Source organism: Melanerpes formicivorus, unplaced genomic scaffold, assembly GCF_026170545.1.
Source record: "Melanerpes formicivorus ecotype bairdi unplaced genomic scaffold, bMelFor1.0.p_v2 SCAF_9, whole genome shotgun sequence".
Lineage (NCBI taxonomy): Eukaryota > Metazoa > Chordata > Aves > Piciformes > Picidae > Melanerpes > Melanerpes formicivorus.
Window position 1 is genome coordinate 22,685,297 of NW_027142361.1, and position 144,179 is coordinate 22,829,475.

The 144,179-nt window shown below is 45.8% G+C and overlaps 1 non-coding gene across 1 annotated transcript; it reads left to right on the forward strand.

The window, feature by feature from the left end:
- Positions 1-62,386: 62,386 nt before the first annotated feature.
- LOC137443532 (U1 spliceosomal RNA) lies at positions 62,387-62,550 on the forward strand. Its single transcript, XR_010987914.1, has one exon. It is a non-coding gene; the product is annotated as a U1 spliceosomal RNA (small nuclear RNA).
- Positions 62,551-144,179: the final 81,629 nt, after the last annotated feature.

The window sequence follows — 144,179 nt, forward strand, 5'->3', positions numbered from 1 at the left end:
CAAACTTTTAGTCTCTCACAAACCATAAGACACTTTCCCACCTATTATTATAGTTGTGGTTTCCTGGTGACAGTTTAATCCTCTCAAATATTATGGCTACGAAGAATGAAACCCAGAAGAATGTATTTAACCTGCACTTTTCTGTGCCAGTGCAGTTACATTCCCTGTGCTAGTAACAGCATGATGACTTCGGTGGCCAAACTGTGCCCGAGAGCTGCTCCTTGTAGTGCTGCAGTGCCAGTGTTTGGTGCTTGCTCTCACCATTTTCAAATGATGTTCTGCACACTTGGACTTCCTTGTGGCCTGCCCCTGCTGAGGAGTGTCTCTGCCTGCCTGTGTTTCATTTTCAGGATCAGTTCATCCCAGTGAAGCTGAAGAACAAAAGCTTCTGGTTCTACACCATGCAGTATGCAACCCTGTACCTGTGCAACCTGGTGCCTCTCCTTCTTCCCCCTCAACTCCTGGGATTTCATCCCATCTGTTTATGGGTTTATGTAAGTAGAAAGAGTATAGAAAACAGGAATTGAAAAAGCTCAAGTCAGGATTAAACCAGATTAACTTTTCTGAATTCTCTTGAATTGGTAATACTTTTATTAAGTGTAGAGTTTTCAGTCTCTTTACTTCAGCAACATGATGGTGAAGACTGACTTTTGTTTGTTAATCTTCTTGCTATTCATCTCACCTGACTTTATCTGTCTGAGCTATGGCAATTAAGAACCAAATAGATGTCCTCTAGATGTAGCAGAGGGAAGAGATTCATATTGTAGTCTGACCAGAATCACCCCTGGGGATACTGATCTTTTTCCAGTGTCTACAGAGGAAAGATAAGGTGATGATAGCCCCAAATTAAACCTTTCAGGTGAGTGCCTATAATTGAGTGAGAAAATCTGAGCCTTGTTGAACAATGTGAGTGATCCAAAATGTGAGATGGTGTTATCTCTTTATAGTGGTGTGGTGGGTGGAAGGGTAAGGCCAAGAAGCCTCCTCCCTTCCCCCTTGTAAGGTAAAAGGGAAAAAAAAATTGAAGGGAGAGGAAAAAAAACTCACAAGCTGAATTGGCAAAGCAGTGGAGCTATATTTACAAAGCAATGTAGGGTATGCAGGGGAATATTTACAAATTTACAATATCTACAATATATACAAAGATATACAACAGAGTAACGCAGAAATGAGAGTGACCCCCCTCGACAGACAGGGGGTTCCCCACCTCCGCTCTCCCCTCTCTCCCCCCCCTTTCCCCAGAATGGGATAGAAAGAGAAAGAAAAGAGAGGAAAAAAAAATGTTAGAAGCAGTTTGTGTTAATTGGAAAGGAGTTAATACAGGCCTGGTATCTGGACTTCAAGGCCAAGGCCTTGGCAGAAAGCCCAGCACAGACAGAAAGCTGCTGCACCGTGGAAAGGCGGAAGTAAGACTGAAGATAAGGTGCTGGAAAAACCCAGTATACCCTCCTGCTGTCCCAGTTCAGAAGGTGCTTCCTCCCACTTCACCAATGAAATTAGTTTAGACTATTCCTTCCGTTTACCAACTTCCGTCCACCATATTCCCTTTCTTAAGGGGGCAACGTCAACCGGCCACAAGTGGTACCCTACTGTCTGTCTATTCATTTGGGGAAAGGAATAACATAGAACAGGAGCTTATTCAGTAAATCACACAATGGATTTCAAAAAGGCTCAGTTCAGGCAATTCCATCTTCAGATTTGCAGGTTGCACAGAGAATCATAGAATCGTCTTGGTTGGAAGGGACCTCTGAAGGTCATCTAGTCCAACCCCCTCTGCATTAAGCAGGGGCATCCTCAACTAGATCAGGCCCAAATCACTGCGGAGAAAGACCCAAATAATTCAAGAATGGATTGATATTTTTTCATGCACGTTAAAAAGAGTTTGGAAATCTGGCAATGGCAATGTTAGGTTACCAGAAAGGATTATGTGTAGGTAGCAAATAATGGGAAATAATGATCTTTTCCCAAAATCATTTCAGTTCAAGAGAAAAAAATAGGTCTTTAAGTAATGATTACAGATCTGTGACTTTCTGGTTCTTGAAATTCCTGCTTCAGTCTGTATTTCTTCTGGTAACTGAGTGTTGCTTCTAGGGCCATGGTTAATCTCACTGAAATGTCTGAAATGTCTGCTTTCTTCAATCACGTGAAGATCCTTATAGAGAAGGATTTAGAAAAGCCATTCTTCAGGCCATCAAGGATTGTAAATACAGGTGGGAATGCTTCTTTCTGCCTTTCCATTGAAAATATAAGGACACTAGTGTGTGAAGCTTCTAATTCTTCCTAGCCAAGAGCCTAGAAGTCAATGGGAAGATGCTCAGCCTGAGAATCATCCACTGACAAACACCACTCCCATCCCTTCCCTGTTCTTCTTTCACTCCTTTCAGCAGGTGTCAGGAAATTTTAAGGATTAATGACAGGAAATAGAATAGAATAGAATAGAATAGAATAGAATAGAATAGAACAGAATAGGATAGAATAAACCAGGTTGGAAGAGACCTCCAAGATCATCACGTCCAACCTATCACCCAACACCACCTAATCAACTAACCCATGTAACCAAGCACCCTGTCAAGTCTCCTCCTGAACAACTCCAGTGACGGCAACTCCACCACCTCCCCGGGCAGTCCATTCCAATGGGCAATCACTCTCTCTGTGTAAAACTTCCTCCTGACCTCCAGCCTGAACTTCCCCTGGCACAGCCTGAGACTGTGTCCTCTTGTTCTGGTGCTGGCTGCCTGGGAGAAGAGACCAACCTCTGCCTGTTTACAACCCCCCTTCAGGTAGTTGTAGAGAGCAATAAGGTCACCCCTGAGTCTCCTCCTCTCCAGGCTAAGCAGCCCCAGCTCCCTCAGTCTCTCCTCATAGGGCTTGTGTTCCAAGCCCCTCACTAACTTCGTTGCCCTTCTCTGGACTTGTTCCCGCAAGTCAACATCCTTCCTAAACTGAGGGGCCCAGAACTGGACACAGTACTCGAGGTGTGGCCTAACCAGTGCAGTGTACAGGGGCAGAATGACCTCCCTGCTCCTGCTGGCCACACTGTTCTTGATGCAGGCCAGGATGCCATTGGCCCTCCTGGCCACCTGGGCACACTGCAGGCTCATGTTCATCCTACCATCAACCAGCACCCCCAGGTCCCTCTCTGCCTGGCTGCTCTCCAGCCACTCTGACCCCAGCCTGTAGCACTGCATGGGGTTGTTGTGGCCGATGTGCAGAACCCGGCACTTGGATGTGTTAAATCTCATGCCGTTGGACTCTGCCCATCTGTCCAGCCTGTCGAGGTCTCTCTGCAAAGCCTCTCCACCCTCTAGCAGATCAACTCCTGTCCCCAGCTTGGTGTCATCAGCAAATTTACTGATGATAGACTCAATGCCCTCATCCAGATCATCAATAAAGATGTTAAAGAGGATGGGGCCCAGCACTGATCCCTGGGGGACTCCACTCCTGACTGGCCGCCAGCTGGGTGTGACACCATTCAACACCACTCTCTGGATTCGGCCATCCAGCCACTTCCTAACCCAGCTCAGAGTGCTGCTGTCCAAGCCATGGGCTGACAGCTTGGTGTGACCGTTTGAGGCTGTGCCTTTAAGAAAGGGAATATGGTGGACGGAAGTTGGTGAATGAAAAGAACAATCTAAACTAATTTCATTGGTAAAGTGGGAGGAAGCACCTTCTGAACTGGGAGTGCAGGAGGGTATACTGGGCATTCCAGCACTTTATCTTCAGTCTTGCTTCCGCTTCTCCTTCGGGCAGCAGCTTGCAGCTCCTGGGCTTTCGGCCAAGGCTTTGGCCTTGAAACCGACAAGCTACCAAGGCCTGTATTAACTCCCTTCCAATTAACACAAACTGCTTCTAACTTTTTTCTCTCTTTTCTTTCTCTTTCTAACCCACTCTGGGGAAAGGGGGAAAGAGGATAGCGGAGGTGGGAAACCCCCCTCAGCAGAGGGGGGAACTCTCATTTCTGTGCTACTCTATTGTATCTCTTTGTATATATTGTACATATTGTAAATTTGTATATCTTCCCCTGCATATCCTACATTGCTTTGTAAATATACAGCTCCACTGCTTTGCTAATTCAGCTGTGAGTTTTTTTTCCTTTCCCTTCAATTTTCTTTCCCTTTACTTTACAGGGGGGAGGGAAGAGGCTTCTTGGCCTTACCCTTCCAACCCTACGACACTTGGCCAGGAGTTTGCTATGGGGGACAGTGTCAAAGGCCTTGCTGAAGTCCAGGTAAACTACATCCACAGGCCTCCCCACATCCACCAGGCGGGTCACCTGCTCGTAGAAAGAGATCAGTTTGGTCAGGCAGGACCTACCCTTCCTAAATCCATGCTGGCTGAGCCTGATCCCTTGGCCATCCTCTAAGTGCTGTGTTAATGCACTCAGGATGACCTGTTCCATGATCTTGCCTGGCACTGAGGTCAGGCTGACAGGCCTATAATTCCCTGGCTCATCCAACCGGCCCTTCTTGTGGATGGGCACCACGTTGGCCAGCTTCCAGTCCTCTGGGATATCTCCAGTGAGCCAGGACTGCTGAAAAATGATGGAGAGCGGCTTGGCCAGCTCCTCTGACAGCTCCCTCAGCATACTCGGATGGATTCCTCAAATGAATTGAAGGGCAATAATCTACTTTTAGCTGTTGCATTTATACATTTTGAGACGTAGCGTGGCTTCTTTCCCCTTCATCAACCCCAGCTTGGCTTTTACCATGCAGCATTTAATTGGCTGAAAAATAATTCCCACAAATGGGAAGTGCTAATGGAAAGTATTCGGAAATTAATGAGAGATGGGAAAGAAGGAGAGATTTCTTTGGTTTATTTATTTATTTATCTTCCGTATGATTGTGCATGAATGGGAGTTACTCTGTTGTGTCAAGGGTAGAATAAATTAAGCTTTTTGGAATGCACAACCCAAGAGGGATAGTTAATCCTGGGTTTTGACAATCACAAATGTAATATATACAAATGAGAGGAAGTATTATGCATGATTTTCCTCATTTTACATACAGCACAATATGTTATTTTCCAGCTCTTAATTCATGTCTTCATTAAGTGAAATTGCTCTAAGTCTAATGGGAGCAAGCTGTAGATTTGGGGAAGAATTAAGATCTTGATGATGATACACTAACTTTTTAAAAAATATTTTAGCATAGGAGATTTTTGTTAGCAGAGAAAAAAACATGGCAAAGAAATGTGCCACTCAGGCTTAATTTTCTTGGCTACTATTGACTGAATAGTTTGGAGACATTCTGAGACTACTAAATTGCTTTGAAAGGGGAAGGGAATTGACCAGTAAATTCCATAGGCTGGGAAGAACAACACAGAAGTATCTCTGATAGGTTCTGCAAATGTGACTGTGCTCTTGTCTGGAAACATTTACATCTAATAGTGAAGAAAACCCCTGTGTGTGCTGTACCTTAAGAGAACAGTTGTGATGTGCAACTGGTGCATGGGTTCCAGGTGATATGATCTAGTTGTGGTTGTCCCTGATACAAGGGGGTTGGACTAGATAACCTCTTGAGGTCCCTTCCAATCCAGCACAATCCAATCTAAGAGTCCTTTGAGATCATTGAGTCCAACCTATCCTGCAGTGGCTGTCCATGCCACCAGCTGTAGCTGCCAATGTCATGCTCACCCACTGCAGGTCTCTGCTGTTTTCCAGGAAACTGACAGTGGAAGACCCTAATGCCCCTAATGCACATACTGAGGCTGAAACACCAGTGCTGTGTGGTTTCTTTCTCTCATCTTCCCGTCCTTCATGCCTCTGCTCCACACACAACCCAGATTTCTCTCCAATGAAGGCTTCACTGTACTTGTACCCATGGCCAGTAAGACTTTTATATGAAAGCACTCTGACACATCTTAATGCCTTTGATTTGCAAAGAATCAAATTAAACATGTCCATGTAGCATGCTAGTTGCTACTTCAGAGTTGCTCTAAATCTTTGTGGGAGATCAATTTGCATCTTGGCCAAACCAAGCATGTTGTAACCTTGCCTGCTAATGCTGACTTCATGTCAGGGAAGATGCTCTAAGGCTCCAACAAAAGAAAAACACAGAATTTCTCCATTTCTTCACTTAGAAGCGGCATGATTTGAACACTTTATCCTTTATTTAACAAGGAAATTAGAATTGTCAAAGCAAACATGTTCATGTGTTTAAAACAACTGCAATTGTTTCAGGTTAATTATTGTCAAGACTGGTACAAGATAAAGCAAGGTAGTTATTAAACATTAGCTGGAGAGATGTTTAACAGTGGGGTTCTCCAATTAAAAAAACAACCTTCTTTCTTTTATTTCTTGTTTATTTGTTTGTTTAATTACTCAATACTTAATGTGCCCTTATAAGCCCCTGACTAAACAGTTACACAATTGTATTACTGATACTGAACACTGGAGTACCCTGGAAGGCAGATTGTATTCCTTCTCAAGAGCAAACACAGGACAAGTTGTTTTTTTTCAACATATAGCAATAGTATCCAGTAAAGACTGACCTGATTTGAATTAGTTACTGCTAGTGGGCCCATGACAACCTCATGAGGTTCAACAATACCAAGTTCGTCGGGCAGCCCTCTTGGGACAGCACCAAGACCAGCAACGGCCGGGGACCAGCCGCTGCTCTCCTTTTCGGGCTGCGGGAATCGCCACCGCTGCGGAGGTTTGCTGCGAGGAAGGAGCAGCCGTCCTTTCATGTGGTCAGACACGTGGTCCCAGCGGCGGGAGCGGCTGAATTTAAAAGGGTCAGCTGCGGCTCTTGGGGGCTCTGTTCATCAGGCAGCCCTCTCGGGACAGCACCAAGACCAGCAACCGCCGGGGACCAGCCGCTGCTCTCCTTTTCGGGCTGCGGGAATAGCCACCGCTGCGGAGGTTTGCCGTGAGGAAGGAGCAGCCATCCTTTCACGTGGTGTCAAGGTCTGGAGACATTAAATGTCTCGGTCTGGAGACACAGTTCTTTTAAATATTCCCGTTTTGTGAAATTAGAGGCACAAACGAGGCCAAAATATCAACAGCTAGACTATTTATTACATAAACAACGTGGAAATAAGAAGGGGAGAGGGAGAAAATGGAGAGGGAGAGAGAGAGGGAGAAGAGGGAAGGAATTAGAAGGAGAAAGTCAGAAAGAGATTATATTACCAACGGTCAGGGGTGGTGAGAGTCCAAGATGCGTTGTGTTGCCCCGTGATGTTATGGTGCCGTCTTCTCTCTTCTTCTTTGACAGTGTCACTCAGGTCTTTTTATACAGTGTTTTAGTCCTCAGGCAAGTGTTGGTCCTTAGGTATGTCAGGTATTCCAGGGGCAAGGAAATAATCCAGGTATCTGTTCCCCCGGAAATCTTTCTGTGTATTGCTGTGTGTTTGGGCAAGATTTTGGATGGAGGCGGGGGGGGCCTCCTTCCCTCCCTCCTCCATTCAGACAAGACCCCCCATATTCCTTACACAGGTGGTAAAAACCATTGTATCACCCTGCCCAGGGTACTTGATGGGTGGGGATTATCTTGCCCGGAAGGCGTGATGGCTGAGTCCTTGGGTCCATTGTTGTAGTCCCGTGTTATCACGATGCAATCACAAGCTGATTTGCATCCAGGATTGGTAGACAGGATTCTTTGCATCTTTCCAGTGGCTCTGCTATCAGTTTATCTTTGTTGACTCACACTAAGAGAGACAAACTTGTCGTCTTCCACATGTGGTCAGACTCGTGATCCCAGCGGCAGGAGCGGCTGAATTTAAATGGGTCAGCTGCGGCTCGCGGGGACTCTGTTCATCGGGCAGCCCATATTCTCTTTAACTCTCTTCTGCTCTCATGCGCCGCCCCATTTTTTCTAAATTTTTTTTTTTTTTTTGTGCAGTAGGTGCGGTGGCCAGGGACAGGCATGGTTGTAACTTGCAGCAAAATCACCCTAAAAAAATCAGTGTCGACCCAGACTGAGGTAGAACAAAAGCACGTAGCTGTCCAGGTATCTGGCTGTACAGAATGCTGGAGCCTGGCTCTTGAGAAGCAGGGTTGTGGGGGCAACTCTTGTATAAGGTGTGAGCTGGTTGACTATCTGCTTAATCTGGTGGCCAGACTGAAGGATGAGGTTGCTAGCCTTAGAAACGTAAGGGAATGTAGGAAAGAGATAAAACAGAAAAGGAAGGAGATGGACCAAAGAAGGAAAGAGATGAACCAGAGGAGGAAAGAGTTGAATCGGAGTAAGCAGGCTCTGCAGGCTCCCCCAGCAGAGGCCGGTTATTCAAAAAGCAGAGGGGAAGGGATGCAGGTTCCTCTCAAAAGATGCAAAGTTAAAACTCCTTGCCTCCCCTCACCTTCTCCGCTGCTCTTGGAAAACAGATATGGAGCACTGGAGATCGAGGGTGAGGTGGTCCTGATGCTGGAGGACACACCATCTGGGGTTCTCCCTGAGGTTAAACAGCCTAAGGCAAAGCAGCCTAAGGTTAAACAGCCTTCCCCTGGCATCAGGACCTGTTCCCTCAAAAAAAAGAGGAGGGTAATTGTTATTGGTGATTCCCTTCTGAGGGGAACGGAGGGCCCTATATGTCGGCCTGACCCATCTCATAGCGACCTCTGTTGTCTGCCAGGAGCCCAAGTTAATGATGCTACCAGTAGGTTGCCTAGACTGGTGCAGCCCTCTGACTACTACCCTTTACTAGTTATGCAGTTAGGGAATGATGATGTTGCAACCAGAACTCCCAGGGCTATCAAAAATGACTTCAGGGCCCTGGGAGACCTGGTTGAGGGGTCAGGGGCACAAATAATTTTTTCATCAATACCCTTAGCTGCAGGAGGGAATACCATTAAGGAACAGGTCAGCAGCTATAATTAAAGTTATAGTTATAGTTATAGTTAGCTATAGGCTTAGAGGCTGGTGCAGTCAAAAGAATTTTGTTTCTTTTGATATTGGGAAACTCTCTACTGCACCGAGCCAGCTGGCAACAGATGGAGTACATCTGTCCCAGAGAAGGGGAAAGGTCACAGTATATGAGATTGGCCTGTTCCCCAAAGGTAAAAAGATCCTGGGAAGGGAATTGGCAGGTTTCATCGACAGGGCGTTAAACTAGTTTCAAACGGGGAAGGGGCTGAAACTAGTCCCCTCAGGCAAGAGTCTGGGGGCGACAAGCTAGAGTCAGAGGTGAAACCAGCAGCCCAGCTGAAGTGCATGTACACTAATGCACGAAGCACGGGTAACAAACAAGAGTAGCTGGAAGCCTTGTTGCAGCAGGAAAGTTATGATGTAGTTGCCATCACAGAGACGTGGTGGGATGACTCACATGACTGGAGCGCTGCAATTGATGGCTACAGACTACTCAGTAGAGACAGGCAAGGAAGAAGGGGTGGAGGGGCGGCCCTATACATCAGGGAGGCACTAGATGCCATTGAGATGGAGATTAGGAATGATTGAGTTGAGTGCTTGTGGGTAAGAATTAGAGGGAAGACCGGCAGGGCAGACACCCTGGTTGGAGTCTGTTATAGACCACCCAACCAGGAGGAAGATGTTGATGAAGCATTCTATAGGCAGCTTAAGGCTGTCTCAAGATCTCCGGACCTTGTTCTCATGAGTGACTTCAACCTGCCTGACATCTGCTGGGATCTCAACACAGAAGAGAGGAGACTGTCTAGGAGGTTCTTAGAATGCATGGAGGACAGCTTCTTATCCCAGGTGCTGCGAGAGCCTACCAGGGGCAAGGCTATGCTTGACCTCCTCTTCACCAACAGGGACGGGCTGGTGGGTGATGTGGTGGTCGGAGGGTGTTTGGGGTCCAGTGACCACGAGATAATTGAATTTTTGGTTTTTGATCAAGCTAAGAGGCGTAGCAAGACCTCCACCCTGGACTTCCGGAGGGCAGACTTCACGTTACTCAAGGAACTAATTCAGAGGGTTCCTTGGGATAAAGCCCTTAATAATAAAGGGGTCCAGGAGAGCTGGACCTACTTCAAGGAAAAATTGTTGAAGGCTCAAGGACAGGCTATGCCAATGTGCCGGAACATGAGTGGCCGGGGCAGAAGGCCAGCCTGGATGGTTAATGAACTTTTAAAAGAACTAAGGGAAAACAATAGGGTGTATCACCTTTGGAAGAAAGGGGAGGCAACCCACGGAATGTTTAAGGATGTTGCCAAATCATGTAGGAAGAAAATGAGGGAGGCAAAAGCACATTTGGGCCAATGGCATCCTTGCCTGCATCAGGAACAGTGCAGCCAGCAGGAGCAGGGAGGTCATTCTGCCCCTGTATACTGCACTGGTTAGGCCACACCTCGAGTACTGTGTCCAGTTCTGGGCCCCTCAGTTTAGGAAGGATGTTGACTTGTGGGAACGAGTCCAGAGAAGGGCAACGAAGTTGGTGAGGGGTTTGGAACACAAGCCCTATGAGGAGAGGCTGAGGGAGCTGGGGTTGCTCAGCCTGGAGAAGAGGAGACTCAGGGGTGACCTTATCACTCTCTACAACTACCTGAAGGGAGGCTGTAGACAGGCGGATGATGGTCTCTTCTCCCAGGCAGCCAGCACCAGAAGAAGAGGACACAGTCTCAGGCTGCACCAGGGGAGGTTCAGGTTGGATGTTAGGAAGAAGTTCTATACAGAAAGAGTGATTGCCCATTGCAATGTGATGCCCGGGGAGGTGGTGGAGTCGCCATCATTGGAGGTGTTCAGGAGGAGACTTGATGGGGTGCTTGGTGCCATGGCTTAGATGTTTAGGTGGGTTGGATTGGTTGATGGGTTGGACGCGATGATCTTGAAGGTCTCTTCCAACCTGGTTTGGATTATTCTATATAAAGGTTTATTCTAAAATAAAGTGCAAGGTCCTGCATCTGCATCAGAGCAATCCCAAGAACCGATATAGCCTGGGCAGCAACTGCCTTGAGAGAAGCCCTCAAGAAAACGACCTGTGGGTGTTGGGGGATGAGAAGCGCAACATGAGCCACCAGTGTGCACTTGCAGCCCAGAAAGACAAACATATCCTGGGCTGCACCAAGAGAAGCATAGCCAGCAGTGTGACGGTTTGAGGCTATGCCTTTAAGAAAGGGACTCCATGGCCGAATGTTTTATAAACAAAAAACAGGTCTAAACTAATTTCATTGGGGGATTCGTGGATTACGGCTTTGACCTCTGAGTCCAGCAGAGACTGTGGGACAACACAAGATACAGGACATTAAATTGCCAGTTGCTTCTCAGACTGTGCATCACAGACAATACAGAACCAAACGTGACTCTTTGTTGCCCATTCAGAATCTGATTCGTCAGTTGGAGAGTCAGAAAGTCGTCAGCAAAACTCATTCACCTTTCAACAGTCCAGTGTGGCCTCTGCGAAAGCAGGATGGAGACTGGCGTCTGACGGTAAACTACCGAGCCCTGAATGAAGTAACACCGCCCATGAGTGCACCAGTACCAGACATGCTGGAACTCCAGTATGAGCTGGAATCCAAAGAGGCCAAATGGTATGCTACCATAGACATTGCTAATGCATTTTTCTCTATTCCCATAGCAGAGGAATGCAGGCCTCAGTTTGCTTTCACCTGGAGAGGAATCCAGTACACCTTCAACAGATTGCCAATGGGCTGGATCCACAGCTCAAGCATCTGTCATGCAGTGATCCACGATGCTCTGGAGAAAGGTGGTGCTCCAGAACACATCCAGTTCATCGATGATATCATCGTCTGGAGCAAAACTGCTGAGGAAGTCTTCGAGAAAGGTAACAAAATCATTGACATTCTTCTGAATGCAGGTTTTGCCATCAAACGAGACAAGGTGAAAGGACCTACCACAAAGATTCAGTTTCTGGGAGTGCGGTGGCAGGATGGACGCCGACACATTCCAGTGGATGTGGTAAATAGAGTCTCTACCATGGCAAATCCCACAAACAAGCAAGAGACCCTAGGTTTCTTGGGGATAGTGGGATTTTGGAGACTGCACATTGCTGGATACATTCAGATTGTGAAACCTCTGTATGATGTGACTCAAAAGAGAAACAATTTCCACTGGGGACCTGAACAACAAGCAGCCTTTGACCAGATAAAACAAGAGGTAATTCAAACAATGGGTCTGGGACCTGTCCGAGATGACCCAGACATTAATAACATTTTGTACACGGCTGCAAGTGACAATGGTCCAACCTGGTGCTTGTGGCAAAAAGCTCCAGGTGAGACACGTGGATGACCTCTTGGTTTCTGGAGTTGAGGTTACAGAGGTTCAGAGGCTAATTATACTCCAACAGAGAAAGAAATTTTAGCTGCCTATGAAGGAGTAAAAGCATCTTCTGAAGTAGTTGGAACTGAATCACAACTTCTCTTAGCTCCCAGATTACCAGTTTTGAATTGGATGTTCAAAGGCAAAGGCTCCACACCACATCATGCCACAGACTCAACATGGTCTAAGTGGATGGCTCTGATAACACAGAGAGCTCGAATGGGAAATCTTGAAAGACCTGGTCTGGTGGAGGTGATCTCAAGTTGGCCTGAAGGTATCAACTGTGCTAAACCTCCAGAGGAGAAAGTAACTCGTGCTGAGGAAGCTCCTCCTTTCAATGACCTTTCTGATGATGAAAAGAAATATGCTTTGTTCACAGACGGTTCCTGTTGTCTTGTTGGAAACAAGCGAAGGTGGAAGTCTGCAGTGTGGAGTCCAACACGCCGAGTTGCAGAGGTGAAGGATGGAGAAGGAGAATTCAGTTAGTTTGCAGAGGTAAAAGCTGTCCAGCTAGCTCTCGACGTGGCTGAACGTGAGAGATGGCCAAAGCTTTATCTCTACACCGACTCATGGATGGTAGCCAATGCTCTATGGGGTTGGCTAAAGAACTGGAAGAAGAGTGGTTGGCAGAGAAAAGGAAAACCCATTTGGGCAGCCAACCTGTGGCAGGGCATTGCTGATCGAGTCGAGAGAATTCCAGTGAAGGTGAGACACATCGATGCTCACATTCCTAAGAGCAAAGCTACTGAGGAACAGCAATACAACCATCAGGCAGATCTAGCTGCAAGAGTTTCTCAAGTAGACATGGACTCTAATCTTGATCTTGACTGGAAACACCGAGGTGAGATATTCTTAGCTCGGTGGGCTCATGATTCGTCAGGACATCAAGGCAGAGATGCAACATACCAATGGGCTTGTGACAGATCCATAGACCTTTCCATGGATGCTATCACACAAGTCATCCATGACTGTGACATTTCACAGTATCACAGTATCACAGTATCACTTAGGTTGGAAAGGACCTCGAGGATCATCGAGTCCAACCTGACACCACAGACCCCATGACTAGACCATGGCACCAAGTGCCACGTCCAATCTCCCCTTGAACGCCTCCAGGGTCGATGACTCAACCACCTCCCTGGGCAACCCATTCCAATGCCGAATGACTCGCTCGGTGAAGAACTTCCTCCTCACCTCGAGTCTGAACCTCCCCTGGCGCAGCTTGACACTGTGTCCCCTTGTTCTGGTGCTGGTTGCCTGGGAAAAGAGGCCAACTCCCTCCTGGCTACAACCACCCTTCAGGTAGTTGTAGAGGGCAATAAGGTCACCCCTGAGCCTCCTCTTCTCCAGGCTAAACAATCCCAGCTCCCTCAGCCTCTCCTCATAGGGCTTGTGTTCAAGGCCTCTCACCAGCCTTGTTGCCCTTCTCTGGACACGCTCAAGTGTCTCAATGTCCTTCTTAAACTGAGGAGCCCAGAACTGGACACAGTACTCAAGGTGCGGCCTAACCAGAGCAGAGTACAGGGGCACTATGACCTCCCTGCTCCTGCTGGCCACACTATTCCTAATGCAGGCCAGAATGCTATTGGCCCTCCTGGCCACCTGGGCACACTGCTGGCTCATATTCAGGTGGCTGTCGATCAGCACACCCAGGTCCCTCTCTGTCTGGGAGCTCTCCAGCCACTCCGACCCCAGCCTATAGCTCTGCATGGGATTGCCGTAGCCAAAGTGCAGCACTCGGCACTTGGACTTGTTGAAAGCCATCCCATTGGACTCTGCCCATCTTTCCAGTCGGTCGAGGTCCCTCTGCAGAGCCTTTCTACCCTCTAATTGACTAACATCTGCCCCTAACTTTGTGTCATCTGCAAACTTGCTGATGACTGACTCTACCCCTTCATCCAGATCATCAACGAATATGTTGAAGAGGACAGGGCCCAGCACTGATCCCTGGGGGACACCACTGGTGACTGGCCTCCAGCTGGATGCGGCACCGTTCACGACCACTCTCTGGGCCTGGCCCTCCAGCCAGTTCCTAACCCAGCACAGAGTGTAGTGGTCCAAGCCACGGGCTGACAGCTTAGTCAGCAGTTTGCTGTGGGGGACGGTGTCAAAGGCCTTGCTGAAATCTAGGTAGGCCACATCCACAGGCCTCCCCACATCCACCAGGCGGGTCACCTGATCATAGAAAGAGATCAGGTTGGAGAGGCAGGATCTGCCCTTCCTGAATCCATGTTGGCTGGACCTGAGCCCTTGGCCATCCTTCAGGTGTGCAGTTATTGCTGCCAGGATAATCTGCTCCATCACTTTCCCTGGCACTGAGGTCAGGCTGACTGGCCTGTAGTTTCCAGGTTCCTCCATCCGACCCTTCTTGTGGATGGGGACCACGTTGGCCAGTTTCCAGTCATCTGGGACCTCACCAGTGAGCCAGGACTGGAGGAAAATGATGGAGAGTGGCCTAGCTAGCACATCCGCCAGCTCTCTCAGCACCCTAGGATGGATCCCATCTGGTCCCATGGACTTGTGAATATCCAAGTGGCTCAGCAGGTCCCGAACTAACTCCTCATGGATTTCCAGTGTATTACTCTGCTCCCCGACCCCAACGCCCAGCTCCGGAGACCACTCGTCCTGAACTCCTGCCTTGCTGTTAAAAATTGAGGCAAAGAAGATGTTCAGGACCTCAGCTTTATCCTCATCCTCAGTAACTGTGTTCCCCTCCAGGTCCACTAGGGAGTTCAGGTTCTTCCTGCCCTTCTTCTTATTGTTAATATATTTATAAAAATGCTTTTTATTATCTTTGACTGAGGTGGCCAGCTTCAGTTCCAGCTGGGCCTTAGCCTCCCTAATTTTATTCCTACATAATCTAACAGCTTCCTTGAACATACCTCGAGAAGCCTTCCCCTCCTTCCAAAGGTGATACAGCCTCCTCTTCCCCCTTAAATCCTCCAGGAGCTGCTTGCTCATCCAGGCCGGTCGCCTTCCCCGCCGGCTTGCCTTCCGGCACATGGGAACCACCAATTCCTGTGCCTTCAAGAGCTCCTGTTTGAAGTAGGCCCAACCCTCCTGAACCCCTTGGTTCATGAGGGCTGGTACCCAGGGGACTTTGCAGACAAGTTTTTTAAATAGGCTGAAGTTGTGCTGCTATTAAGCAGGCAAAGTGAATTAAGCCCTTGTGCTATGGAGACAGATGGTCCAAGTACAAGTATGGTGAAGCTTGGCAGATTGACTACATCACTCTACCACGTTCTCGTTCTGGTAAGCAATACGTGCTTACTATGGTAGAGGCAAACACTGGGTGGTTGGAAACTTATCCAGTTCCACATGCAACTGCACGCAACACCATTCTCGGTCTGGAGAGACAGATCCTGTGGAGACACGGAACTCCAGAGAGGATTGAGTCAGACAACGGAACTCATTTCAAGAGCAATCTTGTAAAGAACTGGGCAAAAGAGCATGGCAATGAGTGGATATTCCATATTCCATACTATGCACCAGCTTCAGGGAAGATTGAACGCTACAACGGTTTGTTGAAGACCACTTTTAAAGCCATGGGAGGTGGATCTTTGAAAAACTGGGAAAAACATTTAGCACAAGCAACCTGGCTGGTAAATAGTAGAGGTTCAGTGAACCGAGCTGGACCTGCACATTCAGATTGGCTACAGAAAGTAGAAGGTGATAGAGTTCCTGTTGTTAGAGAAAAGAATCTGTTAGGTAAAACTGTTTGGGTATTTTCACCCTCAGGAGAGGCTAAACCTGTCCGAGGGGTGGTTTCAGCTGAAGGTCCGGGTCACACTTATTGGGTAATGCAAGAGAATGGTGAAATTCAGTGTATTCCAATAAGAAATTTAACTTTAGCTGAAAGAGTTTAAGTTCGAACTGTTGTGCAGCTACGTCACGTCCAAAGGAAGAATCAACGAGGAATCTACTGTGCACGAACCCTGAGAGCCCTGAGTCAACTAGGAGACCCTGAGAATCTTCATCGGCGAAGAAAATAAACTGTTTTCCATTTTTCTGATTTTCTGATTTTCTTGGACTTTTGAATCATCTACATCTGAGTATAGCCGGAATGGACTTTACTCACAAACTGTAAATAATGTCTTGGATTGGATGGACAGTATGAACAGCCAATGAAATTGTTTGGGTGGGGTGGACTGTGACCGTTTGAGGCTATGCCTTTAAGAAAGGGACACCATGGCTGAATGTTTATAAACAAAATCCGGTCTAAACTAATTTCATTGGTGGATTGGTAGATTACGGCTTTGAACTCTGAGTCCAGCAGAGACTAGTCAGAGTCTTGCACTTTTTCTTCCTCCTTTCGCGGCTTATAGCTTCTGGGCTTTCGGCCAGACTGACCTTGGACAGATAAGGCCTCTACTAACATATTCTGCTTTAATTAACAATTGCTCTTTTTCTCTCTTTCTAACCCTCTTTGGGGAAAAAGGGGAGAAAAGGGGGAACAGCGGGGGGGAACCCTCCTCAGCAGAGGAGGGAATTTCGTTCCTGTATTCCTTTGTTGTATATTTCTGTGTATATATTGTAAATACTGTAAATAGTGTATATAACCTGCATTTCCTAAACTGCTTGTAAATACAGCACATTCCTTTGCTCATCCGGCTGTGGTTTTTCTTTTATTTTTTTCCCCCCTTCACTTACGGGGGGGAGAAGGCTGAGGCCTTCCCCTCAACCCTCAACAAGCAGGTTGAGGGAGGTGATTCTCCCCCTCTACTCCACTCTGGTGAGACCCCACCTGGTGTACTGTGTCCAGTTCTGGAGCCCCTATTGCAGGAAGGATCTGGAGGTGCTGGAGGGAGCCCAGAGAAGGGCCATGAGGATGAGCAGAAGACTGGAGCACCTCTCCTATGGGGACAGACTGAGAGAGTTTGGGTTGTTCAGCCTGGAGAAGAGAAGGCTTTGAGGAGTCCTAATTGTAATCTTCCAGTATCTGAAGGGGGCTACAAGAAAGCTGTGGAGGGACTTTTTAGGGTGTCAGGGAGTGATAGGACTAGGGGGAATGGAAAAAAAAAACAACTAGAAATGGGTAGATTCAGATTGGATGTTAAGAAAAAGTTCTTCATTATGATGGTGGTGAGACACTGGCACAGGTTGCTCAGGGAGGTGGTAGAAGCCTCAACCCTGGAAGTTTTTAAGGCTGGGCTGGATGTGGCTGTGAGCAACCCGCTGTAGTGTGAGGTGTCCCTGCCCATGGCAGGGGGGTTGGAACTAGCTGATCCTTGAGGTCCCTTCCAATGCTAACAATTCTATGATTTGGGTTCACTTCCTCATAAGGAACCACCTGTAACGAAAAGTAAGTGATTTTCCTTGATATTGTATAAAACACTGTTGGCGAGATCAGTTTTTTTCCAACTTCCAAGATCTTCAGAAAAAAGCACTCATACTGGAACTGAGTGTCCAAACTTTCTTTATGAAAAATAGAAATATTTAAAATAAATCCATGTCAACACAATGGATTCTGCCTCAGAAGTATCCTGCTTCTTCATCTCAGTGAATTCTAGCCGGAAATTACTTTTTCCTGCCCACCTACTATAAAAGAAGCTGAGGTCACTATTTCAGTTTGGAACATTTGCATTGCCAGCCTGGTTATGCATCTGAAGTGAGATGCAGCCCTGCCAGAAACATCATTGTGACTAACTTAACCCAACTTTAGTCCACTGTGGTGAGTGAACCTTGGCTAGTCATCAGGTGCTCACCAAGTCACTCTATCACTCTCTTTCTTCAGAAGGGCAGGAAGTAAAAAAAAAAAAAAAAAAACAACAATGAAAAACTTGAGGGTCAGGGCAAGGTAAAACAGGCTCAGCTTGGGGAAGATTTGTTTAATTTATCGCCAGTTAGTGACAGACTGGTATAATGAGAAATAAAAGTAAAATGAAACCACCTTTCCCCCACTTTCCTACATCTTCCTGGGTTCATCTTCACTCCTGACTTTTCTGCCTCCTCTCCTTTTGAGCAGCATGGAGGAGATGAGGAATGGAAGTTGTGGTTAGTTCATAACACTTTGTCTCAGCCTCTCCTTCCTCCTCATGCTGTTTCCCTTCTCCAATATGGAGTCCCTCCCAGGAGATACACTACTTGACAAACTTCTCCAATGTGGGTCCTTCTCAGGGGGCTGCAGTTTTTCAAGAACTGCTCCGGCGTGGATTCTTTTCCATGGGATACACTCCTTCAGAAACAGACTGCTCCAGCTTGGTTTCCCCATGGCACCTGCCAGAAAACCTTCTCCTGCGTGGATTCATCTGCATGGTAAGCAGCTTCCTTCAGGGCACATGCAGCTAGCACAACACTGAATCCCCCATTTGCTGCAGCTTGAATATCTGCTCTACTGTGGTCCCCCATGGACTGCGAAGGGACAATCAGCTTCACCTTGATCTTTTCCACAGGCTGCAGGGTAATCTCTCCAACATCTGGAGTGTCCTCTCCGCTGACCTTGGTGTTTGTGAGGCTGTCTCTCAAATTTCTCTCACTCTTCTCACAGCTGCTGTATAAAAAAAAGCACCAGTTACAAATCACCAAGAGGTGATTTCCAGCCAAAAGACCATTGGTGACTGATTCAGTCTAATTTGGGTAAGATGAATCCCACTCCAGAAATAAAAACCCAAGGACTCTTTGCTGACATCAAATTGATCCTGTGCTGGTCAACTTATTCTGAAAAGACATAGTAATCACTTTTGTTGTTGTTATTACCATTATCTGCAGAAAAAACAAGTCCCATGTGTTCTATGCAATGACTAAACTGTTCATAACTGGGTAAGGAACTTTGGAACAAGCCCAGTTTGACTATCTGCTTTCTGTGTATGGCTCTGGACATAATAGAATCATAGACTGGTTTGGGTTGGAAGGGACCTTCGAAGGTCTGCAGTCAGCAGGGACATCTGCCACTAGATCAGGTTGCTCAGAGCCTTGTCAAGCCTCACTTGAGTATCTCCAGGGATGGAGCCTCAAGCACCTCTCTGGGTGTTACAGTTTGAGCTGGGTGCCCCCCTGCAATGTTTACTTCCTGTGTCTAGAAGTCCAGCCCAGAGGGGTGGACACAGGAAATTATGTAGTATTTCCTACCACAATCCTTTGCACCACTATAAGATCCAGTGCGGAGTCTAGCACTCTCTCTTTTCTTCCTCCTCCGTCAGCCGGTAACTGGGGGAGATGTCTCCTGGCTTTGGGCCTGGCTAGGCCCAAGGCCACGGGGGGATGGGCAGTCTCAGATCTGGCCAGCTGAGACTAGCCTAGCAGTGGGAGGGGGAAGAAGGAGCCCTGGGAGTCTCGAGTGTACCCTCAGGTGGGGATGGGATCTCTCTGTGGGTCTGTTTTGGGATTTTTCTTTGACACTGCACTTTTGGCTTTCTGTAAAAGTTCACTGCTTTCTATTTAAACTTTCCATCACTTTTGCAATCCATTTCTCTGAGTGTTTATTTTTGGTCAGGTGTGGGGAAGGGGGCTGCCTCAACCCAGCACACTGGGAAACCTGTTGCAGTGTTCCCCCACCCTCACAGTGCAGAATTTGTTCCTAACATCCAACCTAAATTTCCTCTTCTCTCATTCCAAACCATTGCCCCTCATTCTATCACTGCAGGCCTTTGGGAACAATCCCTCTTGCAGGTAGGTGGCCTTCAGGTACTGGAAGGCTGCTATTAGGTCTGGCTGAAGCTGTCTTTTCTCCAGGCTGAACACCTGCAGGTCCCTCAGCCTGTCCTCATAGCAGATGTGCTTTAGCCCTCTAGTTGACTAGTGGCCCTCTTCTGGACACCCTCCATCAGGTCCATGTCCTTCCTGTGTTGAGGGCACCAGAGCTGGACACAGTACTGCAGGTGAGGTCCCACCATAGCAGAGCAGAAGGACAGAATCACCTCTCTCCATCTGCTGGCCACATTTCTTTTGATGCCGCTCAGGCTACCACTGGCTTTCTGGGATGTAAGTGCCCATTGCTGGCTCATATCCAGCTTCTCATCCACCAGCACCCCCTTTGCCTTACTGAACCTCATGAGATTGTCCTCAGCCCACCTCTCCAGCCTGTCCAGGTCCCTCTGGATGGCAGCCACCCTGTCCTTCAGTCTTATCAACCCCAACACTCAGCTATGACCTTAAACTTTGTAAAATGAGAATTGAGGGGCAATTTTGAATGAAACATTTTTAAATACATATAGATGTTGGAAAATTGGGGCACATTCTGTTTGCTGACATCCTCATCAAGTGAGTTTTGCCATCAGTTTGAAAGACTTAAACAGCTGAACTGGTGCTGTGTATAAAAATATGACTGTCCTACAGATGAATCCTTAAATCTCCCTTTGTTAGATGCCATGTGTGATTTAAATATCAAATTTACTTTTATAAACTAAGCTTTCAAGTTCCATGTAGGATGTTCTGAAGAATGCAAGATGGGAGGAAACAATGGAATTTTTTTGTAGCTCCCCTGGCCCACTACACCTCACCAAGCCAAAGTTCAAAACTGAACATATAATTTAGATGTTTTTAAACAGTGGGCTGGCTTTTTTGATACAAAACTGTTAAAGATTGTTTGAAGAGTGTGTTAAATCACTGCCCCTTCCTTGTTTGCAATTTTGTAATCTAAAAATTACCTGGGGCATTTTGTGATTAGCACAAAACCAGTCAGGAGTGTTTGATGAAAAAATAATCATTACTGGCTTGTACAAAAATCATAGATTCATAGAATGGTTTTGGTTGGAAGAGACCTTAAAGATCATCCAGTTCCAACCCCTTGCTGTGGACAGGGATAGCTTCTACTAGACTAGAATGCTCAAGGCTCATCCATAGTGGCCTTGAACATTTCCAGGGATGAGGCATCCACCAAACAAAAAAAAACTAAACCCAAAATATTGCTGTTTTATCCAATAGTGTGGCCAGCAGGAGGAGGGAAATCATTGTGCCTCTGTATTCTGCACTGGTTAGGCCACACCCCGAGCACCGTGTCCAGTTCTGGGCCCCCCAGTTTAAGAAGGACATCGAGACACTTGAACGTGTCCAGAGAAGGGCAATGAGGCTGGTGAGAGGCCTTGAGGAGAGGCTGAGGGAGCTGGGATTGTTTAGCCTGGAGAAGAGGAGGCTCAGGGGAGACCTTATTGCTATCTACAACTAACCGAAGGGTGGTTGTAGCCAGGTGGGGGTTGGTCTCTTCTCCCAGGTAACCAACACCAGAACAAGAGGACACAGTCTCAAGCTGCACCAGGGGAAGTTTAGGCTGGAGGTGAGGAGAAAGTCTTCACTGAGAGAGTTGTTAGCCATTGGAATGGGCTGCCCACATTGGTGGTGGAGTCACCATCCCTGGAGGTGTTCAAGAGGGTATTGGACATGGCACTCAGTGCCGTGGTTTAGTCATGAGGTCTGTGGTGACAGGTTGGACTTGATGATCTTTGAGGTCTCTTCCAACCTTGGTGATTTTATGATTCTACATTTAATCAGGTGCACTTGTTCCTCTTCCTAGAAATCTTGCAGCCATTCAGATGGGCCGTAAGATCTAGGAAGGAAATAGGTTTTAAATTTTGTTTGAATGTAATTTTTGTTTAAAAAAATAAAAATAAAAAGGGAACAATTTTTAAGACAACAGCAAGGACTCATACAGAGAAGAATGGTGGTTGGGTTTTTTTTTAGTAACTCTGAAGTAAGTTAAAATTAGAACAAAATTTTATTCAATAACAACTTTCTAAAAATATAAATACAGAGTGTCTCATCTTAAAAAAAAAAAAAAAAAAGGTTGAAATGTAGTATTTTGAGTTTACCAGGACATTCCATTCTTTTCTTGTGTGTTTTGGGTAGACCAGAATGAATCAAAATCCGAAGGTTTACACCGCAGATTCTCTGCCCAACAACTCAGCATTTTCCAAAGGAAATAATGTTTACACTGGAAATATTCCAGTCAGCTTTCTTTTGATTCTGATTCTCTCATTCCTTAGGCTTCTGGACAGAAATCCTCATCATGGTGCTTTGACCCAAGCTGCTCAGGAACCACCCTCCAATTCTAAACAATGCAACTTCAGAGAATTTCCTTTCCTAGCCTTATGCCCATGCTCATGTGGTGTATTCTGTGGTGTTTTTAAAGCGAGCTTGCCTCCTCCCACTGAGTCAGAAAAGCCCCAGAGCCATTTGGGAACCTGCAAGCATTGCAGTGTATTTGCTTTTTCAGCCCTGTTTGCTGACATAGGTCCACTGCACAGATGAGAGCATGCGACTAAGGAGTGTAGGTTTCCATAAGCTTCCCTGATGTGTCATAATTAAACACCTGCACCAAAGAAGAATGGAATGGAATGGAATGGAATGGAATGGAATGGAATGGAATGGAATGGAATGGAATGGAATAGACCCGGTTGGAAAAGACCTTTGAGATCATCAAGTAAAACCTATCACCCAACACCACCTAATCAACTAAACCATGGCACCAAGCGCCTCATCCACTCCCCTCTTAAATACCTCCAGTGATGGTGACTCCACCACTTTCCTGAGCAGCCCATTCTAAAAGAGCTCTTTGCTGAGCCACTGTGAAAATCTGGGGAGTGCTCAGCAGTCCTGAACATTTTCTCTCTCTCATTAGGGCAGGTGGTCTCGCATCTGAACTCTGCTCTTTGAATAACACCAAAGATCAAGGTGTGTTTTCAAGTATTTTATTTTATTGCTGCTGTTGGGTTTTTTTTTAGTGTTAAATGGTAATCCTGATCTTCCTTATTTAGTGTTCCTGGAGTCTCTTTATAATCCTGTATTTACAGTCATGCATACAGTTGGCAAAACTATGAGGTTGGCTTAATGGATTAAGAGCCTGGAAAAGTTACATGCCTCAAAATAAGTTCATGTTACCAAAGGGAAATGACTCAGATAAATGTGACTGTGGGAAGAAAGGCTAATCATAGAATTTTCTGTAGCCTTAGAGCCTGTCTCTAGAGTCTTTTCGCAAATATGGAGTTCTTCAAGACCTCATAACTCTCTACTAGAAACAAAGGCTGTGTCTGCACCAACAAACAAATCAAAGCCAGAGCATGTTCTCCACCCCCTGATTATCCATAATATGTAATTGTTCACATACTTCCCATACAGTTTTGCCTTGCACTTGTTAGTACTCTCCTAGACTATGCCTGGGCATGGTCCAGAGGAGTATTGTGTCCAGTTCTGGGCCCCTCAATTTAAGAAGGATATTGAGACACTTGAATGTGTCCAGAGAAGGGCAACGAGGCTGGGGAGAGGTCTCGATCACAAGCCCTATGAGGAGAGGCTGAGGGAGCTGGGGTTGCTTAGCCTGGAGAAGAGGAGGCTCAGGGAAGACCTTATTGCTGTCCACAACTACCTGAAAGGAGGTTGTAGCCAGGTGGGGGTTGGTCTCTTCTCCCAGGCAACCAGCACCAGAACAAGAGGACACAGTCTCAAGTTGCACCAGGGAATGCTTAGGCTAGAGGTGAGGAGAAAGTTCTTCACAGAAAGAGTAATTGGCTATTGGAATGGGCTGCCCAGAGAAGTGGTGGAGTCACTGTCTCTGGAGGTGTTCAAAAACGGATTGGATGCGGCATTTGAAGCCATGGTTTAGTTAGTCATGAGGTGTTAGGTGACGTCCAGCCTAAACCTCCCCTGGTGCAGCTTGAGACTGTGTCCTCTTCTTACCTCAGCTATCCTTGTGTTAAGCTGAGAATTCTGTGTTTACATAAATCAAAACCTGTGCTTTGTTCCTTACTAAATGTTGATTCCGGAAAGGGCTTCAGACCTTTTCTAGAAAGACCATTCAGGGGAAAATTCTTTGCTTCAAAGCAGTGTGGAATCAAAGTGTATGTGAGGCATCTTATTAGCTTTGGGTTTATTCTCAATTCAGTCACAGGAAATAACCATTTTCCTGAAGAAGCAACAGTTGTCATATTTTGCTGCTGTAGTGTGTGTAATATCAATCTCATGTTTATTTATGCATGTAAAGATTTTATTATTTACATTTAAATATTTATAACATTTCTGTATAAGCAGCCAAAAAAAGTTCATCTCTGCCCTTTAGGAACTAAGCAATTTCATTTTACTAGGTAGACTTTTTCTTGCTATATAAATAATTGACACATTTATTTCTCCCTCTGTCTTTATGCTATTTATATTATTTCTTAAATGCAGGGTGGTTAGAGAATGAACAGACTGACTGGTCTGTTTTTATTGCCTACCAAATCCAAACAAACTAATATATCACATGAAGGATCTGAAAAAGGGAGTGGTGACAAAACATTAAAAATCAGGAATGAATTCATTAGAATTCAGATGTGGAAGCCTATGCTAATTACATTGCTAGGCTGAAGAAATGTTTGTTTCTTCTTGGAAATAACTATGTAATTTCTATTTTATTCTTTATTCCTCACTTTTAACAGTGCTGTCTAGCTGTATTGCAATAAATGTAATTGTTCTTTGTCCCTTCATTAGTACTATAGCAATGTGATTTAAGGGTGGACCTTGTAGAGGTGAGACGTGGTGATCCTGAGGGTCTTTTCTAACCTGAATGTTTCTGTGATTCTGTGATCAAAGTGTTTTAATAGAATAGACCAGACCAGACCAGGTTGGAAGAGACCTTCAAGATCATCACGTCCAACCCATCATCCAACACTACCCAATCAACTAAACCATGCAACCAAGCACCCTATCAAGTCTCCTCCTAAACACCTCCAATGATGGTGACTCCACCACCTCCCCAGGAAGCCCATTCCAATGGGCAATCACTCTCTCTATGAAGAATTTCTTCCTAACATCCAGTCTGAACCTCCCCTGGTGCATCTTGAGACTGTGTCCTCTTGTTCTGATGCTGGTTGCCTGGGAGAAGAGACCAGCCCCTGACTGTCTACAACCTCTTTTCAGGTAGTTGTAGAGAGCAATAAGTAGGGCTCAGTGAAGCCACCATGGTGATATGGGATGCTGCACTTGGAACAGATTTTCCACTGTCCAGTAACTCAGACCAGGTGTTTCTGCTCTTGAAGGCTGTAGTGGTTTGGAGAAGATCATATTTTTCCCTTTCTCTTTCACTAACCATTCTGTACAAGTTAAAGCTGTCTTTAAAATTTAAAGTTGTCTTTAAGATAAAGTTGTCTTCATGAGTGTTGCTGACAAAACCATATGAAACCAAACCAAACCCCTCACAATCTTGTCATAACAATAAGAAAAACAAAATCAATGTCCAGTGATGCTTTAAATAAATAGGAAGAGAAAGCAGATGCACAGTTTGTGGAAGAATAATAAAACAGGTTTAATTTGTCCCTTATTTAAAGAATCATAGAATTGTTAGGGTTGGAAGGGACCTCAAGGATCAGCTAGCTCCAACCCCCCTGCCATGGGCAGGGACACCTCACACTACAGCAGGTTGCTCACAGCCACATCCAGCCTGGCCTTAAAAACCTCCAGGGATGAGGCTTCTACCACCTCCCTGGGCAACCTGTGCCAGTGTCTCACCACCCTCATGGTGAAGAATTTCTTTCCTAACATCCAATCTGAATCTACCTATTTCTAGTTTTGTTCCATTCCCCCTAGTCCTGTCATTACCTGATTTAGTACTACCTTAATGCAATGTTTCAATGACCAGAAGAGTTAAACACCTTTTTTGTTGTTGTTTTAACTTTCACTTGAGTCAATGTAATTCCAGTCAAGGAAAAAGTAAATTGGTCTTTAAGAGTACAATTCTACTACCAAACAGAGCCTACTGAATGGCATCACAGGTATGTTAGATGTTTTTACCTCTTGCACCCTTGTGCAAGACTGCAGTCAAATGAATATAAAGAGAAAATCTCTAGTCTCCAACCCAGTTGCTCAAGGTAATTGAAAAGAAAATAGGACAGCCAAGTGGCTTATCCAAGGTGTCAGGTAAATTTTAAAAGCCAAGTATGATGTCTGCAACCCAGTTGCTCAAAGTAATTGAAAAGAAAATAGGACAGCCAAGTGGCTTATCCAAGGTGTCAGGTAAATTTTAAAAGCCAAGTACGATGTCCAGGTGCTGTGCTCTACATCCTGTTCCATTCAGCCATTGTTAAACAAAACACAGTCCTCTTTCTTTTAGTCATCATTGAGAGCTGTTATCTTCTTTTTGCTGCTTCTCATTCTTTTTTCCTGTTGTGTGTTTTTCCCATGTGGAAGCAAGAGATTATTGTCTGTCCTTCCTTCTGAGCTTGAATTCACACCCAACATGTAATATCATCCACTTCAGAAATTTCCTTGGCACATGTTCAGGGACCAGTGTTTAGGGGAAGTTTTCCATTGTTTCTCCTGGATTAATTAACAATTTCAGTTTGTTCTTTTAATTTTGTAAAGTTTTGTTCTGTTTCTTGACACATTTAGGGTTGAATATGAATATCGTGGGGACAAGCTTTTTTAGCAGAGCCTGTTGCAACAAGAGAAGGGGTGATCACTTTAAACTAAAAGAGGAGAGATTCACACTAGGTATAAGGAAAAAGATTTTTACAATGAGGGTGGTGAAACACTTGCACAAGTTGACCTGAGAGGTGGTAGATGCCCAAACCCTGGACACATTTTAGGGTTTTCAGCAACCTTCTCTATTTGCAGATGTCCCTGGTCTGTGCAGTGGGTTTGGAGCATGTGACCTTTAAGGATCGCTTCCAACCCGAAGTGTTCTATGATTCTATGAATTTTCTGCCTTTGTTTATCTCAAAACCAGAAGATTATATGGAATTTCAAAAACTGCTTGTACTATGAATGTTGCCAGTATTGTCACCTGCTGAAGTAACCTAAAGGAAAAAGGAGCAGAGGAAAAGAAAGGCAAAAGGCATAGCTACAACCACCCTTCAGGTAGGTGGTGTGCTTGGGGATAAGGTTTAGTGGTGAACTTTACAGAGTAGGGTTAGTGGTTGAACTTAATGATCCTGGCATTTTCAAGATATTCCTTTTATTCCAGAAACTAGTATCAGGTTAAAATCCATGAAGTAACTAGACCATAAGCTCCTATAGAAATCTCTGGGAGTTCTAGATGCACAGTTGATGATTGCCATTATCATCAATAGGTCTCTCTCTGCTAGAATACATTTTACCTACAACAGTAAGTATTTTAGTGGAGAGCAGGAGATTGCATTGATTCAAGTTTTCAACAGGATAAAAAACATAGTGCAAATGGGAAAGGCTTGGAAATATTGAAAGAATCTGTGAACAGGTTATTTAAGGGAATTCAGTGGTTTAACCTCATTGGAAACTCTAAAGGTTGGTGCTTTCTTTAAAATAAACAAATAAAATAATTAAGTAATTAATTAATAAAAGTGAAATAAATGAACTATACTGTGTAGCCTTGCTTTCAGTTTGCTGTATGCAACTCGTGACAACACTCAGAATGCTGTTAACCCCAAGGAAATGCCCTTACAGGTAGGTTCACTTGCAAGAGCTGTGAGACTGACTTTTCACTGAGAGAGTCGTTAGCCACTGGAATGTGCTGCCCAGGAAGGTGGTGGAGTCACCATCCCTGGAGGTGTTTAACAGGGGATTGGATGTGGCACTTGGTGCCATGGTTTAGTCATGAGGTCTGTGGACAGGTTGGGCTTGATGATCTTTGAGGTCTTTTCCAGCCTTGGTGATTTTGTGATTCTGTGATTCTGTGGCTTGCCTGAAGATTGTGGGACCTGCACCTGAAAAAAAAAAAAAAAAGAAAAGGAAAAACCTTCATTAGGTAAGAGGTAGCTTGGCTTCTTTTTCATCTTTTTAATCTCATACCACAGCTCTGCTACTGCTCTTGGTCTATATAATCAGCTAATGAGATTTCCACTTCTTCAGGCAACGAGACAAGTTGTGCTTGAAGAAAAAGTTGTGCCTCGACTCCTCGCAAGGCATTCAGATACCATTAAGAAATATTTTACAGAGCAGTGCATTTAAACAAATATTAAGTTCACACAATTGTTAATCAGTGTGCCATCTGGAAACATTTGAAAGTTTAGACTCTTAATTGCCTGAATCTCATAAATGTTCAAAATTGTTGCATACTACAGGCTATATTGCATTTAGGACTTTTTTACTGTATAAATACATGTAATTAAAATGTGAGCTCGGAACGCTCACCAGCAGCTGTTGTGAGCGCTCTAACCATCTTCCCTATTAATCTTCAGGGATTTGAAATATGTGTTGCTGAACACCAGGGTCAACGACATGCGGCTACATTTGAATCCCACTATTTGACAAAGCATTGCATTCTATTTCTAAATTCTTTCATGTGACTGACAGCTGCATCCATTTCTTCCCGAGACCACTTCCTTCGTACTTGTAGAAGCAAGTTTGCTGGCTCAAGAATTTTGTCTTAACTCTGCCTCTAAGACTTGTCAATGGCAAATTAGGACAAGAAATTCTAATTTATGTTTCAAAGGCACCTATGGTAGTAAGAGAAACAATTTTTATTTACAATTTTTTTCCCCTCCTCAAAAGTGTCAAATCAAAGGCTATGTAATTATTATATATTTTCAGGAGATGTCAGACTATAGTGACTTCAGGGGGCAAATGGTAGATAGGGTTAATCTGAATAATGTCAGTGACATCCACAAAGGATTTCTGTTCATGGCAAATGTTACTTAGAGATTTAACTATCTCAGTAAGAAAACAGAAAAATTTAGGCTATCACTTGCTGTAGTCCAAGACGTTTGAACAAAGAAATAGAAGACACATCTGGGGCAGACCAACTTCTTCATGCCTGTTGGTCAGTGGAAAACTGTATTTCATTATATGCCCTGAGTAGTTTTGACCAAGCTGGTGAAAGGTTTTTCAGGGATGTGGTATCTAAATAGAAGACACATCTGGGGCAGAGCAACTTCCTCATGCCTGTTGGTCAGTGGAAAACTAAATTTCATTATATGCTACAAAAACTATGTTTTTTATATTATTGTATATATATACACACACTATTTTAAATTGTATTATGTTTATTATTTTATTGTTTTATTATATAAACCTATATTTTATTATATGGATCATTATGACCAAGCTAGTGAGAAGGTTTTCAGGGATGGTGCATCTACTGTTTTTCAGCAGACATGTTCAACAATCTGACATTAAGGGGTAGTTTTAATAGCACTTCTCTCTTTGCTTTCTCATGAAATGCCTGATTTCTATATTCCCTTGTTCTCTACCATGAGTCACAGAGGCTCCTTACTTAGAAAGCCCAAAGGCAATCAGCTCTGACTTTGTTTATCTCTGAATTAGTTCTCAAGCTATGGCTATCAACCACCAGCACCTTTTACAGCCAGCCAAACAGCTAGAGATGTATGTGATGCAGACAACTTTGTGTCATTTCCAGATACAAAAATGTGGCATTAAAGTGTTTTTGGTTTTTTTCCTGATGTTGTTTCTAAATATTAACTAACTGGGATTATTACCCTAGGACAGATACGTAGTTGTAAAGAGAAAGGATGGATTCAGGGGATCTTGAGACAGATGACCCACGTTGGTGTACTTGGAAGGCATGATAATCAGGTTGGTAGTTGGTGGGAATGATTCTCCAAACATGAAGCAGAATAGTTTTTTTGGGTTTTTTTCTATTCAAGAAATAAATTAATGACCAAAAGTCATTGCTTTTAATCCCATTTTTAAAGGGATCTCCATCAGGGCAAAGATAAAGCATGTCTGGTAACAGAAACCCTACATGTTGGGGAGATACATGACTGGAAAAACACTACTGTTATATGGGATGGGTATAATTTGCGCTTTCCATTTTAGATAAGAATTAATATTATTTCTTTTCTTGAGCTTGTATCCTTGTTCCAAGAAATAAACCAAAACTTGGATCAACTAAAATTTGTCTTACCCTACATTCTACTTCTGAAGTGCTATCTTCTCTAGTGTTTTTGAGTAGTAGACTCCTCTGGGTCTAGACACCTCCATTAAGAATGCCTTTGCCCAATGCATATGAAGAGAACATGTCTAGATGACAATGGTGGACTTGTGAAACCAACTCTTTGTGCTGCCTTTTCATCCTGACAACTCTGATGAGACCCCCTATTCTGAATTCCTTTCCTGCCCTCCTGCAGGTGTGAGGGATGGAGCAATGACCTCTTTTTCAAGAAAAGAGAAAGCAAATACTGCTTTCCCAGGTCATGATCCCTCAGAAGAACTGTTAACCAAGAGTTTCAGCATATCTTCTTTACTGTCACAATCTTTTGTGACCCCAGAGGACACATCAGCGTTTCATTTTTTTTACTTTTTGCTCTTGAGCTTATCTGCTGTTGAAGAAGCTTGGGTTTTTTTTTCCCTTCAGAAGAGGAAGATTTAACCATGGGAGGGCACCTGCACCAGTTCTTATTTCTTATCCAGAAATTCTTGGAGACATGCAGAACAGAGAAAAAATAGTGCTTTAAATCAGTATTTTTGTAGCACAGCTGACAAAGCATAATGTAAGTAGGGCTTCCATACCTTTGGGTTATGAAATGAGAGACACAAGGCCTGAGTTATTAGTGTTAAAGAGAGAGGGGAAAAATAATAAGTGCTGGTTTAGCATAAATCAAAAATTCCCACCAGTTGACTCATGCAGTCCTTTTGTGACTGCAGAACCAGATCCACAAATACAGGATTAAGAAGCAGACCTTTTAAATTGCTCGAAAGGGGAGCTGCTGTTCTTTAGACACAGGCATATCTCATTTATAATTGGCTGGGGGTCCTGAATTCAAGACTCCCAGGTTTCTGTTTTAAGACATCAACCTATGGTCTGTTTGTTTTGTGCTTATTCTGAGGCAGTTGACTTTGCCCTTTCTTTCCTGAGTTTTGAAATATTTGTGTGTCCCACATTCAAGGTGTGACCTACAGTGCAATGCAATTGCTTTGTTCTACTCTAGCATTTGAAAGAAGCCATTTAGAGGTCTTTTCCAATCAAAACAATACTAGGAGTCTATGATTGATGGTTTTGAGCTCAAAAATATTACTTTTTACCAATGTCTGCTGCTCCTTTTCTACATGACACTAGGTAAATAATTTCCCTTTTTCAGTATTCCACTGTTTCATCCTTACAGTTCCAAACTAACAGTATTCATTTCTCTGCTCCACTTCAACTGTTTGCTCTTTGGTCAATTTTCTTCGGTAAGGCAAATGAAGATTAATAATTCTTCTGAAATGTTCTTGATAAAGTGATGCACTGAATTTAGGGAGCAATGCTCAGCTGATAGAAGGAAATGTTTTAGCCCTTGTAGGCCACAGACCTTGGGAAAAACTGCAACTATGTAGGGAGAAAAAAGCCTTTAGCTAATTACCAACGGCCATTGTGACTCTGGAAGCCCCACAACTACCTGAGAATTAGAGCTGGTAAACATTGCAAGAGAGTCTTTTGTTTTCTCTCTGAACTTAGATAAGAGATGCTTGATCGTTTGCCTTTTGTCTAACACCTGCCTGGGCCTTGCCTGGCCATGTGTGTTCCCTGGTCTTTTCTCGGCAGCCAATCACGAATCTGTAACTGTCGGATGGACACATTTAATTGCCAATCACTAGTTACTTTTGATTATGTTAGCCTATATAAAGAACATACTTTGTACAATAAAGTAGACACTTTGCTTGCATCAAGCTTTGTCTCCATCTCTCAATCGCGGTAATAAAGGAAGAAATAGAATAGGACAAGGAGAAAAAGGGATCAAAATAAGTTATTCTGTCCCACTGCAGAGTGGACCAAGTGGAGCCAGGCTAACAGTTGATTTGTGTTTCTGCCTGGTTCTACTTCTCTCAAGCAAGGAGCAATCTCCAATTCAACCTGGTGAATGGTCAAAAAAATTACAGTTCTCTTTATTCTTTAATAGGAGACTCCCTACTGAGGGGAACAGAGGGCCCAATATGCAGACCAGACCCATTTCATAGAGCGGTCAGCTGCCTCCCTGGTGCCCAAGTAAAAGATGTTGTAGATAGAATTCCCAACCTCGTGAGTCCTTCGGACTACTACCCACTGCTGGTCTTTCAGGTGGGCAGTGACGATGTAACAATGAGAGGCTCACAATCTATTAAAAAAGACTTCAGAACCTTAGGGCAAATGCTAAAGGGATCAGGGGCTCAAGTCGTGTTCTCTGCCATCCCTCTAACGTCAGCAATGGATGAGGACACACTGAGGAAGGGCCGTCAGATCAATTCATGGCTCAGGGGTTGGTGCCATCGACAGGGCTTTGGGTTCCACAATCATGGACTGGTTTTCAAGGCACCTGAGCTGAAAACAACTCATGGGACACACTTGTCCCAGAGTGGGATAAGAATCCTGGGGCAGGAATTGGCAGGGCTCATTGATAGGGCTTTAAACTAGATTTGAAGGGGGAAGGGGTTAATAGTCTCCTGCTGGCTGGTGACAAACAGAGGGGCAGCTCACCAGCAGTAGAGAGAAGGAGAGCTGGTAAGGGCTCTCAACTTGCTACCCTGAGGCAAGCCACAAATGATCCACCAGGACATTCTGTGGAAACCGAGGGGATTTGGCACAAGAGGAGGACAGGGCCAGCCCAGCTGAAGTGCTTCTATGCGAATGCGCGCAGCTTGGGCAACAAACAGGATGAGTTAAGGGCCACGGTGCTGCTGGGATGCCACGACATAGTGGCTGTTACTGAAACTTGGTGGGATGAATCCCATGACTGGGATGTAGGCATAGATGGGTATAAACTCTTTAGGAAGGATAGGCAGGGAAGGAGAGGAGGAGGTGTTGCCCTCTATGTCAATAGCCAGTTGGAATCAGTGGAGCTCCAACTGGGGAGGGATGATGAGCTAGTTGAGAGTGTATGGGTCAAAATTAAAGGCAGGACAAGGGAAGAAGATATTACTGTGGGGGTCTCCTACAGGCCACCTGACCAGCAGATCCAAGCAGATGAGGCCCTCCATAGGCAAATAGAAGCAGCTTCCAGGTCACAAGCCCTGGTCCTCATGGGTGATTTCAACCACCCGGATATCTGCTGGAGGGACAACACAGCAAGGCACCAGCAATCCAGGATGTTCCTGGACTGCATAGAAGACAACTTCCTCCTCCAAATGGTGGAGGAACCAACAAGAAATGGTGCTATGCTGGACCTTGTTCTCACCAACAGGGAAGGGCTGGTAAGCAATGTGAGGCTCATAGACGGCCTTGGCTGCAGTGACCATGAAGCAGTTGAATTTAACATCCTCAGGGCAATCAGGAAGAAGTATTCCAAGCTCACGACCCTAGACTTTAGGCGTGCAGATTTTGATCGCTTCAGGGATCTGCTAGCCAAAGTGTCGTGGGACAAAGCCCTGGAGGGAAGAGGGACCCAGGACAACTGGTCAGTATTCAAGGACCACCTCCTCTGTGTCCAGGAGCTCTGTGTACCAACAAAGAGAAAAGCAGGTAAGAATGCTAGGAGGCCTGCCTGGATGGGCAAGGAGCTACTGGACACACTATTACTTAAAAGGAAACTCTACAGGAAGTGGAGGGAAGGACAGGTAGAACAGGGGCAATACAAGGAAGCTGCCCGAGCAGCAAGAGTCCTGGTTAGGAAAGCCAAAGCAGAGTTTGAGTTGAATCTAGCCAGGGAAATTAAAGGGAATACTAAGAACTTTTACAGATATATTAATGGGAAGAAGAAGACTAGGGAAGGTGTGGGCCCCCTCAGAAAGGAAAATGGTGACATGGTCACATGTGATGAGGAAAAGGCTGAGGTACTTAATAACTTCTTTACCTCAGTCTTCACTGCAAGGGCCTGTAGCCACACTCCTGATGTTATGGAAGTCAAAGCCAGGGACGGGGAGGAAGAACTGCCCATTGTAAGTGCAGATCAGGTTCGTGATCATCTGAAGAACCTGAAAGTGTTCAAGTCCATGGGACCCGACGGGTTACACCCACGGGCGCTGAGAGAACTGGCAGATGAGGTTGCTAAACCCCTCTCTATTATATTTCAAAAGTCCTGGCAGTCTGGTGAAGTCCCCACAGACTGGAAAAGGGGAAACATTGCCCCCATCTTCAAAAAGGGCAAGAAGGAGGAACCAGGGAACTACAGGCCAGTCAGTCTCACCTCTGTGCCTGGAAAGATCATGGAACAGATCCTCCTGGAGTCACTACTCGCTCAAAAGAATAGTGAAGAGGTGATTGGGAACAGTCAGCATGGCTTTGCCAAGGGCAAATCCTGCCTGACCAACCTGGTGGCCTTCTATGAGCAGGTGACAAAATTAATAGATGAGGGGCGAGCAACTGATGTCGTTTACCTGGACCTGAGCAAAGCCTTCAACACTGTCCCACACCACATCCTGGTCTCCAAACTGGTGACACATGGGTTTGATGGGTGGACCACTAGATGGGTAAGGAACTGGCTTGATGGCCGCACCCAAAGAGTGGCTGTCAATGGCTCCATGTCCCAGTGGAGGCCAGTGACAAGTGGAGTCCCTCAGGGATCAGTCCTGGGACCTGTCTTATTCAACATCTTTGTGGGGGACATGGACAGTGGCATTGAGTGCACCCTCAGCAAGTTTGCTGATGACACCAAGCTGTGTGGTGCAGCAGACACGCTGGAGGGAAGGGAGGCCATCCAGAGGGACCTTGACAGGCTGGAGAGGTGGGCACAGGCCAACCTCATGAAGTTCAATAAGAGCAAGTGCAGGGTCCTGCATCTGGGTCGAGGCAATCCCAGGCACAAATACAGGCTGGGCAGTGACTGGCTGGAGGGTAGCCCTGAGGAGAGAGACTTGGGGGTGCTGGTGGACAAAAAGCTCAACATGAGCTCTCAGTGTGCACTTGCAGCCCGCAAAGCCAATCAGATCCTGGGCTGCATCAGGAGAAGTGTGGCTAGCAGGTCGATGGAGGTGATCCTCCCCCTCTACTCAGCCCTGGTGAGACCCCACCTGGAGTACTGTGTCCAGTTCTGGAGCCCCTATTACAAGAGGGATGTGGAGGTGCTGGAACGTGTCCAGAGAAGGGCCACGAGGATGATCAGAGGGCTGGAGCACCTCTCCTATGAGGACAGACTGAAGGAGTTGGGGCTGTACAGTCTGCAGAAGAGAAGGCTCTGAGGAGACCTAATTGTCGCCTTCCAGTATCTGAAGGGGGCCTACAGGAAGGCTGGGGAAGGACTTCTCAGGATATCAGGTAGTGATAGGACTAGGGGGAATGGAATGAAGCTGGAGGTGGGGAGATTCAGGCTGGATGTGAGGAGGAGGTTCTTCACCATGAGAGTGGTGAAACCCTGGAATGGGTTGTCCAGGGAGGTGGTCGAGGCCCCGTCCCTGGGGGTGTTTAAGAGCAAGCTGGATGAGGCTCTGTCCAGCCTGATCTAGTGTGGGGTGTCCCTGCCCATGGCAGGGGGGTTGGAACTAGATGATCCTTGTGGTCCCTTCCAACCCTGAATGAAACTATGAAACTATGAAACTATAATTGGTTATCTAATATTTAGAATGGCTGAGACTACATCAAAACTACTTTATAAAAGGGGAACTACTGATATAGCTTTCCTCTGTCTGGCCACTTAGTTTTCTAAAACTCAGTGGCTGTAACATCCTTGCAATCTGTACCCCATCTGTCAAATTTTGGCTGAAATTGGGTGTGATGAATATACTGGTGATTTGTGTTAAAATTGTAAGACTTAGAGTGCACTGGGATTAAGGGTCAGGATCTTGTGAGGCCTGTTTAGAGGGTAAAGGGAAAGAAACCTATCTTGCAGACTTGCAAGGACACTGTCTGGTTAATTGGAGACATCACGGCTGAGAAGGAGCTGTCTTAAAGATAAACATTCAGAACTGGGAATTTGTTTTCTTCAGATAAGAAGCCTGCACAATTGAGCATGCGTGCAAGTGGATACTTTGACCCTTACCACACTGAATGTAGGGAGAAGGGATTTGACCATCTATTCTAAGACTAATTATCATATGCCTGCCTTCTATTTAGCATAAGTTTGATTATGTAGATGATGTAACTATATAAGATGAAGAAAACTATTGTAAGGTTGCTTTTTGGGTGAAGTTTTGTACCCTCACATGCCCAACCGGTTGCTTTGCTTGCTTTTATTGCTTTTATTGCCTTTTTACGATCTTTTAGTGCCAATAAATCTGTCACCAAAAACTTTTACCTGGAGTCATCTATAACAAATGGTGCATTGGCCGGGAATCGTCTGAACCTTCACATCTTTTGAACTGCAAATGAAGGGGCGCCCCACAGCATTTTCTGTGGCTTCATTGTAGCCAAAAGACGGAATGGTCAGCACGATCAGAACTCAATAGAGGCAAGCAAAGAAATTTTTAATTTTTTCCTTTTAATTTTTTTTTCTTTTATTTTATTTTCCTTTTTATTTTTTTCTTTTTATTTGGTGTTGTTTTGTTGTTTGACGTCCAATTGGAGGACGTGGACCCCGTAAAACTTCGTATACGAGATCCAAGCGACGACGACCATGGTGGTGAGAATACCGCTTGGGGGGGGAAGGATTCGGCTACATTTGTATTCGGCTACCGTAGTTTGAGTGTTTGAGTCTGCTGTTTCAGATTCTGCAAGGGGGGAGGTACGGTGGATCTGGCGCGGTGGCTCTGGCTGATAAAGAAGAGGGGTATTCGTGAGTAGGAATTATTTTGATTATTCCACTTGCATGATTATTTGTAGTATTGTTCCACTTGAATGAGTATTTGTGGTTTATTCCACTTGCCTAAGTATTTGTGGTAGCCAGGAATTGTATTCGTGAGTAGGAATAGTTTAGGCTGTTCCACTCGCATGAGTTTTTGTAGTAGCCAGGAATTGTATTCGTGAGTAGGAATTGTTTAGACTGTTCCACTCGCATGAGTTTTTGGAATTCTTTGGATTTTTTTTAGTTTTTTATTTTAGTTTTATTTTATTTGTTTATTATTTGTAATATTTGTGGTAGTCAGGAGAAAATGGGACAAAAGAAGAGTAAGTCATCAAGGCAGGATGGAAAGAAGGCTTTACCTTCTATTCCTCCAGAGAGTCCGTTAGGAATGCTCATTCAATACTGGGAGGATGATGAACAGAGAAAAGGGAAATCAAAAGAAAGAATGATTCACTACTGTATGGAGGTATGGCCAAAAGAATCATTAAGACCACATGTGTTTTGGCCTATTTTTGGATCTTTTGAGGATTGGATTTGCCAAGCTTTGAACCATCATGTGAATTCTAAAAAGTGTTTTAGTAAGGAAGAAGCTGAATATGTTGCTATTTGGATTAGGGTCTCACGGCCCTCTCCTGTTCCAATATTAAGAACTGAGGATAAGGACAAAGGCAAGGAGAAGGAGAAATGGGAACCCCTAGATAACCTACCACCACCTTTTCAGCAGAACAGGGGTCAAAGTCCCCTACATCAAATAGCCCTGCAACCAACTTCTCCTTCACCCACCCAAACAAGAAGCAGAGTGAGGAATGATAGGAATGAACAAGAGGGAGACAGTGTAGGATTCCATCCACTCAGGGAAGTGCCTATGGGGGGGCAGCAAGGAGGAATAGGGTTTGTGACTGTACCTCTCAGTACATCAGATGTCTGCAGTTTTAAGAAAGAGATGGGTACCTTGCTGGATGATCCCTTAGGTGTAGCTGAGAGACTGGACCAATTTTTGGGTCCCAATATATATACTTGGAAAGAGGTGCAGTCTATTTTGAGTATTCTATTCACTGCAGAGGAAAGAAACAGGATTAGACAGGCTGGTATGAGAATATGGGAAAGGCAGAACCAGGGGGGGCCACCAGGAGATCAAAAGTGGCCTAATCAAGACCCTGGGTGGGACCATCAGCAGCCCCAAGGGAGACAGAATATGAGTGACCTGAGAACTATAATAATACAAGGAATTAGGGAAGCTGTTCCTAGAGGACAGAATTTTGATAAAGCTTTTAGTGACCAACAGAGGAAAGATGAATTTCCCACGGAGTGGATGGGAAAATTAAAGAAAGATTTGCACATGTACTCTGGAATAGACCCCAATCCTGCAGTTGGAGTGATACTTCTCAGGACACAGTTTGTGGTAAAATCATGGGGAGATATTAGAAAGAAACTGGAAAAGATCGAGGATTGGCAAGACAGGGGATTAGAGGAGTTACTATGGGAAGCTCAGAAAGTATATGTAAGGCAGGATGAAGAGAAACAAAAAGCAGAGGCTAAACTGTTTGTAACTGCTGTAAGGGAAAGTCAGAAATCAGGTAGCTGCTCGGACCTTTGGGGTACTATCGATCATGGATGAAGGTGTCAGGGGCTGTATCTTCTGGGGACAAGAATATCTAATGAGTCCCCAGAAGGAGGAGGTAATTTTTTTGGTAGATATGGGAGCAGAAAATTGATTATACAAAAGACTCCTAAGACTCCTAAGAGGGTTGAAAAGGAAAAACCCCAGCAACAGTAATTGAAGCTAAAGGGGAACCTTTTAAGGTGCCCCTGCTTGAAAACTATAGAAATAGAATCTGGAAAAGGATTTGTTTAAATGATTTGTAAGTTGTTTCAGAGACTGAATACACTCTCTTGGGAGAGATCTTTTTTTGTTTTGTCAACAACAGATTGCAGCTGTCCGGACTGCAGAAAAAGGGTGGATGCATGTGTCGCGAGTGAAAGGACAGTAACCTCTGATCCTGGAGAGATTAGAGTGACTCTACAGACAAAGCAAAACTGACATCAGCATGAATTCCACACCACTTATACAGATGATTGGAAGCATCTCCGAGACTGCAGTTAGTGCTGACAGATAAGTACTCGATGCAATACTGTAACATCTCAGTCTGAAAGCTCCGGAACTTACAAGACAGACCCACCTCCTGAAATATATGCAATAGTGTGTGATATTGAATCTGTGTTGCAAGAGAACATTGAGGAATATCCCCATTTCATTCTGTGTATAAAACATCATAGAACTCATGGGGGATGGGTAACTTGTAAATGTTTTAAATGCTGTAAGAAATGGTCTTGTATCTCTTATAATTGAGGAGTATTTTGTCCTGAATGCTGTAACTGTAAAACTGTAAAAGTAGGCCCAAAAATAGGCAGTTTGGATTGATAAATATAGAGATCTTATTTTGTGGTAACGAAAAAGGATTTAAATCCCCATGGAAAATTCTTGAAAGGGATTGGCATGAGTGGGAAATAAAGGCTAGAGAAATTTTTAGTTAGGGATACCAAGAACAATTAGAATAGAATAGAATGGAATGGAGTAGGCCAGGTTGGAGGAGGCCTTCGGGATCATCGTGTCCGGCCTATCGACCAATCCAGCCCACCTGATCAACTGGGCCATGGCACCAAGCACCCTATCAGGTCTCCTCCTGAGCACCTCCAGTGGTGGTGACTCCACCACCTCCCCGGGTGGCCCATTCCAGTGGGCAGTCACTCTCTCTGTGTAGAACTTCTTCCTGGCATCCAGCCTAAACCTGCCCTGGTGCAGCCTGGGACTGTGTCCTCTTGTTCTGGTGCTGGCTGCCTGGGAGAAGAGACCAACCTCTGCCTGTCTACAACCTTCCTTCAGGTAGTTGTAGAGAGCAAGGAGGTCTTCCCTGAGTCTCCTCTTCTCCAGGCTAAGCAACCCCAGCTCCCTCAGGCTCTCCTCATAGGGCTTGTCTTCCAAACCCCTCATCAACTTCATTGCCCTTCTCTGGACTCGTTCCAGCAAGCCAACATCCTTCCTAAACTGAGGGGCCCAGAACTGGACACAGTACTCGAGGTGTGGCCCAACCAGTGCAGTGTACAGGGGCAGAATGACCTTCCTGCTCCTGCTGGCCACACTCTTCCTGATGCAGGCCAGGATGCCATTGGCCCTCTTGGCTGCCTAGGCACACTGCAGGCTCATGTTCATCCTACCATCAACCAGCACCCCCAGGTCCCTCTCTGCCTGGCTGCTCTCAGCCACTCTGACCCCAGCCTGTAGTACTGCATGGGGTTACTGTGACCAATGTGCAGAACCCAGCGCTTGGATGTGTTAAATCTCATGCCGTTGGATTCTGCCCATCTGTCTAGGTCCCTCTGCAGAGCCTCTCTACCCTCCAGCAGATCAACTTCTGCCCCAGCTTGGTGTCATTTGCAAATTTACTGATGATGGACTCAATGCCCTCATCCAGATCATAAATAAAGATGTTAAAGAGCACAGGGCCCAGCACTGATACTTGGGGCACACCACTAGTGACTGGCCGCCAGCTGGATGTGACACCATTCACCACCACTCTCTGGGCTCTGCCTCCAGCCAGTTCCTAACCCAGCTCAGCGTGCTGCTGTCCAAGCCATGGGCTGACAGCTTGGCCAGGAGTTTGCTGTGGGGGACAGTGTCAAAAGCCTTGCTGAGGTCCAGGTAGACTACATCCACCGGCTTCCCCACATCCACCAGGCAGTCACCTGATCATAGAAGGAGATCAGGGTTTTGAAATTGAAAGGGTTAGTAGAAGGAAAAAAAGTAAGGAAGACATAGGAAAAATTATTGTAGAGGATTTTGAGGGAAGAGGAATTGAAATAACAAAAGCACAATGGGAAATGGTAAACAAGCCAACTGAGGAAGCAGAGAAGAGACTCTGAATGAAATCTTAAAGTGGGTTAAGGAATCTGTGGGGCTCCTGAAGAATGTAACTGCTGCCAAGAAGACATAACACCTGGCTGCTGGTTGCACCCAGTAGGCTAAGGAGGCAGAGTTAACATATACTGGTGGAGCCTAATCTTGATCCTAACCCTATTTTTGTATAAGGAGTCCAATCAAAATCAAAGACCATGTTCCCATGTGTGGATAAATTCTCTTCTAATATTAGTAATGACAGCTAGGTTGAAAGGCCATTATGGAGCTAAGATTATAACATCACCTGAAGTAAAGGTATGAGAACAGAACACTTATCTGCAGTTGTTGAAAGGGAGCACAGTCAGCTCAGTCAGTGGAGCATGAGACTCTTAATCTCAGGGTTGTGGGTTCAAGCCTGCATCAGACAGGCAGTAGTGCCCTTTTACTGTTGGATATGTTCCCAGCTACCTGAGAATTCAGCATACAGGTTTCCTTTGATAGGGACAGTCTTTCCTGATGTAACAGAAATACAAAAAGCATTCCAAAAGCCCAGCAACTTGAGGATTGTACCAAGATTCCACAATTTCAGTTAAGGGGGAGATTACAATTTGAAGTACCCTTGGATGTAAATATACCTGTACCCTGGATGTGGGAATGTAATTTTTATAGGACAGTAATCAAAGTGATCACAATTTATTATTTAGGAAGAAGGAAATATGGGGGGCCATGATCAGACCAGAAAGAAAGAACACATACCTAAAGGATGGCTGATACCTATTGGGTCAGGATGGTATTGGATATGTGATAAAAATGCTTATAAGGTATTACCCTTAAGCTGGTAAGGAAGATGTGCTATAGGACTGGCCTGTCCTCATATCTTTATAGTAAATCAGCCACAGGAATTACTCAGGAGCTTTGCAAGAACCACCAAAAAGGGAGCAAATCCACTACCAACCAGGCATAGCAAGTTTCATAGTTTTGCTAGGAGTTTTCTACCTTGGTTTGGGGTTAGTGAACTTGAAAAAGCGATGGTAAATTTTTCTGCTACAGCTGAAATTATGATGAATGCAAGCATAGATGCAATAAAAGCTCAATAGCTTGAAGTCAATAGTCTCTCAAAACAGGTTAGCTTTGGATTTCTTACATGTTGTATGTGTAGACATAAATGTAAGCTGTTGTAGTTATGTTAATCTGTAGTTTTGTTAAGTGATTGTCCATCACAATCAAATATTACATCAAATTTCTTTGGATGATACTTCTTCTGGATTTAAAGAAACATGGGATAAGTTAACTTCTTGCTTATCAAATATAAGTTGCTTTAAAAAATTGTTTGTAATACCTGTTGGACTAATTGTAATACTGATCTGTGTAATTCATTGTAATTGTTGGTTTAAAATGGTATGACCTTTAGGTAAAATTGTTTATGCCAATAAGTTACAAGCAGATGGTTATGATCCAATTAAGAAGGTTCTGAAATATCTGGAAATTTTAACACAAATCAATGGTGACAAAAAGAAAATGGGGGATTGTGATGAATATACTGGTGATTTGTGTTAAAATTGTAAGACTTAGAGTGCACTGGGATTAAGGGTCAGGATCTTGTGAGGCCTGTTTAGAGGGTAAAGGGAAAGAAACCTATCTTGCAGACTTGCAAGGACACTGTCTGGTTAATTGGAGACATCACGGCTGAGAAGGAGCTGTCTTAAAGATAAACATTCAGAACTGGGAATTTGTTTTCTTCAGATAAGAAGCCTGCACAATTGAGCATGCGTGCAAGTGGATACTTTGACCCTTACCACACTGAATGTAGGGAGAAGGGATTTGACCATCTATTCTAAGACTAATTATCATATGCCTGCCTTCTATTTAGCATAAGTTTGATTATGTAGATGATGTAACTATATAAGATGAAGAAAACTATTGTAAGGTTGCTTTTTGGGTGAAGTTTTGTACCCTCACATGCCCAACCGGTTGCTTTGCTTGCTTTTATTGCTTTTATTGCCTTTTTACGATCTTTTAGTGCCAATAAATCTGTCACCAAAAACTTTTACCTGGAGTCATCTATAACATTGGGCAACAGATGTTTTGCAGTGCTACTGCTTCTCTCCAGTTCCACCACATTCCTCCCTCAACATACTTCTTTGACACATGCACCCAACACTATGGTATGCAGGGAAAAAAAAGAGCAAGGCAAGGTTTTTAAAAGCCCTCTTCATTCCTTGCAATAAACCAAAGCCTGGATATCAACATCTATATGCCTCATGTGAGAAACGAACTCACTGCTGAAAATTTATAACCAGTTTATTATAAAATAAAGGCAACACAGTGCTGGGCGCATAGCGAGTTTGCTAGAGGCGCACCCTAACAACACGAGGTTAACTTAAATAGACAGCAAACATACATATTAATATATTAAAATATACATATTCATATATTCCCCAACACACTCCCACCCCTCTCCATCAAGACTGAGACAAAACCTGCAATTTTGACCTGGCCAGTCTTCAGACATGTTGGCACCTCACCTTTCTTCCCCGATACCCCAAACAATACAGACCATCAGCCCAACAATCCAGCCCAACGATCCAGGCCAACGATCTAGCCCCACAGTCCCCAGTAATTCCCCTTGCAAAAGCCAAATATCATAACCAGTTTATCACACCTCAGATGAGAACATGCCTTGTTCTAGGCGGAGGGAAAATCTGGAAAGGACTTGAATTTCCTGAAAAGTTGTCACCAGGCTTGCAAAATAAATGGTGGGAAAGAAATACAGGTTGAAAGGGGAGAATGAATTGTTACAGGGTCGCACAGGAAGATATCAGTAAAGATGAAAAGGAAATTTCATTTTCTTGTGTCACACTAATTCTCTGTCCTGGACTTCACAGCCGCACATTATCTCCATGATGGCCTTAGTCTTCCTTCATTCAACACATCCAAGTGCTGGGTGCTGCAATTTGGCCACAACAACCCCATGCAGCGCTACAGGCTGGGGTCAGAGTGGCTGGAGAGCAGCCAAACAGAAAGGGACCTGAGGGTACTGACTGACAACTGGCTGAACATGAGACAGCAGTGTGCCCAGGTGGCCAAGAAGGCCAATGGCATCCTGGCCTGTATCAGGAATAGTGTGGCCAGCAGGAGCAGGGAAGTCATTGTGCCCCTGTATTCAGCACTGGTTAGGCCACACCTTGAGTCCTGTGTCCATTTCTGGGACCATCAATTTAAGAAGGACATTGAGACTCTTGAACATGTCCAGAAAAGGGCAATAAGGCTGGTGAGAGGTCTTGAGCACAAGCCTTATGAGGACAGGCTGAGGGAGCTGGGGTTGCTTAGCCAGGAGAAGAGGAGGCTCAGGGGAGACCTTCTTGCTGTCTACAACTACCTGAAGGGAGGTTGTAGCCAGGTGGGGGTTGGTCTCTTCTCCCAGGCAACCAGCACCAGAACAAGCGGACACAGTCTCAGGCTGCGCCAGGGGAGGTTTAGGCTGGATGTTAGGAAGAAGTTCTTCACCGAGAGAGTCATTGGTCTTTGGAATGGGCTGCCCAGGGAGGTGGTGGAATCACCATCACTGGAGGTGTTCAAGAGGGGATTGGAGGTGGCACTTGAAGCCATGGTTTAGTAGTCATGAGGTCTTGGGTGACAGGTTGAACTTGATGACCTTTGAGCTCTTTTCCATCCTTATTGATTCTATGATTCTATGACTCTATGATTCTTGTTAAGTCGAGCATAACAAACATAGAATTTACAGGGTTTTCTCTTATGTCTTGAAAGAGTTTTGCTGCTCACCATGTTACAGTTTGAGCTGGGTGCCCCCCTGCAATGTTTACTTCCTGTGTCCAGAAGTCCAGCCCAGAGGGGTGGACACAGGAAATTATGTATTTCCTACCACAATCCTTTGCACCACTATAAGATCCAGTGCGGAGTCTAGCACTTCCTCTTTTCTTCCTCCTCCGTCAGCTGGAAACTGGGGGAGATGTCTCCTGGCTTTGGGCCTGGCTAGGCCCAAGGCCACGGGGGGATGGGCAGTCTCAGATCTGGCCAGCTGAGACTAGCCTAGCAGTGGGAGGGGGAAGAAGGAGCCCTGGGGGTCTTGGGTGTACCCTCAGGTGGGGATGGGATCTCTCTGGGTCTGTTTTGGGATTTTTCTTTGACACTGCGCTTTTGGCTTTCTGTAAAAGTTCACTGCTTTCTATTTAAACTTTCCATCACTTTTGCAATCCGTTTGTCTGAGTGTTTATTGTTGCCAGGGGTGGGGAAGGGGGCTGCCTCAACCCAGCACATTCTTGGTAGCAGAGGATGGTTTAGGTGGGCAGGGGGTCTGCCCCCAACGCCTTTACATTCCTGGCGGAGCCAGCCAGGAGTAGGAGTTGGTTATTGTGGCTACTCTGCAGATCGGATTGCAAAAGATAAGAGAGTTTAAATTTAGTTCTGGGCGTCGTTTTGGTCTTCTGGCAGTTGGGGGCTCATGTGTTGTTGTTGGGGCAATTGTGTTAAGTTCTTGTGGATTGCTTGGGGACACCTGGTGCGTGACCAGTGGCACAGAGTCCCTCCTGCTATTTCAAGCAGGGGTGGTTCTTAACCATCGGAATGGGGGTACCGCTTGAGAATGTGGGACCTGCCCTTCTCCACCTTTATTCTCTGCGGAGTGGCAGAAGCGGCAGGGAGTGAAGTGGGGGAGGGGCAGCGGCGAGCAGATCAGAGTCAGGTCCATTCTCGCTGCAGGGTAGGGCCAGCCGCGGCGAGCGGGCGAGCTCGGCTCCCTATGGGCGAACGGGGACTCCAGCTGAAAGCTGTTCTCAAGGGCCCTGAGGACGTGCTCATGGCTTTCGCTGGAGGAGGCGTTTGAATGCCCGAGGGGTGGAGGCGATTTTGATTCTGTACCGCGGCGGTAGACGTGGCCGGAGCCCTCCTGTATGCTTGGGCGGCGGTGGGTCCAGCCGTGCGCTCGGAGCGGTGATGGCGGTCCTGGCTGTGCGCTCGGAGCGGTGGCGGCGGTCCTGGCCGTGCGCTCGGGTTGCGGTGGGGCCGGCCTTAGTCTCTTCCCCAACCTTTTCGGACGAGTTCTGAAAATGGCACCGAGCACCTGGCTCCACCTCCCTTCTTCTCACTAGGTTGTGGTGCAGCCCCTCCCTCTGCCAGGGGAGGGTTATGTTGTTCGATGCTGTCACGTCTCGGTACGCGAACGCCTAGCGGGAAGGTGGTGTACTGTGACATGCATCTGTATAGCCTCGGGCCGCGGCTGGAAGCGGTCAGCACTGGGCTTGGGATAGGTCCGTGCAGGGTTGGGAAAGGCTCAGCGTGCTGTTTTCTTGGAGGGGTGCAGAAGCAGTTAGAGCCTGATTGTTCTGACTGGCTTGCCCCAGGGGTGGAAATATGCCACTGAGTAAATAGAGATGGGAATAAAGGTTTGGTTGAGAAGTTGTGAGGTTCCTTCCAGGTGACCAGGATGTCCAACGGATCCATGAAGAGCCTGCACCACAGAAGAGTGAACTCTGCATCGCCAAGAGGTTCTACTAGATGAGGGAAGAAGAACTGGAATGGACTGACACTTGAGCCTGAATGAGAGACTGTTTGGGTGGACGCCCAGATGAAGATATGGACTTCGCCGAACATGTCATCAGAAGATTTCTCATTTAATGATGTGTTTGGGTGCAAAGATTGTGGTATGAAATAAGGGGTGGCGTGTTGCAGTTTGAGCTGGGTGCCCCCCTTCAATGTTTACTTCCTGTGTCCAGAAGTCCAGCCCAGAGGGGTGGACATAGGAGATTATGTAGTATTTCCTACCACAATCCTTTGCACCACTATAAGATCTAGTGCGGAGTCTAGCACTCTCTCTTTTCTTCCTCCTCCGTCAGCCGGTAACTGGGGGAGATGTCTCCTGGCTTTGGGCCTGGCTAGGCCCAAGGCCATAGGGGGATGGGCAGTCTCAGATCTGGCCAGCTGAGACTAGCCTAGCAGTGGGAGGGGGAAGAAGGAGCCCTGGGGGTCTTGGGTGTACCCTCAGGTGGGGATGGGATCTCTCTGGGTCTGTTTTGGGATTTTTCTTTGTCACTGTGCTTTTGTTTTTCTGTAAAAGTTCACTGCTTTCTATTTAAACTTTCCATCACTTTTGCAATCCGTTTGTCTGAGTGTTTATTGTTGCCAGGGGTGGGGAAGGGGGCTGCCTCAACCCAGCACAGTCCAGCATAACAAACATAGAATTTGCAGGGTTTTCTCTTATGTCTTGAAAGAGTTTTGCTGCTCACCATGCAATTCTAGTACTACAGACTATTCAGATTGGATTATCCTGTTCATAGAATCATAGAATATTTGGGGTTGAAAGGGACCTTTAAAGGTCATCTAATCCAATGCCTCTGCAAAGAGCAGGGACATCTTCAGTTCAGGTTACTCAAAGCCCTGCTCTGCCTGACTTTGAATGTTTCCAAGGAATTGTAGTGTTACAAATTATTTGAATTAGATTATTAAATTGGATAATTTTAGAATAAAGTGTTGCAGAACCATAGAATCCTAGAATGTTTTGGATTGGAAGGGATCTTAAAAGGTAGTCCAGCTTCCTTGTCATGGGCAGGGACATTTTGTACTACATTTTGTTACCCAAAGTCCCATCCAATCTGACTTTGAACACTCCCAGTGATGGGGCATCTACTACTTTTCTGGGCGACCTATTTGCATGTCTCCTACCCTTTGTAATCAATTTCTTCCTTATGTTTGATCTAAATCTATCCTCTAACTCTTCAAAACTGCTATTCTTTGTTCTGCCACTTCAGGAACTGGTAAAAAGTCTTTCTTAATCTTTCTTAACTATTGAGGGGTCACAATAAGGTGTTCCCAGAGAACAATTATTTTCAGCCTTCCTTAGACTGGATGTTAGGAAGAAATTCTTCATAGAGAGAGTGATTTGCCATTGGAATGGGCTGCCTGGGAGGTGGAGGAGTCACCATCACTGGAGGTGTTTAGGAGGAGACTGGATAGGGTGCTTGCTGCCATGGTTTAGTTGATTAGATTGTGTTGGATGATAGGTTGGACTCGATGATTTAAATGACTCATCCAACATGGTTAATTCTATTTATTCTATTCTATTCTATTCTATTCTATTCTATTCTATTCTATTCTATTCTATTCATACCCTTTGTAAGCAATTTCTTCCTTATGTTTGATCTAAATCTCTCCTGCTCTTCAAAACTGCTGTTCTTTGTTCTGCCACTTCAGGATCTGGTAAAAGGTGTCTATTAATCTTTCTTAACTATTGAGTGGTCACAACAAGGTCTTCCCAGAGAACAATTTTATTCAGCCTTTCTTCAAAGTGGAGGTGTACAGCCCAATGACTGTTTTCATGACCTTCCTCTGTACCCACTTTGGCAGGTTCATATCTTTATTGTACTGGGAACTCCAGAACTGGATAAAGAACTTCAGGTGCATAATCAAGTTATGGTGACCAAAAGCACCAGAACACGATCATTTTGTGTTGTGAAGTAACAGATCTCTGGTTCTTATTTCATTAAGGGATAAAATGGATGTAAATTTTTCAATACAAAGACTCTTTTTGTCATATCCCATTCAAGGCAAAATAAGTAACTTCTGAGACATCCAAAAGAAGAACTGCAGGCAACTCAAGTGCTGGGAACTCAACACGGCAGAGAGGAGACAGTCTAGAAGGTTCTTAGAATGCATGGAGGACAGCTTCTTATCCCAGGTGCTGCGAGAGCCTACCAGGGGCAAGGCTATGCTTGACCTCCTCTTCACCAACAGGGAAGGACTGGTGGGCGATGTGGTGGTTGGAGGGTGTTTGGGGTCCAGTGACCACGAGATAATTGAATTCTCGGTTTTTGGTCAAGCCAAGAGGGGCGGCAAGAAGACCTCCACTCTGGACTTCCGGAGGGCAGACTTTGGGTTACTCAAGGAACTAATTCAGAGGGTTCCTTGGGATAAAGCCCTTAAAAACAAAGGGGTCCAGGAGAGCTGGACCTACTTCAATGAAGAATTGTTGAAGGCTCAGGGACAGGCTGTGCCAATGTGCCAGAAGATGAGCCGCCGGGGCAGACGGCCAGCCTGGATGGTTCATGAACTTTTAATGGAACTGAGGGAAAAAAAGAGGGTGTATCACCTTTGGAAGCGAGGGGAGGCAACCCACAGAATGTTTAAGGATGTTGCTAGGTCTTGTAGGAAGAGAATTAGGGAGGCAAAAGCACACTTGGAGCTTAAACTGGCCTCTACTGTGAAGGACAACAAAAAGTCCTTCTATAAATACATTAATAGTAAGAGGAAGGGGAAGGAAAACCTCCACTCCTTGGTGGATACGGAGGGGAACATTGTAACCAAGGATAAGGAAAAGGCAGAGATACTTAACACCTTCTTTGCCTCAATTTTTACTAGAAGGGCAGAACGTCTTCCTGACAGCTGGCCTGCAGAGCTAGCAGAAGGAGCCAGGGAGCTGCAGAGTTTCCCTATGTTCCATGAGGCGGTGGTTGGAACTCTCCTTAGCAGCTTGGATCCCCACAAGTCCATGGGACCAGATGGGATTCATCCTAGGGTGCTGAGAGAGCTGGCAGATGAGCTGGCCAAGCCACTCTCCATAATTTTCCAGCAGTCCTGGCTCACTGGCGAGGTCCCAGAGGACTGGAAGCTGGCCAACGTGGTGCCCATCCATAAGAAGGGCCGGTTGGATGAGCCAGGGAATTACAGGCCTGTCAGCCTGACCTCAGTGCCAGGCAAGATCATGGAACAGGTCATCCTGAGTTCAATAACACAACACTTACAGGATGGCCAAGGGATCAGGCCTAGCCAGCATGGATTTAGGAAGGGCAGGTCCTGCCTGACCAACCTGATCTCCTTCTATGATCAGGTGACCCGCCTGGTGGATGTGGGGAGGCCTGTTGATGTAGTCTACCTGGACCTCAGCAAGGCCTTTGACACCGTCCCCCATAGCAAACTGCTGGCCAAGCTGTCAGCCCATGGCTTGGACGGGAGCACACTGCGATGGGTTAGGAACTGGCTGGAGGGCCGAGCCCAGAGAGTGGTGGTGAATGGTGCCACATCCAGCTGGCAGCCAGTCACTAGTGGTGTGCCCCAGGCATCAGTGCTGGGCCCTGTGCTCTTTAACATCTTTATTGATGATCTGGATGAGGGCATTGAGTCCATCATCAGTAAATTTGCTGACGACACCAAGCTGGGGGCAAGAGTTGACCTGCTGGAGGGTAGAGAGGCTCTGCAGAGAGATCTCGACAGGCTGGACAGATGGGCAGAGTCCAACGGCATGAGATTTAACACATCCAAATGCCGGGTTCTGCACATTGGCCACAACAACCCCATGCAGTGCTACAGGCTGGGGTCAGAGTGGCTAGAGAGCAGCCAGGCAGAGAGGGACCTGGGGGTGCTGGTTGATGGTAGGCTGAACATGAGCCTGCAGTGTGCCCAGGCAGCCAAGAGGGCCAATGGCATCCTGGCCTGCATCAAGAACAGTGTGGCCAGCAGGAGCAGGGAGGTCATTCTGCCCCTGTACACTGCACTGGTTAGGCCACACCTCGAGTACTGTGTCCAGTTCTGGGCCCCTCAGTTTAGTTTAGGAAGGATGTTGACTTGCTGGAACGAGTCCAGAGAAGAGCAACAAAGTTGGTGAGGGGTTTGGAACACAAGCCCTATGAGGAGAGGCTGAGTGAGCTGGGATTGCCCAGCCTGGAGAAGAGGAGACTCAGGGGTGACCTTATCACTCTCTACAAGTACCTGAAGGGAGGTTGTAGACAGGCTGATGATGGTCTCTTCTCCCAGGCACCCAGTACCAGAACAAGAGGACACAGTCTCAGGCTGCGCCAGGGGAGGTTCAGTTTGGATGTTAGGAAGAAGTTCTATACAGAAAGAGTGATTGCGCTATGGAATGGGTTGCCCAGGGAGGTGGTGGAGTCGCCGTCATTGAAGGTGTTCAGAAGGAGACTTGATGGGGTGCTTGGTGCCATGGGTTAGCTGTTTGGGTGGGTTGGATTGGTTGATGGGTTGGACATGATGATCTTGAAGGTCTCTTCCAACCTGGTTTGGTTTATTCTTATTCTAAAGCTTTCTAGATTCTTGGTATGGACATTGATGAGAGCAGTGACATCCATCATAGTCAGTAGGAAAATTATGGATAAGCTCTTCTAGGAATGGTGGTCCACTATGTTTTTCAGAAGAACACGGCAGTGATGCTGCACTGGGGACTTTTTATGCTGCACAGGCAATAAAGAGATCAGAAGACAGACACTCACACAGAAGTAGATATAACATGCAATTAGGGCTAAAATTCTTGTTTGGGTTTGACAAGTTAGATTTTGGTTAGCCTGATATTAGAATCACAGAATCATAGAATTGGTAGGGTTGGAAGGGATCTCAAGGATCAGATAGTTCTAAACTCCCTGCCATGGACAGGGACACCTCACACTACATCAGGTTGCTCAGAGCCACATCCAGCCTGGCCTTAAAAACCTCCAAGGATGAGGCTTCCACCACCTCCCTGGGCAACCTGTTCCAGTGTCTCACCACCCTCATGGGGAAGAACTTCTTCCTAACATCCAATCTGAATCTACCCATTTCTATTTCTAGGCTTTTCCATTCCCCCTAGTCCTATCACTACCTGACATGCCAAAACGTCTCTCCCCAGCTTTCCTCTAGCCCTCTTCAGATACTGGAAGACAACAAGAATAGAATAGAATAGAATAGAATAGAATAGAATAGAATAGAATAGAATAGAATAGAATAGGTTGGAAGAGACCTTCAAGATCATCGTGTCCAACCCATCAACCAATCCAACCCACCTAAACAACTAAACAATGGCACCAAGCACCCCATCAAGTCTCCTCTTGAACACCTCCCGTGATGGTGACTCTACCACCTCCCCGAGCAGACCATTCCAATGGGCAATCACTCTCTTTGTATAGAACTTCTTCCTGACATCCAGCCTAAACCTCCCCTGGCACAGCCTGAGACTGTGTCCTCTTGATGTCCCTCTTATGTCCCTAAGAGCCTTCTCTTCTCCAGACTGAACAGCCCCAGCTCCCTCAGTCTGTCCTCATAGGAGAGGTGCTCCAGCCCTCTGATCATCCTTGTGGCCCTTCTCTGGACATGCTCTCTTACTACTTCCCCTAGTCTTTTAAAGTGAAAGAAATATATTAACTACCAATCCCCTTCCTCTAAACCTTTCTCTGTGTTAAAGCAATGTAAGAATGAGAGCAAACTTTCCTCTTTGCCAAACAGGTTGAAGAAAGGGTTAAAGGTATTTCCAGCACCTGGACATTTTTTCCACGGTAGCAGAGATGAGCAGTCAGACAGCAGCCTTTGATCTTTCCATGCTGTGTCACAGCTTGTGCACAAAAATATTTCATGTGAGGTTTGAGAGAGCCTGTCATCTGACTCTGAAAGGTGGAGTATGCCGTGATAAGGTTAGAGAAAGACATGCTCTTAAGCCTTGTTTCATCAGATGAGGCTGGTAATATCCCTTTAGCTTCTGTATTATAATCACAGCTAGGCAGTCACACAGCTGAAGGAAGGACCTTCTTCCAAGGTCCAACTGGCAAAGTCTTTCCTACCTGAAGTGTAGATGGACACAGAAGCAGGATTACAGGGAACTGTTGGAGAATGTTCAAAGGAGGGCTACGAGCATGATTAAGGGACTGGAGCATCTCTCTTACAAGGAAAGACTGAGAGACCTGGATGCATTCCTGTCTGATCTGTCCTAAGTAGTACTGCTTTGCAGGGAGGTTGGACTCTGATCTCTGGAGGTCCCTTCCAACATGGAATTTTATGATTCTGTAATTCATAGTGTCAAAACAGTCTCCTGTAGATGTGACTCTCACTCCTCCTATAGGAATCAGGGCCCAGATTTATCCTGCATGACTTAAGGTACCTGAGCTACTGTAAGACTATTACATAGTCAGAGAAAAGACAGGCATCCAGGAGAATCAGTCAACCTACGTAAGATCTAAGTCATCCCATGAATACACTTATTTCCTTTACCATATTGATTACAGAATCAACCTCTGTTGACACTCAGATCTCAAATACTTCAAGTTAGGTAAGGTGAATGTAAGCCTGTTGACCCAAACTATCATTAGAAAATAATCAAGTCAATGATGGCCTCAAGTTGTGCTAGGGGAGGTTTAGACTGGATATTAGGGGAAAGTTTCTTCACTGAAAGATTGGTCAAGCATTGGAATAATCTGCCCAGGGAGGTGGTGAAGTGTTTGCATCTGATTTTACTCCTCAGCAGAAGATAAAGATGCAAGATAATTATATCCAAGCCCCTTTGACAGTTAATTACCTAATCTGATCTCAAAAACCTCCAGTGGTGGATATTCCGCCACCTATTTCAGGCAATATAATCCACTACTCCATTTTCCTACACATTTCTCCTAGCATCAAGATGTTAGGATCATGACACACAGATATTCAGGGAAAAGTAAGCCAGGAAATAGAAAAAAACAAAATTCCACTTAGGTTAATCAGGATGAAATTTTGTTATGCATTTCTCTTGGTGTCCTCACACTGAAAACACACTGCAGTTACTTTATTAGAATAAACCAAACCAGGTTGGAAGAGACCTTCAAGATCATCGTGTCCAACCCATCAACCAATCCAACCCACCCAAACAGCTAACCCATGGCACCAAGCACCCCATCAAGTCTCCTTCTGAACACCTTCAATGACAGCGACTCCACCACCTCCCCGGGCAACCCATTCCATAGCGCAATCACTCTTTCTGTATAGAACTTCTTCCTAACATCCAACCTGAACCTCCCCTGGCGCAGCCTGAGACTGTGTCCTCTTGTTCTGGTACTGGGTGCCTGGGAGAAGAGACCATCATCAGCCAGTCTACAACCCCTCTTCAGGTAGTTGTAGAGAGTGATAAGGTCACCCCTGAGTCTCCTCTTCTCCAGGCTAAGCAGCCCCAACTCCCTCAGCCTCTCCTCATAGGGCTTGTGTTCCAAACCCCTCACCAACTTTGTTGCTCTTCTCTGGACTCGTTCCAGCAAGTCAACATCCTTCCTAAACTGAGGGGCCCAGAACTGGACACAGTACTCGAGGTGTGGCCTAACCAGTGCAGTATACAGGGGCAGAATGACCTCCCTGCTCTTGCTGGCCACACTGTTCTTGATGCAGGCCAGGATGCCATTGGCCCTCTTGGCTGCCTGGGCACACTGCAGGCTCATGTTCAGCCTACCATCAACCAGCACCCCCAGGTCCCTCTCTGCCTGGCTGCTCTCCAGCCACTCTGACCCCAGCCTGTAGCACTGCATGGGCTTGTTGTGGCCAATGTGCAGAACCCGGCACTTGGATGTGTTAAATCTCATGCCGTTGGATTCTGCCCATCTGTCCAGCCTGTCGAGATCTCTCTGCAGAGCCTCTCTACCCTCCAGCAGATCAACTCTTGCCCCCAGCTTGGTGTCGTCAGCAAATTTACTGATGATGGACTCAATGCCCTCATCCAGATCATCAATAAAGATGTTAAAGAGCACAGGGCCCAGCACTGATCCTTGGGGCACACCACTAGTGACTGGCTGCCAGCTGGATGTGGCACCATTCACCACCACTCTCTGGGCTCGGCCCTCCAGCCAGTTCCTAACCCATCGCAGTGTGCTCCCGTCCAAGCCATGGGCTGACAGCTTGGCCAGCAGTTTGCTATGGGGGACGGTGTCAAAGGCCTTGCTGAGGTCCAGGTAGACTACATCAACAGGCCTCCCCACATCCACCAGGCGGGTCACCTGATCATAGAAGGAGATCAGGTTGGTCAGGCAGGACCTGCCCTTCCTAAATCCATGCTGGCTAGGCCTGATCCCTTGGCCATCCTGTAAGTGTTGTGTTATTGAACTCAGGATGACCTGTTCCATGATCTTGCCTGGCACTGAGGTCAGGCTGACAGGCCTGTAATTCCCTGGCTCATCCAACCGGCCCTTCTTATGGATGGGCACCACGTTGGCCAGCTTCCAGTCCTCTGGGACCTCGCCAGTGAGCCAGGACTGCTGGAAAATTATGGAGAGTGGCTTGGCCAGCTCATCTGCCAGCTCTCTCAGCACCCTAGGATGAATCCCATCTGGTCCCATGGACTTGTGGGGATCCAAGCTGCTAAGGAGAGTTCCAACCACCGCCTCATGGAACATAGGGAAACTGTGCAGCTCCCTGGCTCCTTCTGCTAGCTCTGCAGGCCAGCTGTCAGGAAGACGTTCTGCCCTTCTAGTAAAAATTGAGGCAAAGAAGGTGTTAAGTATCTCTGCCTTTTCCTTATCCTTGGTTACAATGTTCCCCTCCGTATCCACCAAGGAGTGGAGGTTTTCCTTCCCCTTCCTCTTACTATTAATGTATTTATAGAAGGACTTTTTGTTGTCCTTCACAGTAGAGGCCAGTTTAAGCTCCAAGTGTGCTTTTGCCTCCCTAATTCTCTTCCTACAAGACCTAGCAACATCCTTAAACATTCTGTGGGTTGCCTCCCCTCGCTTCCAAAGGTGATACACCCTCTTTTTTTCCCTCAGTTCCATTAAAAGTTCATGAACCATCCAGGCTGGCCGTCTGCCCCGGCGGCTCATCTTCTGGCACATTGGCACAGCCTGTCCCTGAGCCTTCAACAATTCTTCATTGAAGTAGGTCCAGTTCTCCTGGACCCCTTTGTTTCTAAGGGCTTTATCCCAAGGAACCCTCTGAATTAGTTCCTTGAGTAACCCAAAGTCTGCCCTCCGGAAGTCCAGAGTGGAGGTCTTCTTGCCGCCCCTCTTGGCTTGACCAAAAACCGAGAATTCAATTATCTCGTGGTCACTGGACCCCAAACACCCTCCAACCACCACATCGCCCACCAGTCCTTCCCTGTTGGTGAAGAGGAGGTCAAGCATAGCCTTGCCCCTGGTAGGCTCTCGCAGCACCTGGGATAAGAAGCTGTCCTCCATGCATTCTAAAAACCTTCTAGACTGTCTCCTCTCTGCCGTGTTGAGTTCCCAGCAGATGTCAGGCAGGTTGAAGTCGCCCATGAGAACAAGGTCCGGAGATCTTGAGACAGCCCTAAGCTTCCTATAGAATGTTTCGTCAACATCTTCCTCCTGGTTGTGTGGTCTATAACAGACTCCAACCAGGGTGTCTGCCCTGCTGGTCTTCCCTCTAATTCTTATCCACAAGCATTCAACCCGATCGTCCCTAGTCTCCATCTCAATGGCATCTAGTGCCTTCCTGATGTAAAGGGCCACCCCTCCACCCCTTCTTCCTCGCCTGTCTCTCCTGAAGAGCTTGTAACCGTCAATTGCAGCGCTCCATTCGTGTGAGTCGTCCCACCACGTCTCTGTGATGGCAACTATATCATAATTTTCCTGCTGCATCAAGGCTTCCAGCTCCTCCTGTTTGTTACCCATGCTTCGTGCATTAGTGTACATGCACTTCAGCTGGGCTGCTGGTTTCACCTCCAACTCTAGCTTGTCGCCCCCAGACTCTTGTCTGAGAGGACTCTTTTCAGCCCCTTCCCCCTTCGAAACTAGTTTAAAGCCCTGTCGATGAGACCCGCCAATTCCCTACCCAGGATCTGTTTATCTTTGGGGGACAGTCCGTTCTCATATACAGTGATCTTTCCCCTTCTCTGGGACAGATGTACTCTATCTGTTGCCAGCTGGCCTGGTGCAGTGTAAAGTTTCCCAATATCAAAAAACCCAAAATTCTTTTGACTGCACCAGCCTCTAAGCCTCTAAGTATTTATTGAGCAGAGAGTACAGAAGATGCAAAACTGAATTCTCACACATGGGCCAATGGCAGCTTTCTGTAACATAATATTCTTCTGTAACATAATATTTTTATGTTTTAAATTTATTACACTGGATTCTTCCTAGATTAGAAACAAGTACAAAGGACCTCTGGGAAAAGAAAAAAGAAAAAGAAAAAGAAAAAAAGGAGAAAAGGAGAAAAAAAAACAAAGTGTGACTCTCCCCTTTCTTTCCCTCCAGGGCTGAAGGATAATTGATTGTAAATATTTTGGCATGCTTAGGACTGTTTCAGGACTCAATTTTGCTTTCCAAGGGCTTGTGCAGAGTAGGAAATCCACACACAGAAGAGAGAAGAGGTTTTTATATGGCTAGATTTTTTTTTCTTCTTAATGAGTAATAAATACTGGGAAGTAGTACAAGAATTTGCAGAGCTGAAATGAGTCCATGTAGGCACAGAAGAGGAAAGTTTTGTAGGGCAGGGCAGAATGAAGGAGTGATATGCACATGATACAGTGACATAGCTCTTTATTTATTCTGTTCTATCACCATCTAAACATCCCCATATTTATACCCAGAAGCATATGTGACCTAACATATAATTATGTAGATGCATAGTAAATGAAGTGTGGGCACAGATACCAGCATGTGTGTATGTGTATCAACACTCAGTGACTTTATATGCAAATATGTAACAGATTTATATCACAGAATCACCAAGGTTGGAAGAGACCTCAAAGATCATCAAGTGCAACCTGTCACCACTGGTGACTCAGTTTCCCTCATCTTTTCTCTTGGCCTCAGATGGATTGAAATACATGATCATCTTACTACTCTCTTCAGTATCTGAAGGGGGCCTACAAGAAGGCTGGGGAGGGACTTCTCAGGATGTCAGGTAGTGATAGGACTAGTGGGAATGGAATGAAGCTGGAGGTGGGGAAATTCCGACTGGACATGAGGAAGAGGTTCCTCACCATGAGAGTGGTGAAGCCCTGGAATGGGTTGTCCAGAAGGGTGGTGGAGGCCCCATCCCTGGAGGCGTTTAAGACCAGGCTGGATGAGGCTCTGGCCAGCCTGATCTAGTGTGGGGTGTCCCTGCCCATGGCAGGGGGGTTGGAACTAGATGATCCTTGTAGTCCCTTCCAACCCTGACTGATTCTATGATTCTAAAGCTAAATAGCCTGTGTCTTGCTGAAGTAGGAGGGCCAATGGCATCCTGGCCTGCATTAAGAACAGTGTGGCCAGCAGGAGCAGGGAGGTCATTCTGACCCTGTACACTGCACTGGTTAGGCCACACCTCGAGTACTGTGTCCAGTTCTGGGCCCCTCAGTTTAGGAAGGATGTTGACTTGCTGGAACGAGTCCAGAGAAGGGCAACGAAGTTGGTGAAGGGCTTGGAACACAAGCCCTATGAGGAGAGACTGAGGGAGCTGGGGCTGCTTAGCCTGGAGAGGAGGAGACTCAGGGGTGACCTTATTGCTCTCTACAACTACCTGAAGGGGGGTTGTAAACAGGCAGAGGTTGGTCTCTTCTCCCAGGCAGCCAGCACCAGAACAAGAGGACACAGTCTCAGGCTGCTCCAGGGGAAGTTCAGGCTGGAGGTCAGGAGGAAGTTTTACACAGAGAGAGTGATTGCCCATTGGAATGGACTGCCCGGGGAGGTGGTGGAGTCGCCGTCACTGGAGGTGTTCAGGAGGAGACTTGATAGGGTGCTTGGTTACATGGGTTAGTTGATTAGGTGGTGTTGGATGATAGGTTGGACGCGATGATCTTGAAGGTCTCTTCCAACCTGGTCTGGTCTATTCTATTCTATTCTATTCTATTCTATTCTATTCTATTCTATTCTATTCTATTCTAATTTTAATATCAATAATCCTTGACATCAAGACCTCCTTGCCAAAGAATAATTAGTATAAATCGGTCAAGCTTCCCAAATTCCCATCAAATCAGGTACAACCAAGGGTGAAATTGAAGCATCTCCCAGCCTTTCTGCAACCACTGATCTCATTTCCATTCTGAAGGAAATTATAGGAGCTTAAATAAAGGGAATCCGGAAAATCCTTTTGTTTTTTTTTTTTTTTTTTACTTTCCCTTCAGAGCTTTCACAGTTAATAAACCCTTAGCATTTTCAGAATTAATTGCAGTGGAATTTTCTGCACTACTTAGAAAGCCTTGGATAAAAAAAAAAAAAAGAGTTGTCAAACAGACCCAATATGTCTCAAACTCGACAACCATATGACTTAGCCTTGTGTTTTAGCCATACGGATGAGGAAGGCAACTGTGATTACTCCTCATGAAAGGGAGGGGGAATTGAGACAAGATTGCTAATGTCAGCCTGGGTTGTCAAGTGTAACCAAGACTGGAATTGCTGAGCTGTGTACCCAAGAGTGTGTCAAGGATGGATAACTTCCATAAAATAGGACAGTCCATCACGTGGTGCTTTGAGCCAGCTAAAGAGTATGTGTAACAGATGTGCCATGTTAAAGATAGTACCCAAAAAATGGTCAGGTGCCAGCATAACAAGTTTGTGAGCAGATCCTCCCAGCAGGAGCCAATTTCAGTGAAACAAGCTGGCAAGGAAATACACTTGTCATCGATGCAAATGCCAGATTTGGCATCTGCAGGTTTGTGGCACAGAGAAGGAGGGGGGAGGAAATCCAAGTTTCCACCACCAACTAGTGCCAGGTCTTCAAAGAAGAAATCTCTCAGATGCTTGGATTATAGAAAATGTTGGTATGATTGCATAAATCTCATTTTTTGAAGCAAAACCAAAGCCAAAGCAACACACAGTAAAACACACCAAAAGAAAAAAAGGGGGGGGGGGAAGGAAAGAAAGAAAGAGAAAAATAAAAAGAAGGAAAGAAAAGAAAGAAAAGAAAGAAAAGAAAAGGAAAGAAAGGAAGAAAAGAAAGGAAGGAAGGAAGGAAGGAAGGAAGGAAGGAAGGAAGGAAGGAAGGAAGGAAGGAAGGAAGGAAGGAAGGAAGGAAGGAAGGAAGGAAGGAAGGAAGGAAGGAAGGAAGGAAGGAAAGAAAAAGGGGGGGGGGAAGAAAGAAAAAAAAAGATAAAGAAAAAGAAAAAAAAAAAGAAGATAAAAGAAAATAAAAGGAAAAACAACAACAACAAACCAAAATCCACAAATGGCTGTTTCTGTCCACTGATTATAAAGGATGCCTGGAGGATCATCATGGTTTAACCCCACCTGGCCACTAAGCACCACACAGGCATTGAATGTAGGGATTTACACAACAGTGTAAGCTCACACAAGCTGAATCTGTCTAGAGCTGTTAGAATAAAAAAAACTACATTCCTCTTTTCTTCATGTAGATAGAGAAACAAACCAGGAGAACCTCAGAAGCTTTAATTTTCAGCTGTGGGGGAGGTGAGGGTCTGGGTCTGGGCTCTCAACTTTTACCTGTAAAGGAATCTATTTGAGGTTTAGCACTTTACAGAAAGCTCTGAAAAGGACTAGAAGTCATCATGTTTTCTTCACAAGTGCCTAGTTACATGTAACCCATTCTTCGCAACTGGCTTTCTTAATGCTCAGGCTTTTTGGTGAACCTTGAGATCCTTATTGAAAGCATCAGATAACTCCATAGCTTTCAGGAAACATAAATATTAGTTTTAACTCCAGTCAGTACATTCAAAGGGAAAGGATAGCTGGAAAGGTGTCTAGATACCTACTGAGGTGGTGGAGTCACCATCACTGGAAGTGTTTAAAAAGAGACTGGATGAGGCACTTAGTGCCATGATTTAGTTGATTAGATGGTGTTGGGTGACAGGTTGGACTTGATGATCTCAAAGGTCTTTTCCAACCTGGTTAATTCTGTATTTCTGTATTTTAGCTAGCTAAGTAACTCACTGGGATCTACAAAGAGTTTCACGCCTTTCCTGATGCTTAGATGTCCAATGCTGTGAAAATGTTCTAAAATATCCAAGAAATTATACTACCAGGTGTGACACAGGATCAACATGAGGTCAGCTTGTGTACCTTATGCTACAGGGCCACATGCAGGCAACTGAGTTTAACCCTAGCTGCGACCAAGTAAAACCAAGGACTTTAAAGATCTGATTTCTTTTAGGTTACACTTTAGGATGAAAGCAGCCAGAGACTCAAACATCAGTTTCTTCTCTTGCCTGCCAAGGGAGTCTAGTTGATTAACTCAGGTGGTGCTAGCTACACAAAAGAGAAAAAAAAGGTCAGATGTGAAGGTGAATCTCCTTGAAGGTGAATCTCCTTGAAGGTGAATCTCAAAGTGCAAGAAAAATGAATGGGGACCGCTTCATGGAAGCAAGATGGGCTGTGGAAATTATCTTGTAATTTCAAGGAGAAGATCTGAAGACAACTATGTGTCACCAGACAACTGATGGTTGTGCTTACTTTTTCTTTTAGAGAAAGTGTTTACTCTGAATGTTGTAACACTTCAATTATTCCTTTCTTTGCTTCATGTGGGTCACACTAGATGATCTCTAGGGGTCCCTTCCAACCTCTAGGGGTCCCTTCCAACCTCTACCATTCTGTGACTCTGTGATGTTCACAATGAGAAAAATAATGTGAAATAGCCAAACCATGTACAATATATAGTGGAAAAAAAAGTCATAGAATCATAGAATGTTTTGGGTTAGAAGGGACCCTTAAAGTTCATTTAGTCTAATCCCCTGCAACCACCTGGGACATCTTCAACTTAATCAGACCTTACTGCTGTCTACAACTACCTGAAAGGAGGTTGTAGCCAGGTGGGGGTTGGTCTCTTCTCCCAGGCAACCAGCACCAGAACAAGAGGACACAGTCTCAAGCTGCACCAGGGGAGGTTTAAGCTGGATGTTAGGAAGAAGTTCTTCACAGAGAGACTGGCCATTTGTATGCTCTGCCCATGGAGGTGGTGGAGTCACCATCACTCAATGTGTTTAAGAAGAGACTGGATGGGGTGCTTGGTGCCATGGTTTAGTTGATGAGATGTTGTTGGGTGATAGGTTGCACTTGATGATCTCAAAGGTCCATTCCATTCCATTCCATTCCAATTTTTTACCAAATTGAAGCCAGAAGTTCACAGTGAGAGATTCTTCCTTTTGGGGGGGTTTGATTGTTTTTGTTTTTAATTTGTACTCTCAGAAGCAATACTTCCAGGAGAACTAAAGTGAAAAAGAAACAAAATGTACAACTTTATCATCCATTATACTGTAAATTTACTTCAGGAAGCAGGGAAGTAATGTAATGCTTTTATGCTCACATAGCACAAACCTTTTTTTTTTTAACTCTAATTAAAAAAAAACAGCAAAAAAATATTAAAACATTGGAAATGAGCACAGGACATTTTCAATGGCTACAGTTTAGAGTTATCCCTCTGAACACTTGTGGAAAATTATTGCTGGAAATCTGTCCTGCAATATTCCCGGAACACAAATTATGAGTCTTTACAACAGCAATGTGTGTTTACAGAGTCTTTTATGGCCTGCAAGGGAAAAGAAACTGATTTATGCCCATTCTGTTCCATTCCACATGCACATGCATAAGTGCCCATCCATGCTTAAATACAAACATTAAAAGAGCATCAGAGAAACCGCTGAAGTGAAGCTAAGAAATGCTAGGCTGTGCCACCTGTGCAGATAAACCTTTTTCCTTTGCCACGCAGGTTGTGTCCGGGAAGTTTTAATTCCCTGACTGCCTGTTCTTCTTCCCAAGATTCTATGCTCTAAGAACAGATGCTGCTCATTTAGTTAATCATTAATCAATATTTTCATTTACCCAAATTATTCAAAATGGGGTCCAAAGTCTGTTCTGCCTTTGAAAATAAGATACAAGCTATTTTTATCAAATACATGTGAGGACTAAGTGTGTACAAATATTTGATGGTTTCTCTTCACTTTTAACTTCACTGTTAACCTTCTTCTCTTTAGCCTGGAGAAGAGGAGGCTCAGGGGGGACGTTTTTGCTGTCTACAACAACCTGAAGAGAGGTTGTAGCCAGGTGGTAGTTGGTCTGTTCTCCCAGGCAACCAGCAGAACAAGAAGACACAGTCTCAAGCTGTGCAGGGGGAAGTTTAGGCTGGTTATGAGGAGAAAGTTCCTCACAGAAAGAGTAATCATCCAGTGGAATGTGCTGCCCAGGGAGGTGGTGGAGTCCCTGTTCCTGGAGGTGTTCAAGAGGGGATTGGATGTGGCACTTGAAGCCATGTTCACTCGGTGTTAGGTAATACTTACCTGGCAGGGGAGACACCATGATCAGGCAGGTGGTTTTCCCAGGGCGAGGCTCATCCTTTGCACTCCGGGTGTGCTGACCCCTGCGATTTCCCCAAATGCGGGAAACTCGACTGCATAATTTGTGGTAGTGGGGGACTGCGTTCGCGCTCTCCCCTGTTTTTTTTCTGCTGGGAACTCAACACGGCAGAGAGGAGACAGTCTAGAAGGTTCTTAGAATGCATGGAGGACAGCTACTTATCCCAGGTGCTGCGAGAGCCTACCAGGGGCAAGGCTATGCTTGACCTCCTCTTCACCAACAGGGAAGGACTGGTGGGCGATGTGGTGGTTGGAGGGTGTTTGGGGTCCAGTGACCACGAGATAATTGAATTCTCGGTTTTTGGTCAAGCCAAGAGGGGCGGCAAGAAGACCTCCACTCTGGACTTCCGGAGGGCAGACTTTGGGTTACTCAAGGAACTAATTCAGAGGGTTCCTTGGGATAAAGCCCTTAGAAACAAAGGGGTCCAGGAGAGCTGGACCTACTTCAATGAAGAATTGTTGAAGGCTCAGGGACAGGCTGTGCCAATGTGCCGGAAGATGAGCCGCCGGGGCAGACGGCCAGCCTGGATGGTTCATGAACTTTTAATGGAACTGAGGGAAAAAAAGAGGGTGTATCACCTTTGGAAGAGAGGGGAGGCAACCCACAGAATGTTTAAGGATGTTGCTAGGTCTTGTAGGAAGAGAATTAGGGAGGCAAAAGCACACTTGGAGCTTAAACTGGCCTCTACTGTGAAGGACAACAAAAAGTCCTTCTATAAATACATTAATAGTAAGAGGAAGGGGAAGGACAACCTCCACTCCTTGGTGGATACGGAGGGGAACATTGTAACCAAGGATGAGGAAAAGGCAGAGATACTTAACACCTTCTTTGCCTCAATTTTTACTAGAAGGGCAGAACATCTTCCAGACAGCTGGCCTGCAGAGCTGGCAGAAGGAGCCAGGGAGCTGCACAGTTTCCCTATGTTCCATGAGGCGGTGGTTGGAACTCTCCTTAGCAGCTTGGATCCCCACAAGTCCATGGGACCAGATGGGATTCATCCTAGGGTGCTGAGAGAGCTGGCAGATGAGCTGGCCAAGCCACTCTCCATAATTTTCCAGCAGCCCTGGCTCACTGGCGAGGTCCCAGAGGACTGGAAGCTGGCCAACGTGGTGCCCATCCATAAGAAGGGCCGGTTGGATGAGCCAGGGAATTACAGGCCTGTCAGCCTGACCTCAGTGCCAGGCAAGATCATGGAACAGGTCATCCTGAGTGCAATAACACAACACTTACAGGATGGCCAAGGGATCAGGCCTAGCCAGCATGGATTCAGGAAGGGCAGGACCTGCCTGACCAACCTGATCTCCTTCTATGATCAGGTGACCCGCCTGGTGGATGTGGGGAGGCCTGTTGATGTAGTCTACCTGGACCTCAGCAAGGCCTTGGACACCGTCCCCCATAGCAAACTCCTGGCCAAGTTGTCAGCCTATGGCTTGGATGGGAGCACACTGCGATGGGTTAGGAACTGGCTGGAGGGCCGAGCCCAGAGAGTGGTGGTGAATGGTGCCACATCCAGCTGGCAGCCAGTCACTAGTGGTGTGCCCCAAGGATCAGTGCTGGGCCCTGTGCTCTTTAACATCTTTATTGATGATCTGGATGAGGGCATTGAGTCCATCATCAGTAAATTTGCTGACGACACCAAGCTGGGGGCAAGAGTTGATCTGCTGGAGGGTAGAGAGGCTCTGCAGAGGGACCTCGACAGGCTGGACAGATGGGCAGAATCCAACGGCATGAGATTTAACACATCCAAGTGCTGGGTTCTGCACATTGGCCACAACAACCCCATGCAGTGCTACAGGCTGGGGTCAGAGTGGCTGGAGAGCAGCCAGGCAGAGAGGGACCTGGGGGTGCTGGTTGATGGTAGGCTGAACATGAGCCTGCAGTGTGCCCAGGCAGCCAAGAGGGCCAATGGCATCCTGGCCTGCATCAAGAACAGTGTGGCCAGCAGGAGCAGGGAGGTCATTCTGCCCCTGTACACTGCACTGGTTAGGCCACACCTCGAGTACTGTGTCCAGTTCTGGGCCCCTCAGTTTAGTTTAGGAAGGATGTTGACTTGCTGGAACGAGTCCAGAGAAGAGCAACAAAGTTGGTGAGGGGTTTGGAACACAAGCCCTATGAGGAGAGGCTGAGGGAGCTGGGGTTGTTCAGCCTGGAGAAGAGGAGACTCAGGGGTGACCTTATCACTCTCTACAAGTACCTGAAGGGAGGTTGTAGACTGGCTGATGATGGTCTCTTCTCCCAGGCACCCAGTACCAGAACAAGAAGACACAGTCTCAGGCTGCACCAGGGGAGGTTCAGGTTGGATGTTAGGAAGAAGTTCTATACAGAAAGAGTGATTGCGCTATGGAATGGGTTGCCCGGGGAGGTGGTGGTGTCGCCGTCATTGAAGGTGTTCAGAAGGAGACTTGATGGGGTGCTTGGTGCCATGGGTTAGCTGTTTGGGTGGGTTGGATTGGTTGATGGGTTGGACACGATGATCTTGAAGGTCTCTTCCAACCTGGTTTGGTTTATTCTAATAAAGGTTTATTCTAATAAAGGTAATAGGTTGGACTTCATGATCACTGAGGCCTTTTCCAAACTGGTTGATTCTGTGATTCTATGATAGCACAAAGAGATGGTCACAGTACATTAAAGGTTGGAAAGGACCTCCAGAGATCATCCAGCCCAACCTCCCTGCCACAGCAAGATCACTTAGGGTAGTCCACACAAGGATGCAACCAGGTGGGTTTTAAAATCTCCAGAGAAGGCGGCTACACAACCTCTCTGAGCAGCCTGTTCCAGTGCTCCATCACCCTCACTGTGAAGAAGTTTCTCCTCATGTTGAGGTGAAATTTTCTATGTTCAAGCTTGAACCTTTTGTTTAAATTGGCTAAATATCAGCTCCCAGATTGTCCTGCAGCAAGTATTCTGCCATTAGGTAACAGCTAACTAAGCAGGCAGAACACCTTACTGCAAGTACACCTTTTGCTTCAGGACAGACAGGATAGGATAGGATAGGATAGGATAGGATAGGATAGGATAGGATAGGATAGGATAGGATAGGATAGGATAGACCAGGTTGGAAGAGACCTTTGAGATCATCGAGTCCAATGTATCACCCAACACCATCTAATCAACTAAACCATAGCACTGAGCACCCTATCCAGTCTCTTCCTAAACACATTGAGTGATGGTGACCCCACCACCTCCCTGGGCAGCCCATTCCAATGGGCAATCTCTCTTTCCATGAAGAACTTCTTCCTAACATCCAGCCTAAACTTCCCCTGGCACAGCTTGAGACTGTGTCCTCTTGTTCTGGTGCTGGTTGCCTGGGAGAAGAGACCAACCCCCACCTGGCTACAACCTCCATTCAGGTAGTTGTAGGCAGCAATAAGATCTCATCTGGTCCAGCTTACCAAAGAACAGGGTGGATTATCTTAGCCATTTAGCAAACAACTGATGAATCCTGGCTATCTCAAACAGTTTGGAAATGCAGAAGGAAAAATTCATTCTTCCCCTTTCCTGGCTATGACTCTTAACCAGTAAACCACAATATGCCTTTCTTCAGGTCTGCTCTCCTTGTGGCTCTCTAAGTGGTTGCTCACGGCCTGCCTGACAGAAAGAGTGGAATTTCCTTCCTCTCCACCCCGCATGGTTTGGATACACTGTGTTGTTGCAGGGTATGGGAAGAGGAGGTTGAAACCTTTCTCAGGCTAAAACTGCTCTGCAACTGCAGTTCTGAGCTTCTCAGGACACTGCTGTAACCATGGGTCCATTATGTAAAAGATGAGTGTTGGCAGCTCCTCTCCTGGTAGGTGTTGTGGTGGTTTGAGAGAGAAGGCCTAGCTTTCTCTCCCCCACAAAGAGGAAAAAAAAACCAAAGCTAACTCAGCCGGAGAAGCAGAAGGAATGCTATATTTTACAATCAATGTGGAAAAGCAGCTTAGATATACAATTTATACAGTATTTACAATATATATACAAAAATATACAGCAAAGTAAAAAAAACAAAAAAGAATACAGGAACGAAATTCCCTCCTCCGCAGTAGGGTTCATCCCCTGTACCCTCTTCTCTCCCCCTACCTCCATTTTTTCCCAAAAAGGGCTAGAAAGAGAGAAAAAGGCAGTTATAATAAAGCAGAATTCTAGTAGGCCTATTAGTAGGATTAGTTGCTTATCTATTCAAGGTCGCTCTGGCAAGGAGCCCAGAAGCAGGCAAGCTGGAAGACAGAAGGAAAGGGACGAACTGAGAAAAAATTCCAGCTGCGCTAAAACTGAAAACTGCATTCTACCAATCTACCAATGAAATTAGTTTAGAATATCTGATTGTTTTTGTTATTATTCCAAAACATTCAGCCAGAGTGACCCAGCACTGTCCCTTTCTAAAAGATACAGCCTCAAACGGTCACAGTCCACCCCATCTAAACAATTTCATTGGCTGTTCATACGATACATCCAATCTAAAACAATATTTACAGTTCGTAAGTAAAGTTCATAGTCCATTCTGGCTATCTTCAGATGTAGATGATTCAACAGTCCAAGAAAATCAGGAAATTAGAAAAATGGAAAACAGTTCATTTCTTTGCTGACGAAGCAAAGAAAAGGAAAACAGGGATTCTCAGGGTCTCTTAGTTGACTCAGGGCTCTCAGGGTTCTCAGGGTTCGTGCACCATAGATTCCTCGTTGATTCTTCCTGTACAACATTTTGAAATGAAACTCTTTCAGCTAAAGTTAAATTTCTTTGTGAAATACATTGAATTTCACCATTCTCTTGCATTACCCAATAAGTGTGACCTGGACCTTCAGCGGAAACCACCCCTCGGACAGGTTTAGCCTCTCCTGAGGGCAAAAATACCCAAACAGTTTTACCTAACAGATTCTTTTCTCTAACAACAGGAACTCTATCACCTCCTACTTTCTGTAGCAGATCTGAATGTGCCGGTCCAGCTCGATTCACTGAACCTCTACTATTTACCAGCCAGGTAGCTTGTGCTAAATGTTTTTCCCAGTTTTCAAAGATCCACCTCCCATGGCTTTAAGAGTGGTCTTCAACAAACCGTTGTAGCATTCAATCTTCCCTGCAGCTGGTGCATAGTAAGGAATGTGGAATATCCACTCAATACCATGCTCTTTTGCCCAGTTCTTTACAAGATTGTTCTTGAAATGAGTTCCGTTATCTGACTCAATCCTCTCTGGAGTTCCGTGTCTCCACAGGATCTGTCCCTCCAGACCGAGATGGTGTTGCGTGCAGTTTCCAACCATCCAGTGTTTGCCTCTACCATAGTAAGCACGTATTGCTTACCAGAACAAGAACGTGGTAGAGTGATATAGTCAATCTGCCAAACTTAAGCATACTTATACTTGAACCATCTGTCACCATACCACAAGGGCTTAATTCGCTTTGCCATCTTAATAGCAGCACAAATGTCACAGCCATGGATAACTTGTGTGATAGCATCCATGGAAATGTCTATGGATCTGTCACGAGCCCATTGGTATGTTGCATCTCTGCCTTGATGTCCTGACGAATCATGAGCCCACCGAGCTAAGAATATCTCACCTTACACTTCCACCTCCGCTTATTTCCAACGAGATGACAGGAACCATCTGTGAACACAGCATATTTCTTTTCGTCATCAGAAAGGTCATTGTAAGGAGGAGCTTCCTCAGCACGAGTGACTCTCACCTCTGGAGGTTTAGCACAGTTGGTACCTTCAGGCCAACTTGAGATCACCTCCACTAGACCAGGTCTCTCAAGATTTCCCATTCGAGCTCTCTGTGTTATCAGAGCCATCCACTTAGACCAGGTTGAGCCTGTGGCATGATGTGGTGTGGAACCTTTGCCTTTGAACATCCAATTCAAAACTGGTAATCTGGGAGCTAAGAGAAGTTGTGATTCAGTTCCAACTACTTCAGAAGATGCTTTTACTCCTTCATAGGCAGCTAGAATCTCATTTTCTGTTGGAGTATAATTAGCCTCTGAACCTCTGTAACCTCAACTCCAGAAACCAAGAGGTCGTCCACGTGTCTCACCTGGAGCTTTTTGCCACAAGCACCAGGTTGGACCATTGTCACTTGCAGCCGTGTACAAAATGTTCTTAATGTCTGGACCATCTTGGACAGGTCCCAGACCCACTGCTTGAACTACCTCGTGCTTTATCTGGTCAAAGGCTGCTTGTTGTTCAGGTCCCCAGTGGAAACTGTTTCTCTTTCGAGTCACATCATACAGAGGTTTCACAATCTGATTGTATCCATTAATGTGCAGTCTCCAAAATCCCACTATCCCCAAGAAACCTAGGGTTTCTTGCTTGTTTGTGGGATTTGCCATGGTAGAGACTCTATTTACCACAGCCACTGGAATATGTCGGCGTCCATGTTGCCATCGTACCCCCAGAAACTGATTCTCTTTGGTAGGTCCTTTATCCTTGTCTCGCTTGATGGTGAAACCTGCATTCAGAAGATCGTCAATGATTTTGTCACCTTTCTCGAAGACTTCCTCATCAGTTTTACCACAGACGATAATATCATTGATGAAGTGGATGTGTTCTGGAGCACCACCTTTCTCCAGAGCATCATGGATCACTGCATGAGAGATGCTTGAGCTGTGGATCCAGCCCATTGGCAGTCTGTTGAAAGTGTACTGGATTCCTCTCCAGGTGAAAGCAAACTGAGGCCTGCATTCCTCTGCTATGCGAATAGAGAAAAATGCATTAGCAATGTCTATGGTAGCATACCATTTGGCCTCTTTGGATTCCAGCTCATTCTGAAGTTCCATCATGTCTGGTACTGCTGCACTCATAGGTGGTGTTACTTCATCCAGGGCTCGGTAGTCTACCGTCAGACGCCAGTCTCCATCCAGGCAATTTAATGTCCTGTATCTTGTGTTGTCCCACAACTGCAGATTCATCAGAAAGCTCAGGTCTAGCAGATAGCTTCAGTCTTTGTCCATCAATTTCTACAGATGCTGCTCCAAAAGCCCATTTGTAACCTCTAGGGTCTTTGAAACGCCCTTCTGTCAGAAAATCAATTCCCAAAATACAAGGTGCGTCAGGTCCGGTCACAACTGTATGCTTCCTCCATTGTTTACCACTTAAACTTATATTAACCTCCACCTTACTTAACTCTTGAGATCCACCAGTGACTCCCAGAATAGTTATAGACTCTGATCCCTGATAATTTGATGGCATTATGGTGCACTGAGCTCCTGTGTCAACCAAGGCCCTGTACTTCCGAAATTGTGTAGTTATAGGCCACTGGATATACACATTCCAATAGATTCTGTTATCTCTATTATCCCTCTCCTCCCCCTGGCGGAAGGCAGGGCCCCCCTAGTTATGGGGAACATGCCTACAAGTGCATCGAGCACAGTGTGCAGTGTTATAGCTGGAGCCGCTGTTGGAGCTATTGTAGTTGTTCTGGGGAACTGTGGAAGTAACAGCTACCCTTCTGACATTGCTACCTCGGGTTCTGCCACTTTGCAATTCCTTTAGTCTCCTGAAAAGATTAGAAGTTGGTTGACCATCCCATCTGTTCATGTTCTCACCAAACTGATCACGCAGAATTATCCAAATAGTCCTACGTGACTGCCTTGGTGGTCTGTTTTGATTTGATCTGTTTTGGAATTACCTCCTTGGAGGGCGTCTATTCCTCACAGATGAAACCTGTATCCACCTGGAGGAAGAATTGGAATTATCTCTTTGTGCCAATTGGGATATGGAATCTTTCAGCTCTTTCATGCAATTCTCAATTTTTCCAGACTGAGTTTCAATGGCTAAAACCAAGGAAACACGTGTCATGCTATCCTCCAATTTTCCCATTTGATCAGCAAATTGGCTAACCGTAGGAGAAGCTCCACCATAATTTCTTGACACAATTCTGCTTGCCAGAATGTTTGCATAATTAGAAGGAGCAAGCTTGATGAGCTTTTTAGCAAGACCAATACCCACAGGAATATCATCAGGATTCAGAGTTTCATGGTCACCATAGAGTATCTCTCTAACAGCAAATTCTCTCAAGCGCTTAATTCCCTCATCTATGGTAGTCCAGGGCTTAGGATTCCATGGAAGATCATCTCGGGTAGGGTATCTCAGGGTGACTGCCATTAAAAGGCGTATCCACAGATTGGCCTTACAGAGAGCCTTGCCTAGATGTCTATCTATTCCATTATCCCTTGAGAGAGTTCCTAATTGAGCTGCTGACTTGTCTCCAACTATTAGAGCTGGAGCACCTGTATCATAACATCTACTAAGCCAAGATAGAACTGGCTTTTTATCTGCTCTGATGTTATCTTTATGGATGTTTCTAAGTTCTTCGCGAGGTGAAGAACATTCAGAAATGTCATCTCCCTGTCCATCTACCACATCTTCCTCAACTTGTTGTCCCCATAATCCTGTTGTCACTCTCCTAAGGATCTCTTTAAGCTGAGAACCACCACTGCTAGCTCCTGTCCTAGCTGCATCTTTGTCCTGTTTTGATCTCACTAGTTCAGCTAGATCTTCAAAACAAACCTCCTCTTTCTCCTCAGCAGGATCTTTTCTACTAGAGGGTCCCTCACCAGGATCAGTCTCCTGCTCTTCTCCTCCATTAGCTCCTGGATCAGCTTTGGTCTTTCCACTTCTAGTCTTTAAAACTGCTACTTGCTTAATTGGAGCTGTGTTTGAATTTACAGCCACCTTGACAGAAGCTGACAGGTTTTGAGACAGATCAGCTGCTGTGGGAGTGGCTTCTGGTCCTGCTGTGCTAGGAGGAGGAAATGACCTTGCCTCGTTAATGGCCGAAGAAGAAGAAGGAGGGGGAGGCACCATGTTGGCAGCTGCCGCTGCCCCTGGCAGCTTGCCAGAATCAGCAACAAAACTGTTCAAAGCAGCTTTTCCAATTGACTTTTAAACTTTATCTTTAACCGACACAGATTCTCCACTCTCCGCATCACTAGACGTCTCTGGGGCTGACCCAGAGGAATGCCTCTTCTTCTTTGATCTATGCTTAATCTATGCAGCAACCTGAGCTGGGTTAGGAACTGGCTGGAGGCAGAGCCCAGAGAGTCGTGGTGAATGATGTCACATCCAGCTGGTGGCCAGTCACTAGTGGTGTGCCCCAAGGATCAGTGCTGGGCCCCATGCTTTTTAACGTCTTTATTGATGATCTGGATGAGGGCATTGAGTCCATCATCAGTAAATTTGCTGACGACACCAAGCTGGGGGCAAGAGTTGATCTGCTAGAGGGTAGAGAGGCTTTGCAGAGGGACCTGGACAGATGGGCAGAATCCAACAGCATGAGATTTAACACATGATATATCTCTTTTTTTTAACTGCGCATTAAAACTAGAAGGAAGAGAGGAAAGGATATTGCTGGCATGAAAGGATATTGCTGGCATTGATTCATTCACATAGAAGTGATAATTCTCTAAAAATCAAGAGATGGTCAGTGGAGAAGTATATTTCTTTGTGTATACACAGAAATGCTCCCAACCACCTACAGCATAATTTACCAGTACAGCTTTACTACCAGAGGTGATTCTTCACACAGAATATAACTGAGTAGTGAATATTTTATTTTTGCTGCAGAGTGCTTTGGATCCTAAAAGCCTACAGGGTTAGACTGAAGAAGTTCCTGGAAGAGAAATTCATGGAAAGCTATTAAACAGGAAATTAAAAACCTTGTTCAGCCAAGAGCCAGTATATTGTGCTCACTGTCTGCTAACTTCATTACTATGCTGTCCCTAAAATATTCACCTCTATTCCTGGTCGGAGATGACCAGTTGAGGTTCAGCTACACAGACCTTTGTTTCTAATTTCTATATTTAGATAAGCTCCTTGAGCGTTAAGAAATTAAAGTGCATTGAAAATGTGTTTAAAATCCAAAGCAAAACAGACTTTTCCTGTGTGTCATTCCTGCCCTCAATCATGTTGCCACACCACGGTGTACAGCAATGAAGCTATTGAAATTCTACCAGTGACAGACATTTATGCATTGTTCAAGATAAATTTAACATCTAGAAAAGGCAGAATAATTCTTTCAGGTCCTTAAAACTCAGCTGTGGAAATAGCACAGGTTTGTGTCAAGCCTTTCTTTGGCTTTGTTGCTTCAAATTGCATAAATGCAAATCATCTACTGGCAAGGCAAAGGTATCAGATCTGTAGACTGGGCTGTCCTGCCTCATTAACAATGAGAAGCAGTGCTGTGTGGTGGTACAGGACAGAAATAATATAAAGATGACTGGTCACCAGAAACTGTTCCATTTCTTATTCACTTTTATAAGAAGAGAAAAGGATAGACAGACTGAGTTCAAAAACTCTCCAATTTTGTACTTCACTTTCAGAGAAGAAAGAGACAGGGCTTTGTCTGAAATACTCACCCTCTGTCATCCAGTGCAGCCAGATGAAGAAGTAACTTGACTCAAAGACAGGAGTAAGCAAGAGACATCAATCAGGTTTTTTTATAAAAAAGGGAAGAAAGGATTGTGTCTTAGAAAGGATCAACATTTCCTCATGTGTAGTCAATGAAAAAGCTCACCCTTATTGACTTGATCCAAAAGATGATGCAGTGTGACAGGCTGTCTCGGTCCGGAGAGGGAAAGAGACTCAGTTCTTTTGAATATTCCTGTGTTGGAAATTAGAGGCACAAATGAGGCCAAAATATCGACAGCGAGACTATTTATTAAATAAATAAAGTGGAAATAAGAAGGGGAGAGGGAGAAAATAGAGAGGGAGAGAGAGAAGAGAGAGAAGAGGAATTATATTACCGCACCCCTCACCCCCCAAGACAGTCTGAGTCTGAGGAGGAAAGGTGCTGCAGGAGATGTTGGGTCTGTAGAGATGAGTCTGAGGCTTTGGCTGGAGAAGAGATGTGGTCCTCTGGGCAGCCTCTTCAGCTCCATGAGTTGCAGCAGGCGGAACCCTGTCATCTTCAACATCTTCATCGATGATCTGGATGAGGGGGTCGAGTCAGTCATCAGCAAGTTTGCAGATGACACCAAGTTAGGGGCAGATGTTAGTCAGTTAGAGGGTAGAAAGGCTCTGCAGAGGGACCTCGACTGACTGGACAGATGGGCAGAGTCCAATGGGATGTCATTCAACAAGTCCAAGTGCCGAGTGCTGCACTTTGGCTGCGGCAATCCCATGCAGAGCTACAGGCTGGGGTCGGAGTGGCTGGAGAGCTCCCAAACAGAGAGGGACCTGGGTGTGCTGATCGACAGCCACCTGAATATGAGCCAGCAGTGTGCCCAGGTGGCCAGGAGGGCCAATGGCATCCTGGCCTGTATTAGGAATAGTGTGGCCAGCAGGAGCAGGGAGGTCATTGTGCCCCTGTACTCTGCTTTGGCTGGCCGCACCTTGAGTCCTGTGTCCAGTTCTGGGCCCCTCAGTTTAAGAAGGACATCGAAACCCTTGAATGTGTCCAGAGAAGGGCAACAAGGCTGGTGAGAGGCCTTGAACACAAGCCCTATGAGGAGAGGCTTAGGGAGCTGGGATTGTTTAGCCTGGAGAAGAGGAGGCTCAGGGGAGACCTTATTGCCCTCTACAACTACCTGAAAGGTGGTTGTAGCCAGGAAGGGGCTGGTCTCTTCTCCCAGGCAACCAGCACCAGAACAAGGGGACACAGTCTCAAGCTGCGCCAGGGGAGGTTTAGACTCAAGGTGAGGAGGAAATTCTTCACCGAGCAAGTCGTTCGTCATTGGAACGGGTTGCCCAGGGAGGTGGTTGAGTCATCGTCCCTGGAGGCGTTCAAGAGGAGATTGGCCGTGGCACTTGGTGCCATGGTCTAGTCATGGGGTCTGTGTTGATAGGTTGGACTCGATGATCCTCGAGGTCCTTTCCAACCTAAGTTATACTGTGATACTGTGATACTGTAACTTAGGACACGGAGATAGGGTTCAGTCTGCTTCTTCCAGGCTCCATGGGCTCTTTTCTCCGGAGCAGCATTGTCCCGGCCTTTCCCATCTCTCGTGCTTTCTTTCTCAGCGGCATTGTCCTGTGTTTTCCTTCAGCGTTTTTCTTCTAAGTAGCCAGTAGTGGCCTCTACTGTGAAGGACAACAAAAAGTCCTTCTATAAATACATTAATAGTAAGAGGAAGGGGAAGGAAAACCTCCACTCCTTGGTGGATACGGAGGGGAACATTGTAACCAAGGATAAGGAAAAGGCAGAGATACTTAACACCTTCTTTGCCTCAATTTTTACTAGAAGGGCAGAACGTCTTCCTGACAGCTGGCCTGCAGAGCTGGCAGAAGGAGCCAGGGAGCTGCACAGTTTCCCTATGTTCCATGAGGCGGTAGTTGGAACTCTCCTTAGCAGCTTGGATCCCCACAAGTCCATGGGACCAGATGGGATTCATCCTAGGGTGCTGAGAGAGCTGGCAGATGAGCTGGCCAAGCCACTCTCCATAATTTTCCAGCAGTCCTGGCTCACTGGCGAGGTCCCAGAGGACTGGAAGCTGGCCAACGTGGTGCCCATCCATAAGAAGGGCCGGTTGGATGAGCCAGGGAATTATAGGTCTGTCAGCCTGACCTCAGTGCCAGGCAAGATCATGGAACAGGTCATCCTGAGTTCAATAACACAACACTTACAGGATGGCCAAGGGATCAGGCCTAGCCAGCATGGATTTAGGAAGGGCAGGTCCTGCCTGACCAACCTGATCTCCTTCTATGATCAGGTGACCCGCCTGGTGGATGTGGGGAGGCCTGTTGATGTAGTCTACCTGGACCTCAGCAAGGCCTTTGACACCGTCCCCCATAGCAAACTGCTGGCCAAGCTGTCAGCCCATGGCTTGGACGGGAGCACACTGCGATGGGTTAGGAACTGGCTGGAGGGCCGAGCCCAGAGAGTGGTGGTGAATGGTGCCACATCCAGCTGGCAGCCAGTCACTAGTGGTGTGCCCCAAGGATCAGTGCTGGGCCCTGTGCTCTTTAACATCTTTATTGATGATCTGGATGAGGGCATTGAGTCCATCATCAGTAAATTTGCTGACGACACCAAGCTGGGGGCAAGAGTTGATCTGCTGGAGGGTAGAGAGGCTCTGCAGAGGGACCTCGACAGGCTGGACAGATGGGCAGAATCCAACGGCATGAGATTTAACACATCCAAATGCCGGGTTCTGCACATTGGCCACAACAACCCCATGCAGTGCTACAGGCTGGGGTCAGAGTGGCTAGAGAGCAGCCAGGCAGAGAGGGACCTGGGGGTGCTGGTTGATGGTAGGCTTAACATGAGCCTGCAGTGTGCCCAGGCAGCCAAGAGGGCCAATGGCATCCTGGCCTGCATCAAGAACACTGTGGCCAGCAGGAGCAGGGAGGTCATTCTGCCCCTGTACACTGCACTGGTTAGGCCACACCTCGAGTACTGTGTCCAGTTCTGGGCCCCTCAGTTTAGGAAGGATGTTGACTTGCTGGAACGAGTCCAGAGAAGAGCAACAAAGTTGGTGAGGGGTTTGGAACACAAGCCCTATGAGGAGAGGCTGAGGGAGCTGGGGCTGCTTAGCCTGGAGAAGAGGAGACTTAGGGGTGACCTTATCACTCTCTACAACTACCTGAAGGGAGGTTGTAGACAGGCTGATGATGGTCTCTTCTCCCAGGCACCCAGTACCAGAACAAGAGGACACAGTCTCAAGCTGCGCCAGGGGAGGTTCAGGTTGGATGTTAGGAAGAAGTTCTATACAGAAAGAGTGATTGCGCTATGGAATGGGTTGCCCGGGGAGGTGGTGGAGTCGCCGTCATTGAAGGTGTTCAGAAGGAGACTTGATGGGGTGCTTGGTGCCATGGGTTAGCTGTTTGGGTGGGTTGGATTGGTTGATGGGTTGGATGCGATGATCTTGAAGGTCTCTTCCAACCTGGTTTGGTTTATTCTAGCAGTTTATTCTAGTCCTTAGGTATGAGTCCAAGTGTTGTCCCGCAGGAATTCCGGGGCCAGGAAATCATATTGTTCCCCAGGAAATCTGAATCCATTGTGTCACTCTTTCCACGGTACTTGATGGGTGAAGATTATCTTGTCCTGAAAGCATGGTGGCTGGGTCCTTGGGCCATTGTTGTAGGCCAGCTGCAGTCCAGTGTTATCATGATGCAATTGCAAGGTGAGTTGCATCCAGGATTGGTAGACAGTATTCCTACATGATCTTTGTACCTTCCTTCCAGTGGCTCTGCCCAACACATACCAGCTATTGTCTGGGCAAGCAGCAAGTGATTTTATCTTTGTTGAGTCACACCAGTAGATCCAACTTTTAGTCTCTCACAAAGGCCTAATTAATAGATTCAAATCAAAGGCTCAGAATGTGCGTAAATTCACCCAGAATAAGAATATAATGTAGTTCTAAAATCAGAGAGAGTGCCAAAGGGACGAGTAGTGGTCTTGCTTGACTTCAAGGGAATTTATAATGAGATAGTGTCGTGGGTTGAGAGAGGAGGACTAGCATTCTCTCCCCCACAAAGAGGGAAAAAAAAAAACACAGCGAACTCAGCCGGAGAAGCGGAAGGAATGCTATATTTTACAAGCAATGCGGAAAGGCAGGTTAGATATACAATATATACAGTATTTACAATATATGTACAGAAATATACAGCAAGGGAAAAAAAAATAAATACAGGAATGAAATTCCCTCCTCCTGACAGAGGAGGGTTCCCCCCCTGTACCCCCGTCTCTCCCACTGCCTCCCTTTTTTCCCAAACAGGTTTAGAAAGAGAGAAAAAGGCAGTTTTTAAGAAAGAAGAATTTCAGTAGGCCTCATGCAGGATTAGTGCTTATCTTTATCCAAGGTTGCTCTGGGCTTTTGGAGTAGCTTCTATAGAAATTGATGGACAAAAACTAAAGCTGTCTGCCAGACCCGAGCTTTCTGATGAATCTGCAGTTGTGGGACAACACAAGATACAGGACATTAAATTGCCGGTTGCTTCCCAGACTGTGCATCACAGACAATACAGAACCAAACGTGACTCTTTGTTGCCCATTCAGAATCTGATTCGTCAGTTGGAGAGTCAGAAAGTCGTCAGCAAAACTCATTCACCTTTCAACAGTCCAGTGTGGCCTCTGCGAAAGCAGGATGGAGACTGGCGTCTGATGGTCGACTACCGAGCCCTGAATGAAGTAACACCGCCCATGAGTGCACCAGTACCAGACATGCTGGAACTCCAGTATGAGCTGGAATCCAAAGAGGCCAAATGGTATCCTACCATAGACATTGCAAATGCATTTTTCTCTATTCCCATAGCAGAGGAATGCAAGCCTCAGTTTGCTTTCACTTGGAGAGGAATCCAGTACACTTTCAACAGACTGCCAATGGGCTGGATCCACAGCTCAAGCATCTGTCATGCAGTGATCCACGATGCTCTGGAGAAAGGCGGTGCTCCAGAACACATCCAGTTCATCGATGATATCATCGTCTGGGGTAAAACTGCTGAGGAAGTCTTCGAGAAGGGTAACAAAATCATTGACGTTCTTCTGAATGCAGGTTTTGCCATCAATCGAGACAAGGTGAAAGGACCTACCACAGAGATTCAATTTCTGGGAGTGCAGTGGCAGGATGGACACCAACACATTCCAGTGGATGTGGTAAATAGAGTCTCTACTATGGCAAATCCCTAAGGATTATTTCCTGCCCCTGGAATTCCTGAGTGATGCCGAATTTTGCCCCAAAAGGCGAGAATAACTGCCTAAGAGACTCAGTTTAAGTCAGATAGACAGGAGGTATTTTTATTAGCAACGCGTTGGAGAAATCACTAAATGGATTTCTGCCTTTCCCGTAACAAAAGCATGTCTTTTATACAGTTTTGGATGTAGTATTGCATCAGATCATATACATAATCATATCTTTGCATACATATTCATAAGAGGTGTGGTGTAGGCGGAGCGTGGGCGGGGACATCTCTTTTGAGGATCTTCTTGGTGGTCGTTCCGGTGGCCTTCATCATGGGCAGGGGTCTCCTGATGAGTCTTCCTCTCTTAAACTTTTGAACTCCTTTCCTAATTTGGTCAATTCCCGGTGTGCCTGGCTTGGTTCCACTGACTTGACAAGGCTCTTAGGGTCAGTTCGACCTTGTTGGCTCTGAATCATGATTACCCCGTCAGTTCTTATCACTTATCTCCTTTTTCTGTCACAGTGTCCCAGGCCTCAGCCGATTTATTGCTCTATGTGGTTTGTGCTTCCTTCAATTGCTTCACATTCTATGTTTTAACCCATTATTTCTCGAAAGCTATCTGTTTTGGGGCTTCATTAGGGACAATACTTGGATTCATACCTAAGGACTAAAAACTGTATAAAAGACTTGAGCAACTACTGGCTTGTGGGGAGAAAAATGGAGATGAAGGAAAACACAGGGGACAGACCATGCTGCTGAGAAGGGAAAGACGGGACAATGCTGCTCCGGAGAAAAGTGGCTGCCCAGAGGACCACAGCTCTTCTGCAGCCAGAGCCTCAGCACCGTTTCTCTACAGACCCAACATCTCCTGCAGCACCTTTCCTCCACAGACTCAAACTGTCTTGGGGGGTGAGGGGTGTGGTAATATAATTCCTCTTCTCTCTCTCTTCTCTCTCTCCCTCTCTATTTTCTCCCTCTCCCCTTCTTATGTCCACTATATTTATGTAATAAATACTCTCGCTGTCGATATTTTGGCTTCATTTGTGCCTCTAATTTCACAACAAGGGAATATTTAAAAGAACAGTGTCTCCGGACCGAGACACATTCCTAAGAACAAAGCCACTGAGGAACAGCAACACAACCATCAGGCAGATTTAGCAGTAAGAGTTTCTCAAGTAGACATGGACTCTAATCTCGATCTCGACTGGAAACACCGAGGTGAGATATTCTTAGCTCGGTGGGAACATGATTCATCAGGACATCAAGGCAGAGATGCAACATACCAATGGGCTTGTGACAGATCCATAGACATTTCCATGGATGCTATCACACAAGTCATCCATGACTTTATTAGAATAAACCAAACCAGGTTGGAAGAGTCCTTCAAGATCATCGTGTCCAACCCATCAACCAATCCAACCCACCCTGTAATTCCCTGGCTCATCCAACCGGCCCTTCTTATGGATGGGCACCACGTTGGCCAGCTTCCAGTCCTCTGGGACCTCGCCAGTGAGCCAGGACTGCTGGAAAATTATGGAGAGTGGCTTGGCCAGCTCATCTGCCAGCTCTCTCAGCACCCTAGGATGAATCCCATCTGGTCCCATGGACTTGTGGGGATCCAAGCTGCTAAGGAGAGTTCCAACCACCGCCTCATGGAACATAGGGAAACTGTGCAGCTCCCTGGCTCCTTCTGCTAGCTCTGCAGGCCAGCTGTCAGGAAGACGTTCTGCCATTCTAGTAAAAATTGAGGCAAAGAAGGTGTTAAGTATCTCTGCCTTTTCCTCATCCTTTGTTACAATGTTCCCCTCCGTATCCACCAAGGAGTGGAGGTTGTCCTTCCCCTTCCTCTTACTATTAATGTATTTATAGAAGGACTTTTTGTTGTCCTTCACAGTAGAGGCCAGTTTAAGCTCCAAATGTGCTTTTTCCTCCCTAATTTTCTTCCTACAAGACCTAGCAACATCCTTAAACATTCTGTGGGTTGCCTCCCCTCTCTTCCAAAGGTGATACACCCTCTTTTTTTCCCTCAGTTCCATTAAAAGTTCATGAACCATCCAGACTGGCCATCTGCCCCAGCGGCTCATCTTCTGGCACATTGGCACAGCCTGTCCCTGAGCCTTCAACAATTCTTCCTTGAAGTAGGTCCAGCTCTCCTGGATCCCTCTGTTTTTTAGGGCTTTATCCCAAGGAACCCTCTGAATTAGTTCCTTGAGTAACCCAAAGTCTGCCCTCCGGAAGTCCAGAGTGGAGGTCTTCTTGCCGCCCCTCTTGGCTTGACCAAAAACCGAGAATTCAATTATCTCGTGGTCACTGGACCCCAAACACCCTCCAACCACCACATCGCCCACCAGTCCTTCCCTGTTGGTGAAGAGGAGGTCAAGCATAGCTTTGCCCCTGGTAGGCTCTCGCAGCACCTGGGATAAGTAGCTGTCCTCCATGCATTCTAAGAACCTTCTAGACTGTCTCCTCTCTGCCGTGTTGAGTTCCCAGCAGATGTCAGGCAGGTTGAAGTCGCCCATGAGACTGTGACATTTGTGCTGCTAATAAGCAGGCAAAACGACTAAAGCCCTTGTGGTATGATGACAGATGGTCCTAATTGAGGATTGAGTCAGACAACAGCACTCATTTCAAGAACAACCTTGTAAAGAACTGGGCAAAAGAGCACGGCATTGAGTGGATATACCATATTCCTTACTATGCACCAGCTGCAGGGAAGATTGAACGCTACAACGGTTTGTTGAAGACCACTCTCAAAGCCATGGGAGGTGGATCTTTGAAAAACTGGGAAAAACATTTAGCACAAGCAACCTGGCTGGTAAATAGTAGAGGTTCAGTGAACTGAGCTGGACCGGCACATTCAGATCTGCTACAGAAAGTAGAAGGTGATAGAGTTCCTGTTGTTAGAGAAAAGGATCTGTTAGGTAAAACTGTTTGGGTATTTTCTCCCTCAGGAGAGGCTAAACCTGTCCGAGGGGTGGTTTCAGCTGAAGGATCAGGTCACACTTATTGGGTAATGCAAGAGAATGGTGAAATTCAGTGTATTCCACAAAGAAACTTAACTTTAGCAGAAAGAGTTTAATTTCAAACTGTTGTGCAGCTACATCTCGTCCAAATGGAGAATCTATGACGAATCTGCGGTGCACGAACCCTGAGAACCCTGAGAGTCCTGAGTCAACTAAGAGACCCTGAGAATCCCTGTTTTCCTTTTCTTTGCTTCGTCGGCGAAGAAATGAACTGTTTTCCATTTTTCTTGTTTCCTGATTTTCTTGGACTTTTGAATCATCTACATCTGAGTATAGCTGGAATGGGCTATGAACTTTACTTACGAACTGTAAATAATGTCTTGGATTGGATGGACAGTATGAACAGCCAATGAAATTGTTTAGAAAGGGTGGACTGTGACCGTTTGAGGCTGTGCCTTTAAGAAAGGGACAGTACTGGGACACTATGGCTGAATGTTTTGGAATGTTAACGAAAACAATCAGATATTCTAAACTAATTTCATTGGTGGATTGGTAACAAAATGCAGTTTTAAGATTAGATGCAGCTGGGACTTTCCTCAGTTCGCTCCTTCCCTTCTCCCTTTCCGGCTCGTCTGCCTCTGGGCTCCCTGCCAGACTGACCTTGGACACTAGGAGCCCAGAAGCAGGCAAGCTGGAAGGGAGAGGGAAAGGAACGAACAAACGTTCTGAGAAAAATTCCAGCTACACTAAAAACTTAAAGCTGCGTTCTACCAGTTTACCAATTAAATTAGTTTAGAATATCTGATTGTTTTCATTATTATTCCAAAACATTCATCCAGAGTGTCCCAGCACTGTCCATTTCTTAAAGGCACAGCCTCAAACGGTCACAGGTAGCAAGTGCTTCACTTTCAGTTCCTGGCTTAAATTTGACCCAGATTACAGAGGCTGAACTTTGTCTTCATCAGAAGTTTATTTGATGACCTACAGTGTAGAAAAAGACTGTTTAGACTCAATTCCAAGCAGATACATGGCACATCACTCAGCTGGTACAAACTGGTACTCCCAATGACAGTCTTCATAGAGTGAAAACTGAAGATGAATGAACATTGTACATGTGGACTCCTTCACTCTCCAGACAGTCCCTCCAGGTCAGGACTGGGAGGCAGTTTCACACATCTCAGTTTTTTTCTGCTCTCTTCAGCTCATGTGTCACACACAATCCCAGCTCTGCTTACCAAGAAAGCAGAGGACTCTTCCTCTCTAAACAGGCATACCAAAGCAATGGTGTGTCACTGGAAGAACTTAAAAAAAGGGTAAAGGATGGGACTGTGTCACAAGAAAGATTTATATTCTCAATTTGTGCAGTCAGTGGAAAACTTCCGATGTCTATTCTGATCCAAAAGACAAAGTAGCAAACTGCAAGAGCTATAACCCAGGTATCGTGGGGTTGGAAGGGTAAGGCCAAGAAGCCTCCTCCCTCCCCCCTGTAAAGTAAAGGGAAAGAAAATTGAAGGGAAGGGAAAAAAAAACTCACAGCTGAATTAGCAAAGCAGTGGAGCTGTATATTTACAAAGCAATGTAGGATATGCAGGGGAATATATATACAAATTTACAATATGTACAATATATACAAAGACATACAATAGAGTAGCACAGAAATGAGAGTTCCCCCCTCTGCTGAGGGGGGTTTCCCACCTCCGCTCTCCCCTCTTTCCCCTTTCCCCAGAGTGGGATTGAAAGAGAAAGAAAAGAGAGAAAAAAAGTTAGAAGCAGTTTGTGTTAATTGGAAGGGAGTTAATACAGGCCTTTATCAGTTTCAAGGCCGAAGCCTTGGCAGAAAGCCCAGGAGCTGCAAGCTGCTGCCCGAAGGAGAAGCGGAAGCAAGACTGATAGAAGAGTGCTGGAAAGCGCAGTATGCCTTCATGCACTCCCAGTTCAGAAGGTGCTTTCTCCCACTTTACCAATGAAATTAGTTTAGATTGTTCTTTTCATTTACCAACTTCCATCCACCATATTCCCTATCTTAAGGGGACAGCCCCAACCGGTGACAGTCCACCCCTTCTAAACAATTTCATTGGCCGCTCATACTGCCCATCCAATCCAAGACGATATTTACAGTTTATGAGTAAAGTTCATAGTCCATTCCGTCTATGCTCAGATGTAGATGATTCAAAAGTCCAAGAAAATAAGAAAATGAGAAAAATGGAAAAACAGTTCATTTCTTCGCCGATGAAGCAAAGAAAAGGGAAACAGGGATTCTCAGGGTCTCTTAGTTGACTCAGGGCTCTCAGGGATCTCAGGGTTCGTGCACCGTAGATTTCCTTGTTGATTCTTCTTTTGGGCGCGATGTAGCTGTACGACACTTTGAAATTAACCTCTTTCAGCTAAAGTTAAATTTCTTTGTGGTATACACTGAATTTCACCATTCTCTTGCATTACCCAAGAAGTGTGACCCGGACCTTCAGCTGAAACCACCCCTCGGACAGGTTTAGCCTCTCCTGAGGGTGAAAATACCCAAACAGTTTTACCTAACAGATTCTTTTCTTTAAAAACAAGAACTCTATCACCTTCTACTTTCTGTAGCAGATCTGAATGTGCCGGTCCAGCTCAGTTCACTGAACCTCTACTATTTACCAGCCAAGTTGCTTGTGCTAAATGTTTTTCCCAGTTTTTCAAAGATCCACCTCCCATGGCTTTGAGAGTGGTCTTCAACAAACCGTTGTAGCGTTCAATCTTCCCTGAAGCTGGTGCATAGTAGGGAATGTGGAATATCCACTCAATACCGTACTCTTTTGCCCAGTTCTTTACAAGGTTGTTCTTGAAATGAGTTCCGTTGTCTGACTCAATCCTCTCTGGAGTTCCGTGTCTCCACAGGATCTGTCTCTCCAGACCGAGAATGGTGTTGCGTGCAGTTGCATGTAGTCAATCTGCCAAGCTTCACCATACTTGTACTTGGACCATCTGTCACCATACCACAAGGGCTTAAGTCATTTTGCCTGCTTAATAGCAGCACAAATGTCACAGTCATGGATGACTTGTGTGATAGCATCCATGGAAATGTCTATGGATCTGTCACGAGCCCATTGGTATGTTGCATCTCTGCCTTGATGTCCTGACGAATCATGAGCCCACCGAGCTAAGAATATCTCACCTCGATGTTTCCAGTCGAGATCAAGATTAGAGTCCATGTCTACTTGAGAAACTCTTGCAGCTAGATCTGCCTGATGGTTGTGTTGCTGTTCCTCAGTAGCTTTGCTCTTAGGAATGTGAGCATCAATGTGTCTCCCCTTCACTGGAATTCCCTCGACTCGATCAGCAATGTCCTGCCACAGGTTGGCTGCCCAAATGGGTTTTCCTTTTCTCTGCCAACCACTCTTTTTCCAGTTCTTTAGCCAACCCCATAGAGCATTGGCTACCATCCATGAGTCGGTGTAGAGATAAAGCTTTGGCCATCTCTCACGTTCAGCTACGTCGAGAGCTAGCTGGACCGCTTTTACCTCTGCGAACTGACTGGATTCTCCTTCTCCATCCTTTGCCTCTGCAACTCGGCGTGTTGGACTCCACACTGCAGACTTTCACCTTCGCTTGTTTCCAACAAGACGACAGGAACCGTCTGTGAACAAAGCATATTTCTTTTCATCATCAGAAAGGTCATTGTAAGGAGGAGCTTCCTCAGCACGAGTTACTTTCTCCTCTGGAGGTTTAGCACAGTTGATACCTTCAGGCCGACTTGAGATCACCTCCACTAGACCAGGTCTTTCAAGATTTCCCATTCGAGCTCTCTATGTTATCAGAGCCATCCACTTAGACCATGTTGAGTCTGTGGCATGATGTGGTGTGGAACCTTTGCCTTTGAACATCCAATTCAAAACTGGTAATCTGGGAGCTAAGAGAAGTTGTGATTCAGTTCCAATAACTTCAGAAGATGCTTTTACTCCCTCATAGGCAGCTAAAATTTCTTTCTCTGTTGGAGTATAGTTAGCCTCTCAACCTCTGTAACCTCGACTCCAGAAACCAAGAGGTCGTCCAGGTGTCTCACCTGGAGCTTTTTGCCACAAGCACCAGGTTGGACCATTGTCACTTGCAGCCATGTACAAAATGTTCTTAATGTCTGGACCATCTCGGACAGGTCCCAGACCCACTGCTTGAACTACCTCGTGCTTTATCTGGTCAAAGGCTGCTTGTTGTTCAGGTCCCCAGTGGAAATGGTTTCTCTTTCGAGTCACATCATACAGAGGTTTCACAATCTGACTGTATCCAGGAATGTGCAGTCTCCAAAATCCCACTATCCCCAAGAAACTTAGGGTCTCTTGCTTCTTTGTGGGATTTGCCATGGTAGAGACTCTATTTACCACATCCACTGGAATGTGTCAGCATCCATCGTGCCACCGCACTCCCAGAAACTGAATTTCTGTGGTAGGTCCTTTCACCTTGTCTCGCTTGATGGCAAAACCTGCATTCAGAAGAATGTCAATGATTTTGTTACCTTTCTTGAAGACTTCCTCAGCAGTTTTACCCCAGATGATGATATCATCGATGAACTGGATGTGTTCTGGAGCACCGCCTTTCTCCAGAACATCGTGGATCACTGCATGACAGATGCTTGAGCTGTGGATCCAGCCCATTGGCAGTCTGTTGAAAGTGTACTGGATTCCTCTCCTGGTGAAAGCAAACTGAGGCCTGCATTCCTCTGCTATGGGAATAGAGAAAAATGCATTAGCAATGTCTATGGTAGCATACCATTTGGCCTCTTTGGATTCCAGCTCGTACTGGAGTTCCATCATGTCTGGCACTGCTGCACCCATAGGTGCATAGGTGGTGTCACTTCATTCAGGGCTCGGTAGTCTACTGTCAGACGCCAGTCTCCGTCCTGCTTCCGCACAGGCCACACTGGACTGTTGAAAGGGGAATGAGTTTTGCTGACGACCTTCTTACTCTCCAACTGACGAATCAGATTCTGAATGGGCAACAAAGAGTCACGTTTGGTTCTGTATTGTCTGTGATGCACAGTCTGAGAAGCAACCGGCAATTTAATGTCCTGTATCTTATGTTGTCCCACAACTGCAGATTCATCAGGAAGCTCAGGTCTAGCAGACAGCTTTAACTTTTGTCCATCAATTTCTATAGAAGCTACTCCAAAAGCCCATTTGTAACCTCTAGGGTCTTTGAAACGACCGTCTCTCAGAAAATCAATTCCCAAAATACAAGGTGCATCAGGTCCGGTCACAACTGTATGCTTCCTCCATTGTTTACCACTTAAACTTATATTAACCTCCACCTTACATAACTCTTGAGATCCACCAGTGACTCCCAGAATAGTTATGGACTCTGATCCCTGATAATTTGATGGTATTATGGTGCACTGAGCTCCTGTGTCAACCAAGGCCCTGTACTTCCGAAATTGTGAAGTGCCAGGCCACTGGATGTACACATCCCAATAGATTCTATTGTCTCTGTTATCCCTATCCTCCCCCTGTCGGGAGGCAGGGCACCCCTAGTTATGGAGAACATACGTACATGTGCATTGCACATATTGTGCAGGGTTATAACTTTGCATGTTACAACTGCAGCCACTGTTGGAGCCACAAGGGTCGTTCTGGGGAACTGTGGAAGTAACAGCTACCCTTCTGGTATTGCTACCTCGGGTTCTGCCACTTTGCATTTCTCTCAGACTCCTGAAAAGATTAGAAGTTGGTTGGCCATCCCACCTGTTCATGTTCTCACCAAACTGATCATGCAGAATTATCCAAATAGTTCTACGTGATTGCCTTGGTGGTCTGTTTTGGAATGTCCTGTTTTGGAATGACCTCCTTGGAGGACGTGTATTCCTCACAGATGAAACTTGTATCCACCTGGAGGAAGAATTGGAATTATCTCTTTGTGCCAATTGGGATATGGAATCTTTCAGATCCTTCATGCAATTCTCAATTTTTCCAGACAGAGTTTCAATGGCTGAAACCAAAGAAACACGTGTCATGCTATCCTCCAATTGTCTCATTTGATCACTGAATTGGCCAACCGTGGGAGAATCTCCACCATAATTTCTTGACACAATTCTGCTTGCCAGAATGTTTGCATAATTAGAAGGAGCAAGTTTGATGATCTTTTTAGCAAGACCAATACCCACAGGAATGTCATCAGGATTCAGAGTTTCATGTTCACCATAGAGTAGCTCTCTAACAGCAAATTCTCTCAAGCGCTTAATTCCCTCATCTATGGTAGTCCAGGGTTTAGGATTCCATGGAAGATCATCTCGGGAAGGGTATCTCAGGGCAACCGCCATTAAAAGGCGTATCCACAGATTAACCTTACAGAGAGCCCTTCCTAGATGTCTATCTATTCCATTATCCCTTGAGAGAGTTCCTAACTGAGCTGCTGACTTGTCTCCAACTGTCAGAGCTAGAGCACCTGTATCATAACACCTACTAAGCCAAGCTAGAACTGGCTCCTTATCTGCCCTGGTGAAATTTTTATGGACATTTCGCAATTCCTCACGGGGTTACAAACACTCTGAAATGTCATCTTGCTCCTCTTCTCCCTGAACTTTTTGTCGATATAATCCTGCTGTCATTCTCCCAAGGATCTCTTTAAGCTGAGAACCACCTTTGCCAGCTGCTTTCCTCACTTCATCTCTATCCTGCTTTGATCTCACTAGGTTAGCTAGATCTTTAAAACAAACCTTCTCTTCCTCCTCAGCAGGATCTTTTAGAGTAGAGGGCCCCTCACCAGGATCAATCTCCAGCTCTTCTTCTCCATCTTTGGCCTTTCCACCTCTAGTCTTTAAAACAGCCACCTTAACTGGAGCTGTGTTTGAATTTACAGCCACCTTAACAGAAGCTGACTGGTCCTGAGGTAAATCAGCTGCTGGGGCAGTGACTTCCGGTCCCACCGAGGGAGTGGGTGGAAGTGACGTTGCTCCGTTAATGGCCGACGGAGAAGAAGAAGGAGGAGAAGGAGTAGGCGAAGGAGTAGGCGCCATGTTGATATGTGCCGCTGCCCTTGGCAGCTTGCCAGAATCAGCAAAATCATTTAGAGCTGCTTTACCAATTAACTTTTTAGCCCTCTTTTTAACTGACACGGATTCTCCACACTCTTCGTCACTAGGTGACTCTGGGACTGATCCAGAGCCACGGCATTTTCTCTTTGATCTAGTTTTAATAACAAAACAAGCTCTGGACACCTTTCTCTCTCGCTGTAAAGAGACCAGCAGATACACGTTAATTATCACTGAGAGCAGGATTATAGACATGAAATAAATCACCTTTGGATCCCAGGCATCACCTAAAGTTACTCTCTCCTCAGGCGGAATCTGAAAGCACTTTATGTCAATTGGGAGAGTGGTGGAGGTAACATTCCTGTGTCTCACTGGCCATAAGAAATCCATGCATTTTCCATACCATAGTCTAACTCTATACATAACCCACAGATAAATTGTCCGCACCAAATATTTACCCAGGTAATCCAAAATCAAACCCAAACAATATCTGTAAACCAGAGTCCCAAAAATTGAAAAGAATAATCGCTCCACAAACCGCAACACCTTCATGTTTGCTAATTCAGCTAGAAAACACTAAATTAATCAAGTAATAAATTAAACTAATTATCTGCCCCACGTTGGGCGCCAAGAAAAAAAATATCATGGGGTTGGAAGGGTAAGGCCAAGAAGCCTCCTCCCTCCCCCCTGTAAAGTAAAGGGAAAGAAAATTGAAGGGAAGGGAAAAAAAAACTCACAGCTGAATTAGCAAAGCAGTGGAGCTGTATATTTACAAAGCAATGTAGGATATGCAGGGGAACATATATACAAATTTACAATATGTACAATATATACAAAGACATACAATAGAGTAGCACAGAAATGAGAGTTCCCCCCTCTGCTGAGGGGGGTTTCCCACCTCCGCTCTCCCCTCTTTCCCCCTTTCCCCAGAGTGGGATAGAAAGAGAAAGAAAAGAAAGAAAAAAAGTTAGAAGCAGTTTGTGTTAATTGGAAGGGAGTTAATACAGGCCTTTATCAGTTTCAAGGCCGAAGCCTTGGCAGAAAGCCCAGGAGCTGCAAGCTGCTGCCCGAAGGAGAAGCGGAAGCAAGACTGATAGAAGAGTGCTGGAAAGCCCAGTATACCTTCATGCACTCCCAGTTCAGAAGGTGCTTCCTCCCACTTTACCAATGAAATTAGTTTAGATTGTTCTTTTCATTTACCAACTTCCGTCCACCATATTCCCTTTCTTAAGGGGACAACCCCGACCGGTGACACCAGGGTAAGAGCCAGGGGCTGTGAAACTCAGCTATTTCCAACTGCACAAACCTGTGCAAACACAGCTTTCATTTTCCTTCCTCCTAAAATTCCCTGGTAGTTATCAGCTTCTAATTTCCTCCTAAAATTTCCCAGTAAAACTTAAAGACACAAAACACCATTTTGGCTGTGTGCAGTACCAGGAGCTTTTGCATGGTTCTGATGTCAGATTTCACTGCTGATTTCTGTTTTAAGGGGCTGGAAACCCTTGTAACTGTTTTGGTGTCCAGTTATTAAGGTTGGAGCTTATTAAAAGATTTTTTGGGTTGTTTTTTTGTTTTGTTGTTGTGGATTTTTTGGTGTTTGTTGTTGTTTGGGAGGGGGATGGTGGTGGGGTTTTTTTTTTGCTTTTTTGGTTGATTGGTTGGTTTTTTGCTCTGGCAAGCTATTAGAATGGCCATTGCCTAGGTCTTGGCCCAAGGCATCTAGCACTGTCCCAAACAAATCCCTGCTATTATCCAGGTGCTCACTCATAACTCACTAATAGGCAGTTTGGGTGCAGCCTTTCCTTTTTAGAAGGTAAAAGGATTTAGGTATGGATGACTGGACCATAACAAGTGGTATCAGGGCAAGGGAAAGCACTCCAGCCGTGTATTGCCTGCCAGCACAAGAAGAGCTGGGAAGAATAGGGATAGAGCCACAGCGACAACAGTTCATCAAAGACAGACTGCCCTCATCATGCCTTAGCTTGAAATAAGTATTACTCCAGCTACACTATTTGCTGGAATGAGCCAAGATGTTTAATGCAGCATAGTGCTGCTTCCCAATCCTTGGTGAGCTCATCTGAGAATCCCTTAGACAGCACTGTGAGAGACCAAAAGTTTGTCTCTCTTGATGTGAGTCAACAAAGATAAACTGATAGCAGAGCCACTGGAAAGAAGGTGGAAAGAATCCTGTCTACCAATCCTGGATGCAAATCAGCTTGTGATTGCATCGTGATAACACGGGCCTACAACAATGACCCAGCCATTCATGCCTTCAGGGCAAGACAATCTCCACCCATCAAGTACCCTGGGCAGGGTGACACAATGGTTTTTACCACCTGTTTCCTGATGTGTAAGGAATGTGGGGGGATTGTCTGAATGGAGACGGGGGAGACGGAGATTCCCCTCCCCCTCCATCCAAAATCTTGCCCAAACACACAGCAATACACAGAAAGGTTTCCAGGAGACCTAAGGATTATTTCCTGCCCCTGGAATTCCTGAGGGACAATATTTGAATACATACCTAAGGACTAAAAACTGTATAAAAGACTGGAGCAACTACTGGTTTGTAGAGGGAGAAACAGAGGAGAAAAACGGGGAGAAAAACAGAGATGGAGGAAAACACAGGAGACGGACCATGCCGCTGAGAAGGGAAAGCCGGGACAATGCTGCTCCAGAGAAAAGAGGCTGCCCAAAGGACCACAGCTCTTCTCCAGCCAAAGCCTCAGCACCCTTTCTCTACAGACCCAGGCTGCCCAGAGGAGCCTCAGCACCGTTTCTGTACCAACCCAACATCTCCCCAGAGGATCACAGCTCTTCTCCAGCAAAAGCCTCAGCACCATTTCTCTACAGACCCAACATCTCCTGCAGCACCTTTCCTCCACAGACTCAAACTGTCTTGTGGGGGATGAGGGGTGTGGTAATATAATTCCTCTCCTCTTCTCTCTCTCTTCTCTCTCTCCCTCTCTCTTTTCTCCCTCTCCCCTTCTTATGTCCACTTTATTTATGTAATAAATAGTCTAGCTGTTGATATTTTGGCCTCATTTGTGCCTCTAATTTCACAACACGGGAATATTTAAAAGAACTGTGTCTCTGGACCGAGACATTTAATGTCTCCGGACCTTGACAAGCATTTCACTGCTCAGCATAAACTAAGTCTGTGGGATTCCGCTCACATGCCACGAGTCACCCTGAAGTTCATGGTGTAGAGCAAAACTGCCTATGTTCTGCCACTTGTTTGCTCTCTCTGGAAGTTTGACTCCAAAAGGAGTGTTCCATCTCTCTCCCTGCTCATGGTGGCATTATGCTAAGAAATCATGAATGTGATCATGACCAAGAGACTACTTTTCAGCTTCACATCTAAGCAGACCTTGTCATGAAGTGTATGCAGCAGCGCTTACCCCAGCACAAGGCATGCAGTAGAAACAGTACATCAGTGTGACTGTTTGAGAATGTGCCTTTAAGAAAGGGACAGTGCTGGGACACTCTGGCTGAATATTTTGTAAACAAAGACAGGTCTAAATGAATTTCATTATGATTAGTAGAATGCAGCTTTAAGTTTTAGTGCAGCTGGAATTCTTCTCAGTTCGTTCCTTTCCCTCTCCCTTCCAGCTTGCCTGCTTCTAGGCACCTAGCCAGGGCGACCTTGGATAAGATAAGCACTAATCCTGCATGAGGCCTACTAAAATAATTTTTCCTTAATAACTGCCGTTTTCTCTCTCTAACACTTTTTGGGCAAAAAGGGAGGTAGGGGGAGAGAGAGGGTGTGCAGTGGGGGGAACCCTCCTCTGTCCGGAGGAGGGAATTTCGTTTCTGTATTCTTTTTTTTCCTCTTTGTGGGGGAGGGAAAGCTAGGCCTTCTCTCTCAACCCACTACATTTTTAATTGGCTGTCCCAACGTGCGGCAAAATTAGCTTGATTTATTGCTTGCTTGAGTCGGACTAGCAAACATGAGGGTGTTTTGGTTTTTAGAGCATCTGTTCTTTTCAGTTTTTGGGGTTCTGATTTACAAATATTGTCTGGGCGTACTTATCGATCACATAGGTAAATATTTGATGCAAAAATTATATTTATGGTTCAAGTATAAGATTCAGGTTCTGTATGACCGAGTTCTGGGGTTCCTTTGGCTTACGAGATGCAGAAGTTGATCTGCTAGAGGGTAGAGAGGCTTTGCAGAGAGACCTCGACAGGCTGGACAGATGGGCAGAGTCCAACGGCATGAGATTTAACACATCCAAGTGCCGGGTTCTGCACATTGGCCACAACAACCCCATGCAGTGCTACAGGCTGGGGTCAGAGTGGCTGGAGAGCGGCCAGGCAGAGAGGGACCTGGGGGTGCTGGTTGATGGTAGGCTGAACATGGGCCTGCAGTGTGCCCAGGCAGCCACGAGGGCCAATGGCATCCTGGCCTGCATCAGGAACAGTGTGGCCAGCAGGAGCAGGGAGGTCATTCTGCCCCTGTACACTGCACTGGTTAGGCCACACCTCGAGTACTGTGTCCAGTTCTGGGCCCCTCAGTTTAGGAAGGATATTGACTTGCTGGAACGAGTCCAGAGAAGGGCAACGAAGTTAGTGAGGGGCTTGGAACACAAGCCCTATGAGGAGAGACTGAGGGAGCTGGGGCTGCTTAGCCTGGAGAAGAGGAGACTCAGGGGTGACCTTATTGCTCTCTACAACTACCTGAAGGGGGGTTGTAAACAGGCAGAGGTTGGTCTCTTCTCCCAGGCAGCCAGCACCAGAACAAGAGGACACAGTCTCAGGCTGCACCAGGGGAAGTTCAGGCTGGAGGTCAGGAGGAAGTTTTACACAGAGAGAGTGATTGCCCATTGGAATGTACTGCCCGGGGAGGTGGTGGAGTCGCCGTCACTTGAGGTGTTCAGGAGGAGACTTGACAGGGTGCTTGGTTACATGGGTTAGTTGATTAGGCAGTGTTGGGTGATAGGTTGGACGCGATGATCTTGAAGGTCTCTTCCAACCTGGTTTATTCTATTCTATTCTATTCTATTCTATTCTATTCTATTCTATTCTATTCTATTCTATTCTATTCTATTCTAAATGTGACCTCTAGCACTCTCCCAATTGAGATAAGGGAGTTTAAGATTCCAGTAGGTGAAAGAGTAATTTTAAGTGATGGCTGGGATCCAAATCTGATTTTTTCGATGTGTGTAATCCTGCTATCAGTGATTTCTCAGGAGGAGAGCTGGCACCACCCACCGCACCACGCTGCATCCAGATGTTGAGGTGGTTGGTTGAAGGCGGCTTAGAGTGTTAGTTTATTCACTGTTCGGTGTCTCAATCTGTGCTGTTATCCTTATTTTTGTTACTACCATTCTTTGTTATCTCAATAATTGTTGTGAGTAAGTTGTTTCCACAGTTCTTGTTAACTACTAGTTATTGTTAATTGTTGACGCATGTTATAATAAAGTTTATCTTTTTCTACAAAGTTTAACTCTATAACAAATAAAATCAAAAGGCAAAAAAACTATATCATTCTAACCTAACATCCTTTGCACGCATAAAAACAAGCAAGGTAAAATTAACAATATAGCAAAAGCAATCAATAAAATCAACAACCCAATATTGATAAAAGACTGCATCCATCCTGGTAACAACACATGACGACTTTCTGACTTTCCAAGTGACGAATCAGATTCTGAATGGGCAACAAAGAGTCACGGTTGGTTCTGTATTGTCTGTGATGCACAGTCTGAGAAGCAACCGGCAATTTAATGTCCTGTATCTTATGTTGTCCCACAACTGCAGATTCATCAGAAAGTTCAGGTCTAGCAGACAGCTTCAATTTTTGTCCATCAATTTCTATTGAAACTACTCCAAAAGCCCATTTGTAACCTCTAGGGTCTTTGAAACGCCCTTCTCTCAGAAAATCAATTCCCAAAATACAAGGTGCATCAGGTCCGGTCACAACTGTATGCTTTCTCCATTGTTTACCAGTTAAACTTATATTAACTTCTACCTTACTTAACTCTTGAGATCCAACAGTGACTCCCAGAATAGTTATAGACTCTGATCCCTGATAATTTGATGGCATTATGGTGCACTGAGCTCCTGTGTCAACCAAGGCCCTGTACTTCCGAAATTGTGAAGTGCCAGGCCACTGGATGTACACATCCCAATAGATTCTATTATCTCTGTTATCCCTCTCCTCCCCCTGGCGGGAGGCAGGGCACCCCTAGTTATGGGGAACATGCGCACATGTGCATTGCACATAGTTTGCAGGGTTATAACTTTGCATGTTATAACTGGAGCCACTGTTGGAGCCATAAGAGTCGTTCTGGGGAACTGTGGAAGTAACAGCTACCCTTCTGGTATTGCTACCTCGGGTTCTGCCACTTTGCAATTCCCTCAGTCTCCTGAAAAGATTAGAAGTTGGTTGGCCATCCCAGCGGTTCATGTTCTCACCAAAATGATCACGCAGAGTTATCCAAATAGTTCTACGTGATTGCCTTGGTAGTCTGTTTTGGAATGACCTGTTTTGGAATGACCTGTTTTGGAATGACCTCCTTGGAGGACGTGTATTCCTCACAGATGAAACTTGTATCCATCTGGAGGAAGAATTGAAATTATCCCTTTGTGCCAATTGGGATATGGAATTTCTAAATTCATCTTTTAACTCTCTTATGCAATTCTCAATTTTTCCAGACAGAGTTTCAATGGCTGAAACCAAAGAACCACGTGTCATGCTATCCTCCAATTGTCTCATTTGATCACTGAATTGGCCAACCGTAGGAGAAACTCCACCATAACTTCTTGACACAATTCTGCTTGCCAGAATGTTTGCATAATTAGAAGGAGCAAGTTTGATGATCTTTTTAGCAAGACCAATACCCACAGGAATATCATCAGGATTCAGAGTTTCATGTTCACCATAGAGTAGCTCTCTAACAGCAAATTCTCTCAAGCGCTTAATTCCCTCATCTATGGTAGTCCAGGGTTTAGGATTCCATGGAAGATCATCTCGGGAAGGGTATCTCAGGGCAACCGCTATTAAAAGGCGTATCCACAGATTAACCTTACCGAGAGCTTCGCCTAGATGTCTATCTATTCCATTGTCCCTTGAGAGAGTTCCTAACTGAGCTGCTGACTTGTCTCCAACTGTTAGAACTGAAGCACCTGTATCATAACACCTACTAAGCCAAGCTAGAACTGGCTCCTTATCTGCCCTGGTGAAATCTTTACGGACATTTCGCAATTCCTCCCGTGGAGAAGAACACTCCAAAATATCATCTTCATCTTCATCTCCCTGAATTCTTTGCCCATATAATCCTGCTGTCATTCTCCTAAGGATCTCTTTAAGCTGAGAACCACCTTTGCCAGCTGCCTTCCTAACTTCATCTCTATCCTGCTTTGATCTCACCAGGTTAGCTAGATCTTTAAAACAAACCTTCTCTTCCTCCTGAGCAGGATCTTTTAGAGTAGAGGGCCCCTCACCAGGATCAGTCTCCACCTCTTCTTCTCCATCTTTGCCCTTTCCAGCTCTAGTCTTTAAAACAGCCACCTTAACTGGAGCTGTGTTTGAATTTACAGCCACCTTAATGGAAGCTGACAGGTCCTGAGATAAATCAGCTGCTGGGGCAGTGACTTCCGGTCCCACCGAAGGAGTGGGTGGAAGTGACGTTGCTCCATTAATGGTCGACGGAGAAGAAGAAGGAGAAGGAGTGGGAGAAGGAGTAGGCGCCATGTTGATACCAGCCGCCGCCTTTGGCTGCTTGCTAGAATCAGCAGAAAAGTCATTTAGAGCTGCCTTACCAATTAACTTTTTAGCCTTCTTTTTCACTGACACGGATTCTGCACAGTCCTAGTCACTAGGTGACTCTGGGACTGATCCAGAGCCACGGCGTTTTCTTTTTGATCTAGTTTTAATAACAAAACAAGCCCTGGATATCTTTCTCTCTCGCCGCAGAGAGAACAGTAAATATGCAATTACCATCACCAGCAACAGATTTATACACATCACATATATCACCTTTGGATCCCAGGCATCACCTAAAGTTACTCTCTCCTCCGGTGGAATCTTAAGACCCTTTATCTCAATTGGGAGAGTGGTGGAGGTAACATTCCTGTATCTCACTGGCCATAATAAATTAATACATTTTCCATACCATAATTTAACTCTATACATAACCCACATATAAATTGTCCGCACCAAATATTTACCCAGGTAATCCAAAATCAAACCCAAACAATATCTGTAAACCAGAGCCCCAAAAATTGAAAAGAATAATCGCTCCACAAACCACAATACCTTCATGTTTGCTAATTCAGCTAGAAAACACTAAATCAATCAAATAATAAATTAAACTAATTATCTGCCCCACGTTGGGTGCCAATAAAAAACAATGTGGTGGGTGGAAGGGTAAGGCCAGGAAGCCTCCTCCCTTCCCCCTTGTAAGGTAAAAGGGAAAAAAAAATTGAAGGGAAAGGAAAAAAAACTCACAAGCTGAATTAGCAAGGCAGTGGAGCTATATTTACAAAGCAATGTAGGGTATGCAGGGGAATATTTACAAATTTACAATATCTACAATATATACAAAGATATACAACAGAGTAACACAGAAATGAGAGTGACCCCCCTCTGGCAGAGGGGGTTCCCCACCTCCGCTCTCCCCTCTCTCCCCCCCTTTCCCCAGAATGGGATAGAAAGAGAAAGAAAAGAGAGGAAAAAAAAAATGTTAGAAGCAGTTTGTGTTAATTGGAAGGGAGTTAATACCGGCCGTTATCTGGTCTTCAAGGCCGAGGCCTTGGCAGAAAGCCCAGCACAGACAGAGAGCTGCTGCACCATGGAGAGGCGGAAGCAAGACTGATAGAAAAGTCCTAGAAATGCTCAGTTCACTCCCAGTTCAGAAGGTGCTTCCTCCCACTTCACCAATGAAATTAGTTTAGATTATTCCTTCCGTTTACCAACTTCCGTCCACCATATTCCCTTTCTTAAGGGCACAGCCTCAAACGGTCACATCAATGTATATAAACCTTAAAGCTACTACGAATACAAAGTAAGACCAAAAAACCCCCATTCTATAATATACCTATAACAAACCCTTAACTTATGCTAATACCAAAAATCCTTAAAAACTTAAAGAACTATGTTAAAATTAATCCATCAAATCAATGTCTAAAAAGAAATAAAAACATTGTTACATTAACTAAAGAACACTTTCTAAAATTAAAACCTTATTTACTACAATCCTTAACTATATTACATGGAGCTCCTTTGAAATGCCTAGGCACACACCAAAAACAAAGACAAGAACCAAAAGAAAGACTTAAAATTTTAACTCATTACTAAATACCTATACCTTACAATAATTACTAAATACTTATAGATACTAAATACTTACTATTAATTATGCTTACTGGTAAAACTTAACATCAAAATAACAAATCTATAAAACACATTACAATCAGTAATAATAAAATTAGTACTGTTGCTTTAAATCAGAACACAACTTTTATAAACTAGAGTCTTATCAGAAAGAGAAGGGGGGGGGGAAATGGTGGCTGTCTCAGCAAAGCCACTGTAGGTACAGAGACAGGGGTAGAAGGGGGGGTCGCCGCGGAATTCACAGCCGAAGGTAGCTTTTCCTCTGAGGCAGGGCTCTGTCAATAGGTAGTAACAGCAGTGATTTGAGCTTAATTGTTGTTTTGTCTCCTGCTGTGCTTTTTGTTCTCTTTCTGTGGCTGTTAAGGCAGAGCAAAAGTCACTGCCTTGTCACCTTGTTCGATCTTAATTTCCCTTCTTAACATAGTCTCAAAACTGAGTTGTGATCTTTTAACTTAGAATGTCCCTTCTGTCCACAATCAAAACATGTTGGAGAACTTTCAAGACTCAGCGGTGGGGGGGGTCCAGTGGCGGGGGGGGTAGCGGGCTGCTTTTGCTGTTAGGCCTAGAATCTGCAGCTCCAAGGTTGCAGGAGGGCATAGCAAAGTGCTGTTAATTAATGGTGAAGTTACCTTAGGATCTTCTGCTAGTTGTTCTAAAGATTCTTTAACTAATTTCCACGCTGTAGAGGAAGACGTAGCAATTTCGCTTACTTTCGTTGCCATCCCGAGCTCTGTACTGACTCCCAATATTGCTTTCTCTTCTAGCGCTTTAAGCCTCTCAAATGTGATCCACCAAAAGGGAAGCAAGCGCTCAGCTTCAGTGTTCCCTGTTGTAACAGCATCCCATAACTTCACCCCCACCTGATTCCAAATTTTACACGTAAACGCACTAGATGGTGCAACTGTCGAGATTTTCGCCTGTACCCACTTCAGCAGCACCTTAAGATCATGGCCATAAATAACTTTGCCATGCTTTATAAGGAGTTCCTGCATAAGTTCATAAACACCCCTTTCTGAGGAAGTCACTTGATTCCCCATATTTAGTTTCCCATGGTTCACCTCTCGTCCAGCAGGAGGGATTGCTCTGGACGGCCAGCATTTCCTGCTTCCTTTCAGCAACTCTACCGAGACCTGAATGAAGTAACACCACCTATGAGTGCAGCAGTACCAGACATGATGGAGCTACAGTATGAGCTGGAATCCAAAGAGGCCAAATGGTATGCTACCATAGACATTGCTAATGTGTTTTTCTCTATTCCCATAGCAGAGGAATGCAGGCCTCAGTTTGCTTTCACCTGGAGAGGAATCCAGTACACTTTCAACAGATTGCCAATGGGCTGAATCCACAGCTCAAGCATCTGTCATGCACTGATCCACGATGCTCTGGAGAAAGGTGGTGCTCCAGAACACATCCAGTTCATCGATGATATCATCGTCTGGGGTAAAACTGCTGAGGAAGTCTTCGAGAAAGGTAACAAAATCATTGACATTCTTCTGAATGCAGGTTTTGCCATCAAACGCGACAAGGTGAAAGGACCTACCACAGAAATTCACTTTCTGGGAGTACGGTGGCAGGATGTACACCGACACATTCCAGTGGCTGTGGTAAATAGAGTCTCTACCATGGCAAATCCCACAAACAAGCAAGAAACCCTACATTTCTTGGAGATAGTGGGACTTTGGAGACTGCACATTCCTGGATACAGTCAGATTGTGAAACCTCTGTATGATGTGACTCGAAAGAGAAACCATTTCCACTGGGGACCTGAACAACAAGCAGCCTTTGACCAGATAAAGCACGAGGTAGTTCAAGCAGTGGGTCTGGGACCTGTCCGAGATGGTCCAGACATTAAGAACATTTTGTACACGGCTGCAAGTGACAATGCTCCAACCTGGCACTTGTGGCAAAAAGCTCCAGGTGAGACACGTGGACGACCTCTTGGTTTCTGGAGTCAAGGTTACAGAGGTTCAGAGGCTAATTATACTCCAACAGAGAAAGAAATTTCAGCTGCCTATGAAGGAGTAAAAGCATCTTCGGAAGTAATTGGAACTGAATCACAACTTCTTCTAGCTCCCAGATTACCAGTTTTGAATTGGATGTTCAAAGGCAAAGGCTCCACACCACATCATGCCACAGATTCCACCTGGTCTAAGTGGATGGCTCTGATAACATAGAGAGCTCGAATGGGAAATCTTGAAAGACCTGGTCTAGTGGAGGTGATCTCAAGTTGGCCTGAAGGTACCAACTGTGCTAAACCTCCAGAGGAGAAAGTAACTCGTGCTGAGGAAGCTCCTCCTTACAATGACCTCTCTGATGATGAAAAGAAATATGCTTTGTTCACAGACGGTTCCTGTCGTCTTGTTGGAAACAAGTGAAGGTGGAAGTCTGCAGTGTGGAGTCCAACACGCTGAGTTGCAAAAGCAAAGGATGGAGAAAGAGAATCCAGTCAGTTTGCAGAGGTAGAAGCTGTCCATCTGGCTCTCGACGTAGCTGAACGTGAGAGATGGCCAAAGCTTTATCTCTACACCGACTCATGGATGGTAGCCAATGCTCTGTGGGGGTGGCTAAAGAACTGGAAAAAGAATGGTTGGCAGAGGAATGGAAAACCCATTTGGGCAGCCAACCTGTGGCAGGACGTTGCTGATCGAGTCGAGGGAATTCCAGTGAAGGTGAGACACATTGATGCTCACATTCCTAAGAGCAAAGCTACTGAGGAACAGCAACACAACCATCAGGCAGATCTAGCTGCCAGAGTTTCTCAAGTAGACATGGACTCTAATCTTGATCTCGACTGGAAACACCGAGGTGAGATATTTTTGGCTCGATGAGCTCATGATTCATCAGGACATCAAGGCAGAGATGCAACATACCAATGGGCTCGTGACAGATCCATAGACATTTCCATGGATGCTATCACACAAGTCATCCATGACTGTGGCATTTGTGCTGCTATTAAGCAGGCAAAACGACTTAAGCCCTTGTGGTATGGTGACAGATGGTCCAAGTACAAGTATGGTGAAGCTTGGCAGATTGACTACATCACTCTACCATGTTCTCGTTCTGGTAAGCAATACGTGCTTACTATGGTAGAGACAGACACTGGATGGTTGGAAACTTATCCAGTTCCACATGCAACTGCACACAGCACCATTCTCGGTCTGGAGAGTCAGACAACGGAACTCATTTTAAGAACAATCTTGTAAAGAACTGGGCCAAAGAGCTTGGCATTGAGTGGATTTTCCATATCCCTTATTATGCACCCGCTGCAGGGAAGATTGAACACTACAACGGTGTGGTGAAGGCACATTATGCCCAGATACTGAATCTTGTCCCAGCATGTGGACAAGTTTCCCCTCCTTCAGGAGGAAGACAAAAGCCAAGCATTAGCCAGGCCAGCATGCACCCAGCGCATGCAGTGCTTGTGCAAACACCAATTATGGGCATAATACTAGCCTCGCGCTTTCTATAGGCTGAAGCCAGTTGTTTATGAGAGTGCCCATTGGTCAAGCCCAGCCTCGAGGAATCTATAAGTATCACCCCAGTTGGTAAACAAGTTGCCCACTCTTTCACTTTTTCTCTGTGCTTGCTGGAGAGAGCAACTCTCAAGCTGCAGCCTCTGCCATTGAGCTTATTGTTGTTAGCTTCTGTTATACATGCATGCATACTGAAAGCCTCTGCATCGTGAGAAGTAGTTGTGAGTATCATCTCCACAGAGGGAGGACCTTCACTGCGCCTGAGGAGCCCAGCGTCGCTACAGCCAGTCGTACTCGACTGGGAGAGCCCACCGTGCCACCAGAGGACTGGACTAACCCCCGAGGGTAAGATCTGCCCATTTGCCGGGGAGAAGGGACTTGATCGATACCGAGTCCACATATGCCTAGCCCCGCTGTAGCGGGAGAGGATCCGCCATGTGCCGCTCTGAGCCCTGTGAATCTCAGGGAAGACCAAAGCATTGTTCGTGCCTATACTGCACCGAACGCGGGACCACTCCGAGAGTCCCGCTGTTCCCTTAAGCTCAGTAAATGAGAATCGCCATGGTTGGGCCGACCCCGTAGCTTTGCCAGCTGCTGAGTTCTCCGAGCCTGCCTACCAGCAACCGTCGCCTCGCCCTGTTCTGTGAGCCGACTCCCGAGGGCCGACCCCATGGGCCGACCCCGACCTGGATCGATCCCTGTTGTCTGAAGGGAATCGACCGAGTCCTGAAAGGGACCTGTTTCCGTGCTAAGCCCAGGTTCCGTTATTCCCTCTTCCCTGCTGTGAAGAGAGGAGACAGTAACCCAACACCGCCATCCAACTCGACTAGGAACCAGTCCAGTGGCTGTCGTCTGCAGGACACCCACCTTGCTACAAACAACAGCTACAGAGTATCTTCCACATGCTTTCCATCCACTAGCATTCAGCAAAAAGTATCCGCATCTAACAGAGTAAGCGCTGACGCATAGAAAGATTATAATATTGTTGTCTATAGACTGATGAGAGGCCTTGAACACAAGCCCTATGAGGAGAGGCTGAGGGAGCTGGGATTGTTTGGCCTGGAGAAGAGGAGGCTCAGGGGTGACCTCATTGCCCTCTACAACTACCTGAAAGTTGGTTGTAGCCAGGAAGGGATTGGTCTCTTCTCCCAGGCAACCAGCACCAGAACAAGGGGACACAGTCTCAAGCTGCGCCAGGGGAGGTTTAGACTCAAGGTGAGGAGGAAATTCTTCACCGAGCAAGTCGTTCGTCATTGGAACGGGTTGCCCAGGGAGGTGGTTGAGTCATCGTCCCTGGAGGTGTTCAAGAGGAGATTGGACGTGGCACTTGGTGCCATGGTTTAGTCATGGGGTCTGTGTTGATAGGTTGGACTCGATGATCCTCGAGGTCTCTTCCAACCTTAGTTATACTGTGCTACTATGATACTGTGATACTGTGATACAGAAGCTGCCTGCATCCTGCCGGGCCAAGTGACAGAGCTGCACCCTTCGTTATGTATAGAAATGGTCTATAGATATTCCAATTAAATTCTAATCATAACACTAAGCCACTTGTGGAATGTATTTCAAGAACGTGCACTAGAACATGTATATAAGTTGGTGATTCATCTGTTATTAACAATTTGATACTTAATTAAAATAATATTTTCATAATTCATATTTCATGTTAATAAATTTAATAACCTCTTCACCACAAATGGTTTGTTGAAGACCACTCTTAAAGCCATGGGGGGTGGATCTTTGAAAAACTGGGAAAAACATTTAGCACAAGCAACCTGGCTGGTAAATAGTAGAGGTTCAGTGAATCGAGCTGGACCTGCACATTCAGATCTGCTACAGAAAGTAGAAGGTGATAGAGTTCCTGTTGTTAGAGAAAAGAATTTGTTAGGTAAAATTGTTTGGGTGTTTTCTCCCTCAGGAGAGGCTAAACCTGTCCGAGGGATGGTTTCAGCTGAAGGTCCAGGTCACACTTATTGGGTAATGCAAGAGAATGGTGAAAGTCAGTGTATTCCACAAGGAAGTTTAACTTTAGCTGAAAGAGTTTCATTTCAAACTCTTGTGCAGCTACATCTCGTCCAAAGGAAGAATCTACGAGGAATCTACGGTGCACGAACCCTGAGAACCCTGAGAGTCCTGAGTCAACTAAGAGACCCTGAGAATCCCTGTTTTCCATTTTTTCTCATTTCCTGATTTTCTTGGACTTCTGAATCATCTACATCTGAGTATAGCTGGAATGGACTATGGACTTTACTTGCAAACTGTAAATATTGTTTTGGATTGGATGGACAGTGTAAACAGCCAATTAAATTGTTTAGAATGGGTGGACTGTGACCGTTTGAGGCTGTGCCTTTAAGAAAGGGACAGTGCTGGGACACTCTGGCTGAATATTTTGTAAACAAAGACAGGTCTAAATGAATTTCATTGGTAGATTGGTAGAATGCAGCTTTAAGTTTTAGTGCAGCTGGAATTTTTCTCAGTTTGTTCCTTTCCATCTCCCTTCCAGCTTGCCTGCTTCTGGGCACCTAGCCAGAGCGACCTTGGATAAGATAAGCACTAATCCTGCATGAGGCCTACTAAAATCATTTTTCCTTAATAACTGCCTTTTACTCTCTCTAACCCTTTTTTGGAAAAAAGGGAGGTAGGGGGAGAGAGAGGGTGTGCAGTGGGGGGAACCCTCCTCTGTCCGGAGGAGGGAATTTCGTTCCTGTATTCTTTTTTTTCCTCTTTGTGGGGAAGGGAAAGCTAGACCTTCTCTCTCAACCCACTACAATCAGGGACAGGACAACACTTATCTATGCTCTCTCCAGGGATGATTTAAATTACCTGTGGGTGTGCACCTCAAGTATTTTATCCAGCATCTTCTAAAAGGGAAAAGAGGAGGCCTGGAAAAGACGAGGCTCTGGAGAAACCTAATAGCAGCCTTCCAGTACCTGAAGGGGGCTACAAGAAGTATGGGTAGAGACTATTTACAAACACCTATAATGAGGGGAAATGGACTCAAACTGGAGAAGAGTAGATTTATATTGGATGTTAGGAACAGGTTCTTTACCATGATGGTAGTGGAACACTGGAACAGGTTGCCCAGGGAGGTCGTTGAGGTCCCTTCCCTGGAGATATTCAAGGTGAGGCTTGACAGGGCTCTGGGCAGCCTGATCTAGTTGGGGAATGTCCCTGCTGACTGCAGAGGGTGTTGGACTGGATGACCGTTAGAGGTCCCTTCCAACTCAGGCCACTCTATGATTCTGTAGAAATGAAGAGACAGGTATCTCTAGAAAACAGGTTCTCCCATTCACCTCTGCTACCACTCTATAGTTCCTGCCTTCTCCACTGTAAATAGGAGGCTCAATAAATTTTAGTGTGATCATAAGCTTGAAGATTGCAGGACCTAAATTACTTTTCTAAGGTTCCATAAGGAGTCTAGGAAAGAACCACTGGAGTCTTAATTCTATAGCTTTGAGAAGCTGTGAAGTGGTCTTGAGTATTTATCTTTTTTTGGGAATTAAGGCATCATGTAAGGCCTCAGAGAACCACCAGTGATCATCTCCAGCTCCATTTAGCATCAACCATTCCCTTCAGTGAACTGCAGAGAGAGAGGCAAAGCTGTTAATTAAGGCTCATCTAAATGCCACTGACTGAACTGCTTTAGAGGAGCTAAAAATAATTTCAGCTGACTATGCCACCAACTCCACTTAATGAATTTCCAGAGTGTCTCAGCATTGTAATAAGTGTTCTCCCAACGAAGGAAATACATATGATGATAGCTTTATGACAGTGGTATGGATTTGCCTGTGCTGGTTTTGTATCATCCAAAACCAATATAAATCTCCCATGGAATTTGACTACCTTAAACTTTGGGGACAGATGGCTCAACTCTTGTTTGTTAACTATTAAGGCCAAAAATAAGTTTTCAATTATTCTAATCCCATTAAAATGTTTCTTCTTTTCATTTTTCTTTTCTTTTTCACTTTCTTTTTTTTTTCCTTTATTTTTGTGTAATACAAATTGATACATAATCCATTCTGTATTTTTTGTTTTGCTTTGAATCCCATCATGATAAATTAGCAGCAGTCACCCCATCCAATGGCTGCTCTGCAAAGGGGAATAAAATTCTGTACCAAACATCTCTGCAGATGCTCGGACTAAATATGGATTCAGCAAGCCATGAAGCCTGGGTACTGTTGCAAGTTGCTGTTTTCTGCCCTCCCTGAACTTTTCTGTTTCCTCTTTGGGACTATGAAATGGCTAGATGGGTCAGATCAAATGTGAGGTGGAGAGGAGAATATGTAGGAAAAGCACGTTCAGCTATTCCAGAAACACTGTCCAGGGCTCCTGGACTCCCCGGGAAGGCAATTTCTTGGTAACTGTCTTCCAGATCTTAGGATTGTTTGGGGTTGTTTGGGGTGGTTGGAGGGAACTCCTCCCCTTTTTAATTCCCTCTGGCTATTTTCTAGGTTTACAGTCATGTTGCTACACTATGTCAACTGCCTGGATGTAATCTCTCAGCTGTCTTGTGCAACACTGCAATTCCTACCCAAGAACCAGGAAAACAGAACCGAGTTCTCAGGAGCTACCAGTGAAAGAAACTCTATTTGAGCCTAGTTTGCCTGAACACCAGAGGTTTAGGCACTGTTTTTTCAGAACATGCAGTGCCCATAAGCATGCTTTTTGGTGTTCCATGTGCCAGAGATTCAAGGGCTAAAATAACATGGAAGTCATCATCAGTTCAGCCAGCCAGGTGGAGTTCAGCCCAAGGTCCTCATGCAAGTTTTTGTCAAAACCAGAGTGGTGTTGGATTTGCTACTTTTTTTAATCTCAACTCATCCAGTTTATTGATTATGCCTGCCAGAACCCAGAGGATTATTTCTCTACTAGGAAAATATTTAAGGCATTTAATTTCCATATGGACTCAAAAAACAAACAAACAAACAAAAGAACAGACAGTGGAAAACAATTCAAATTTATTAATGTGCTTAAATATATATGTGTAATTCTGAGAGGAGTCTGCTTATTAACAGACTTATTTCTCTCATTTCTTGTCTTCCTTCCTTTCTTTCTCTTTCTTTCTTTCTTTCTTTCTTTCTTTCTTTCTTTCTTTCTTTCTTTCTTTCTTTCTTTCTTTCTTTCTTTCTTTCTTTCTTTCTTTCTTTCTTTTTCTTTCTCCCTCTTTCTCTCTTTCTTTCTCTCTTTCTCTCTCTCTTTCTTTCTCTCTTTCTCTCTTTCTCTTTTTCTTTTCCTTCCTTCCTTCCTTCCTTCCTTCCTTCCTTCCTTCCTTCCTTCCTTCCTTCCTTCCTTCCTTCCTTCCTTCCTTCCTTCCTTCCTTCCTTCCTTTTCTTTCCTCCTCTTTCTTTCTTTCTTTCTTTCTTTCTTTCTTTCTTTCTTTCTTTCTTTCTTTCTTTCTTTCTTTCTTTCTTTCTTTCTTTCTTTCTTTCTTTCTTTCTTTCTTTCTTTCTTTCTTTCTTTCTTTCTTTCTTTCTTTCTCTTTTTCTTTTCCTTCCTTCCTCCCTTCCTTCCTTCTTTCCTTTTAATATTTTTTAAATAGAAATTATTTATTATTATTTATTTATTTAAAAGAGGAGATATCTGGACAGCATGTCAGATATGTTTGTGTTCCAAATTTAAAGAATATTTCTTTTATTTTTAATAGTAATGTCAGCTATTTTGATGCTAGATTAAAAGCTTAGTTTTTCAAATTGTCTTCACTCCGGTGTGAATAGGAAATGCTCTCCTAACATCCTTCCTTGGGATCAAGTGCTCTACAGAATTAGGAAGATTTTGTTTCTGGAAAAATCTAGGTTGGAAGGGATCTCTGCAAGCCACCTTTAATTAGTGGGTGGAGATTCTTTTCCATCAGATATCCTCAGGTGACAGCACTGGGCCAGGATGAGTGAACTTTGCAGCACCGATGTCATAGCTGTCAATACGTGCTTGATTAGAAACATTTGTTAATTTCAATGAATTAGAATGGCTTGTCTGTTAAACCTGCTCTGCTATCTAATTCATCAGTCATCAAAGTATCTCCCAATGAAGATGAGGAAGCCATCTTCAGAGCCCTCTACTGACACAGTTGTGCATTGTTCTGATGCTTTACAGTTATGGAAACTGAGGCACTGACCTGTGGCCAGAGCAAGCTGAAGATGATAGACATGTCATCAGGTGTTAGAATCAGGAAGCCTTTGAGTTCTGACTCTGTGCCATAAACAGAAAGATATTTTTTGCCTTTATTCACTAAATTATCCATCAATAAATTAAAAATCAAGAAAAAGAAAGGGGAAAAAAAAAAGGGGGGAAAACAGATAATATGATGAAGGGAAATAGAATTTATTTGTAGACAAATGAATCTGCATGGGTGGAATTAAACCAGCTTCAAATAGCATAGGAAATAGGTTCCCATTGATGTCACCTATCTAAGAAACCCTCTAGGGACAGTGAATCTCTCTGTAGCTGAATCCCAGAGCTTGTGGGCACAACATGTCTTCTGTGGGCTGTTGTAATTGGCACTGTCAAATCCAAATCCCTCCTTCTCTGCCCCTTTCCCAAATGCATTCCCTTCCTCCACCTATTGCCAATTGCTGGAGGAAAAAAAAAAAAAAAAAGAAGGACAATTGCTCTTAGTTCTGTACCAGAGATGTAAATTTAATTCTTTTTTTTTTCCTTTCCTTTTTTGGACATTGCATCTGCAGAGGAGCAAGGGGGAGGATAGAGATTTGCGAGGGTGGGGGGGGTGGGGGCAGCTGAAGAGGGAGAGGAAGGGGTGAAGAAGAGAAAATATTTCCTTTGGCAATTCTGTTTCACTTTTGAAAAGGGACTGCTTTTCTCACTCCTTATCCCTCCTGACAAGTACAGGCACTTTGGGCCCTAACTGGATGTGAACATTGTCAGAAGAAATTTGGGCTAAAGGGAGGCATCTGAAGCTCCGTTCCTATTGCTCTCCACACTGGAGCCACTTTTGTGAATGTGGCAGGGTGGCTGGTGGGCAGACACCAGTACAGATGGGAACTTCACATACTGTATACATCATGACCAACTATAAAAACAGTCACAACACATCAGTTGTTACACAGCCATTCTCCCTGGAACCTTCACTTTCAATTTCAATCTTGCTGACATCCACAGCTTCCAGTGAGCTTTTATGTTTAAGCATCAGTACAATACTAATGCAAGAGAAAAGGAGCGGCTGGGCCACTGCAGCAAGGAATTAAACCTCTGATCTCGGCCAGTCCTTGGAAGGGAGGAGCAAGTCAAGGGGAGTTGTGTAACTGGACTCTATGGGAGAAAAAGCAGGAGATGGGAGTCAGGAATCTTGAAACTAGAGAAAGATTTTGTTGATGGTTGGATTCTTTTATTAGCTTGTTTTAAAACATCAAATCAAACAAGCTCTTCCTCTGAACAAATATCTGGCCCGCATCAGGAATAGTGTGGCCAGCCGGAGCAGGGAAGTCATTGTGCCCCTGTACTCAGAACTGGTTAGGCCACGCCTTGAGTCCTGTGCCCAGTTTTGAGCCCCTCAGTTTAGGAAAGATGTTGACTTGCTGGAATGTGTCCAGAGAAGGGCAACAAAGCTGGGGAGGGGTTTAGAGCACAACCCTATGAGGAAAGGCTGAGGGAGCTGGGGTTGCTTAGTCTGGAGAAGAGGAGGCCCAGGGGAGACCTTCTTTCTGTCTACAACTACCTGAAGGGAGGTTGTACCCAGGTGGGGGTTCGTCTCTTCTCCCAGGAAACCTGTGACAGAACAAGAGAACACAGTCCTAAGCTGTGCCAGGGGAGGTTTAGGCAGGATGTTAGGAAGAAATTCTTCACAGAACAAGAGATTAGCCATTGGAATGGGCTGCCCAGGTAGGTGGTGGAGTCACCATCGCTGGAGGTGTTTAAGAAGAAACTGGATGGGGCACTTAGTGCCATGGTTTAGTTGATTAGATGGTGTTGGGTGATAGGTTGGACTCCATAATCTCAAAGGTCTTTTCCAACCTGGTTAATTCTGTATTCTGTATTCTGTAATTATTTTTGAAGCTGAGAACACACAGCAAGTCAGCGGGCTTCTGAAAAAAAAACTTAGCAAGCGGGCACTCTCCCAAATTGTAATTTAATGCTTGGAATTATCCCATTGTGTCAGCCACTCACCACCAAAGAAATGAGGATAAATATCTTTTTGTGGCCGGTTGACGTTGCCCCCTTAAGAAAGGGAATATGGTGGACGGAAGTTGGTAAACGGAAGGAATAGTCTAAACTATTTCATTGGTAAAGTGGGAGGAAGCACCTTCTGAGCTGGGACTATACTGGGTTTTTCCAGCTCTTTATCTTCAGTCTTGCTTCCGCCTTTCCATGGTGCGGCCGCTCTCTGTCTCTGTGCTGGGCTTTCTGCCAAGGCCTCGGCCTTGAAGATAGATAAAGGCCGGTATATTAACTCCCTTCCAATTAACACGAACTGCTTCTAACTTTTTTTTTTTCCTCTCTTTTCTTTCTCTTTCTATCCCATTCTGGGGAAAAGGGGGGGAAGAGAGGGGAGAGCGGAGGTGGGGGACCCCTCTGCCAAGGGGGCTTACTCTCATTTCTATGTTACTCTGTTGTATATCTTTGTATATATTGTAGATATTGTAAATTTGTAAATATTTCCCTGCAAATCCTACACTGCTTTGTAAATATAGCTCCACTGCTTTGCTAATTCAGCTTGCGAGTTTTTTTTCCTTTCCCTTCAATTTTTTTTCCCTTTTTACCTTACAAGGGGGAAGGGAGGAGGCTTCTCGGCCTTACCCTTCCACCCACCACACTTTTTTAAAAAAAAGAAAAAAAATAAAAGAAAAAAAAATAAAAGAAAAAAAAATAAGCGAACGGCAATTTGAACAGCTTAATGTTTCTTCAAAGGCTAAGTGATGGAAAACAGCCCTGAAGTATATTGACAACTTGGAATTAGCTGGCATGGCTCAGGTAAAGGTTTGATGGTAACATGAGCTTTCCAAAGTGTTTCCAAACTGAAGTATTATGAAAAGGTAAATTATGTTTTGTATTCATGACTGAAAGCATTTTATTTTAAAGCCAGTGATGCTGATGCTGTCAAGATGAAGATTCTAGCTTTATGTACAGTGCCTCTAGCCTTGCAATGTGAGTGAGGCAACATGACAACTTGTAATAAGTAATTTTTATACAGTTGCATACCTACTCAAGTAGGCTTGGCAATATTAAACACAGACCTTAAAATGCTGTAGAAGAGGAAGGACAGGGGGGCTGGAGGCCATGTGTATTGTGTGTGTGTCTTGCATGCTTGTGTGAGGGTTTGTAACTTCTTTTTTTTTTCCCCTCCTTTCTCCAGGCCCATTCCTGTTAATGTGGCACTTTTTAAGATACGCACAGAAAGGCTTCTAAATTGTTAATTGTCGTAGTTTGGGCTGGGTGCCCTCTGCTACAGGGGTGTTTCCTGTGTCCAGAAGTCCAGCCCAGTGGGTGGACACAGGAAATTAGGTTATTTCCTACCATGATCTCTTGCACCACTATAAATTTTACGGCGCGGTCTGGCACTTCCTCTTTTCTTCCTCTCCGCCACCCGGTAAATGGGGGAGAGATTCCCCGGCCATGGGCCTGGTTAGGCCCAAGGCCACGGGAGGGGGATGGGCAGTCTCAGATCTGGCCAGCTGAGACTAGCCTAGCAGTGGGGGGGGGGGGGTGGGGTGGTGTGGAAATAGGAGCCCTGGGAGTTTTGGGTGCACCCTCAGGTGGGGATGGGATCTTTCTGGCATTGTGTCTCTAGCTTTCTGCATGCATTCACTGTTCTCTATTTAACCTTTCCTTCACTTTTGTAATCTGTTTGTTTGAGTCATTATTCCTGCGCATGGTGGGGAGGGGGGTTGCCCCAACCCATTACATTTTGGTGCCCAACGTGAGGCTGGCTGTTGTGCCCACTCTGCAGATTGATTGCAAAAGATGGAGAGTTTAAATTTAGTTCTGGGTGTCGGTTTGGGTTTGGCAGTTGGGGCTCAAGTTTTGTTGCCGGGGCGATCGTGTGAGTTCTTGTGGATTGCGGGGGGACACCTGGTGCGCGGCCAGTGGTATGGAGCCCCCCCCTGCTGTTTCAAGCAGGGGTGGTTCTAGACCATCGGCATCGGGGGTACCGCTTGAGAACGCGGAACCTGCCCTTCCTCAGGGTGGGGGAGGGGCAGCGGCGAACAGATCAGAGTCAGGTCCGTTCTCGCTGCGGGGATAGAGCCAGCCACGGCGAGCGGGCAAGCCAGCTCCCGAAACCCTGGGGGGCCGACAGGGACTCCGTCTGGAAAGCCGTTTTCAAGGGCTCTGAGAACGCATTTATGGTTTTCGCTGGAGAAACCGTTTGACTGTCCAATGGGTGGAGGTGATTTTGATTCTGTGCTGTGGTGGTAGAGGTGGTTGTAGCCCTGCTGTGTCCTGAGTGGCGGCAGTGGCGGGCCCAGCCTTGCGCTCGGAGGAGCGGCGGCGGTGGCCCCAGCCGTGCACTCAGGCTGCAGTAGGGCCGGCTCTAATCTCTTTCCCCGATTTTTTTCGGATGAGTTCCAAAAATGGCGCCAAGCGCCTGGTTCCACCTCCCTTCTTCTCAGTGGGCTGTGGTGCAGCCCCTCCCTCTTCCCGGGGGGGCGGTGCGCAGCCGGATGCTGTCATGCCTCGGTACGCGAACACCTAGTGGGGGGCCAGAGTGCCTTGGACATGCATCCGTGTAGTTTTGGACCGCGGTTGGAAACGGTTGGTTGCAGCACCCTGGATGGATTGCAAAAGGCAGTCGTGGAGTTGGATTGTTTCGACTGGTGGGGGTTTGCCCAAACCCATTACATTAATACATCACTAAAAGGTTACAAATTAAATGACCCTGTTTAGCCCAAAGGATGTTATTTTAGGCTTTAATGAATTAGACATAGCTACCATTTTCAGGCAAAAATCAATTGCCTCAATTAACAAATTTGAAAGAGTCCAAATATTTACAAAATAAAGGCCTGGAAACCACATTATTTTGCTCTTTTTCTCGCTCCCTACCCTGTTTCGTCATTAACATCTTCATTTCCACGGAAGGGTCAGGCGTCAGCTATTTATCTGGGCTTGTGGAGGCCTAAGTGTTGACAACTTTCATATTCTTTAGGGGCTGCTCTTTTCTAGCTTAGTATGTTTTTTTTCATTGTCATGAATAATTCAGAGAAAACTAGAAGAAGTGGAGGATGCCCATCCCTTCTCATATCAAAAATACAAATAGAGTCAAACCTTGCCTCATTTATGAAAGAAAATTTTACAGAAAGAGGAGGGAAATGTCTTCTCTTCACAGGATATAGAATAGAATAGAATAGAATAGAATAGAATAGAATAGAATAGAATAGAATAGAATAGAATAGAATAGAATAGGTTGGAAAAGACCTTCAAGATCGTCAAGTCCAACCCATCATCCAACACCATCTCATCAACTAAACCATGGCCCAAAGCACCCCATCCAGTCTCCTCCTAAACACCCCCAATGATGGTGACTCCACCACCTCCCTGGGCAGCCCATTCAATGGCCAATCTCCCTTTCTGTGAAGAACTTCTTCCTAATATCCAGCCTAAACCTCCCCTGCCACAGCTTGAGACTGTGTCCTCTTGTTCTGGTTCTGGTTGCCTGGAAGAAGAGACCAGCCCCCACCTGTCTACAACCTCCCTTCAGGTAGTTGTAGAGAGAAATTTGTAGGAACTGCAGCTTCAGTCTGAACCAAGAGAAACCAAAAATCTCCAACATAAATAAGCAGGCTCTTAAACCTGAAGCGCAGCCCTGAGATGAGTTTGAATTCTCTTTTCTTTTGTAAGGAGTTAGAAAGGCAGGTGGGTGCCAGTGAACTCAGCCTTTTCATGCTGTAATAACATCAGATTGGAAGCAATATGAAATTTAAAGGAAAAAAAAAAGAAAAGTACCAGTCTCTGATATTATTCATATGACCCAGTTGAGAAAATTATGTATTTGCACTGGGGGGTGTGTATACCTCAGACATCGTGGCTGCCTCAGGACATTGGCTGTGTGGGGAGATGAGGACCTGCAGCTCTGTGTAGCTGTCTAGATGAAGGAAAGAATTGATTGGTTTTGTCCCTTCCATTTGATAATTTACATCTTTTCTATTCATCAATGATGTTGAACTTAATTAATGCATCTTTTCTATTCATCAATCGTGATAAACCGAATTCATTTTCCCATCTAACCCCACGCTAGTCTGAAGAGGACATTCCAGGACCTGTTGCTTGTTGGCATTTCCCAAGACAGTAATTGAGGGTGGCATTGACTTCATAATTTTTGCTGGAACATGGCTCTGCAACTCTCAATAAAGACCTGTAGATAAAAGAAAGTACCACATAGTGCAGTAGTCCTACTTCATGACTGTCAACTGCATATAAAAAAGAAAACAAGAAGAAAACTGTTGGTAAATATGAGGAGTTAACACATAGAAGCATAGAATCAATAAGGTTGGAGAAGACCTCAAAGATCATCAAGTCCAACCTGTCACCCAACACCTCATGACTATTAAACCATGGCTTCAAGTGCCACCTCCAATCCCTTTTTGAACACCTCCAGGGACAGTGACTCCACCACCTCCCTGGGCAGCACATCCCAATGGCCAATTACTCTTTCTGGGAAGAACTTTCTCCACACCTCCAGCCTAAAATTTCCCTGGTGCAGTTTGAGACTGTGTCCTCTTGTTCTGGTGCTGGTTGCCTGGGAGAAGAGACCAACCCCCTCCTGTCTACAACCTCCCTTCAGGTAGTTGCAGAGAACAGTAAGGTTTTCTCTGAGCCTCCTCTTCTCCAGGCCAAGCAACCCCAGCTCCCTCAGCCTCTCCTCATAGGGCTTTTGTAGAACCATTTTAGGAACTCTGTAGTAGGATCTGGCACAGATAGGAGCCTCTGGAGGACTTGAGGACTTTTCTGCATTGGAGAGATACCCTTGAGCATCCCAAGTGTCACTAGATGCCCATGTTGAGGCAAGTCATCAGGCCCCATATAATGCAGTTAATAGACTCTAATAGAGATATTAATTCATCTTAAATCAGAAACCTACATTGGATCAGCTAAGAAATGTAGCTCACAGAATCAGAATTTTAAGGGCAGGAAGGGACCTCAAAAGATCATCCAGTTTAACCCCCCTGACAGAGCAGGATGACCTATACCAGGTCACACAGGAACACATCCAGGCAGGTCTTGAATATCTCCAGAGAGGGAGGCTCCACAACCCCCCTGGGCAGCCTGTTCCCGTGTTGTCACCCTCACAGTGAAAAACTTTTTCCTCCTGTTTCCATGGAACTTCCTATGCTTCAGCTTCCACTCATTGCCCCTTGCACATCACTGAGCCTGGCTCAATCTTCTTGGCACTCACCCTTTACATCTTTATAAACATTAATGAGGTCACCCCTTAATCTCCTTTTCTCCAAGCTAAAGAGCCCCAGCTCCCTCAGTCTCTCCTTGTAAGGAAGATGTTCCACTCCCATTTTTGTGGTTCTGCCCTGGACTCTTTCAATCCGTTCCCTGTCCTGGGGATGCTTTAGATGTCCTAGGGACTCTGAGATGTCTCCACTGAGTTGGCAGATGTGCTCAAGTCTGTGCTGTCCTTCTGACCTAGCAGCAAGTGGACAGATGTCACATCCCTGGGCATCTCCAAATGCACTAGGCATTTCTGTCCAGGCATCTAAAACATCCCCACAGGATGGGCTTCCCTTGTATCCCTTCAGGTGCTTTGGAGTTCCCTGTTCAGCTACAGAAGCTTGCATGCCCCTCCTGATTCATATCCACCAGTCTGCTCAAGATGTCCTGACTGCAATAACGTATTTCAGCTGGTGTTGGACACACTGGTTACAGAATCATGGTCTTAGCTGCAGGTATCAACAGAAAGCAAGTGCTTTAGCTGATGAAACCCTCGAGCAGTGTGCATTGGTGCCAGCCACTCCGAATGAATTTGGAGTGAAAAATACAGTGAAATCTTAAATGGTGGGGGGTGAGGGGAGGTTGGTACTTTAGAGGTGTATGCATGATGACCAAATACAAGAGAAAGAAAAGCCTTTTCTAGATTAAAAATAAATAAATAAATGTACACAACATGTCTTTTTTTTTAATGTTTTATGGTTACGGGAGTTGGGTTGAAGGCTCTTTAGACCCTTCTTTTACTCTCTAGCCAGGAAAGCCTTGGATATCCAGGTTGGATGAAGCCTTGAGCAGCCTGGGCTAAGCAGAAGGTGTCCCCTGCCCATATATTGGAACGAGATGACCTTCAAGGTCCCTTCCAACCCAAACCATTCTCTGAATCTATGAAACAAAGGGTGGGGGGGAACACACACCAAAACAAAAAAAAAAAGTTTTCCTTGTGGCTTTTGGACAAGGGGTTATGGTTGGACAGCCATCTTTTAAGACTTCCAAAAGGAAGCATCACCCTAGGGAAGGAAAAAGCTTGTCCTCCAACAAGTGACAACACCATGCTGGTCAGAGAAGGGCAACAAAGCTGGTGGGGGGAGGGTCTGGAGCACAGCCCTGTGAGAAGAGGCTGAGGGAGCTGGAGTTGCTTAGCCTGGAGAAGAAGAGGCTCAGGGGAGACCTGTTTGCTCTCTACAACTCCCTGAAGGGAGGTTGTATCCAGGTGGGGGTTGGTCTCTTCTCCTGGGTGGCCAGCACCAGAACAAGAGGACACAGTGTCAAGCTGTGCCAGGGGAGGTTTAGGCTGCATGTTAGGAAGAAGTTCTTCATAGAAAGAGTGATGGGCCATTGGAATGTACTGCCCAGGGAGGTGGTGGAGTCACCATCACTGGAGGAGTTCAAGAGGGGATTGGATGAGGCACTTTGTGCCATGGTTTAGTTGCTTAGATGGTGTTGGGTGATAGGTTGGGCTCAATGATCTCAAAGGTCTTTTCCAACCTGGTTAATTCTATTCTATTCTATTCTAACATCTAGACTCAGGGAATGCCTGTGCCAGCCACGTGTTCAGCTCTTGCATTTACGTTTAAGTAGTTTGACTGAGAGAACAAAAGATGTTCCTGGACATTCCCATTACATTACAGCATGAGCTTTCCAAGAATAATATGCCTGAGAATAAAACAATAATTATAAAACCACAAATGAAATCAAAGAAATGCTGCTGAAAGCCTTAAGCACCACGGGTTTACGAGGCATGAAAATACAGCAGCCTGGGCGGAGATGTAAATTGTTACATTGCACCCTTTAAAATCTTACACTTCAGAATCTAGTGGAAATGCACTGGGCTGGAATATCTGGGTAGATAAGCAGTGGATCTCCTGTAAGAAACGCTGCTCTTTTTCTTTTAAAGCTGTGTGAATGTGTGCAAGCTCATATTAAGGAGAGCAGATAACCAACTGCACGCCAGAGATGAGCAGGCTGCTTAAAGCTACCACATAATTGGTGAAGCTTTAAAAAAGGAGGAAAACAGCTTGAGGCCTTTTTTCCCTTCTTCCTTTAAAATGTGACATCATTGTGCATGACACAACACCTTGGAAGGAACCATATGGGGAAATGTAGACATGTTGTTAACTAAATGTGAGCTCCTTTGCAATGACAAAAATCTCACTGCTGGCCAAGCCCTGGATGGTCTCATGAAAACCACAGCTTGTGCAGTGGAGCTGACAGTTAGACTTCAAGGACATTTTTCAGGTCTAATGCTCTCTGCTGATGACACCAAGCTGTGTGGTGCTGTAGACACACTGGAGGGAAGGGAGACCATCCAGAGGGACCTTGACAGCCTGGAAAGGTGAGCTCATGACAACCTCATGAGGTTCAACCAGACCAAGCACCGATATAGGCTGGGCAGGGACTGGTTTGAGAGCAGCCCTGAAGAAAAGGACCTAGGGGTGCTGGTGGAGGAGAAGCTCAACATGAGCCAGCAGTGAGCACTTGCAGCCACATCCTGGGTTGCAGCAAGAGAAGCATAGCCAGCAGGTCGAGGGAGGTCATTCTCCCCCTCCACTCCGCTCTGGTGAGACCCCACCTGGAGTACTGTGTCCAGTTCTGGAGCCACTATTACAGGAAGGATCTGGAGGTGCTGGAACATGTCCAGAGAAGGGCCACAAGGATGAGCAGAGGGATGGAGCTCCTCTCCTATGAGGACAGACTGAGGGAGTTGGGGCTACTCCAGATGGAGTAGAGAAGGCTCTGAGAAGACCTAATTGTGGTCTTCCAATATCTGAAGGGGGCTACAAGAAATCTGGGGAGGGACTTTTTAGGGTATCAAGTAGTGATAGGACTAGGGGGAATGGAAAAAAAGAATGGGTAGATTCAGACTGGATGTTAGGAAGAAGTTCTTCCTCATGAGGGTGGTGAGACACTGGAACAGGTTGCCCAGGGAAGTGATAGAAGCTTCACCCCTGGAGGTTTTTAAGGCCAGGCTGGATGTGGCTGTGAGCAACCTGATGTACTGTGAGATGTCCCTGCCCATGGCAGGTGGGTTGGAACCAGGTGATCCTTGAGGTCCCTTCCAACCCTAACAATTCTGTGATTTAGAAAGGCATATGAGGAAAAAATGCTGGGTTTCATTCAGAATTAGTCAGAAAGGGTTGCTTCACCCTAAAATACATGAGATACTCAGATGTGGGTTTTTGCTTGATTTTTTTTTTTTTTGCATGACCGATTTTCAGATCTTTAAGCTCATCATTTAGTGTTAGCTATGCCACTGATACAAGGACTCTGTGTGCCTTCCCTCTGCTTTCTGGTGTCTCTTTAGGTTGGTCTGTCTTTTCTTCATTCTTTGTTTTGCTAAATATTGATCTTAATGTAGTTTTGTATTAGAAGTCAGGTCTAGAATTTCCACTTTTTATATTTTCATTGTAGTAATTTTCAGCAGGAGTAACAGCACTATTTACAGAATACAGAATTAACCAGGTTGGAAAAGACCTTTGAGATCATTGAGTCCAACCTGTCACCCAACACCATCTAATCAACTAAACCATGGCACTAAGTGCCCCATCCAGTTTCTTCTTAAACACCTCCAGCGATGGTGACTCCACCACCTCATCGGGCAGTACATTTCAATGACCAACCACTCTTTCTGTGAAGAATTTCTTCCTAACATCCTGCCTAAACCTCCCCTGGCACAGCTTAGGACTGTGTTCTCTTGTTCTGCCACAGGTTTCCTGGGAGAAGAGACCCCCTGTAGTGGGTGGAAGGGTAAGGCCAAGAAGCCTCCTCCCTTCCCCCTTGTAAGGTAAAGGAAAAAAAAACCTTGAAGGGAAAGGAAAAAAAAACCTCACAAGCTGAATTAGCAAAGCAGTGGAGCTATATTTACAAAGCAATGTAGGGTTTGCAGGGGAATATTTACAAATTTACAATATCTACAATATATACAAAGATATACAACAGAGTAACACAGAAATGAGAGTAACCCCCCTCGGCAGAGAGGGGGTTCCCCACCTCCGCTCTCCCCTCTCTTCCCCCCCTTTCCCCAGAATGGGATAGAAAGAGAAAGAAAAGAGAGGAAAAAAAGTTAGAAGCAGTTTGTGTTAATTGGAAAGGAGTTAATACAGGCCTGTATCAGTTTTTCAAGGCCGGAGCCTTGGCAGAAAGCCCAGCACAAGACAGAGCTGCTGCACGAAGAAAAGGCGGAAGCAAGACTGATAGAAAAGTCCTGGAAATGTCCAGTTCACTCCCAGTTCCGAAGGTGCTTCCTCCCACTCTCCCAATGAAATTAGTTTAGATTATTCCTTCCGTTTACCAACTTCCGTCCACCATATTCCCTTTCTTAAGGGGGCAGCGTCAACTGGCCACACCCCCACCTGGGTACAACCTCCCTTCAGGTAGTTGTAGACAGAAAGAAGGTCTCATCTTGGTCTCAAGCCAAACCTTGAGTCCTCTGTCCAGTTCTGGGCCCCTCAGTTTAAGAAGGACATTGTGATGCTTGAACGTGTCCAGAGAAGGGCAACGAGGCTGGGGAGAGGCCTCAAGCACAAGCCCTATGGGGAGAGGCCTCAAGCACAAGCCCTATGAGGAGAGGCTGAGGGAGCTGGGGTTGTTTAGCCTGGAGAAGAGGAGGCTCAGGGGAGACCTTCTTGCTGTCTACAACTACCTGAAGGGAGGTTGTAGCCAGGTGGGGGTTGGTCTTTTCTCCCGGGTGGCCAGCACCAGAACAAGAAGACACAGTCTCAAGCTGCACCAGGGGAGGTTTAGGCTGCATGTTAGGAAGAAGTTCTTCACAGAAAGAGTGATTTGCCATTGGAATGTGCTGCCCTGGGAGGTGGTGGAGCCACCATTACTGGAGGTGTTTAGGAAGAGACTGGATGGGGTGCTTGGTGCCATGGTTTAGTTGATTAGATAGTGTTGGATGATAGGTTGGACTTGATGATCTCAAAGGTCTTTTCCAACCTGATCTATTCTATTCTATTCTATTCTATTCTATTCTATTCTATTCTATTCTATTCTATTCTATTCTATTCTATTCCTATGAGACAAGCAAATATTTCTGAAAGTAGAATTTTGTGATCTTAACCTGGACAATTTCTGAGTTGGTTAAATATTAAGTTGCCCATTTTTCCACTCATCTATTCCAGATGCAACATGAAATCTGAAACAGTGATCTCTCCACCAGTAGAATCATCATTAACATCACAATGTAAAGTTAGATCACAGGATCACAGGGTGTTAGGGGTTGGAAGGGACCCAAAGAGATCATCAAGTCCAACCCCCCTGCCGGAGCAGGACTATAGAACCTAGTACAGGTCACACAGGAATGCATCCATATGGGTTTTGAAAGTCTCCAGAGAAGGAGACTCCACAACCTCTCTGGGTAGCCTGTTACAGTGCTCTGTGACCCTCACAGTGAAAAAGTTCCTCCTCATGTTGAGGTGGAACCTCCTGTGCCGTAATTTGTATCTATTGCCCCTTGTACGAAACAGCCCCAGGGCTCTCAGCCTCTCCTCATAGGGCAGTGCTCCAGTCCCTTCATCATCCCAGTAACTCTCTGTTGGACTGTCTCGAGTAGATCCCTGTCTCTCTTGAACTGGGGAGCCCAAACCTGGACACAATATTCCAGGTGAGGTCTCACTTGGGCAGAGTAGAGGGTGAGGACAACCACCCTCGATCTGCTGGATACACTCCTCTTAATGCAATCAGAAACTGGAATTACACCAGGCTTAACATTTGACAGTCATCATCTCAGAGTTTAAAACTGAAAAGTGTTAGAATGAAAAACGAATATCACTCTGCTGATAGTACTTCATTACTTCATTTCTGAGTGTGTCAGACAGTTCATTTGCAAAGAATAGAGCAGGAAGATATCCACACTGCATTGCCATACAATAGGTCTTTGAAGAGGAAGGATTTCCAAAATCAAAGCTGAAACTAAGATTCCTATATTTGTACTCAGGCATTTGTTGAAACAACCTGAATTTTGTAGGAGCAGAGATCTGAAAGGCATCCTGCTCTCATCTCCTGCTCTGATCTCCTGCTCTGGCAGGGTGTCTCATTGTCTTTTACAAACAGATCATGCACTTAAATACAAAGTTTTCTGCCTCTTTTATTGGGGGAAAGCTGTTCTGGCATTTAATTACTCTGCCAGTTAGAAACCTACTGCTGATTTCCAGCTTACCTGTATCCATATGACTTAGACTTAAGCACATGACTTTTTATGCTGAAGTCCAAAAAGGTTGTTGAGAGGCTATTTTTAAGAGAAAAAAAAAATCACATTTAGAGACAGATATAAGAACCTGAACCCCAGGGGTATATTTTCTCAATGGTTATATGCACATGTCACTGGGCAGCAACTGGCTTGAGAGCAGCCCTGAAGAAAAGGACCTGGGGGTGCTGGTGGAGGAGAAGCTCAACATGAGCCAGCAGTGAGCACTTGCAGCCCATAAAGCAAATCACATCCTGGGTTGCAGCAAGAGAAGCATAGCCAGCAGGTCGAGGGAGGTCATTCTCCCCCTGTACTGCACTCTGGTAAGACCACACCTGGAGTACTGAGTCCAGTTCTGGAGCCTCTATTACAGGAAGGATCTGGAGGTGCTGGAACATGTCCAGAGAAGGGCCACGAGGATGAGCAGAGGGATGGAGCTCCTCTCCTATGAGGACAGACTGAGGGATTTGGGGCTGTTCATTCTGGAGATGAGAAGGCTCCCAGGAGACGTAATTGTGGTCTTCCAATATCTGAAGGGGACCTACAAGAAAGCTGGGGAGAGACTTCTTAGGTTGTCAGGGAGTGATAGGACTAGGGGTAATGGAAAAAAAAACCTAGAAATGGGTAGATTCAGATTGGATGTTAGGAAAAAGTTTTTCCTCATGAGGGTGGTGAGACACTGGAACAGGTTGCCCAGGGAAGTGATAGAAGCCTCACCCTTGGAGGTTTTTAAGGCCAGGCTAGATGTGGCTGTGAGCAACCTGATGTACTGTGAGATGTCCCTGCCCATGGCAGGTGGGTTGGAACCAGGTGATCCTTGAGGTCCCTTCCAACCCTAGCAATTCTGATTCTTTGATTCTCTACCTCCTCTGAAGGGTTAGAGACATGTGACAAGCTCAAGAAACGTGGCCTATATTGTGGGGACTTAGTAGTTCAAATCTGCTTGAACTTGAGAATTTCTGCATCCTGCTCTGCTGTGTAATGCAGATTAGCAGATTTCCTGGTGCGCAAAGTACAGACACAGGTAGACACATATTAGCATTGCCCACAATCTGCCTCAAAGTGTGGAGGACAGGATCAACATAAACAATATTTAAGAGTAATAGAGGTGTGACTGTGCCTTTGTTTATACACCCTGCTTGTTACAAATGCTGATCATGTTTGCTGTTTGGAGAAGAGGATGAGGAGTTGTGGAGGGCTAGACAGAAAGTCTCAGCCTTCTCCCCCCACAAAGAGAAGAAGAAAAAAAATAACCACAGCTAGCCAGCTGGAGGAGCAAAAGGGAATGCTATATTTACAAGCAATTTTTTAGGGAATGCAGGATATATACACAATGTACAGTATTTACAATATATACACAGAAATATACAGCAAAGTAAAAAGAACAATAATACAGGAATGAAATTCCCCCCCCTTCTGGAGGAGGGTTCCCCCCCGTACCCCCTTCTCTCCCCTTTTTCCCCAAAGAGGGTTAGAAAGAGAGAAAAAAGAGCAATTGTTAATAAAAGCAGTTATAAATTAAAGTGTTAGTAGGCCACACGCTTATCTGTCCAAGGTCAGTCTGGCAGAGAGCCTAGAAGCAGACGAGCTGGAAAGGGAGGCAGGAAGAGTGAACTGAGGAAAGTCCCAGTCGCACTCAAAACTTAAACTTGCATTCTACCAATCTACCAATGAAATTCGTTTAGACCTGTCTTTTGTTTACAAAACATTCAGCCAGAGTGCCCCAGTATTGTCCTTTTCTTAAAGGCACAGCCTCAAACGGTCACAGGAGTAGATTCTGAGTTCACAGAGGGTCTAGTCAGTATGAGTCACATAGAATCATAGAATTGTTAGGGTTGGAAGGGACCTCAAGGATGAGCCATTTCCAACCCCCTGTCATGGACAGGGACACCTCACACTTCATCAGGTTGCTCAGACCCACATCCAGCTTGGCCTTCAAAACCTCCAGGGTTGAGGCGTCTACCACCTCCTTGGGCAACCTATGCCAGTGTCTCACCACCCTCATGGTGAAGAATTTCTTTCCTAGCATCCAATCTGAATCTACCTATTTCTATGTTTGCTTCCATTCCCCCACATGCATGGCAAATAATTATTTTTTAATTGCTATTTTTTGCACATGAACCCAAAATGCTATTTGAAGGCAGAAATTAAAATCTCAGTTCATTTTGGTAATTGGAAAATGTTCACTGCATGTCATGGCTTTTGAAAAATCCTCCTGCTCCTGACTTCTACCTTTTGCTTCCCTCCTTTTCCCTGCTAACAGCTGCCAAGCAAAACAGTTGAAGGTGTTACATGAACTAACCGGGTTCCAACTGCTTGCCTTTGAGAGGGTTAATGTTACTTTCTTTTTTCTTCCTTGCTTTTACCCTGTGCTGACTAGAACGAACACCCAGGTTCAATGAGTGACAAATCATTACAGACCATACAGTGTAATTAAAAAGCACAGCCATTGATCAGCTATGAGCTCAACCTGAGACACACAAAAAAAAAAGTGAGAGGCCCAGAATAGCTGGCAAAACTTCTCATTGAATCTGTCTGAAATGGACGATGTTCTCCCTGGAGGCATGGAGCGTGGCCCATTGTGCATTTCCATTAGAGATACATACTGACTCAGAGCATGCCATTGATGTTGGCCTATTTATGAAAGGCTGTTGAAAGATGTTTCAGATTTAACTGAAAAAAGCTGTTTCTGAAGTAAGGTAACTTCAAACAACACAGCTCTGAAATTTGTTTTAATGGACTGGAAATCAGTAAATTTTCCATAGTGTGCATGAAATAAAAATGGGTGGCATGAACTGAAAGCTTCCTTGCTATTTGGTGGGATGCTTTTATCATCATCATCATCATTATTGTTGTGGTTGTGGCTATTATTATTAATAATTATTTGAACTGTAGTTGATCAATGGACAGTGACAAAAAGGCTTCGCTCTTGATTGACTAGAGGATCATTTTCTGGGGTCTCTAAAAATTTTCATTAGATGTCTTTATTTCACACAGTTATAACACAAACTGCCTACGAGAAAATGTCTTGTGTCATTGCAACCAGAAGGAAAAGCTCTTTCAGATATAATTAGAAGTAGGTTCCCAGACCCTCTTTTGCCAAGGTAGGTTTTGTTTAAAATGTGTTTATTCTGAGTCCTGAGTCCAGTTCTGGGCCCCTCAGTTTAGGAAAGAAGTTGACTTGCTGGAACGTGTCCAGAGAAGAGCAACAAAGCTGGGGAGGGGGTTGGAGCACAAGCCCTATGAGGAGAGGCTGAGGGAGCTGGGGTTGCTTAGCCTGGAGAAGAGGAGGCTCAGAGCAGACCTTCTTGCTGTCTACAACTACCTGAAGGGAGGTTGTAACCAGGTGGGGGTTGGTCTCTTCTCCCAGGCAACCAGCATCAGAACAAGAGGACACAGTCTCAAGCTGTGCCAGGGGAAGTTCAGGCTGGATGTTAGGAAGAAATTCTTCAGAGCAAGAGTGATTGGCCATTGAAATGGGTTGCCCAGGGAGGTGGTTCAGCAAAACACACACCTGAATTTCATAAATATATTTGCAGAGTGTATGTTTAACTCTAAGCTTGTGATTAAATACCTTTTCCAACTGAAAGCAACATACTTTCAAATTAGCTTTGAAAGCTTGGCAATGCTCAAAAAAGATAGGAATGACCAAGCAAGATTTATTCCTTCTAAATTATTTTGCAAGGATTTAGAGTTAGCAAGGAGGAAAGCAACTCCTTGCCCTTGGACAAAGTGAATTAAGGCAGCTATATAGTAGGCAGGTAGAAAAGAACAAGATCAGGTTGTGAGATCCTTCTTCAGGCTGATTAATACCTAGTATCTTGAGGAAGCTTATAAACTGCAGTGAAGTGCAGGGGAAAGGTGAGAATAAAGTGATCCAGCACTCAGTAGAACACAAGTGGTAATCAACTTCTGACAAAGAGCTTGAACCATAATGAGTATTTTACGCTTCCATTCTACTCCTAAAGCTCTAAGTAATTCACAGGTTCTACCCAAAACCTCCCATGTTCCATTAAAAGAGATGACCTCACAGATATCAATTAACTTAATCTCACAAAACTCATTTAAAATAAAGAAGAGTTATCATCCCAATTTTTAAATAAGGAGTGAAATAGAAGGATAGTAATGACTTCATACAATACCTAGCCAAATCTGCAGAAACATTTAAATCTCAACCTTGCCAGTATTTAATTTAATTTAATAACTCCTTTAAAAAGTCAGTCTCGACTCAGACTGAGAGGGAATATAAGCAGGTAGGTAGGTGTCATAAGCAAGAGGTAGGTGTCCAGGCATCTAGCTGCAGACGGTGCTGGAGCCTGGCACTTGAGATGCAGGGTAGTGGAGACAACTCCTGCATTAGGTGTGAGCAGATCAACTATCTGCTTAGCCTGGTGGCCGGACTGAAGGACGAGGTTGCTAGACTTAGAGATGTAATCGATTGTAGAAGGGTGACGAACCTGAGTAACCAGGCTCTGCAGGCCCCCCCAGCAGAGGCTGGTTATCCAAAAAGAAGAGGGTAATGGACGCAGGCTCCTCTCAAAAGACGCAAGGTTAAACCTCCTTGCCCCCCCTCACCCCCCCCCACTGCCCTTGGAAAACAAGTACGGGGCATTGGAGGTTGAGGGTGAGGTGATCCTGATATCGGAGGACACACCATCTGGGGTTTTCCCTGTGGCAAAACAGCCTAAGGTTAAACAGCCTAAGGTTAAACAGCCTTCCCCCGGCATCAGGACTTGCTCCCTTAAAAAAAAGAGGAGGGTAATTGTTATTGGTGATTCCCTCCTGAGGGGAACAGAGGGCCCCATATGTCGGCCAGACCTTACTCACAGGGAGGCTTGTTGCCTTCCAGGAGCTATGGTTGGAGATGTTACCAGAAGACTGCCTGGTATGGTGCAGCCCTCTGACTATTATCCCTTGATAGTTATGCAGTTAGGGAATGATGATGTTGCAACCAGAACTCCCAAGGCTATCAAAGAAGACTTCAGGGCCCTGGGAGATCTGGTTGAGGGGTCAGGCGCACAAATAATTTTTTCATCTATACCCTTAGTTGCAGGAGGGAATACCATAAGGAACAGCTCAGCAGCTGAAGTCAACAAGTGGCTTAGAGGCTGGTGCAGTCAAAAGAATTTTGGGTTTTTCGATCTTGAAAAGCTTTCTACTGCACCAGGCCAGCTGGCAACAGATGGAGCACATCTGTCCCAGAGGAGGGGTAAGATCAGAGTGTACGAGAATGGCCTATCCCTCAAAGGGAAAAAGATTCTAGGAAGGAAATTGGCAGGTCTCATAGATAGGGTTTTAACTAGTTTCGAAGGGGGAAGGGGCTAAAACCAGTCCCCCCAGGCAGGAGTCTGGGGGTGATAAGCAAGAGCCAGAGGTGAAACCAGCAGCCCGGCTGAAGTGCATGTACACTAATGCACGAAGCATGGGCAACAAACAAGAGGAGCTGGAAGCCAGTATCACAGTATCACAGTATAACTTAGGTTGGAAAGGACCTCGAGGATCATCGAGTCCAACCTATCAACACAGACCCCATGACTAGACCATGGCACCAAGTGCCACGTCCAATCCCCTCTTGAATGCCTCCAGGGTCGGTGACTCAACCACCTCCCTGGGCAGCCCGTTCCAATGACGAATGACTCGCTCGGTGAAGAACTTCCTCCTCACCTCGAGTCTAAACCTCCCCTGGCGCAGCTTGAGACTGTGTCCCCTTGTTCTGGTGCTGGTTGCCTGGGAGAAGAGACCAACCCCCTCCTGGCCACAACCACCCCTCAGGTAGTTGTAGAGGGCAATGAGGTCACCCCTGAGCCTCCTCTTCTCCAGGCTAAACAATCCCAGCTCCCTCAGCCTCTCCTCATAGGGCTTGTGTTCAAGGCCTCTCACCAGCCTTGTTGCCCTTCTCTGGACACGTTCAAGGGTTTCGATGTCCTTCTTAAACTGAGGGGCCCAGAACTGGACACAGGACTCAAGGTGCAGCCTAACCAGAGCAGAGTACAGGGGCACTATGACCTCCCTGCTCCTGCTGGCCACACTATTCCTAATGCAGGCCAGGATGTCATTGGCCCTCTTCGCCACCTGGGCACACTGCTGGCTCATATTCAGGCGGCTGTCGATCAGCACCCCCAGGTCCTTCTCTGTTTGGCAGCTCTCCAGCCATTCCGACCCCAGCCTGTAGCTCTGCATGGGATTGCCGTAGCCAAAGTGCAGCACTCGGCACTTGGACTTGTTGAATGACATCCCATTGGACTCTGCCCATCTGTCCAGTCTGTCAAGGTCCCTCTGCGGAGCCTTTCCACCCTCTAACTGACTAACATCTGCTCCTAACTTGGTGTCATCTGCAAACTTGCACAGATGTAGTGGTCCAAGCCACAAGCTGACAGCTTAGACAGCAGTTTGCTGTGGGGGACGGTGTCAAAGGCCTTGCTGAAGTCCAGGTAGACCACATCCACAGGCCCCCCCAAATCCACCAGAAGGGTCACCTGATCATAGAAGGAGATCAGGTTGGAGAGGCAGGATCTGCCCTTCCTAAATCCATGTTGGCTGGACCTGAGTCCTTGGCCATCCTTCAGGTGCGCAGTTATTGCCGCCAGGATAATCTGCTCCATCATTTTCCCTGGCACTGAGGTCAGGCTGACTGGCCTGTAGTTTCCGGGTTCCTCCATCCGACCTTTCTTATGGATGGGGACCACATTGGCCAGTTTCCAGTCATCTGGGACCTCACCTGTGAGCCAGGACTGGAGGAAAATGATGGAGAGCGGCTTGGCTAGCTCATCTGCCAGCTCTCTCAGCACCCTAGGATGGATCCCATCCGGTCCCATGGACTTTTGAGTGTCCAAGTGGCTCAGCAGGTCCCAAACTAATTCCTCATGGATTACCAGGGCACCACACTGCTCCCCGACCCCATCGCCCAGTTCTGGAGGCCACTCGTCCTGAACTCCTGCCCTGCTGTTAAAAATTGAGGCAAAGAAGGTGTTCAGAACCTCTGTCTTTTCCTTGTCTTCAGTCACCGTGTTCCACTCCAGGTCCAATAAGGAGTGCAGGTTCTTCCTGCCCTTCTTCTTATGGTTAATATATTTGTAAAAATGCTTTTTATTATCTTTGACTGAGGTGGCCAGCTTCAGTTCCAACTGGGCCTTTGCCTCCCAAATTTTATTCCTACATAATCTAACAGCTTCCTTGAACATACCTCGAGAAGCCTTCCCCTCCTTCCAAAGGTGATACAGCCTCTTTTTTCCCCTTAAATCCTCCAGGAGATGCTTGCTCATCCAGGCCAGTTGCCTTCCCCGCCGGCTTGCCTTTTGGCAAGTGGGAACCACCAGTTCCTGTGCCTTCAAGAGCTCCTGTTTGAAGTAGGTCCAACCCTCCTGAACCCCTTGGTTCATGAGGGCTGGTACCCAGGGGACTTTACAAGTAAGTTTATTAAACAGGCTGAAGTTTGCCCTTCGGAAGTCCAAGGTGAAGGTTCTGTTGGCGGTCCTCCCTATCTCCCTGCATATTGAAAACTTCACTATCTCGTGGTCACTGCACCCTAGGCAGCCTCCCACGATCACGTCTCCCACCAGCCCTTCCCTATTGGAGAACAGCAGGTCAAGCAGAGCCTGTCCCCTGGTAGGCTCGCTTAACAGCTGTGTCAGGAAGCAGTCCTCCATTCGCTCCAGGAATCTTCTGGACTGCCTCCTCTCTGCTGAATTAAGTTCCCAGCAGATATCTGGGAGGTTGAAGTCACCGACAAGGACAAGATCTGATGATCTTGAGATGGCCTCTAGCTGCTTGTAGAACAGTTCATCAGCCTCCTCATCCTGGTTGGGTGGTCTGTAACAGATTCCAATCAGGATGTCAGATTTGTTAGGCTGCCCTCTGATTTTAACCCACAGGCTCTCAACTCCCTCATCTTCCACCTCAAGTTGTGTGGCAGAGAGTGACTCCCTAATATACAGAGCCACCCCTCCTCCTCTTCTCCCTCGCCTGTCTCTCCTAAAGAGCCTGTAGTCCCCCATTGTAGCACTCCAATCGTGGGTGTTGTGCCACCAAGTTTCTGAGATGGCGACTACATCATAGTCGCCCTGATGGATCAGGACCTCCAACTCCTCTTGCTTATTGACCAGGCTGCGTGCATTGGTGCACATGCATCGCAGCTGGGTTCCTGACCTCAACTGACCTTACCTTGTGTCCTACTCTTTCCTCTGCAGAGGGACCAATTGCCTCACCCACCCCCTTCAGACCTAGTTTAAAGCCCTCCTAATGAGCCCTGCCAACTCCAGTGCCAGGACTCTCTTACCCCTTCTAGATAGATGCACCCCATCAGGACCCAGCAGGTCAGGCGCAGTGAAAGCCATCGACAGGGCTTTGGGTTCCACAATCATGGATTGGTTTTCAAGGCACCTGAGCTGAAAACAACTCATGGGACACACTTGTCCCAGAGTGGGATAAGAATCCTGGGGCAGGAATTGGCAGGGCTCATTGATAGGGCTTTAAACTAGATTTGAAGGGGGAAGGGGTTAATAGTCTCCTGCTGGCTGGTGACAAACAGAGGGGCAGCTCACCAGCAGTAGAGAGAAGGAGAGCTGGTAAGGGCTCTCAACTTGCTACCCTGAGGCAAGCCACGAATGATCCATCAGGACATTCTGTGGAAACCGAGGGGATTTGGCACAAGAGGAGGACAGGGCCAGCCCAGCTGAAGTGCTTCTATGCGAATGCGCGCAGCTTGGGCAACAAACAGGATGAGTTAAGGGCCACTGTGCTGCTGGGATGCCACGACATAGTGGCTGTTACTGAAACTTGGTGGGATGAATCCCATGACTGGGATGTAGGCATAGATGGGTATAAACTCTTTAGGAAGGATAGGCAGGGAAGGAGAGGAGGAGGTGTTGCCCTCTATGTCAATAGCCAGTTGGAATCAGTGGAGCTCCAACTGGGGAGGGATGATAAGCTAGTTGAGAGTGTATGGGTCAAAATTAAAGGCAGGACAGGGGAAGAAGATATTACTGTGGGGGTCTCCTACAGGCCACCTGACCAGCAGATCCAAGCAGATGAGGCCCTCCATAGGCAAATAGAAGCAGCTTCCAGGTCACAAGCCCTGGTCCTCATGGGTGATTTCAACCACCCGGATATCTGCTGGAGGGACAACACAGCAAGGCACCAGCAATCCAGGATGTTCCTGGACTGCATAGATGACAACTTCCTCCTCCAAATGGTGGAGGAACCAACAAGAAATGGTGCTATGCTGGACCTTGTTCTCACCAACAGGGAAGGGCTGGTAAGCAATGTGAGGCTCATAGACGGCCTTGGCTGCAGTGACCATGAAGCAGTTGAATTTAACATCCTCAGGGTAATCAGGAGGAAGTATACCAAGCTCACGACCCTAGACTTTAGGCATGCAGATTTTGATCGCTTCAGGGATCTGCTAGCCAAAGTGTCGTGGGACAAAGCCCTGGAGGGAAGAGGGACCCAGGACAGCTGGTCAGTATTCAAGGACCACCTCCTCTGTGTCCAGGAGCTCTGTGTACCAACAAAGAGAAAAGCAGGTAAGAATGCTAGGAGGCCTGCCTGGATGGGCAAGGAGCTACTGGACACACTATTACTTAAAAGGAAACTCTACAGGAAGTGGAGGGAAGGACAGGTAGAACAGGGGGAATACAAGGAAGCTGCCCGAGCAGCAAGAGTCCTGGTTAGGAAAGCCAAAGCAGAGTTTGAGTTGAATCTAGCCAGGGAGATTAAAGGGAATACTAAGAACTTTTACAGGTATATTAATGGGAAGAAGAAGACTAGGGAAGGTGTGGGCCCCCTCAGAAAGGAAAATGGTGACATGGTCACATGTGATGAGGAAAAGGCTGAGGTACTTAATAACTTCTTTACCTCAGTCTTCACTGCAAGGGCCTCTAGCCACACTCCTGATGTTATGGAAGTCAAAGCCAGGGACGGGGAGGAAGAACTGCCCATTGTAAGTGCAGATCAGGTTCGTGATCATCTGAAGAACCTGAAAGTGTTCAAGTCCATGGGACCCGACGGGATACACCCACGGGTACTGAGAGAACTGGCAGATGAAGTTGCTAAACCCCTCTCTATTATATTTCAAAAGTCCTGGCAGTCTGGTGAAGTCCCCACAGACTGGAAAAGGGGAAACATTGCCCCCATCTTCAAAAAGGGCAAGAAGGAGGAACCAGGGAACTACAGGCCAGTCAGTCTCACCTCTGTGCCTGGAAAGATCATGGAACAGATCCTCCTGGAGTCACTACTCGCTCAAAAGAATAGTGAAGAGGTGATTGGGAACAGTCAGCATGGCTTTGCCAAGGGCAAATCCTGCCTGACCAACCTGGTGGCCTTCTATGAGCAGGTGACAAAATTAATAGACGAGGGGCGAGCTACTGATGTCGTTTACCTGGACCTGAGCAAAGCCTTCGACACTGTCCCACACCACATCCTGGTCTCCAAACTGGTGACACATGGGTTTGATTGGTGGACCACTAGATGGATAAGGAACTGGCTTGATGGCCGCACCCAAAGAGTGGCTGTCAATGGCTCCATGTCCCAGTGGAGGCCAGTGACAAGTGGAGTCCCTCAGGGATCAGTCCTGGGACCTGTCTTATTCAACATCTTTGTGGGGGACATGGACAGTGGCATTGAGTGCACCCTCAGCAAGTTTGCTGATGACACCAAGCTGTGTGGTGCAGCAGACACGCTGGAGGGAAGGGAGGCCATCCAGAGGGACCTTGACAGGCTGGAGAGGTGGGCACAGGCCAACCTCATGAAGTTCAATAAGAGCAAGTGCAGGGTCCTGCATCTGGGTCGAGGCAATCCCAGGCACAAATACAGGCTGGGCAGTGACTGGCTGGAGGGTAGCCCTGAGGAGAGAGACTTGGGGGTGCTGGTGGACAAAAAGCTCAACATGAGCTCTCAGTGTGCACTTGCAGCCCGCAAAGCCAATCAGATCCTGGGCTGCATCAGGAGAAGTGTGGCTAGCAGGTCGAGGGAGGTGATCCTCCCCCTCTACTCAGCCCTGGTGAGACCCCACCTGGAGTACTGTGTCCAGTTCTGGAGCCCCTATTACAAGAGGGATGTGGAGGTGCTGGAACGTGTCCAGAGAAGGGCCACGAGGATGATCAGAGGGCTGGAGCACCTCTCCTATGAGGACAGACTGAGGGAGTTGGGGCTGTTCAGTCTGCAGAAGAGAAGGCTCCGAGGAGACCTAATTGTCGCCTTCCAGTATCTGAAGGGGGCCTACAGGAAGGCTGGGGAAGGACTTCTCAGGATATCAGGTAGTGATAGGACTAGGGGGAATGGAATGAAGCTGGAGGTGGGGAGATTCAGGCTAGATGTGAGGAGGAGGTTCTTCACCATGAGAGTGGTGAAACCCTGGAATGGGTTGTCCAGGGAGGTGGTCGAGGCCCCGTCCCTGGGGGTGTTTAAGAGCAGGCTGGATGAGGCTCTGTCCAGCCTGATCTAGTTTGGGGTGTCCCTGCCCATGGCAGGGGGGTTGGAACTAGATGATCCTTGTGGTCCCTTCCAACCCTGAATGAAACTATGAAACTATGAAACTATGAAAGTTGTCCCATGATCAAAGAACCCAAAGTTCTGCCTCTGGCACCATCCCCTGAGCCAATTGTTGATGGTGTGGGTCCTCCCATTCCTCTCAGTGTACACCCCTGCCACTGAGGGAACTGAGCAGAACACCACTTGAGCTCCTGCCCCATCAATCAATTGTCCAAGGGCCCTGAATTCCTTCTTAATCGCCCTGGTGCCCTTCTCATCAATCTCATCACTCCCAGCCTGTATCACCAGCAGAGGGTAATAGTCAGTGGGCTGGATTAATTTAGGGAGTCTCTTTGCAATGTCCCTAACCTGTGCCCCGGGTAGAGAGCAGACCTCCCTGTGGGATGGGTCAGGCCTTGCTGCAGCAGGAAAGTTATGATGTAGTTGCCATCACAGAGACATGGTGGGATGACTCACATGACTGGAACGCTGCAATTGATGGCTACAGGCTCTTCAGGAGAGACAGGCAAGGAAGAAGGGGTGGAGGGGTGGCCCTTTACATCAGGAAGGCACTAGATGCCATTGAGATGGAGATCAGGGACCATCAGGTTGAGTGCCTGTGGGTGAGAATTAGAGTTAAGACCGGCAGGGCAGACATCCTGGTTGATGAGTCATTCTATAGGCACCTTAAGGCTGCCTCAAGATTGCCTGACCTTGTTCTCATGGGCGACTTCAACTTGCCTGATATCTGCTGGGATCTTAACATAGCAGAGAAGTGGCAATCTAGGAGGTTCTTAGAATGCATGGAGGACAGCTTCTTATCCCAGGTGCTGCGTGAGCCTACCAGGGGTAAGGCTATGCTTGACCTCCTCTTCACCAACAAGGAAGGGCTGGTGGGTGATGTGGTGGTCGGAGGGTGCTTAGGGGCCAGTGACCACGAGATAATTGAATTCTCAGTATTTGGTCAAGCTAAGAGGGGTAGCAAGAAGACCTCTGGAGGGCGGACTTCAGGCTACTCAAGGAACTAATTCAGAGGGTTCCTTGGGATAAAGCCCTTAAAAACAAAGGAGTCCAGGAGATCTGGACCTACTTCAAGGAAGAATTGTTGAAGGCTCAGGGACAGGCTGTGCCAATGTGCCGGAAGATGAGCCGCCGGGGCAGACGGCCAGCCTGGATGGTTCATGAACTTTTAATGGAACTAAGGGAAAAAAAGAGGGTGTATCACCTTTGGAAGAGAGGGGAGGCAACCCACGGAATGTTTAAAGACGTTGCTAGGTCTTGTAGAAAGAAACTTAGGGAGGCAAAAGCGCATTTGGAGCTTAGCCTGGCCTCTGCTGTGAAGGACAACAAAAAGTCCTTCTATAAATACATTAATAGCAAGAGGAAGGGCAGAGACAACCTCCACTCCTTGGTGGACACAGAGGGGAACGTTGTAACAAAGGATGAGGAAAAGGCAGAGATACTTAACACCTTCTTTGCCTCAATTTTTACTAGCAGGACAGAATGTCTTCCAGACAGCTGGCCTGAAGAGCTGGCAGAAGGAGCCAGGGGGCAGCATAGTTTTCCACTGTTCCAGAATGGGGTAGTTGGTGATCTGCTCAGCCACTTGGATCCCCACAAATCCATGGGACCAGATGGGATTCATCCTAGGGTGCTGAGAGAGCTGTCAGAGGAGCTGGCCAAGCTGCTCTCCATCATTTTTCAGCAGTCCTGGCTCACTGGAGATGTCCCAGAGGACTGGAAGCTGGCCAACGTGGTGCCCATCCACAAGAAGGGCCGGTTGGATGAGCCAGGGAATTATAGGCCTGTCAGCCTGACCTCAGTGCCAGGCAAGATCATGGAACAGGTCATCCTGAGTGAAATCACACAGCACTTAGAGGATGGCCAAGGAATCAGGCTCAGCCAGCATGGATTTAGGAAGGGCAGGTCCTGCCTGACCAACCTGATCTCCTTCTATGATCAGGTGACCCGCCTGGTGGATGTGGGGAGGCCTGTGGATGTAGTCTACCTGGACTTCAGCAAGGCCTTTGACACTGTCCCCCATAGCAAACTCCTGGCCAAGCTGTCAGCCCATGGCTTGGACAGCAGCACTTGAAGGTCTCTTCCAACCTGGTCTATTCTATTCTATTCTATTCTATTCTATTCTATTCTATTCTATTCTATTCTATTCTAATTCTTCACGTTATCTTCTGATAGTCCTGGTTTTCACCTCCCCAAATCAATACCTTTACATTTTTGGGGGGTGGGGATTGCATGTTTTAAGAGTACTGGAAAATATATATATGTGTGTATATATATATATATATATATATCCTAGTGTTAAATCCCACTAGAAATGTAGAAAATAGAGCCCACTAGGAAAGTAGGAGTTAGGCAAATGAATATTTGAGACATTTGTGACACTCAGATGTGGAGCTTGAACCTGCTCTTCATTAGGAGGACCACAAGGGCCACAAGGATGATCAGAGGGCTGGAGCACCTCTCCTATGAGGACAGACTGAAAGAGTTGGGGCTGTTCAGTCTGGAGAAAAGAAGGCTCCGAGGTGACCTTATTGTGGCCTTACAGTATCTGAAGGGGGCCTACAGGAAGGCTGGGGAAGGACTTCTCAGGATCTCAGGTCTAGGGGGAATGGAATGAAGCTGGTGGTGGGGAGATTCAGACTGGATGTGAGGAAGAGGTTCCTCACCATGAGAGTGGTGAAGCCCTGGAATAGGTTGTCTAGGGAGATGGTTGAGGCCCCATCCCTGGAGGTGTTTAAGACCAGGCTGGATGAGGCTCTGGCCAGCGTGATCTAGTGTGAGGTGTCCCTGCCCATGGCAGGGGGGTTGGTCCCTTCCAACCCTGACTATGATTCTAAGAGCATTCTAAACACAAAAAAAAAAAAAAAAAAGAAAAAAAGATTAAAAAAGGAGAAAGAACAAAAAAAGAGCAATTGCTTCTTGATGTTTCAATAAGAGCCAACCATTGAGCATCCAAGAATTCATAGCCCTTGAGTCCAGAAGGTGATAAATAAAATAGCCTAGCTCTAAAGTTGGAGTGTGGAAGTGTTGTTAATCTCTTACAGCTCTTGCTCCTAGATCATTTGGGGTTGGGTCCATCTGTCCAAATACACAATTCTAGATGGTCTAATTCTCACCTGAAAGTGTCTTTTTTTTTCTCTCTCTGTTAAGTATAAAGGGAGATGGAAGTGACAAAAGCAGATGTAAAGCATTTTACTATAGACACCTACACATGGGCACTTAGTGTCATCTCAGATCTCCCCCCCCCCCCCCCCCCCCCGCCTACTCTTCAGGTGCCACATATGAAAAACAGGTAACAAAGTATGGTTACATATTCATCAGTCCTAATTAACCTTCATAAGACTCACTCTCCCTTCTTCTGCCATATCTTTTGTGTTTTTTACATACTTTCACATTCCTAGAACAGATGGAGAGCCTCCTCCTGCTCTCAGACAGTAGGTTGTGTTATACACACTCTGAGAGTAAAAGCTCAAATCCTTAGAAGTGAAGAAGGACAGGAAGTACATCTTTAATTTCATGAGATATGTTCAGATCTTACACAACACACTATTTGTTACTTCACTTCCAAATAATGCAAACAAGGTCATCTGAGAAGGACTCATAGTAGAGCAACTTGGTTTGTTCATTGCCTTTAGACAGGAGAACAAGTCCCAAACTCTGCCACAGGTTTTAGGCAGACCCACATCCACAGTGCCATAAGAGATTTTTAAAGCAAAATCTTGTTTCTGGGGAATCTGATGTTCCTAGGAAATACAGTCAGGGTTTTTCCAAGTTGCTGCCATGAGAGGTTAATTAATTAAAGGTCTTCTGTGCTCTGATGCTGCTGAAAATCTGACACTCAAATCTGATACTTCCATAAACTTCCGAGAAAAGAAATTTTGAGTAAACCCCTATGAAAAGTAAGTTCCCACTTAAGAGGTTGTTTATCATAGCTGTGACTCTGTTTCAGTGAGAATGTGTTGGCACAGAATTTTGATTTCAAAGTTTTGATTCCTTTCTTGAGACTAAATATTAGTGAGACATGATGCCTGTGTTGTAAGCAAGAAAAGAAACATATTGAAGAGAGGCCTTAAAATCATCCAGTATTATTTTCTGTATTTTTCTGTAATAAACTTTGCAAACAGACCTAAAAGTTTATTTTAGAACTAATTATTCAAAAGCAAGCCAGACACACTCAAAGTAAACATGCAAAGCTCATTCTCCTTGTGTAGTAAAACCTCTCAGATGTTTAGGATAGGATAGGATAGGATAGGATAGGATAGGATAGGATAGGATAGGATAGAAATAGCCAGGTGTGGTGAAGGCACATTATGCCCCGATACTGAATCTTGTCCCAGCATGTGGGCAAGTTCCCCCTCCCTCTAGGGGAGCTGCAGCCTTTGCCATTGAGCTTATTGTTGTTAGCTTCTGTTATACATGCACGCATACTGGAAGCCTCTGCATTGTTGAAGAAGCCCAGAGGGAGGACCTTCGCTGAGCCTGAGGAGCTCAGCATTGCTACAACCAGTCGTGCCGATCGGAAGAGCCCATCGTGCCACCAGAGGACTGGACCAACCCCCGCGGGTAAGATCTGCCCAGTTGCCGGGGAGAAGGGACGTGATCAATACCGAGTGCCGCTCTCTCAGAGCCGCCGAGTGCCGCTCTGAGCCCTGTGAATTCCAGGGAAAACCAGAGCATTGTTCGTGCTTGTATTGCACCGGACCCGGGACCACTACGAGAGTCCTGTTGCTCCTTTAACCTCGGTAAAGAGAATCCGCCGCCTAACGCAGCCGCATTCTCCCCCTGAGGCTGTTTGCATCAGCCCCGAGAACCGCCGTGGTTGGGCCGACCCCCGTAGCTTCGCCTGCTTCCGTCGTCCGAGCCCACCTACCGGCCACCGTCGTCCCGCCCTGCCGTGCGAGCCGACTTCTGAGGGCCGATCCCGCGGACCGACCCCGACCAGGACCGATCCCTGTTGTCTGAAGGGGATTGAATATTGTCCACGTGCTTTCCACCCACTAGCACTCAGTTCAAAGTATCCGCGTCTAGCAGAGTAAGCGCTGACGCATAGAAAGATTATAATACTGCTGTGTATAGCCAGAAGCCGCCCGCGTCCCGCCGAGTCTCCATCTAGTGGCCAAGCGGCGGAACTGCACCATTCGTTATATAAATATAGAAAGGGTTTATAGATAGTTCAATTACGTTATAATCATAACACTAAGCCAGTTGTGGAATGTGTTTCACGAACGTGCACTAGAACATGTATATAAGTTGGTGATTCATCGGTTATTAGTAGTTTGATAATTAATAAACTAATATTTTTCATAATTCATATTTCATATTCATAAATTTAATAACCTCTTCACCACACCAGGTTGGAAAAGACCTCTGATATCATCAAGTCCAACCTATCAACCAACACCATCTCATCAACTAAACCATGGCACCAAATGCCTCATCCAGTCTCTTTCTAAACACCTCCAGCAATGGTGACTCCACCACCTCCCTGGGCAGCACATTCCAATGGGCAATCACTCTTTCTATGAAGAATTTCTTGCTAACATCCAGCCAAAACTTCCCCTGGCTCAGCTTGAGACTGTGTCCTCTTGATCTGGTGCTGGTTGCCTTGGAGTAGAGACCAACCCCCACCTGGCTACAACCTCCCTTCAGGTAGTTTTAGACAGAAAAAAGGTCTCCCCTGAGCCTCCTCTTCTCCAGGCTAAGCAACCCCAGCTCCCTCAGCCTCTCCTCACAGGGCTGTGCTCCAAACCCTTTGTGGTGGGTTTGGAAGGGGTAAGGCCAAGAAGCCTCCTCCCTTCCCCCTTGTAAGGTAAAAGGGAAAAAAAAATTGAAGGTAAAGGAAAAAAAAACTCACAAGCTGAATTAGCAAAGCAGTGGAGCTATATTTACAAAGCAGTGTAGGATTTGCAGGGAAATATTTACAAAGTTACAATATCTACAATATATACAAAGATATACAACAGAGTAACACAGGAATGAGAGTAACCCCCCTCGGACAGAGAGGGGTTCCCCACCTCCGCTCTCCCCTCTCTCCCCCCCCTTTTTCCCAGAGTGGGATAGAAAGAGAGAGAAAAGAGAGGAAAAAAAAGTTAGAAGCAGTTCGTGTTAATTGGAAGGGAGTTAATACAGGCCTTATCAGTTTTTTTCAAGGCCGGAGCCTTGGCAGAAAGCCCAGCACAAGACAGAGCTGCACTGTGGAGGAGCGGAAGCAAGACTGAAGATAAGGTGCTGGAAAAACCCAGTATAGTCCCAGCTCAGAAGGTGCTTCCTCCCACTTCACCAATGAAATTAGTTTAGACTATTCCTTCCGTTTACCAACTTCCGTCCACCATATTCCCTTTCTTAAGGGGGCAACGTCAACCGGCCACACCCTTCCCCAGCTTTGTTGCCCTTCTCTGGACATTTTCCAGCAAGTCAAAATCTTTCCTAAAGTAAGGAGCCCAGAACTGGACACGGTACTCAAGGTGTGGCCTAGCTAATGCTGAGTACAGGGGCAGAATGACCTCCCTGCTCCTGCTGGCCACACTGTTTCTGATACAGGCCAGGATGCCATTCAAAATGGGCCAGGATGCCATTAGCAAATAAGAAGATGATAGAATGATGATTTGGGGATGGCACTCCATAAACTCCCCACACACAGTTCATCACATTGACAATCTCAAGGTTAGAAACCTGGGTGTCCAACTTCAAATAGTTACCATGAAGGTATTGCAACATCCTTCTAGAGGTAGATAGTAGCAGTCTGAAATGAACTATGCTTTCTCAGAGTTTAACTTTGTGACCGTTTGTGAGAGACTAAAAGTTGGCTCTCCTGGAGTGACTCAACAAAGATAAAATCCCCTGAGAGAATAGATGCCCAATCCTGGATGCAAATCAGCTTGTGATTGCATCGTGATAACACTGGACTACAACAATGGACCCAAGGACCCAGCCATCACGCCTTTAGGGCAAGATAATCTCCACCCATCAAGTACCCTGGGAAGGGTGACACAATGGTTTTTACCACTTGTTTCCTGATGTGTAAGGAGTGTGGGGGCTTGCCTGGATGGAGACGGAGGAGGCGGAGCCCCCCCCCCCCCCCCATCCAGAACCTTGCCCAAACACACAGCAATACACAGAAAGATTTCCGGGAGAACGATACCTGGACATTTACCTAAGGATTATTTCCTTGCCCCTGGAATTCCTGAGGGACAATACTTGGATACATACCTAAGGACTAAAAACTGTATAAAAAGACCTGAGTGACACTGTCAAAGCAGGAAGAGAGAAGACGGCACCACACGCTGGAACATCACGGGGCAACACAACGCATCTTGGACTCTCTCCACCCCTGACCATTGGTAATATAATCTCTTTCCGACTTTCTCCTTTTATCTCTCTCTCTCTCTCACTCTAATTCCTTCCCTCTTCTCCCTCTCTCTCTCCCTCTCCATTTTCTCCCTCTCCCCTTCTTATTTCCACTTTGTTTATGTAATAAATAGTCTAGCTGTTGATATTTTGGCCTCATTTGTGCCTCTAATTTCACAACATGGGAATATTTAAAAGAATTGTGTCTCCGGACCGAGACACCATTTGAGGCTGTGCCTTTAAGAAAGGGACAGTAGTTGGAATAGTCTGGCTGAATGTTTTGGTATTAAAATGAAAACATGATATTCTAAACGAATTTTATTGGTAGATTGGTTCAATGCAGCTTTAAGTTTTAGTTCAGTTTGAGTCTCACTCTGTCCAGTGTGTTCTGCCTTTCCAGCCTGTCTGCTTCTGAGCAACTAGCCGAAATGACCTTGGATAACAGATAAGAACTAATCCCTGCATGCGCTTTGAGGCCTAAAAAAATTTAATCCTTATTAATTACCTTTTCTCTCTCTCTAGCCCTTTTTTGGGAAAAAAGGGAGGTAGGGGGAGAGAGGGGGGGAGACAGGGGGGAGAGAGGGGGGAGAGACGGGGAACCGTCCTGCGTCCAGAGGAGGGAGTTTTGTTCTGATTATTTTCTTTGCTATGTATTTCTGTATATATATTGTAAATACTGTATATTGTGTACATATACAACCTGCATTCCATATTGCTTGTGAATACAGCTCTACCCTTTGCTTCTCCAACTGAGTCAGCCGTGGTTTCTTTCTTTGTGGTTCAGTGAACCGAGCTGGACCTGCACATTCAGATCTGCTACAGAAAGTAGAAGGTGATAGAGTTCCTGTTGTTAGAGAATCTGTTAGGTAAAACTGTTTGGGTATTTTCTCCCTCAGGAGAGGCTAAACCTGTCCGAGGGGTGGTTTCAGCTGAAGGTCCAGGTCACACTTATTGGGTAATGCAAGATGTGGTGGGGAATCTACAAGGAATCTACAGTGCACGAACCGTGAGAACCCTGAGAGCCCTGAGTCAACTGAGAGTCCCTGTTTCCTTGTTTTCCCTTTTCTTTGCTTCGTCTGCAAAGAGACAAACTGTTTTCCATTTTTCTCATTCCCTGATTTTCTTGGACTTTTGAATCATCTACATCTGAGGATAGCTGGAATGGACTATGAACTTTACTTACGAACTGTAAATATTGTTTTAGACTGGATGGACAGTACGAACAGCCAATGAAATTGTTTAGAAGGGGTGGATTGTGACCTTTTGAGGCTGTGCCTTTAAGAAAGGGACAGTGCTGGAACACTCTGGCTGAATGTTTTGGAATAGTAGCATAAACAATCAGATATTCTAAACGAATTTCACTGGTAGATTGGTAGAAAGCAACTTTAAGTTTTAGTTCAGTTGGAATTTTTCTCAGTTTCTGTCTGTCCTGCTTTTCCAGCCTGTCTGCTTCTGAGCAGCCAGAGTTTGACCTTGGTTACCAGATAAGCACTAATCCTGCATGTGCTTTTGAGGCCTAACAAAATTTCATCCTTATTAATTGCCTTTTCTCTCTCTCTAGCCCTTTTTGGGAAAAAAGGGAGGTAGGGGGAGAGAGGGAGGAGAGAGGGGGAACCCTCCTCTGTCCGGAGCAGGGAGTTTTTTTTCCTGTATCTTTCTTTGCTGTATATTTCTGTATATATATTGTAAATACTGTATATTGTGTATATATATATAACCTGCATTTAATTTTTGCTTGTAAATATAGCATTCCTTTTGATTTTTGGACTGAGTTAGCTGTGGTTTTTTTTCCTCTTTGTGGGGGAGGGAGATCTAGGCCTTCTCTCAACCCACTACAATGACAAATGGAAAGTTCAAATGAAGACTAAGTTGAGAGTCTTTAATAGTGTAAATCAAGTCTGGTTCAAGTTAGACATGGCTCATTCAAACAAGAATTATACTCTGGCTGCCACACAAGAGATTACCATGTAACTTGTGGCTTTACCACAGACCATTTACAAGACCTTTAACAGCTCACTTCAACTCTCTGTGGGGTGTCCTAAAGCCTAACTGTGATGAATATACTGGTGATTTGTGTTAAAATTGTAAGACTTAGAGTGCACTGGGATTAAGGGTCAGGATCTTGTGAGGCCTGTTTAGAGGGTAAAGGGAAAGAAACCTATCTTGCAGACTTGCAAGGATACTGTCTGGTTAATTGGAGACATCACGGCTGAGAAGGAGCTGTCTTAAAGATAAACATTCAGAACTAGGAATTTGTTTTCTTCAGATAAGAAGCCTGCACAACTGGGAATGTGTGAAAGTGGATGCTTTGACCCTTACCACACTGAATGTAGGGAGAAGGGATTTGACCACCTATTCTAAGACTCATTATCATATGCCAGCCTTCTATTTAGCATAAGTTTGCTTATGTAGATGATAGAACTATATAAGATGAAGAAAACTATTGTAAGGTTGCTTTTGGGATGAAGTTTTGTACCCTCACATGCCCAACCGGTTGCTTTGCTTGCTTTTATTGCTTTTATTGCCTTTTTACGATCTTTTAGTGCTGATAAATCTGTTACCAAAAACTTTTACCTGGAGTCATCTATAACACTCACTGAAATTCAGTTTCAAGAGGTGCTGAGCCTGAAAGCGCTTCCTGCTGAATCAGAAATAAAAGATACCCTTCACAGGGCAGGAAACCTCAGATCTCTGATTCAACTCACACCAGTACAGAAATGAAGGAACCAGGTCTTTTAGATGTATGTCATGACCCTCATCACAGACACAGTGAGATTTTTGCTCACACTTTTCCTTCCAGGAGTGACCTCTTGAACGTGTCCAGAGAAGCGCAACGAGGCTGGGGAGAGGCCTCGAGCACAAGCCCTATGAGGAGAGGCTGAGGGTGATGGGATTGTTTAGCCTGGAGAAGAGGAGGCTCAGGGGTGACCTTATTCCTCTCTACAACTATCTGAAGAGAGGTTGTAGCCAGGAGGGGGTTGGTCTCTTCTCTCAGGCAACCAGCACCAGAACAAGAGGACACAGTCTCAAGCTGCACCAGGGGAGGTTTAGGCTCGAGGTGAGGAGAAAGTTCTTCACAGAAAGAGTGATTTCCCATTGGAATGTGCTGCCCAGGGAGGTGGTGGAGTCACCATCCCTGGAGGTGTTCAAGAGGGGATTGGACGTAGCACTTGGTGCCATGGTCTAGTAGGCATGAGGTTTTGGGTGACAGGTTGGACTTTATGATCTTTGAGGTATTTTCCAACCTTGTTGATTCTATGGTTCTATGAGTTTCAAAATCTATTTTTCCAAAAGAGTTAGGAACTTTCTTCTCATGATCAATCTACATTAAGGGTAAATGATGCTTATTTGTTCTTGGGCCAATATAGACCAATAGTTCATGCCCCATCCCCTGCAGCACAGTTTACTTCACTATTCTTCGTGACATCTGGAGGCTTTATTTGCTTGCCCAACCTTCAGAGTCACAAAAAATGAATGAAAAGTGAATTTTATAGAGCTGAAATTGAGTTGAATGTTCTGAATGCCTAAGCACAGTCAGTCCTGCTGCTTCTGAGACAACACCACAGCCTGTTTCAGGCATGTGTTTCTTTGTTCTAAAAGAACTTGACTAACTTGAAAGACACTTTCAAGAATGAAAGGACCTTCATTACAAACTAAAAATGCTAGTAGGCAGGAGATGTCTTTTCCGGAGGAGGTAACTGGCACCTTTGCTATATTTCCTGACAATCTGACCTTACATTGAAAAGGACTTGAATTCATATTTAGGAAAATCTATTGTAGGGGGAATAGAAAAAAAAAAAAAAAAAGAAAGGGAGAGAAAGAAAAAGAGTAAAAAGAGTCAAACTTACATCTTGTTCAGAATAAAAATAGCATCTAGCTCCTATGGAATATTTGTTGGCATTTAATCTGAATGGTTTGTACTGAAATAGCCAGTGCCTTCTCTCTGCTTTATAAAACTAGAACTTAATAAGGCACAGTAAAAGGGGAGATGAGGAAAAATGAGATTCCCAAGGATACTTAGTAATATCAGAGACAGGATGTGGTGGATTGACCTTAGGTAGAATAGAATAGAATAGAATAGAATAGAATAGAATAGAATAGAATAGAATAGAATAGAATAGAATTAACCAGGTTCGAAGAGACCTTCAAGATCACCAAGTCCAACCTATCACGCAACACCATCTAAGCAACTAAACCATGGCACCAAGCACCCCATCCAATCTTCTTCCTAAACACTTCCAGTGCTGGTGACTCCACCACATCCCTGGGCAGCACATTCCAATGGGCAATCTCTCTTCCTATGAAGAACTTCTTCCTGACATCCAGCCTAAACCTCCCCTGCCACAGCTTGAGACTCTGTCCTCTTGTTCTGTTTGGGGTTGCCTGGGAGAAGTGACCAACCCCCACCTGGCTACAACTTCCCTTCAGGTAGTTGTATACACCAATAAGGTCTCCCCTGAGCCTCCTCTTCTCCAGGCTAAGCAACCCCAGCTCCAGGTGTCCACCAAGCCACTCAATCTCTCTCCGTCTATCAAGAGAACAGGAGAAAATGTGATAGGGAATCTTGTGAGTCAAGATGAAGACAAGAAGCATACTCACAAATCACCTTCAAGACTTGACCTCAGACTTAGAATAAACCATTTAGAATAAACCAAACCAGGTTGGAAGAGACCTTCAAGATCATCGCATCCAACCCATCAACCAATCCAACCCACCTAAACAACTAACCCATGGCACCAAGCACCCCATCAAGTCTCCTCCTGAAAACCTCCAATGACGGTGACTCTACCACCTCCTTGGGCATCACATTGCAATGGGCAATCACTCTTTCTGTATAGAATTTCTTCCTAACATCCAACCTGAACCTCCCCTGGTGCAGCCTGAGTCTGTGTCCTCTTGTTCTGGTACTGGGTGCCTGGGAGAAGAGACCATCATCCGCCTGTCTACAACCTCCCTTCAGGTAGTTGTAGAAAATGATAAGGTCACCCCTGAGTCTCCTCTTCTCCAGGCT